The 144,179-nt window shown below is 31.7% G+C and overlaps 1 long non-coding RNA gene across 1 annotated transcript; it reads left to right on the top strand.

Moving 5' to 3' along the window:
• The first annotated feature begins 44,013 nt into the window (after positions 1–44,013).
• Positions 44,014–110,345, top strand: LOC133186640 (uncharacterized). Its single transcript, XR_009721081.1, has 3 exons — positions 44,014–44,085; positions 107,100–107,171; positions 110,284–110,345. It is a non-coding gene; the product is annotated as an uncharacterized LOC133186640 (long non-coding RNA).
• The last annotated feature ends 33,834 nt before the right edge of the window (positions 110,346–144,179 follow it).

Genomic DNA, 144,179 nt, shown 5'->3' with positions numbered 1-144,179 from the left:
CACTTACGCAATATTTGTAGTTTATATTTAATTAACATTAAACAAGAAATCAATGAGTTTTTGACATAAAAATGTCAGTTTCAAATCATGTATCTATCTAAGAATTTTCTTTGGGAATTGTAATTATAATTCAAAATACGCGTGTCTGCAGTGGTATGATATTGGCATAAAGTGTGTATTAAATTCATGCATCTTAATCATAAAAGTGTTTTTGTCCAATGCATTTTCTTTCTTTTTTTTAAAAATAAATAATGGATTCTGATCGAGAAATGATCAGGAAAATGTTTAAAACTTCTTGGAAGTACTAAGACTTCATCTTCGGCGTGACGAAACTTACATAGCAACACTGTGTCATATGATTTTGATTGACAGGACAAGCACGTGGACTTCCAGTGAATATAAAGCAGAAAAAAATAATAAAAAAAGCCAATGACTGCCATACAAACGGATTTGTTAAAAAAGAATGGTTGAATAACTCCTAACTGCCTGATCTATAAAACATATACAACTTAGGAATTTTTGTTTGATACAGTGCATGCATTGTGGGAAGGGGGAATCTCTCTCTCTCTCTCTCTCTCTCTCTCTCTCTCTCTCTAATTTGTCTGTTTATTAAAACCTATGACAGCATCATACTTAAATATAAAATTCTGAAATGTAAATCTATTACAATTAATATAAATGCCTCTTCGTATCATCTTGTCCGAATATAATTTGGGGGGGGGGGGGGGGCTGAAGATAGTAGTCTCCTTAATAAATAATAAATAAAAATATTTTCACATAAGTATATAATATTGCATGATAATATTAGAACACATATATATTTAAGCGACACATTAACAGACCTAATTGTGGCATTTTTCTATCATTTCACACGGAATCGCCTTTGTACGGAAAAACTTGTATGTTTATAATTCATTCCATAAATCGGTCATTTTATTTTCTAAAACCTACAACATTTGTAATGGTTTTAGAGACCAAATAAGAATAACCATATCTATTTTACAGAATATTTTTCGCTATTTTAATTACAGAGTTCGATATGATTGCAATGTTTTTAACAGCGATTGCTTTTCTGTGACTAAACAGCTTAATTTCAACATAATAAATATGTGCAGAAAATACTGGAAGAAAGATAAATAATGTGCATGTATCCTTCTTAAGACAATGCTGGAACCTCTATTAATTAATTGATTTATTTAATCATTCATTCATTATTTATTTTTATATATTGATTCTGGAAGTGTTCAGAACAAAAAAAAAAAATTAATATGGTCTGGTAATGTCGGCACAATTTATTTATTCATGAGATTTATTTATTCATTTATTTATAATAGAATACAAACAACACAAGGAAAAGATAAAGATATTACGAATAAATCATTCATCTTGCGTTCATCGTTCACTTTGCACTCGCCTTTGCGCTCCGTTTGCATTCTGCATTCGTTCACCGTTCTCCGTTTATCAACCCTTCACCAATGCGTTCAGCGTTCACTCACCATTCGTTCAGCGTTCATTCACCGTTCGCTCACCGTTCACGTGGGAAAGTAAAACGTTTCAGGGATTGTAACACCAGTACCAATGCTTAACCTCTGTTTAATATCATTATTTATTTATGCTTTTCAAAATATTATGCTAGGCTGTAAAGTCATATTTTATGATTATAAACAAAAAATCAAACACATATGGTGAAAGAACAAACTGTTGGACTTCCAGTGGGTTCTAATTGTGCCCTGTTTTAACCAGTCCTATTTTAACCTTCTTATGAAGCAGGATTTATTTTAAAAACAAAACTTCTACATGAAATGAATGACATGAGAAGTCTCTTGCTATGACCTTCAATTCGACATTAAGATATATCGAAGACCTTTTAATAATTTACAATATTTATTTTCATCCTTACGTTGAATATATTCCTCTGATCTCGAAATAAAAGACATCATAGCGTCTGACACATCTGTTTCATATTTGAATGTTTTACTAGAAAAAAAGACTGTGATGGCTGACTAACTATGCTTTATGAATATTGTATTACCTACATATGGAGTTTATGTCCCCCAGTTCATTCGATACGCAAAAGCTTTCTACTTACGAACAATTTCTAAAAGGAGGGACAAACTTTTGACATAGCCTTTTTACGGAGCTTTAACGTAAACGCCTAAGTCTTAGTATTGGTAAGTCTATATCTACGGAGGCTGGTATACATGAAGAACACGGTATGAGAATTTTTTTTCTATTTATTTTTGAGGACTAACTAAAATTCGTGAATACGAAATAAAAATCTTGTGAACTCAAAAAGTTATTCTTGGGAATAAAGTTTAACAGTGTATACATTGTGCATGTAAAGTAAATATGAAAAGGTTTCCGAAATGTCTTTCCAATTTTGTGCATTTTACTACACAAATTGGTCAATTAACCGTCATAAAATGCGTTTATAAAAACAACCCTTACCCAAATTTCATAAAATGATTGATATCAAGATTTTCAACATGTTGTGTAAATACGGGATGCAGCACCCGACCCCACCCCGTACCCCCACTCACACGCATCCTCCTTCTCCCACACATACACACTATAGGTTGAACATACGACAAATTATACTTGTAAAATGTTACTCTCCAAACCAGGATATTCAAAAGACGGATCAGACCAGGGATTCAACTCTAGTCCCTTGAACTTTTAAGTGCTCTAGCAGCTGAGCTATCTTTGCAACGGCAAACAATACTGCCGTATTCCTCTCCCCTTGAAATAAGTCTTCAGACCGATTTTAATCTTAAATGAAGTGTATATCATATAAGAGCCACATGGAAACGAATTCGCCCAAATCACATAATTATGACTTTGTGTACTTGATTTACATATTATATGTTAGATATGATTCTCACAAATTAATGATTTATATATCATTTTTGTATGATTCTGTAGAACGACTACAATATCTTCACTATGTAACATTTTAGATCTCTGTCCGGAAACAAGATATCCACAATAGAAATCAATTCCTTTTCTGGTTTGTCAAATTTAGAAACACTGTGAGTATATGTTTTAGAGTTCCCATTTCATCATACTGTCTCTTCTGTGTATCAATTTGGCATTTGTTTTATTTGAGCGCTTTTAAGATTTTACTTTGATGTTTCATTTCATATAATTAGAATAATCAGGACTCTAATTGGCCACTAATAAGTTTCCATGATGCCAAAAATTTTTAATTCGCACTTAAAATTTTGCCTTAATGCCCAAAATGTCAATCATTTTAAATAAACTTGACAAAAAACCATTTCTGGAACTATAAGTACATTGTTTGATGATTGGTTTGACTGATTTTTATTAGATCTATTCTGTGTTTGCAATTTCTAATCTACGTAAACAAAAGTAAACCGATCTAAAAACCTAAAAGTTTTCTTCCTCTTGTTGGTCAGTAAGTTGTGTTCATGCAATTTTAAAGAAATAAAGAAGAAAGGGGGGGGGGGTGTGGAAAATCTCAGTTGAATAAATGTTATAATTAAATAAAAAAAGTAAAAGAACTAACTTTTTGGCAAATGAAAGTACCTTTTCTTTTGTACATATGTTACATCGATTCGTATATGGAATCAGATGTAATATTATAATGATGATTTTTAGAACTCAATTTATAGAGTCTGTGCCTTTTGGAAATTCGCCTAGCACCTAATAATTTGCATTGACATCTAATTTGTTTTATTCAAGAATTTATCCAGGAATTGCCTTATTTTTGGAGGTCTTTTGAATTCTGATACCGTATAGCGGGTTTCTTTAGGGATGTAAAATTTGGCGTTTTGCTTGCTCAAAGGTATGCTAATAATTTTGGCGCAATTTGTTTTGGCAGACACAGAGTTCCATGGCATTGCAAAAGGGAGAAAAATCATATGCTAGATGAATTTTCAATACGTTTAATATACGTAAGAGTTTTAGTAAAAACCAATACCATATGAAAGATGGTATATAACAACTGACTGATCAAAGTTATTTTTCTTGTATTCCGTACTTATACACAATGGTTCAAATTTAACGATCTAACACCCCGCTAAAATTCCCGCTATACGGTATTTCTCAATTACATGTACTCATCTGTTCGAAAACAGGCAGTAGTTTAAGTAGAAAGCAACTGGAGTTATCTATGGTGATCTTCTAGTTTATTTTTTAATATAATTGCTTTTGATTCTTCTTTAAAAGAAATGTACAGTGAAAGGAAAATTGAAAAAAAAGGATTGAAAAGTAGAATGCTTATTTGACAATAAAACTCTTTACAAGCTTTACACAGGTAGTTATAATGAAGAAATAATTCCAACTAAGTCTCCTTTAAAATTCTACGGTGGGTGGCATGACCTGATATGTGAATTTTTTTTCAACAATTCCTGGCCACAAAATTAAAAATTGTGTCCACAGACTTAAATTTCGTGGCCACGAAATAATTTGTGGCCATGAAATAAGTACTTGATGTGTTTTGTCCACATAATGTAAGTATAGATGGTCTGTTCTCGCTAACTCTGCGTTCAGATAATACACTGATGTAGACAACAAATATTTCATAAAGTTATTAATAAATCTTTAAAACAGTAAATGCTTTGTTACAGACTGAAGTTCTAATAAATGGCACACTGTATTGATAATTGATTCCCACTGATGTTTGCACATTTAATACTAAGAAAAGTATTCTTCACCTTATAAAATTAATGTCTTTGTTTCATCATTATGTACGAGTTAGGCCATAAACTTCTATAGTTTGAAATGTAATTTATATAGGTTTTACATGTGATTCATAGTACAAGTATTATGATAGATACATCATGAAATACCGTGAGTTTGTGTCAAATGATTAACTGAAATATTGAATTCTTATAACATGTCTTCAGGTTACGTAGTTCTCATGTATGAAATGTGTATTGAACTAATGCAGATATAGGCATGTTTATAACGATTAATGTTTAGAACAAAACAGTTTTGTTTACATTTGTTAAAGAGCTGTGAAAAATGTCTAGTATAATTGAATGCATTACACTTTTATCAGGTTAGTAAATGTTCATATAACCCAAAACGTTTTTTGCCTGAGTAGAATTTAAGAGTTCTAAATGTTAGCAAGTACATGTTGTTCGTTAAATGCACTAAAGAACACATCTTTGCTGTTGGAATTTCTTAACGGTTTATGACTATCTGATTGCAGTAAAACGCAATAGTTGGAGAGGCATTCTGAACCCGTTCTGAACCCATACCATGATAACTATACATTCACAACGTATACTTGAAAAAGAGGATGGGTAAACAAGGCGTGCAGAATGTCTATAGCTTCAGATTTTAAAAAAATCATATTCAATTTGTGAATTAAGTACTTAAACTAAATTTCTCATTATTGAAATTCATGAAATTATGATCAACAAAACTTTTCCGAGGAAAAAAGATCTCGGAAAAAAATTATTCTTTTTTTTAAAAATAATATGGTATTTGTGGGATTCGAACCCCCTAATAATAAAAATCCGGAGTATCATACTGCTTTGAGACTAACACGCTAACCACTACGCTACACAGCTCCTGATGAATACTGGCATTTAAATCATGTTTGTGATATGACCCTTGACTTAATGGACTTTAAGTATTTCTCGGAAAGATGCGAATGTTTTGTCATAAGAGTGTACTTTTAAGGTGTAGTGGGTCTTTCCTCCATGTTTTTGTGAACTAAAAATGTTTTTTTATGAAAATTTTTAGGATTAACTTTCAAAAAAATGGAGCGATGACCCACTCATATCGAAAAATTTTGTTTAAGTATGAGAAAATGATCCTTTTTGTCCTCTTTAATGTGTGTTTGCTATTTGATAGGCAAAATAATTTCAGTCTTTGTGAGATTTTTGTAAATTTTAAAGAGTTGACATAAAGTATACTTTAATGTCAGACGAAATATCAAAGAAAATTTTGATATAATTGAGATTTTTCACTTCATGTTTGTCGACTTATAGGCACTTCGCCCGCCTTGTTCATCCCTCTTCTTGTGGGCACGAATTTTTATTCGTTCCCAGGATTTTTTTTATTCTGTGGCCACGAATGGCCACGAATTCATAAAACAAACATTATCATATCATGTCTAAAACAGGCAACCGTAAAAATTTATTTATATCATCAACGCAACTTTAAAGTAGTGGTATCGAAAAGTGCCAAGACAGCGAAAGGAGAAAAGTCACATGAATTTTGAATACAAGATGGGCCTTTCTTCCATGAATTACTTATTTCCGTATATGTTTCAATGATTTTTATTGTATGTGCAAGATGCAGTAGATAAGACTCATCCTTAATTTTTTTTTTGTTGTTCAAGGCGCATTTTCCTATTTATTCTGATGATTCACTATTACTTGTATATAACGTCTGTCTCCTGTGCGATTGTGTACGCAAGAGCATGTTCTTGGTACGATCATCTTGTTTGCAAATACAACCTATTGCTCTGTGTTTTCAACCAAATGTTAGTCCTTATTTTTATATTAAGTCTAACTATGGATCTATTTATTCACCTGATCAATAACGCGAGCTCACGGTGGGTGTTTCCAGTCGATAGGGGATTTTTTTCGTGAGATAAAAACATAAATGAAGATGTCTGTCTTCTGTGAGCACGTTTAAACTACCGTCAAGTAATAAATGATTAGAGAACAATACTTTTTTTAATTTGCTAAAGTTAGAGCGTATGAAAATATTTTTCTAACAGACTGCAATAACAATTTTTTTTCAGGCTTGAAAAATATTTGATCTCAGTTATACAGCATATCGGAAAAATGTCGTAACAGGCTGATTTTGAGTTACTTCTGTGAATTCTTAGCACATTTAAAGTTATTTATTCAAAGAACATAAAATACTATTTATTTTACGAAAACCTTTTATTTTATTTATTTATTTTTAATTTTTATTATTTTTCAAAATAAATTTTGAAATGTTTCAAAAACATTTTAATTATCATCTATAATTTATGAAATCCTGAGTTTTTAAGAACATTAAAGCAAGTTAATAAAATTCATGTAACATCCGAAAAATAACGTAATTTTTCACACTTAATTTGATTTTAAATCAGCAAAAAGGTTTTCCTTACTGTAATTAGTATATTATAATTATTTTTCATTTTAAACAAAAGATGACCAATGCGTAAAGTCGCCCGCGTGGAGCAGTGGTTAGAGCGTCTGCTCTAGAGTCGCGAAGTAAGGAGTTGATCCTTACGTCGCAGGTTCGAATCCCACTGTGGGACGTGGAGACCGATCCTTCGGATGAGACCGTATAAACCGAGGTCCCGTGTCGCAGTAGGTATTGGCACGAAAAAGATCCCTCATCGCTCAATGGCCGTTAGTGCCGAATATAGGACAAAATTTGCAGCTCTCCACGGGCTAGTGGTGGCTAATATGAGTGAAAAATTCTCGAGAGGGACGTTAAACGACATACAAACAAACAAACAAAACCAATGCGTAAATACAAAGTTAAGAATAGCAACGTCATTGAACGTCTTGGAGCAACGAGTTGTTATAAAATTATTTGCAGCTTGCAGGAAGATGAGAGAAAATTGCTGAAAGGAATTGCCTATACTTAAATGGGACCAATGTGTAGTAACAACATTTTAAGGATGGAAGGAGTGACATTTTCTTATGATTGTATACCCCGACTATCACCTGCACATTTCTCCTGTGTATTTTGCATTATTCCCATTCTTGAACGAAAAAAAAGGATTCTATGATCTTCCTGATATCGCCAAAAAAGATACTTAAAAAAATAAAAATAAAATAACGTCTTGAAATAGTTATACATATTAATACATATTTCAATTGGGAGAAAGACATGAGCAGTTCTTAGAACTGAAGATATTTAAAACTGAAAACGATTGACGGGGTTTCAGTAAGGTTGTCACGTTACCAAAGGTCAAAAAACAAGTGGTTGCTCTATACGACTGCAACGTAATTTTTTTTTTATATTTTCAAAATATTTGTAAATGGACCTGATCTTGGGTGTACCTATCATTAAAAGATAGTAATTTAAACAAGCATACGTCATTCTTCAAAATACTCAGTAAATTTCCCGTAAAGGTGTAAAGGCCGCAAACTTTTCTAACAACCCTCGTACGTAGTGCAACATAACAACGGCTTTAAGAAGAAAATTAAAATATCTCAGTCAAAATGAAAACAAATGATCACCTTGTTTAATTTTATAATAATAAATAGCTGTTTAGGAAATGAATTTTAAATCATGGTACATAACTCATTAACAACAATCTGAGAAATCATTTTCAGGAATCTACGAGAGAATCAGATATCCTCACAGTGTTCAATTTAAAGACACTGTAAGTATATCATGATATAGTAATGAGAGTCTTTTTGGACAGGATAATATATCATATTAAAAAAAGTATCGAATTGTAAAGCGCTAACCAATGGATTATATTAACTGAATGGAATTTCATGATTTTAAATACATAAGCTTGAAAAATAAATTTAATTTCCTGTTGTTTCGAAATAAGAAATTACATTTTTCTTCTGTAATATTTTTAATTGCCGGTAAAGAGAACATTCAGTTGAAAATCCTAATGTTCTTTCTTTTTTCTTTCTTTCTTTTTTTTGTTTTGTTTTTTGTTTATTGTATAAAACCAAATGTAAAAATTAAAGTCTACACAGAATTAACACCTACTTTGTAAAATATGAAGATAACGAACATTTATCTAGCAAAGTCCATTGAAACAATACAAGTTGGGAACAGAGCCCACACAGACCTCTAAAAACATGAGAGGTAGGATCAGGTGTCATTAAGAAGAAAGCATCCCCTGTCGACCGGTCACATCCGCCGTGTGCTTCTTGTCATAGCCGGACAAACTCAAAAATCCGTAGACAATTCAGTGTGAAAATACTTGTCTAACAATATGTATGAAAAATTCAGTCAACATTCAATTTAACGACAGAATGTATTTGTTGTCGTGGTCATTGTTGCGACCATGGAATTTGTGAAATGTTGACTTTAAAACGAGGCAGTCTATTTTACGAAAAGATCAAGATGAACAGAAGTGGAAAATATACAGACCAAATATCAAAACATTTGTTAGGACTAAAAATAAGAACTAGAAATATGTATTTTTTTTCCTTTTTATTGCCCCTTAATAAGACGTAAAAACAAAGTACAAAATACACTCCTTGGAGTTGAACCTTTCAAACATTAAAGAAATCAATACGCAAGTTTCGAGATTGTAGCTCTCAAACGATAAAGGCGCAAATAGTATCCGTATCAGCATGGAAGTGGTACAGGTTGTCCAAGTAGAAAAAAGTTCATAAATAAATGAACGATGACAAGGGCTTTAAAAAATTCATTTAATGTTATAGATAGATTATAAGCTCAAGCAGTGATGATTTTATTGAGCTCTACTATACATCTTTTACAAAATCTACTTTCAATTAGGATAATTGATAATAAAAGAACCGTCATAGTTTTTATCAGATTTTCCCCATAGTGGATGTTGTAAATTCTACTTCTTTAAAACTATGTATGATAATTTTTTAGTTTTTTTTTAATTTAAAACATCATTCGATTTCAACAATTAAGAAACAAAAATTTACAATATTAAGTATTTTCCACAAGAGGAATAAAAATTTTAAATTCTGTCTCAACTTCCACTCCGAAAAAATCCATGACAGCTAAACGCTTAAGCTGGAGATAAGGATAATACAGGCAACATAATCAGAGCAAAAGAGTATTTTTTTTTTTTTTTTGGTTTAAAAGCAGTTTCACCAATATCTTCGATTTGTTGCACGTTTGGCAGATTTTTTACAAATGCATTTTACATCTAGATTGAATAAGCATGTAAAAGTATTCATCACAGATTTAGCGAATTGACAGAAAGAAAAAAGAGCAAGTTCTTCGGCAATTTATTAGAATCTGATACGAATATTGGATCATGATATAATATCATAGATATTTTTTGTTTCTAAATCTTTTTTTGTGCAACGAATTGGAAATTTTAAAATAATTTTGATTTTTATGAGTACACAGTTAAATTGTAATATTTAATATAATCACAATTTAATTATTTAGCAAACAACTTAAACGTAATTAAACAACTAGCCATTACTGGTTCAGCGTATTAATTTCTACCTGAATATTCTTACCATATTGAGAATAACAGAATGACATTTAAAGACATGAATTATTTTATAATATTGTAAAGAAATCGATAGTTATATACCAATGGAAAAGTGAACAGTTATTGAATGACAACTGAAATATAACTGAAAGGCGATAAAAGACGACGAAAAGGGCTTGAAAAGATGACTGAAAGATAAAAAGATGTCTGAACTGTGACTGAAATGTGTCTGATGTGCTTACAAGGTTACTGAAAGGTCACCGAAATGTACCTGCCATTCAATGACTAAATGGCCACTGAAAAGTCATTGAATGCCGTTTTTCAGTTTTAACTGAAAGATCCAATTTCTTCCTGTGCAATCGATTTGTAACCAATCAATAACCTTTTATTTATTAATGATTCAGCAATCTTTCAGTAACCATATGCTTCCATAATTACTTTACAGGAACATTTCAATAACCATGGATTTATTTTACATTGCCCATTCAGCCCTTTTAATGAAATTCAGTCACCTTTCAGCAATCTGTCATTGAATGTTCGGTCACCTTTTTGCAATCATATGCTTAACACTATTTTGATATATGAATCCATTTCATTTTACTCCATCACTTTCACAAAAAAAAAAAAAAAAAAAAAAAAAAAAAAAAAAAAAAAAAAAAAAAAAAAAAAAATTGTGTCCTCACAATTGTGGAATATGATAAAATACCCAATATGTGATATCCACTGAAAATAAGCGTAAACGTGATACTGTGACTTTAATTAATATATTATTTCCCAAATAAACCAATTCAATATGCCAATTTTATGCAAAATGTTTTTTCTTTAAGTGTTTTCACAAAAAATCATTATTTTTTCAAGCACATATGATTGGCATATTCTTGAATTTAAATTGATTATTACGAAAAATGATGGTAGTAATTAAAAATTATAGCAGGGTCTGAAAATAATCAAATTTAATATATAAATATGTTCGTTTCCTCAAATTAAAATTATTTATAGTTCTTATTTAACCATACCGGTAGACTGATTGATTGATTGTGTGTTGTTTAACGTCCCATTATCCCATTAGAGGGCTTCAAATTTAGACCTATATTCGGCACTCAGGGCCATTGAGCACTGAAGGTTCTTTATTATGCAAACGCCTACCGTGACACGGGACCTTGGTTTTTAAGTTCTCATCCAAAAGACCTGTGACTCTCACTTCTAGTGCCGGGCGCTTGGCGAAGGAACAGTCACTACCCCTGTTTACGTCTCAGATTTGACGCGGCGCGGCGAACGAAAATCGGACCTGGGCCTCCCTATTCCATACCAGCAGACAATGAGCTGATTGTTTTTGTGTAGTTTTTTTAATACCACTAGGCAATGAGCTAATTATTTACTGGTAGTTAGTTTCCGAATACCAGTAGGCAATGACCTAATTGTTTGCTGTGTAGTATTTTAATACTTTCGATATACCAGTAAACAATGAACTGATTGTTTGCTGTGTAGTTTCCCCGTCACCAAAAGCTATGGCGTAAAAGGGATATCAGAATGATGTAAAAAAAAAAGTGAAAAAGAAGGACAACAAAAAATGGAATATAAATTGAAGAAGAATTAGATGTGTAAAATAATTTTCATATGATTATTGTAAGCTGAAACTTTCGGGATAGAATTTTAGAAAAAAATTAACTTCTATGCCGTCATGTTTCTTTGTTTAAGGACATAAATAATAGTGTCTCTTTTCAGGAGGAATTCTTTGAAATATATTAAGAAATAGATAAATGAAAGAAAAAATGAATAAACATCCGTCTAAAACTCTATTTCGAGGTAACGAGAAGATAATTCAGGTTTAGTTTGGAAAGGAGGATCTTTAAAAAAGCTGAAATGACATGCTTTATATTTCAGAGGTTTAATGGGTACATGTACTTGTGCATTCTATATTTCATACCGAAAAAGGCTGTGTGTGGTGGGGGGTATTATATGAAGATAACGAACAGTATTCAAGCTAAACAGTACAAAACGGGAACATAATAGATTCTCAATCAACATGGATATTTATTATTATAGCGTAACGAGAATGGAATTTTTTCATTTGCTTTTAAATAATTTTGAATATAATTTTTTAACCTTACATCTAAGAAATAATAATTTTAGCATTAATATTTATTAAACTTCAGATCAAGATATAGCCATAATAAACACGTAAGAATAATGCCTTGACAGGCACATATTTTGGCACATAAATCTGTATGTATGTTAAAAATTTGTTAATAATCTCTGCTACGTTGTATTTATTTCTCTGCTTACATTTATTTTGAAGGTTTTAGAATTCTATTATGAAAACAAATAACATCCTGCACTGTTGTGTTCAGTGAAAGTGTAGAAAAATATGTACTCATCATTTGTATTTATAACTTGTCTAAGACTCGCAAACATATATGAATACCGACAAAACGAAATACATGTATTTTTTATTTGGATGTTGAATATTTCTTCAAATTTCTTTTCTTCTTTCTTTCCATTTCAACACCGGTATAATTTGTACAAATATACATTGATTAAATATGAAAACATCTTTCTTCTGTTTGTTGTTCAGATTTGAATAATGTTTTATGGGCCCATGGGAACCGGAAGGCCGGAGGGGGGGGGGAGCACGCGGATCCCCCAGTAATTCTGCAAGCATATATTATACATTAGAAACCAAACACCAAATTAATTTGATTTACAATAATTAGTGTGCCCTCTCAAAAAGGTCTTGTGAACGTTTTTATTTTTATAATTATTGTTATTATTTTGCTTGTCAAGAAATTTTTGACAAAAATGGAAGAAACTTTAAAACAAGTATATATTAGCTATCCAGTGTATATGGCAAACAAAAGTGGAAATGCAAGCAATCCTAACCTAAACTGCAAATAAAATTTCCATGAAATCCCAGCAAACGCAAAGGAATGGAGCCAATGAAAAAAACTTAATCAGATATCCATGATATCCAAGCACTTGATCCGTGTGCTTGGATACATGTACAAGCACCATCTTTGATTTTCTGATTCTCTCCTTTATCAAAGGAATGGCACAATGGTGCACATTGAAGTGGTAAAATTTTCCTTTTGAATGAAATATTTTGAGCTCGATCGTCGTAAATTTTCTTACATGCTTCATTCAAATACCCGTAGAACAGGTGATGTATAATTATAATAGCCAATCAGATTAGCAGTCTAAATAAACACCGGGAAAACACGTTTTCGATCGATATACGTGTTGTGATAACTTTAATTTACATGACAAATGCATACATGTAATATGTACATATTCGTTGCAATACGTTCGTTTTACAGAAACGGGGAGTTTCTCACTCTCTCTCTCTCTCCAAACTTTATAAAATCACCATTTCAACAAAACTCGCGTCGCTAGTCTCAGAGAGTAGGGGTCTTAAAGCTTTGCGACGAAAGTTGCTTTTTCAATTCTAAAGAAATGGGCGTGTCATTACGTAACCCTTGACTATCGATAAGAAAGACTCAAGCATTCCATTCAAACGAAAAAAAAACCCACTTAAATGCGCATCATTGTAAATTTTGTCCAAAAAAGAAACTTTAAATTTATTCAAGGAAATATGTAATTCCCTGAGTTGTCCATGCAAATATCCAGTTGTTATGAACAACTCCGAACAAAAACAATTTAACCTACTTTCTTCTAAAGTACAACTATTTAATTTATCAGAAGGAAGAACTTATTCGTCCATACAAATATTTTGTTCTTCCGAACGAAGAACAAACTTGTCAGAACTATTATTTTATTTGTCAGAACATACTCCTAATTCGTTCGAACAATGAATTATTTTATCTGGGCTTCATGGCTCTTTACTATTGCAATATATTCTGAATTTATAAATTTTAGAGTTATGGCCTTCGTGGATTTTTTGTAAATTTGTTTAAGTTATGAAGATTCTGAAATTATAAAATGTATAATCTTGCAACATTAAATAATGGAAAACAGGTTTTATTTGCTACATGTAACATTGTCATCTTTATGACCCAGAGATTTTTGAAATGTTGAATTTGATTGAGACTGTTGAATATCAACTTAGTTGTCAGTATTTTGCCTCTGTTTAAAAGTTGATATCGTACTCATAGCATACGCTAGCGTACCGAATTCTATAGGAGAATGAACACGATATGTATGCGATAGTAGAAAATTACTACATAAATACATGTAAGAAGTTGGCGATGGATAAGCTGAATTAAAAGTCATCCCGTTTTTCATTTAGTTTAGTTGTTAATTAGCCATAAACGTCTATAATCAGTAAAATCAATACATGTAGGTCTAATAGATAGAAACACATCTCATGCTGTTGATTATACAAAGATTGACCAGGGCTGAGGGCAACATTGATTATGTCAATCCCAAAGGATTAAAGATTGGAGTGGAGGTCAACATTTTCGTCCCTATGGAAACGAACAATATCAATGCTGCCCGAGAAAAAGCAAGAAAATCAAGAAAATAGTATTTTCTTTTCATTCATAACAATCTTGCTAAAACTTGTTTAATACTGGCATTTATAGTGCTAGAAAATTTTGCCATGATTGCGTTATTTAAATGTTTTTATTGTGACGTCATGTTTTTAGGGAGTCACGTTTTTATTACCTCACAAATTAATTCAATCTGCAATCAGAATCAAAGTGAATAAAGATATGGAAAGAAATCTCTTAGCAATAGTTAAGATTAGATGACTGGCAATATTTTTCGGTAGAGCTTATATAATTTATCTTGACTGTTTTTCCAGAAATTGTCGGGACTATTCTTTACTAAATATAACATTACGTGTTCGTCCAGTGTTCGTCAGTAAAACACGAGAGAATTAAACGTTTAGACCCAAACCTTGACACCAATCACTTCTTTTAAGTTTCTGTCACTCTGTTGGTATGGGGGTCAATTTTCAATGGGGGTCAATTTTCAATTGGGATCAATTTCTTATTGGTTGCACATGTAGAAAACTGAACTCTAGGGGTTTTTTTTCCTACAAAAATTAATTTTTTTCTACGGCGTGTGAGGTCATTTTTTCGACGTTGAAAAATGATCCCCGGTCTTTTTTTCTACGTGGGTCATTATTCGTCTTTACACCGGTTATACCTGTGCAACCTATAGGAAAATGACCCCGTTGAAAAATGACCCCAATCCCAACAGAATGATACAACACTTAAAAGAGATAATTGATGACAAGGTAAGGGTCTCAACGCTTAATTTTCTTGCGTTTTTCTGACGAACACTGGACGAACACGAAAGTAAAATTTAATATAACAACATTAAATGTGTGTAGATCCATTATACCTTTATCTATTTGGATATTTTACTAGAGAAAGACACAATTGGCAATCCGAAAACAAAACTTTATGATAAACGTTATGACCTCAACTTTTCTATCGTCAACTTCCCTTACTTATGTTACAATATACCATCATCACCTCCATGTGGAATTTATGTCTCTCAGTTGATTCGAGCATGTTCTACGTACAATCAATTTCTAAAACGAGGCATGCTATTGACAAATAATTTGATGATTCAAGGTTATCAACAGTCAAGATTTAAGGTTAACAACTCGCAAATTCTATGGTCGATGCAATGACCTGGTTAGCAATTACTATCTCTCTATCGTTAAGTCAAATGTTGACAGACGTTTTTCTTACATTTTTTACCCTAAATTTTATGATTTTTTCCGTTGATCATCAAAAGGAGCACACAGCGAGTGTGAGCGATCGACGGGGGAAGCTTACTCCTACATGGCACCTGATCCTACTTCTTATAGATTTGGAGGTCCGTATTTGCTCTGCTCCCATATTATGTTTCAATGAAGTTTTGAGCTTGATTACTGTTCGTTATCTTCATATCTCACCTATCGTGTTTTTAGCACAAAATAAAAATCACACAATAGAAACATCACAGTGGCATTGGGTTAAAAACTGTTATCTTAATCTTTCTTCATCATCCGTTTCGTACTTGAATATTTTACTGATTAAAGACGCTTATGGCCAACTAACATCTAAACTATATGACAAACGGGAGGATTGACTTTTCACTCGCCAACTCCTCACATGTATTTATGTAGTAATTTTCCACTGTCGCCTGTATATGGTATTTAAGTGTCCCTACTTGTTCGGTAGGCTTATCATGCTCTAAGTACGATCAACTTATAAACAGAGGCATGATACTGACAAATAAGTTGACGTAAAAGGGTTTTCAACAGTTTCAATCTACGTCAGCATTTCGAAAATTCCTTGGATATTATAAATACTTTGTTAGCAAATACATTTATTTTTTCCATTATTTATTTATTTTTTAAGGTTATACATTTTGTAATTTTAGAATCTTAATGACAAATTTATAAAGATCCATGAAGGCCGTTGAAGCCCCCCCCCCCCTCCCCCCCACACAAAAAACAAAAAACAAACAAACAAGCAAACCATAATATAATTCTTCGGACGAATTTGATATTTGTTGTGACAAATATGATAATCGTTCTGACAAGTTTGTTCTTCGTTAGGACAAAAAAATAATTGTGTTGACAAATAAGTCTTTCTTTCGGACAATATAAATCCACTTAGAAGAAAGTAGATTAAATTGTTTTGTTCGGAGGAACTGAATATTTACTCGGACAACATTTATTTTCGAACAGATGTGATGTTTCTTCTTTATAAAAGATTTATCATCCCTCTGATAAAGGAGATTATCCAGAAAATCAAAGTTGATACATGTATAAAACACATGGATTAGTTGAACTCTAGGGAGAAGATAAGGATATATGTATTATTGACTGCATTCTTTTGGGGTTTCTGTAGATTGATGGAAGTTTTATTTGCAGTTTAGGTTAAATTTGCTTGCATCTCCACTTTTGTTTGCCATATGCAATGGGTAGCTAATTAATGCTTGTTCTTCCGTTGTAATGAAAATGTACCAAAAGTCTCTAAAACATCACACAATTCTTCTTATTCAAATTGTAAGATAGTTTTGCTTTATGTCCAAAAATTACATATATATATATACACTGTTAAAATGATTGACTTAAAAATGCATGCACTTAAACAGAATTTGATTAATCGATAGATAGACATTATAATCAATTCTTCTCTCTCTCTCTCTCCGGAATATGTAAGAGGAATATATAAAAAAAAAATCTTCTTAAAAAAACGATACATTTGTCAAATCAAAATGGAAGCTTGTCTACAGATGTGTGTAGATTGAGATCGATTTATACATGTATTGTCAATTTATTGTAAAATACAGATAATTTTATTCGAAAGATTTAATGAGACCAACGTATCCCTGTATCCTCATTTTACGTACATCCCAGGTGAGCATTTTTGTCCATGGGCCTTTTGATTAATAATTCTTAAGCTTTTCAACCAAAAAGAGAAAAAACATGTTTTACCCTACCAAAATCTAATAAGGGTCATTATTCTACGGGGGTCATTTTTCGACGTGGAAAAAAATTTTCGACCCCTGGACATTATTCTACGGGAGTTATTATTCGTCTTTACACCGCCGTAAGGTAGGGTGGTACATTAAAATTAAATTTTTGATGGTCTTGTCACTCCACTTTTTTATTTAATTTAATTAGCAAGTTTTGATAACAATCAATTGACATTCAACAAACACTTAATATCTGTACAAAACTCAGCGTGAAACAAACTTCCGTGTAGTCAATAATCACATTAATTAATTTAAATTTTATAAATTTTCGGAAATAACATATTATGTTTATTATTCATATACGTAAAACAGAAATTTTCTTTAAAAATGTTCATATAGTATTCTTTACACCCCTATTTTTATTATACCATTATGCGGCTGTCGATCTTTTTGAATATGGAACGTAAGCTTACACCAGAAGACACATAACTACACTGTTTTCTTTGTTTCTAGTAAATTAGTTTTTGTTACAGGGAACATTACCTCTGCATTTATGAAAATAGTTTTAAATGGAAAATAATACAAAAAAATCTTTCTCTATCATAAAGTTTGTTTTTTAAATCCGAATTTCGAATTAAATATCAACCTATCATATCATTATTTCCTTGACTGCTAATTGCTAATTTTACTTCAACTTGATGATGAATATCAGATATTTTGGTTATAGCGTATGAAAGTTCATAGATTTATCTCTTTTGTAATGACATTCATATACAACGGAATAGTATATAATCCCTGGGACGTTGGAACACGGTGTTGAATTAAAAAAAGTTCATTACTTCAGGATTGCAAGAACATCTGAAGTAGAGTGTTATGAGTCAGTTCTTGTTTCAGTCGTCCCATTATTTTCATTGTCCACTTCAGTTGTTCACAATATTGTCCTAAATTTCTGAAGGGATTTTCTTCTCTTGCTGGAGAAAACGAATAGGAATGAATAACCATTTAAAAAATTATTTTCCTCGCATATAGAAGTATGGCGAAAAAGCCAAAAAATCATATTTTTTGTTTTATAATTATTATTATTTACTATTCATTATTTTGTATTATTTTATGTACAATATCTATTAAAAAAACTTGATATAACCTCTACCCATATAATGGTTACAAGCAATTTGCGGGATGAGTCTGTGGTTAACGTAGTGATCTTTGATATGAGCGGCCTAAATTAAGAAAAGGGATGACATTTTTTAATCTCTCTTTCTCTCTCTCCCCCTCTCTCTCGATCAATCGAGAGAGAGAGAGAGAGAGAGAGAGAGAGAGAGAGAGAGAGAGAGATTTTTTCTCTGAATGATATAAATTTATCATATTTTTGAAATAAATTTCGTCCTCATATATATTTCAAAAAGCAAGAAGATGAAACATTTATTGATATACTGATTATTATTTAAATTGCCTGAAGAAAAAAATCTAAAAGATACAAAATCTTACTAAATATTTGTCGATCAAAGCAAATTTTACTTATTTTTTTTTTTAAAGTGGGGTGTATTTTTTTTCAGTATTCCAATTCAAGTAGTGTAGGGTTTGACAAATGTTCGTGTCATTTTAATATGTTTTGGGTTGTTGTTAGATTTGAAATTGCCATGTTACATTTATTTTTGATCACTTAAAGCGGGTATTACTACCGGGGATCAAGGATAAACAGCTATAATTTATGTTTTTCTTCATATAACACACATTTCGTTTGTGTAATAGAAAAAGAATTAAAAAAGACAAAATCATGATTTACAGATGATAATGCAATTATCAGATTAAACAAATGCTGGAAAATGTTATTTTTTTCATCAACGTCATTTAATACTTTCTGAGACTGCAAAGAAGGTATTCAGTTTTACTTTAAAAAAAATGATAAGAATTACAGCTTTTTTGCATTTCTTTCATTGATACACAAAGACCACAATCATATCAAGCTTTGGGTTTTTTTTTATAACATAAGTTTGTTTTCTATCTATTTGCTTAGTACTGTCTAAAATGAGGTTAACATATAAATTTACCTAATATAGACAAATATAATAATACGACAAACAAATGCCATCATTAAAATGTTTCCGCATTAAAGTAACACAGACATAAACATTTATTCTCACGCTGAAGTAACGGTTTGCTAAATAATAAAGGATTCATGGGAGACATATCTTCATGATTTCAAAAATGAATCTGATTGTGTGGACATTAGTTCTCTGTGTTCTGATGTACGTACCTGTGACTGAAGCCTGTCCTAGTTCCTGTAGCTGTCAAAGGACTTTCTTTTGTACAGGGATCACTGTGAACTGTGATTTTAGAGGATTAACTGAAGTACCCTCCAACATCCCCAAAAACACATGTCTCTTGTAAGTAATTGCTAGAAAGCATGCCTGCAGTAGAACGTATTTATGTTTATAACTTTCGAATGATTTTTTTTTATATTAAAAAAAACAGGAGATGTCTATCAAACATACCGCAATAAATTGACAATAACATAAGATACTAGTATGGGAATAAAAGTAAGACATAATAATTATTGTATGTTCGTGTACATAAACATTAAAGCCAAGATGAATTTTTAACACGTGATGTAGTGGGAGAATACAGAACAGGCACGAATCCTTTCTAATGTTACCCCCCTCCCCCGTAACAAATTCCTGTCTGTTACTACCTTAATGTCACATATCCATGAAATGTATATTACAGTCGGACATGCATCATTCAGCACCAACCCTAGAGACTATGACGTCAATTCATCCGTAATAACTAATGGTCGTCCAGCTAAACTTTGCTTTCACTATATTTAAATGTTTTGTCAGAAAAAAAAAAAAAATTAAAATCAACTATAAACTTAAGTCCTTAGCACATTTCAATTGTATTAGAATGTCCTTTCTCAGAACAGTTCTACTAAGTTCTACAAAATATTAATGTATTTCCTCATCTCCGCATTGACGTCAAAATTCATTTTGCGTCATACATGTATTTAGATATCAATAGACTGATTAGAAATATTTAAAATACCTGAATTTCTTATCGAAAATATTTCTGACTTGCGCAAAATAAAGTCAAAGATTAAAAACAAAATATCACGTATAAAATTTTATATTGTGAATCCATGAACCAGGACTTAGTAGGCAGTAATTATTCGAATTTAAGACATTGCAAGATACCCATACCATCAAAACATGATAGGAAAAGAAAATGAATGTATTACTGAAATATTTCTTGCTTATGTATTTTTCTATGTACAATATATATATATATATATATATATATATATATATATATATATATATATATATATATATATATATATATATATATATATATATATATATATATATATATATATATATATTTACAAAGTAACATGTTTAATTTGAAGTTTAGAACCAGTTGTAAAGAAAGAAATCCGGACCGCTATGAAATACGCCCTGTCTCTCGGGTGTACTCTGGTGAAGTGCGATTTACATAATTGAACGAATTAATTATCGCTAATTATCTACGACCAAATAGTAAATCGTACACTGTATTATTCTCTCAAAATAATGTAGTTATACATGATAAAACGAAACCAAATAAGGTAATATGGAAGGAAAATTTACAATAAGAATTTGGCTGTATTATACATTTTGAAATGTTTTAGGACTGTTTATCGGATAAAAGAAATAATAAACAAAAATGTAAGCAATAAATCGGAGTGTGGGTTGTTCCAGAATTGATAATGAGAATTAACGGTAAAGTTAACACTATAGAGAGAAAATAAACCTGTTTGTTACAATCAGGAATTAGGTCTAGTTTACGTCCATCCTGGTGAAATCATTTAGTTTGTTGATACCATTAGGGCGGAATAACTTCAATCTGTGGATCCGGAACTTTTCCTTGCTATTTCTCTGGGCATCAGTCCATTTCGGATTATGGTCAATAACTACTACTGTCATGTCTTCCCATTTGGGACCTTCAAGGTTAAAATGTTCCCCAACAGGTTCATTGAGTTTCTTGGTCTTAATGGTCGAGCGGTGATTATTGATTCTCTTGCGGAGATCTCCCGTTTCCCCAACGTACTGTTTGGAACAAACTTTACAACTGGAGATATTTATGCAGTTGTCTGTTTGACAGGACAAATTCCCTCGAATATTAATTCTGTAGCTGAGGCCTGTAACGGGGCTGTTAAAGCTATCTGTGTCAGCACTGTGCTTACAGAGAAGACGTCTTCTCACTCCTCCATGGCACCTGATCCCATCTCTGATGTTTGGAGGTCCGTGTTTGCTCTGCTCCTATTTTGTATTGATTAATGGACTTTTGAGCTTGAATACTGTTCGTTATCTCCATATAGTTCATTCTGTCAGAACAAGCTTTAAAGCCTCTGTTAGGTAACGGATTGTCCAATCTGGTTCTTACTACCATGTCTTTTAAGTTCCTCGGGCGCCTGTATGCAGCCAATGGAGGTTCCTTAAAAACCTCTGCTATTCTTGTGTTAGAGTGGAGAATTGGCAGGTTCTTTTTAAGAATACCGCTTAGGATCTTAAGGACGGGATGATATGTGGTTACCAGAGGGACTCTGCTGCTATTTTTGTTCTCCTTGTAGAGTAACGGGTTTTGTCTGTCATGTCCTGCCATCTCATCAATAGCAGTTTGTACGTTGTGGGCTTTGTAGTCTCTATTGCATAAATGGGACTTTAGGAGACTGCTCTTGTTCCTGGTACACTGTATACGGCAGAGGATGAACAGATGCGACGAATTCTGGTAGCCAGACCCATAGGCACACTCTTGAGTGTGTGTGGGGGATGACAGCTAGTCGGCATAAGATATAGGTGGGAATCAATGGGTTTCGTGTGGAGACTAAACTCGATTTCGCCATCAATCAGGGTAGATGTAGTATCTAAGAAAATGTTTTTGGAATTAGATACGTCTACAGTAAAGGACAAGATAGGCCAAGACCCCTTTTTGGCCCCTAGTTTGGTGTGTCTTTTAGAATGATGCAACAGTTTATGAATAAAAAACTAGTTGTCACCCCTGCCACAAAATGAGTATTGGTTTGAAGTTATGGGATACACAGAGGCCAAAGGAAGGTCAGAAAATATGTCAATTTCCGAATTTTCTCATTTTAATGCAAATTTTCATCGATTTTGCAGCACATTTTGTTTCAGAAAACATAGAGCATTAGGTTACCTATCTACCAAATTTATATATTTCAAACATTAATATCACATGCATCTTTTGTATAAAAATCTCAGATAGGCAAGCTTGTGCTCTATGTTTCCCGAAGTGAAAAGTATCTCAAATTTGACAAAATTCCACCAGAATTGAGGAAAGTCGGGGAAATGTCCTACTTCTGCACCCTCTTGTGGCCTCCGTGTAAGCTTTGAATCAAAATTAGTGCTGGTTTTAAAACAAGAATCATTTTAAGTTCTTAACTACAAACTATCACAATTGTAACTATGTTCTGATTTTTACATGAAATAAGGGGCCAGATTCGGCCATTACCATACCTTGTCCTTTGATAGACTGTTGGAAGGTGTGGGCAAACGAAATAAATGCTTCGAGGTTCTCGAGACATTCCACCCACTTCGTCTCTGTATCCTCAAGGAAACGCAACCAGCTAAGGAGCCTAAATGGTGCTTGAAGTAACAAATTGCGATCAATACTGCCCATGAAAATATTGGCATAAGATGGGGCCATTCTCGTACCTATAGCAGTGCCATTAACCTGCAGGTAATGTTTTCCATTAAACATGAAATTGTTACACTTGAGAACATGTTCAAGGAGCTTGGCAAGGGACTCAGTGAAAGGACTTTGTATTGATCTACAGTGCCAGACTTCTCCACAGGCCTCGATACCCTCGTCGTGCGGAGTGTTGGTGTACAAAGATGTAACCTCCCTAGTCCCTAGAAGGGTATGATCTGGAAGACCAGTCGAGGTCGTCTTTTTGATATAGTCTGTGGTGTTCTTGAGATAAGATGGCAAATTTTCTACATGTGGACGGAGATGCAAGTCAATGTATTCAGAAATTTTCTCCGTGGGGTGTCTGATTGCACTAACTATAGGGCGACCTGGCATGCCTTCTTTATGTATCTTAGGAAGGAGGTAAAATTGTCCTGGTCTACAGTCAATAGGATTGAGTGTCTCATAGACGTTTATACCAATTTCGTTATTTTCAAACATTTCGTCAAGAGTTTTGGTGATAGCGGTGGAGAATTCTTTAGTAGGGTCAGAGTCAAGTTTCTTATAGAAACTTTCGTCTGGGTTAGGGTTAGGGTTAGAAGTCAGAGGGTTGCTCTGTAACAATTAATTTAATATAGCCGCTACACCGAACATTTTTTTAGTTTGGCTGAAAATTCGGAGCAAAAAATAATTGTGTACTATGGATCTTTAAACAAAGAATATTACAAATAACATGAAGTGGTAGCAGTTCTCAAATAAGCAATTAATTTCTTAAAGTGCAAGGATGTATAACAATCGAACATGCCCAAAATTTGCATTTTTTTTAATACAATTTTCAGATTAAAGAAATTTCTAAACTGGTAGTTATGATCAATCAGTCTGATTCGCTCCTGCAATATGCAAGCCTAAAGTTCTACCAAAAGTTTAAAAATTATAAACTTTAAATATGGTCTATGCCCCCTTTAAAGCTAAATCTCTTTCCTCTCTCGATCTTTTTCTCTCCGAAGTTCATATTAATAACGATATTATGGAATAAAATGTAAAAAGTAGCATATGTCAGGGCTATGTCATACAGCCGCTTCGCATTTGAATGATTGACAAACCAAAACCGCTGTTGTTGTAAAGGAAATTAAGGTTAAAGTTATGCAGACCAATATAATGGTATATAACTTCAATTTCTTGAATTTCCAGGACGTCTATTTTTGATCAGAGTATTTAAGCATTATATGTACATAACAAAATGATTTCCTTTAAAGTAAGTTTTTTGATCTCCTCAAATTGAAAATAAACATGACAATTGTCTGTAGTAGGCAAATTGTGTGACAATATGTTTGTCTGTGATAGGTAAATTGTTTGATAATACTAGTATGTTGCTATGCATAACATACAAAATTATATTTATTGTAAACATTTTATTTTAAATTCCAATTCAGAAGATAAAAAAATTAAAGAAAATTGAATATGATGCCTAATGGCCACAATTCTCACCTAAATCAAACACATGACAATAAAATCAATCTTAAGTCCGTGATTTAACAATTTGAATTTATTTAACATTTTATGCTGTCGTGGTATTTCGTCATTATTTCCACTGTCCTGCTTTGTAATCATACCATTCTTAAACCTGCAATAGTACTCCAATTTCAGTCTTTCTTACCTTTAAAAAGAAAACGAAAACTAGTAACTCTAGAGAACAAATAAATTTTAATCTAAAGGTAAAGGGTGTACCAATCACATCTTGGGCCCTTGTGACAGACATGTTTTTTTTCTACTTTTCGGAATGGCCAAAGAAATTGCGATTAAGGATACCCCTCTGTTTTAAAGAAAACAAATTTCTTGGTACATAAAGATAATAAAAGTTAAACATATACACCAATTAACTCTATAGATGTAGAAGAAAATCAATGCAAACAGAATGAATAAAATGACTATAAAAGTACTGCGCCGTTTGGCAGTGCCACACTTAGTCACAAAATTAAAACAAGAGGCCATTGGGCTTTGATAGCCTTTTGAACCCCCACCCTACCCCAGGGTTCATGATTTGAACAAACTTGAGCCTCAAAGTAAATATGTCTAATCATGGTATTGCAGCTCTTGAAAAGATTTTTTTTTTTAGATTTTCCCTTTGTATTCCTATGCTCCACCCTACCCCCAGGGGTAGTAATTTGAACTAACTTGAATCTACCCTTGAAGAGGATGCTTCCAAATAAATGCATCTGACTATGGCTTCGCTTTTCTGGAGTAGAAGATTTCTTGAAATTTATCCTATGTATTCCTATGTAAAACGTTGATTACCCATTGTGGCATCATCCTAGCTACCCTTGGGGGTCACGATTTGAACAAAATTGCATCTTCACTTCACAAAGTGCTTCCAAATAAATATGACTTATCATGACTTTGCTGTTCTAGGGAGGATTTTTCCCAATATACACATGTACCTATGTAAAACTTTAATCCTTCATTGCAGCCCCACCCTACTCCTGGGGGTTATGATTTGAACAAACTTGAATTTACACTATACCTGAAGATACTTCCATATAAATATAATTTATCATGACTTTGCCGTTCTACAGAAGGAGATTTTTCAAGATTTTTCTTATGAATCCCTTTGTAAAGCTTCGATTGCCTATTTTGGCTCCACCCTACCTCCAGGGGTCATGATTTGAACAAAATTGAATCTATACTTTTTGAGGATTTTTTTTTTCACATAAATATGGGTAATCATGACTTTGCTGTTCCTGGGGAAAAGATTTTTAAATTTCCTTATGTTTTCCTATGTAAAACTTTGATCATCCATGGTGGCCCCACCCTACCCCTGGTGCTCATGATTTAAACAAACCTGAATATACACTAACTGTGGATGCTTCCATATAAATATGATAGATCATAGCTTTGCTGTCCTTGAGAAGATTTTTCCTCTCTATAACCATATTCAATCTCGATCAACCATATTGGCACCACCCTAACCCCTGAGGTCATGATTTGAACAAACTTAAATCTTCACTTTGTAAGGAAGCTTTCACGTAAGTTTCATCTTTTCTGTCCCAGTGCTTTCTTTAGAAGATTTTAAATGACCCCACCCAATTTTACTATTTCTTAATTATCTCCCCTTGTAAGAGGATGTGGCCCCTCAATTGAACAAACTTGGATCCCCGTTACCCAAGGATACTCTATGCCAAGTTCGACTGAAGTTGGTCTAGTGGTTCTGGAGAAGAAAATGAAATTATATAAAATTTATGAAGATGCCAATGACAACAACACTACCAATGAGACAATTGAAAGTTCTAAAATGAGGTCATTACTTGCAATTCCATAATGTTATCCAAGAGTGCTAAATTTAGCAAAGAGCATCTAATCTGCTAATCTGTCTGCAAATTCGTTTAAAGCAAAGTGAGTTTGTTCTCTTTTTTTGGTTTGCATACATTTTGGGCAAGCAGTCATATGCAATTCATGGTGGTGTGTGGGTACCTAAATATCGAAAAACCACACAAATATTGTCAATCAGAAACTCAGGCATCCTTTTAATATCAACTTCAGAGTACTTGTGTGTACAATCAGAATGTTTCTAACAAAATAATTTTTCAAATGACAAGGTAAGTAAATTATTTACGAGTTCCATTTTTATTGAAAAAGAAGCTGTCTATGATGTCAAAAAGCCTGGACTTTAACTTATCGTGGGGAATGGTTGTATATAGAGTTGAAAAGTCGTAAGTTTTGATGTTTTTGATAAAATTTTGTGATTGGAATTTTTTTTAAAAGTTCCCTGGACTTTTAAGAATTCACATCAGAGAATCACATTCCCTTTGAGCATATAAAATAGGTGTTTTCCCCGAACGGCTTCCGCCAAAAGCGGCCTTCTAAGGGGTAAAGGTAGATTAACAGTATTCTTATGGAAAATGTAAAAAAAAAAAAAAAAAGAAACTCTTTTTCCTTGTCAAAGAAGCATTTTTTTGTAACTTCAATTTTCGAATTAAATATAAACATATCGTTTTATATGTTTTTCTTGAATTGCTCAATGATAACGTTCTGATAAATATCAGATATTTTGGCTACACTGTACAAAAGTTCATCGACAAAGCTCTTTTGTACTGACATTTAAATACAACAGAATATTGAGCAAGACCTGGTACATTGGAGCACAAAGTTCATTACTTCAGGAATGGAAGAGCACTTAAAGAATTGTCTAAAGTCGTTTAAGTTGGCCCATTATTTCCAACGTCTACCTATTCAATACAGTGGTTTACAGTGCTTTTCAATATTTCTGTAGGGAATTTATTTTTTCGCTGGAGGAAACAGATAAAAAAAAAATGAATTTTCATTTTAAAAGTAATTCCTTCATATATACATGTATGCTGAAAAACCCGAAAAGAATACATTTACTATTTGGTACCATATCTATTAAAAAGACTTGTTAAAACCTTTACCCCCTTAATGGTTAAAAGCACTTTGCAAGATAAATATGTCGTTAACGTAATGAAAAATTACCTTTTGAGAGAGAGAGAGAGAGAGAGAGAGAGAGAGAGAGAGAGAGAGAGAGAGAAGGGGTAGAAAGTTTTTCACTGTAAGATGTATTTTTAAAAGATATTAAAGATAAGAAAATATTTATTTAGTGTCTGAAAACATAAACTCCGAAGAATTATTTTTCTCCTTATATACATGTTTATCTCTAAAATCAAGAAGAAGATAAAATATTTATCGATATAATAATCATTATTTAAATCAGCAGAAGAAAAATCTTGATGATGCACAGTCTTATTAATTATTGTCGATCAAAGCGAATCTTATGTATCTTATTTTTAAAGATCGAGTGTAGTTTATACGGTATTACAGGCCATGTAGCATAGGGTTTGACAGACTTTCGTGTCATTTAAATGTCTTTTTGGATTGTTGAAAGATTTTAAAGTGGGTATTGCTACTGGAGAGTAAGATAAACAGCTATGATTTATATTTTTCCTTCATATAACACATATATCGTTTTCGAGATAAAAAAAAGAAAAAAAAATACAAATAATATTCAGATCAGCAGAAAATAATGCAATTATCAGATTTAACAAATGCTGGGAAGTCAGTTCTCTGTGTTCTTATGTACGAACCTGTGACTGAAGCCTGTTCTAGTTCCTGTGGATGTGGAAGGAGTAACTCCTGTAATGGAACATATGTAAACTGTTTATATAAAGGATTAAATGAAGTAACAAACAACATCCCCGTAGATACATGTTACTTATAAGTAACTATTTCAAAGCATGCCCTAAGTAGAACAAAAAGATAGATGTATTCATGTTTATAACTTTCGAATGATTCTTTTTTTTATATATATTCATATTGATGTAATTTATCTTATCTTCTTTTATTAAACATAATGATCACATTGTGATTAAAAACAAGCGGAAAAAAAAAACAAAAAACAAAACAAAACAAAAAAAGGAGAGAGAGACAGATAGAAGATGTCTGCGAAACGAACCTCAATAAATTGACAATATAATGTAGGACACTAGTATGGGAATAAAAGTGACATAATAATTATGTTCGTGTGCATCAACATTAAAGCCAAGGTGAATTTTTAAAACGTGATATGATGGGAGAATATTAAAATAAAAAAATATATATGAATTGACGAATAAAGAAAAGATAAAATCTATAAATAAATGAATAAAGAAAGAATGATATTTGTCTGAAGGATACAGGATTCCCATTCAATATTTCTCTGATGTACCGTTACCGATACCAGCTTTTGGGAATATAATGCAAAAACTTGTTTATCAAACAATTTGTATCGAGGTCATCTGTAGTCGACACTGAATGGACTCATGCTTGGAAAAATTACTTTTATAAGACAGTGATATAAATAGTTAATGGATAGGCATAAAAATATGTCTTTATGAAATACTTTCTGGTTTTTTTTTTTTTTTTTTTTTTTTTTTTTTTTTTTTTTTTGTTTTGGTTGTAATTGCTGCTCATCATTATGAAACGTCTTGCACCTGTGCGAGAAATTTATTGATGAATTTATTTTAATCATAGAGAAGAATGAGATCAATTCATGAAAATTCACCATGATTTTATCAAGAACAAATAATACAAATATGCAAAATCTCATGATTGCATTGTCCACTGACCTGCAGCATTCCCTAGAGATTATTTCTATGTCAATTTAACGTCACTTGAGCGTTAGATTTTTTTCTTACATTGAAACGATCAAGAAACACCACCAACTGTTTTTTTCTGTCATCATTGTTAACGTTAACATTCCAGGACCAAAAACAGGCACGAATCCTTTCTAATCCCCCCCCCCCCCCCCGTAACAAACTCCTGTGCTGTTACTACCTTAATGTCATATATACATGAAATATCTATTACACTTGGACATGCATCTTTCAATACCAACTTTAGAGACTGATGATGTCAGTTCATCCGTTATAATTTAATTTTAATAATAACATGTATTTTGATTGGCTGAACACACAGAAAAAAATAGTTCATTTTGTATAACCTTGTTAGGCACATGTATGTTGCCACGCCCCCGTGATAACCCAACCAGAACTACTTTTTTTTAATGTGCATGTAAATATTGCATAGTCATGTACATTTTTGTATACATATGTAGATTTTTTGCAACTTGGAAAGCAAAGCAAATAAAATTCTTAAAAAGTACAAATTCTTCATCATCTTCATTTATGTTTTAGTTTTAGTAAGATTTCTTGTTTCATTTATGCTTATTTAGCATACAAATTAAGGACTGACTTTGAGTGAATAATGTTTCTGTGACATCCGGCTACAGAACGTCAGCTTTGATCATAGGTAGGGAAAGGGAATTTCGCACAAGTAACAACATTCTAGATGGACATTTGAACAAAAATCTGCAGGGCGGCCTTTCAAAGCCTACACAACATAAGGAAATAATCCCTCCATCTGAGTTATATATCTTGCTTCAAAATTATATCGTAAAATAATTAACGTTTCGAAAAAAAATCATAATGATGACCTATGCATTTTAATACATCAAATTATAAAAAAAAAAAAATCCACAGATTTGTTTACCAATTGCTTTTTTCTATAGATCAATTCATTTTCATTTATGAATGCATTAATTGCCCTTGAAGGCCTCAATGGTAAATTAAATAGGTCATATATATCTATCAATTTTCAGATAGTTTTGAAAAAAAAATCTCTAGGTAAAGGTTTTTTTTACTGTTTTGATTGATGGAATCCTCATATTTTTTTCTTTATTTGATTTTTTGTTCGTGAGACAGTTTATTTTAAAATTTCAAATATAAATTTGTAGTTTCTTCATAATTGGAAAAATATTAAGCAGAAATCCAAAAGGAGATAAAAGTAGAAATTTAAAAAGAAATCTAAATGTCTACTACAGGGGAACCTCATCTATCCGGACAGTTTTTTCGAGCTAATTATTTCTAATTATTTTGATCACTGAAATATACTTTCATTTATAAAAATATAACCCCCCCCCCCCCCCGAAAAAAAAATGTTGACGTAACAAGAGATAAAATATTCAGATTAAGAATGACTATTTTACAATGTATGAAATAAAATACTTAGCAGATTAAATACAAAAAAAAAATGTTTAATTTGTTTGGTAGCTATTTCTAACTTTCTAAATTATCTCACAGTCTCTCACTCTCATTGTCAAAAATTAAAGAAATTTTGAGTAACTTAAGAATGCATTATACACAAGAGGTCCACAAGCCACATCACTCATCTGTGTCACCTAGGGTTCTTTAGATAATTGGAATCACCCTTACTTTTGGTACATGATTTAAGTAATCTTGAATCTAAACTACCTGAGGATACTTGCATGTTAATATGCATTAGTGCTGTCATGGTTTGCAAATTTTGGGGAGTCAATTACCGATAAGTCAGTTCAGAAAATTCTGTTCTGTTTCAGTTTTTTTTTTCCTTCTGTTCAGTTCTTTATATATGTTTTAAAATTCGATAACATGAACTTAACTTGAAACACCTTTATTTGGTACATTAAATTCACCTTTCAAAACAAGTAGTCAAGTCTTAACAATGTTAATGTCTTGCATTTTAGAACGTTGTGTTTATGACTACTAGGTCAACTATTAGCAACAACATGACCACTTTTGCTTGTTTCAATAATTATCTCATCTTTGATGAAGGATATTTCAGTTGTGTTGTCTATTGATTAATGCTATCCTCATCATTCCTTTGATATTAACACCATTTTTGTATAAAACAAATTCTTATACACAAACCAGACCCGAACTAAAATCGGGGACCATGAAACCGAAACCAAACAAAACAATTTGGTCTACAGTTTAGGGTTTTTCAGGAAATAATGACAGTTCTACTTAACATTTTGTTCTTCAAAACAGTTTTTTCCCTTCTCTATTGTGGCTTCAACCTCTCCACATGCAAATACTTGAATCTACAAGATATGACAATTTTTGCATATTAATTTAACTAATCATCAATCATATCCCTACTCTTTATAAAATTAAGATTTGTAAGATTTTTCCCCATATATATATGATATATTCCCATGCAAACTTTGATCCCTTACTTTGTCCTCCTCCTCTCTCTCCCCCCCCCCCACCAAATAATCTTAACCACTTGAGTATGCTTTTGTAATGATTTGGGTTGTGGATATCAGCCTGGATAGCTCAATTGGTAGGGTACCCGACAAATAATGCAGGGGACCTGAGTTCGACCTCTGGACCAGCCAATATCTCTTTTATTTAATTAATTTGGTGTTGTTGACCTCCCCTAGACTTGCAGATGAAAGTCCTACCAGAGTCAAACAAGATCTTGGTTGTGTCTTTAAGGGCAAAGACAATTTATGGAGGGCGGAATGTAATGGCCTGGGCTATGGGTATCAGCCTGGGTAGCTCAGTTGATGGAGCATCTGTCTAACAATGCAGGGGTCATAGGTTCCATCCAGCTATGTTTTTTTTCCTTTCTTCTTACACTTGTATATTAATTTCACTAATTATAATCCTGCTATACTTTATCAGATGATTTTTAAACATATTTTTCTGTAATATTCCCTTGCAAATATCGTATTTGAACAATCCTAGCTGAATCAGAAATACCTGGGAATGCTTGCATATTGATATTACTAATTATGGTCCTCTTGCTCTGAAGCTGATTTCTTAAAAAAATCTATATTTCCTTGTTAACGCTGATTCCTGAATTGCTGCCTGAGGAGCCCTCGCAAAGGGGCCATAATTTGAACAAAGCTGTATCTGCAATATGTCAAAAAAAAAAAAAAAAAAAAAAAAACAACAAAAAACTGTCAAATACATTTCATCTCTTTTTTTGTCCAGTGGTTATTGAGAAGATTTTTTTTCATGACATCCGCCATAGTTTTGCTTTGCCTGATTATCTCCCATTTCAAGAGGTTGTGGTCCTTTATTTGACAAACTTGAACTCCCTTGACCAAACAAAAAAAAAAAAAAAAAAAAAAAAAAAAAAAAAAAAAAAAAGATCGCAGGCTGTGCTGTTTGCTAAAAATTAATTCCTGGTTTTTGAGAAGAAGAAGATGAAGTTGTGAAAAGTTTACTATGACCATGGTGACAACAACAATAGATAATGGGCAAATTTTGATCAAAAGCCCAAAGAGCCCTTGGGGCTGTAATTCAAATATAAAGATTTGCTTAAAATGTGCCATAATTTTAACTTTCATTCATTCATTTTAATATCAATGCTGAATTTTCAAGATCTATTAAAATTGACGGTATTCATGATATTAAATCAAAATAGTTGTTGACAGGATGTGAAAATTCGAAATGAATAAAAAAAAAAATGATTGCTGGAAGTTTAAAAATATTTGAGTGGGACATTTTTATCCATCGGTGTGGAGAGGGCAAACAAACGATTTTTTAAAGATGCAGCAATGTTAAGGCTTCCCGAAGCTTTAAATGCTTTCAAAGCATAACACTGTATTGCAAGGTCGATTTTTATTTCTATTTGTAAGCTATGTACTTAAGTACGGCAAATCTATATAGAGAGTTCTCTTGGCTATTTATAAACGTATTTGTTACGATATCACATGACCTTGTTGATCACGTGACGATCATTTCTACTTTTTTGACGTGTTTCACATAAATCGCTTCGGCGCAGCTGATTAACACAATTATTATTAACTTTTTGTCACATAAATAAACTCGTCGCATCCTTGTGAATCCGAAATGTGCTTGGGAAAAGTTATACTATTACTCTGGTACAAAATATTTCACAATAAATTCAACTTACCGACAAATGTGTGGGTATTTTCCACTCAAAATCATCATCTGTATTAAAACAAAACCATCACACATTTTTCCCAAGCAAGATTCAGTTAGAGGGGAAACCCCTCTTACAGATTTCCACAAAAGATCTCAGATAAATCCTCATTAATCAACTGTGCCAGGCTCATTTATACACATATTATAAATTCTACTTCTATCCACGGGTATAAAAAATGGGTAAATGTCAAAAGTATATTTTCGTATATATTCTGAACACGCTGACTTTTAAAAAAGAGTAATAAATCAAAGTTATCTAAAATATTCTGATAAATGAGATTTAAAAAAAAAAAGATTAAAACACGTATATTTTGCACTACCTTTCTGACACTTTATTCGCAGATTGAATAAGATGTAAAGTTTATGACTCCCTGTCCATCATAACAACTCAAGTTTGCAGTGACTTGACGTCATTTTCAATTACGACGTCATACATTTGTAGTTCAGAGAAGTGAAGGCACAGAGTACACTGCGATATTCTCTTGGAAGCCTTAACGTACCTGCGGATGGCTTGAGTAATTGAGTAAAAATCAACTCACTCCAAATAACTGCCTTTTTCTTTTGGTAAAGGTTTAAGTAAGGATATGTTTTACTGCCACTGAAATTGGTTATCATCATCAATGCATGAACCTCAAAGCTTTCCTCATTCACTTTGACCTTTGAAAGAAGATTCAATGGCCATTATAAATAGCGCAATATTTATTATGCCCATGTACTTAATACTTTAGGTATTTTTAATACAATCTGCAAACTATTCAAACTGCAAACTGGTACCAAAAATGTAGAGTTTTCCAAAGCAAATTGTTTTGCTTTATTTTTATTTAGAGATATTTTAACATAAGCAGTCAGTCATATTGAGACATCACCGTGTGCCGGTGAAGGGCTTCAAATTTAGACCTATACTCAGCACTCAGGGCCAGTGAGGATTCTTTATCGTGCCAATATCTACCGTGACCCCTGACTTTCACTTCTAGTGCCGGGCGCTTGGCGAAGGAACATTTACTACCTTTGTTTACGTTTTACGTTTGATGCGGCGAGGCGAACGGAAATCAAACCCTATAGCCTCCCGATCACGAAGCGAGCGCCCCACCACTAGGCTTCCGTGACTGGTATCCTTACTGGAAGTCAAAATGAAAATATTACACTAATTTATAACAGAGTTTAAATCTATGTGAATTTTATTTTCTTATCTGCATAGACTTATCATGCTTATAAAGGTAAAATCTTCTTACACATAATTTTTTTAAAACTATTTCTGCACTTATCTCCTTAAATGCCCTTAATATTCAACTCTGATAACTCTTGACTTGTAAGAAATTATGCGTAAACTAATCCGAACATGTGTATATTCCTTAAATGAATTTATTTCAGCTCAAACTTATCCGAACAAATACTGCCAAATCCTGGCAACCAATTCCGGACAAAAATAACTTATGTGAAATTAATTGTGTGAACTACTCTGGAAATCCAAACAAACGATTAGGATAGCTATTAAACATGAATATCACAAACTATAACAAATAAACCTCAGAACTTGGAAACCACCAACTTCTGGAAATATTCCGGTCATACTCCATAATTAATAAATCGAACTTTGAATAAATAAACTACAGGTCACATCTATATACTCAAGATACTGTCCTGTCCGGACGCACATGTCCTTATGATTATTAGCATCATCCACTTCAAGTTTGTCATCTTAAACACCTTGGATTTTCTCTGAAGATAGTGTTCTAGAACCAAACAACCCAAAGGAATGAAGAGTCAAGAGTGACAAGATACTGAAGCTGGGTTCCTTATATAACCTTTTATGACCAATACGCGTTTGTCCGTTTTTGTCTAGAAAAATTTTACAAAATCCAAACGCTTAACGGATCTTTATTTCGGAACAATTCCCGATATCCGGACAAACTGCATTAAAACCCTTATTTAAAATTAAATGAACAGTACAAGACCTTGTCCGCATTATTTTAATTCTATGGACACTAAATTATAAATTATTTTAATAAATGAAAATAAATAAGATTACGTAGTTTTGTTAAAGAAATCAAGATTTGAATCAAAGCGCCTTCGAAAGTAGTGCGCGCAGCGATATATGTAAATACGGAAGTATGACTCCACAACCTAGTGCGTCGATGAGATCGGTAAAACAGTTCACCATAATAAGGTAAAAATATGCAAAAATAGTGATCAGCATCATATTACAATAACTCAAGGTAAAAATAATATACAACATGGTTAAATAATGAAAAATCAGGCAGCAGAATCACCAGCGACGATTTCACAAAGATGTGAGCAAAAGAATGCGTTGATATTGAACAGAATAGAATTACTGGTAATTATAAACAGTTGTAGTTTAATATAAAACAATATTTTACCGTATTTACGAAGAAATTTAGAGGATAAAATTTGTTAACAAATAATCGAAAATAGGGGATGTTGTCAAAACACGAACGGTAATAATGCAAATTTTGTAAAACAAATTTGAGTTAAAATTAGGCAAAATAAATGCTGCTTAAGCTTAATAAATCATTTTAGAATCAATTACTGTGAATATAGTGAATTTCTATCTAGAAGTTATGAACGCTAACCATATGAATGTCTCGCATATTACAATTTTTTTTACATATATATTCACGTATATGATTTTTTTTCTTTTCCAATTTTAATTGTATATTTTACTACATATATTAATCTATCTTTATTTTTCAACCTAAAATGTTCTTACAAACATGCATATTTATACATAAAAAGTTTGAGTTTTAATTCATTGGTGGCAATTCAGTGTAATATTAATCGATAAAATTTGATTTCCACACTATCCATACTCTGAATGCGTACGTTAGAGTTTTTTGCTCATTAATATTGAGTATTTTTGAATTTGAATAACGAGGGGCATTTGAAAAGGTCTGAGAACTGTTTGATAAAATATTAACTGTTTAGCGGAAATTATTGAGTTCGATATCATTGGAAAGATCAGAAATATATACATACCATGACGTCACTTTGTAATTTTTTATGACGTAATAACTCGGAAAATGACGTCAGAATCCCGTTTGTTTAGCATACTGGCTATAAAAATGACGTAACAAGAGACAAATTTCAGCGAATTAAAAATTTAAAGTCAACTTTTGCTCATTACTCGGATGCATGCTAACGTACACAAATGCCAGTTGGGTGAATGTTTACATAGACTACAGTCTATAATATGGTGTTTTTTAGAAGGTCCTATCGTTCTGAGGTGGTTTAAGCGTGTGTCAAACGTAGCAATTTATTATCGAATCTCGCTCAAAATATTGCGTAAAAAAGACCTACGTGCGTTGTTTACAATCAAAGGAGAATAGTGGACAGTGTTACAGAATTTGCTGGCATTAATTCGTAAGGTGTTTTAACCAATTTTGTGGCAACGATTAAAGCTCAAGAGAAGTTAAGGGTGCCGAATATTTTCTCGTAAAAAACAAAATGACGCCTGCGTAGTTGTAACCCCATCGTAACTCGATATATTCGTAAATTTCAACTCATGGAAAATAAATAATATTATACATGTTAATGTAAATCAAAGTTTTTTTTTTTGAGTTGAAAGTCAAAAGCAGTAGTGAGTTTTGGAGCGCCGAAATTGAAATAATATGAAAAAAAAATCGCACAAAACAAGTCCGGGGGAAGACTTTTGTACATTTTATTACTAAATGGTTAAAGTGCTGTTACTCAATATATATTTGTGGAAAACAGCATTGATGCACTTAAGTTTTAAACAGGAAATGTTTTGTTTATTACAATAGAGAGCTATATAAAAGACCAAAAGTTCAGATGCATCATGTAAATAAAAATCTTAATTGAATGCCTATGATAGCATAACCAGACATAAACCGTGCTTATAACCCAACTATAAATTAAGATTTGGAATTGCTGATTTACAGTACTATTGAACGCTGCAGCTGCCTTATATGGAGAACATTCATTATATGTTGATACTTTAACATTATATGCTGATACTTTGTCTTTATATGCTGATACTTTAACATTATATGCTGATACTTTGTCATTATTTGCTGATACTTTAAGATAATATGCTGATACTTCAACATTATATGCTGATAGTTTGTCATTATATGCTGATACTTTGTCATTATTTGCTGATACTTTAAGGTAATATGCTGAAACTTCAACATTATATGCTGATAGTTTGTCATTATATGCTGATGCTTTGTCATTATATGCTGATACTTTGTCATTATTTGCTGATACTTTAAGGTAATATGCTGATACTTCAACATTATATGCTTATACTTTGACATTATATGCTGATAATTCAACATTATATGTTGATACTTTAACATTATATGCTGATACTTTAACATTAGATGCTGATCAGTCTAGACGAACTCTAAAAACGGCGTGAACTCCGAAAACGAAGTCTTTGGCTCCATCATGCATTGCGGCAAAATGGCGTCCGATGTAAACAAACGATGGATTGTCATTCGCTTTCTCCAAATATACGGGTGTATGATGGCTGTATTTAGTGCATTGTGACTTTATTTTGATTTTTGTTGAATGGATAATTATATTTATTAAATTATTTTGTGGATATTGACTTATTTATTGCTTCAAACTCTTGCATAGTAGTAAATTGGATATACGACACTGAATTCAATAATGTCGGTAAGAATTATTTTCTTATTTGATTTATTGTCTCCTTGATTTAAATTTTATGTTGTTCCTACAATATAGGTGCTTTTATTTGTTTTTGAAGACACCCAACTTGTATTTATCATAATAAGAAAATGCGTATTTTTCCCCATGGAGCAGAGATATTCACAGGTTCATTTTTAAAAGACATGTTGTGACCTTAATTTCTAGAAGAGTGGTTTTTAAAGATTTCATATTGATAGCCAATAGTTTTAAAAATGTTTTCATAATAATATCTGTTCGTATGTGATAATAAATCGGTAAATAACGATGGTAAGAACTTACGCGTTCAATTCAGATGTCGTACACAAATAAAAATACCGGAATGCTAATTTATGTGTAAAATTCAGTCAAGTTTTTAACAGTTACAATATATATTATCCCATTTTGCATATATATCCCTTTTATTATGCATATTTACTTCTCAAACGTATCATTTTCTCTATTATTGATCTGACTTCAAACGTCAACTTTGAAAGTAAATATCTCCTTTTTTGCAAATAAAATAAAAAATCTGACAAATAAGATCTCTTCCAAAGTCTTTTATTTAGCATTTCTGAGTACGGGCATAATTGCCATACTTTCCAAAACTTTGCACAGACAGTTTTTGAAGACCCATCATTTTTGCCGAAAAATCGCCAATTTTTGTGCGTGTGCACATGCGCGGACTCTTTTTTCGGAGTCTTTTTCAGTCTCAATTTCTTACTTCCGGAAACGCTGTTTTTGGAGTTCGTCTAGACTGCTGATACATTGTCATTATATACTGATACTTTATCATTATATGCTACAGTAGCTGCAACGTTATTGTTGACAAGCCAATCGTGTAGAATCGTTCGTGTAACGTGCGTGATCGTTCGTTTAACTTGCGAGATCGTGCGTTTATCAGACTCAATCGTTAGCGGTTTTAATCGTGCGTGATCGTGCGTTAAGAAACGTTTAAATTTCGTTTTGTAAGTTTTTATCGGAATGTTATTTGTTATACAAGCATTTCGCTAGTCTGTTTTTTTTTTTAATCCAAATAAAATAAATGAAGCGCGGTTTACATACTTGAAAACAGAACGAACTAATTATCGCTTGGAAATAAGCAATATAGTAAGTCGTACAATATTGTGTTCTCGTCAGATAGCGTGATTTTTTGTGATAAACCGTACTTAGATGTTTAAGGATTTTTCTCTGATGTTAATTATGTTTACTGCTAATTATGGTCAAAATATTTTTAAAATCAATAGATCAAAAATAGATATTTTTACAAATAAATAAATAAACAATTCTCAATGCTTACATAAATATTTAGTCGGCAAATGTACATGTACACGACATGATTGTCGGGGTTTCGTTTATCAGTGTTTATCTCTGGAGCTTAGTTTAGATTATTTTTATAATTTCTGCAAATAAATGATTTGTAAAATAATTGTTGATTTTAGAGATTCATAAATGGAAACATGGATATAACTTATAATTTAATTCATTTTCATGCCATGTTTTTTCAAACTTATGCCTTTCTGCATATTATGAAATCCAATTCAATCAAAATTCACGGTCCACCTACACGTACATCTTCTGAAAGAACGAAAAAATCAGTTTTCATAGGTCGGAGAATTACGTAGATAATTATTTGTAATCGAAAATAATTAATAAGTCTTACATGTATTTAGTTGGAGAAATATCCATTTCTATTTTTTTTTTTCATTTTTCAAAGTCGATGACATAATATCAATAATTATTTGAAATCTAAAATAAGTATTAAGCCCAATTTCGTTTTGAAAATATCCATTCCTAAAGAATTTGCACTATTTTGCGTGAAGAATAGTGCGTTTGCGTTAGCAATCGTGTAAGAACGTGTAACATGTAGAATCGTGTACGTGAAGGATCGTTCGTGTAACAGATTTTATCGTGCGTTAATCTTGCGGAATCGTTCGTGTAACGTGATTGTTCGTGTAAGTTGTCAACAATAACGTTGCAGCCACTGTAATACTTTAACGTTATATGCTGATACTTTAACATTATATGCTGATACTTCAACATTATATGCTAATACTTTAACATTATATGCTGATACTTTGTCATTATATGCTGATACTTCACAATTTGGTGCTTTAAAAATAGATTAAACATCGGGATCGTCACACTAAAATTCTTTGACAAGAGAAAAAATCCACACAAAAAAATGTTTTCAATTGCCTAGTTTTAGTATGTATACATGTACATGTATTGGCAAATTGATGGGACGAAAGGGGGAAGGGGGCACGTGTGAGCAGTCTTGAGTATACTGGTGTATTTGGGAAGGGATAGAGAGTAAATATATCATATTGAGAGTGAACTAAACAAAGATAGCTTTGCAAAAAGCGCTTGCAATGCTCAAAAATTTTAAGATATTTTGGAAGTTCAGGAACTCTTCATGGTAATAAAACTTGGCTGTTTTATTTTCAAATCATTAATGGTACAGGACATCAAAGCAGAATAGTACAATTTAGTGGACACACATGATTCGTTTGGGGGTGCAATTTTTTTTTTCGAGTCGGATTATTTATTTTCATGTCACTACGTGAATGATAGATTATTCATTTTCTAGATCGACCAGGTACAGATTATTTATTTTCACATACACTGAACAAAAAAGTCTATCCAAACTCGAAAACTCTATTTTTTGGGGGGAGAGGGGTGGAGCTACCATCAGGCAAAAGACATCCCAGTGGAGGACATACTGATTTATTGTTAGCATTTTCAAGGACAAATTATTAATTTCCATAATATGATAGCCCCCTCCTCCTCCTCCCCCCCCCCCCCACACACGCACATTCCGGCCTCAGAACCACGCTTCAGCACTTAAAGGTGCTTAGACACAGATTTGAAGTTAATATTTACTCAGATTTTCTGTATAATTTCATGACTTATAAGTTGCTATAGCATTTCATATGAAAATTTGATAAAAATCTTATTTTATCTGGAAGTTATTGAAACTTTGAATTTCTTGACGCGTTTGATAGACACATCCTTGCACTTTTACAAATTTTAACTTTATCCTTATTACATTAGAAGAGCAGCAATTTTGTTGTTTATTAATGAAAAATGTTAAAACTATAATGCAGAAATTTCAGAGTAGAAATGTAGAAAGCAAAATCCTCTCACCAGTATTGTCAGTCCGTGCTCAGTGGTGTGTGCAGAGTTTAACAATTGGACACACCCTTTTAAAGGTAAACATTAACAACAACAGAGCTCGTGCCCTGTTTACAAAAACAGTTTACGTTTCACGGGTGTATTCAATTTGTTAAACTCTGTACACAACTACACAACACTGAGCACGGACTGACAATACTTAAGTGAGTGGGTTTTGATTTTGCACATTTTTACTCTGAATTTTCTGGATTATAGATGTAATATTATTCATTAATACACAACAAAATTGCTACTTTTCTTAAGTATTAAGGCTAAAGTTAAAAATTGTGAAAGTGAAAAGATGTGTTAATCAAACGCCTCCCGAAATTCGTAGTTTCAATAATTTCCAGATTGAAAAAGTTTTTAATTTTATTTTCGTGTGAAATGCTATAGCAACATATAAGTTGTGATATTATACAGAAAATTTGAGAAAATATAAATTTCAAATCTGTGTCTAAGCACCTTTAAGTTCTTGATAGATCTGCACTTTTATATGTAATTTTCAAATCGGTATTAAGGGGATTGTTCAGGGATTTTATTCAACATTATGACATCTACATAGTAATTTAGGCTACCTATAACTCAAAAAAACATTTTCCAGAATCTAGATGCCATTGCATTTTTAACTGGGCTATTTATTCTGGTCTTACATCCAATGTCATGCATGCGATCATTCTAAAACTGTAAAATCATCGAGACTGAGCTTATGAAGTTAGTTTGAACTGAATGAATATTTACGCAGTTGTAATCTTGCCATCCAACCCCCCTCCCAAAAAAAATTAAAAAGTAATAAACTCAAAACAAAATATTTTGAACTTTATCAGAATTTATGTAACTTGTAAGCCAGTAAACATATTCCAGGGACGTATACAGGATTTCAAGATGGGGGGATATTAATGACAACATAAAGTCAAAGTACTTGTAGTAAAAATGAACATATAAGGGCTAAGGTTTTCTCAAGATTCAGGTTTTCTCTATTGAATATCAAGAACATAAAAGTTGTCTCAATTTTTTTCTTTCTTTCACCCTCTTACTTTTTACTTCATTATTCTTCATTTTTTTTGGGGGGGAGGGGGAGGGGGGGGACTCTTTCACACATATATCTACCACTGTCCTTTAAACTGCTTAAAATTACCAACTTTATTAAGTAGACAAACTTTATACATTTATTTATAACATTAAGTTCAAGGATCTGCTGAACTTTCATCAAAAGGATTAATAGAAATGCATTGAAGCATCCTATAAAGATTTTGGCATAACACTTACATATTTTAAGATACAACGTTAAATTTCCGTTAAATGATGAATGTGAACAACAATCAAAATGTCTTCAACCACTTGAACGTTTAAAATCTGGCCTAAAAGACCTGTTTAACAGAGAAAAGGCGTGTATACGTCGAACAACCTGCAGTAATCCACCTGATTTGATGTAACTGTCTAAGATTGTATTCTCACACACGTTCTGTTACATGCCTTTTGGACGATTTTGGTATCACAATCCAGATGTTTTACCTATTTTTCTATTTTTAAAGCACAATATAGTAAAGTATTATCATATAATGTTAAAGTATCAGCATATATTGTTGAAGTATTAGCATTTTTGTCATCTCGCCCAAGCAAAACTATTAGCTTTGTTTGATTTGCAGCAAAAAGATAAACACAGTTTGAATTGAAAAAAGGTCATTTATTAACAAAATGACGAAACTACTAATGCAGTATAACACTTTTTGTAATGAGAATTACATAACACTCCATGAGAAAGTCAACTTAATGTACTTTGTAAAACTTCACAATATATACACTCAATGAGAAACATCTGACTAGTTCAATGAATGTAATTATAATGTCAAAGTATCAGCATATAATGTTGAAGTATCGGCATATAATGACAAAGTATCAGCCTATAATGCTGAAGTATCAGCATATAATGTCAAAGTATCAGCATATAATGACAAACTTTCAGTATATAATGTTGAGGTATCAACATATAATGTTAAAGTATCAACATATAATGAATGTTCTCCATATAAGGCAGCTGCGGCGTTCCATAGAGTACCATTCTTTCAGTCTTATTCTACCGACTTTTCAGTATGCTAAAAATTTGAGATTCTGACGTCATTTTCGGAGTTATTACGTCATAAGAATAAGAAAGTGACATCGAAATAAGTGCAAACTTTCCATCTCTTTTTCATGATATCAAACTAAATAATTTTTGCTAAACGGTTAATATTTTATCAAACAGTTCTCAGATCTTTTCAAATGCCCCTCGTATATATAACACGAAATTTGCAAATGAAATGAGCATGGTCAAATCCCTTATATTTTTATAAGCACATTGCAAGCTCTTTTATAATTAATGTTGTTTTTTTTTATCGCAGACTTAATATATTTTATTCTAATTTAAAAAGTTATAAAAGTTACAGGAATTTATGCTGATATAATTGTTTCTATTACTTACGATTTTCTTTAAGAGAAATGTTTGTAATAAAACATTATTTTGCTCAAAAATGAATGAATGAATTGTTCATAAATAAACGTATAAATAAATAAATGAAAAAAAAATGGAAAAGTTAAAATTTATCAAACCGACAGAAATTGAAGCTGAGTCATAATACAATAATTTCAGTCACCTTTATGATGGATATAATCGTGGTTGAATTTTCCCTTTGATCGACGTGAAATTAAAATGATTGTTGATAACAAATAAGTTAAATACTGTTGATGATAATTTAATTGAACACTTTCCAGGGATCTGGGAAGGAATCAAATCACCACGGTGGAAGAAAATGCCTTCGACAGTTTGTTAAATTTACACACACTGTAAGTAATCAGGAATATCAGTAATGTGTTCACATAAGGACATGATGTCTTTCTTTATTCCATAGTATATTTACTAAAAGAACACATTACTACAGTACCGACCAGACACAACCTAACAGAAAGCGAACCCAAAGCGCACCCCGGGTTCGCTTGGGGTCCGCTAGTGCTGACCCCGAGCGAACCCGGAGCGCACCCGTAGCGAACCCGCAGCGAACCCAGAGCGGACCCAGAGCGAACGCCGAAAGCGAACCCAAATTCAGTTGCGGTCCAGAAAGCGAACGCGCGTTCAGTGTTGCGTAACAGAGCTGTCAATCAGGATTAGCAATTAACTCATCAGCGCGTCGACCAATCAACATGCCGAATAGGTCTGTCAATCAGGATAAGTGATAAAATGCATTGACCATCAGCGCATCGACCAGTCAACATGCCAGTTTGTAATCTAAACATTGTACAAGCAAAGCGTGTGAATGTACAGTGTAAAAATATTATTAACATGATTTTTAAACATGATTTTACATTTATATATTTTAATTCTCCAGACAACATGCAATATTTACACATCTATTTTCAGTATTTTTTATTTGTAAAATCTATTAATACATTATATATTTTTATAATCCAGGTAGCATGTTACATGTATAGTTACTTATTTATTTTCTTTATATTTTTAAAATCCATTAATATATAAATATACATTGTACATTGCGTAAATTTATCAGACAATAAGTACTTTAATTCATAGTATAAAGAAAGAAGATAATAATAGTTGTAACAATTGTTACTAAAAAAAAATAAAAATAAAAAAAACTGGTCTTCGATAAATTTTAGAATTTTATTATCTCAAGATACAGTATAAGATCATGTACGTGCTTTAACTTAATTATCTTTTATTTATTATTTCAATTTACATGCACGTTTTAATTTATCCAGATCACCATCGAAATTATCGATCTCAATAATTGATCATGAAAAAATTAAATGCACACTGTACAGTATAAATGTGCATTATGTCAATACGTAATTTGGAGGAAAAAAAATCTCATTTTTTTTAACTACTATATTTTTTTTTTGATTAATCTTTTTCCAAAATTTAATAAATAGCTTGATTTAAATACATGTATATTGGGAAAGATTATTTTGTCAATTCTAATTATCCTACACGTAGACCTTACATTGTATATTTTTTGAATTTTTGAACTAGTTGCAAGTCAAAAAAAAAAAAAAAAAAAAAAAAAAAAAAAAAAAAAAAAAAAAAAAAAAAAAACGCAAAAATGCTTATCACTTTCCTTTGCGTCGATATATATAATTATACAGGTTTACATGTTCACGAACCTTTTACATGTACTACATGTAATTTTCAAAATGCTTTATATGGGTGTAAAAAAATACTAGACGGGTACGTTTTGTACTTGTGCATGAAAAGTACACGTAATTCCAACATTAGTAAATTGAACTTGCAAAGATACCTTAATACGAAAACGTACATATATTTTTTCATTACATAGGTACCTGTATTTGAACTTTGTAATTGTTATAATTATTTAATTTTAACACTTTAATAATTATTGTTTCAAAGTGAAGCCAAGGTCATCACGTGTCGGTAATCATCCACCTGTTTCGAAGATATTGCGGGTGCTAAGAGCAATTGCAGTGGGTTTTTTTTAATTGACACTTGCTAGCTTGATGTATACTGTCTCCATGGTCACGGTATACCTGAGTATATACTCCCCCTACATTTGATGCCCCTTAAGTTACATGTACCTCGCCTGGGCACGTTATCAATGAGAAATTCAATTCTTCTTCTTTTTTTTTTTTTTTTTTTTTTTTAATTTTTGAATTTGGAAAGGTGATAGTTCTTTGGTACGTTCCATGAAGAGTACAAGTTCATGTAATTTGCTGCCACCTGGATGCTGAAAATTAGTAAAATAGCTTTACGAGAGAGAGAGAGAACACTGTATATTACTGAAATAAAAATCGCTACAACCGGCCCTTAGAGTACGGAGAGGAGTGGGGGGCTGTGAAGGTACATATTGTCGTTTTGTACATGTACATATTGTCATCGGCGACAATATGTACCTACCCTCACTGCACATATTGTCGTCCATCGGTACATATTGTCGCCGGCTGAAAAGTAACACATGTACATATTGTCGCTGGCGACATTATGTGCCTCACCCTCACTGTACATATTGTAGCCCCACAGATATTGTTGCTTAAGGACTTCCTTTGTTGTTTGTTGGTAGTTTTGTGAATGTAATTGGGGTGTATATCACACTGACGTGTTTCGTATGCTATTTCATGCAGCGTGATTGTGACGGAACATTTTGTCGTCTTGTTCATATTGTCGCCGACGACAATGTGTACCTACCCTCACCGTGCATATTGTCATCCATCAGAACATGTCGCATGGCAATGCACGACAATGGTCCATATAAATATGGCCAGAGAAACTATGAACTTCAAAAATGGTCATATACACTGAATGTTATCGTCGAAATATGGCTGAAATATTGCCAACTCGGTGTTAAATAACAATATACAATTAAAGTATATCATTGAGGGAGTTAGCAAGATTCCAGTTCCCCAAGGCCAGGACTATTTCCCGAGGCGAAGTCGAGGGAAATAGTCCTGGTCGAGGGGAACTGGAATCTTGCTAACTCCCGCAATGATTTGCTTTTAACTGTTTTATTATACCGATACAAATTTAGAGGATTCAGATAGCGTGATTTCAAAGCTGGGATTAACTCACTGAACTAACACACGGGGATTAGTCAATTCACATATCATACCAATTTTAATGTAAAACCTAGAGGATTGCGGATAACTGGGAATTAGCTTTCGAAGCGGGGACTAGCTCACTTGAGTAACACACGGGGATTAGTCCATTCTTAATGATTTCTAGGGAAATAGTCACATCTAACGATCTAATGTTATATAGGGAAAAAATCAGTAGAGGTATAATAATAATCAATCAATCAACAATCCATATAAATATGACTAATCATTGCTTTGTTTTGCTCTGTTACATTGCCTTGATCTCTTTTTGAGAAGATAATTATTAAAGAAATTTCCCATATATTCCTATGTAAAAATTTGATCGCTTATTGTGGCCCCAGTCTAGGCCCGGTTTGATTTGAAGATGCTTGAATCTGAGGAAACTTCCATATAAGTATCACTATTCATGGGCCTACTGCTGTTCTCAGTGGTGGATCCAGAAATTTCAGACAAAAGAGGGGGGAGGGGGTTCGGAATTTTTTTTTTGACAGTCTAAAAATTTTAAAAAGTCATTTGCATGTAAAGGTGTGTTACTGTATATGTTAAGTAAATTATTAAATTATGAAATTTTATATGTGGACTAAATTGAGAGTATATACAAGTTAATCAAACAGAATTTACCAAAGCAGACAAAAAAATTAAACCAAGGAGGGGGGGGGGGTGCGCCGGTCCTACATCTGTCTGGTTTTTGAGATATTTAACGATTTTCTGTATATATTCCTATGTAAGTCTTTAATCACCCATTGTGATCCCAACCTATTCCCTGGGGTCATAATCTGAACAAAAATGATTTTGTCTTTGTTGTTATAATGACCATCTCGTGAATTTTTCATTCGTAGACGTCACCACTTGCCGGTGGAGGGCTGCAAATTTAGACCTATACTTTGTACTCATGGTCATTGAGCAGTGAGGGTTTTTTTTTTCGTGCCAGCTCCGCAAAATTGATCGTACGCTATAAAACGAAGCTTTCACATAAGTATCATCTCTTCTGACCCAGCACAAAAATTATAGGATTTTTTTCCCCTAAATATTCTTTGAAAAAAAATTGATCACCTATTGTAGCCACACCCTCTCCTCGAGGGACATGATCTGAATACATGTAAAACTGAATCTACACCTCATAATGAAGTTTCATCATTTCTGACACAGTGGTGTTTGAGATTTTTAAAAGATGTCACTTAATTTTTACTAACCATTTACTTCTTCCCTTGAAAGAGGTCCTGGCCCTTCATTTGAACAAACGTGAATCCCCTTTATCCACTGATGCCTTGTGGCAAGTTTGGTTGAAATTAACTAAGTAGTTCTTGAGAAGAAGCTGATATTGTGAAAAGTTTACAGACAGAGGGACGGTCAGACAAAATGTGATCAAAAAAGCTCACTTGAACTTCCAGCTCAGGTGATCTAAAAATGTGAACCTCAACACCAATTATATAGGTACATAATAATATATAAGAAAAACGCAAAAAATAATTTCCAAAAAAATCATTACTACTGAACAAAAAAACTAAAACGTGTATTCAATCTCAAAGTATATTTTACAAGAAAAAAGAATAGGCTGATTTATCAGATATCTCAAGAATTAAGGTATTTTGACATCATAGTGATGTACAACAATCCTGGACACAATTTACTGCCCAAAAAAGTTTTTTCCCTACAGCATTGCTAGTAATGCTGTTTGTCTACCTCCGTGTGTGTGTGTGTATGTAAATATCTCTTTCCTGCTCAAGTAAATACTAGTATTCGTCAAAACAATATATCGACGACAATATATGCCGACCTTGACTGTACATATCGTCGCCGACGACAATTTGTGCTGGTGCTTGACTGTACATTTTGTCGTCCATTATGCAGGAAGAAAATAAGGCTCGTCTCGGTACATATTGTCGCCGGCGACAATATATACCGATGGACGACAATATGTGCAGTGAGGGTAGGTACATATTGTCGCCGACGACAATATGTACAAAACGACAATATGTACGTCACAGGGGCTCATCGAAATAAAACAATAAAAAAAAAAAAAGAAACATCTGGCGTTATTATCTTAATTTCATCTATTTAATCAAGCCAATTTACAGTAATTGAATTCTTGTTTTGTTTGTTCTCTTTCTTTTTTTTAATTTTTAAACATTTAGAATTTTGTTTGTTAACATGCAGCTCCAATATGTACATGTATGTAGTGAGGCGGGGGAGGGGGGGTCATGAAGCAGTAAGGAACACAAACTATTCAAATGATCATTTACATGTATTTGAAAACAATTTAAAAAATAATATATTCTTATCAGTGGACCAGTTAGTCGTTTTTATTTGGTTGTTTGTTTTGGTTTTTTGATTGTTGTTGTTGTTGTTTTTTATAAGTCTTCCGTTAACTCGCCTTATAAAACAATGATTTATAGCATGGAAGTAAATTGTAAATGATCTGTAAAACGGAACTCAAGTTACACTGTATGAGAATTTTTAGTGATTATCACGACCTCCATATACATGTAATGGACGACAACCTAGCTTAAATGTAAACTGCTAAATATGAAACTTAGCATTTTACGTGTACAGTATGCCTCAGCTACATATATTTCATAGATAAGATCATAATTCAGGTGTTTGTCTTTCAAACATTTAAATTACGATTTAGCAATTGCATTTACAATTGCAAGTTCACACTTATTTTAAAACGCACAAATAGTGTAAACAAATGAATTTGAAAGCTTTTTTTTTTATTAAGATATTCTTATCAATTTCACTTCATCCGATACATCGAAAATAAAGTTAACACCTTTTTCTTCTTTTTCTTTCGAGATATACTTAGCTTGTAAGTTAAGAAAAATAAAAGTAATAATTCTACGTCGAATGTACACTGTACGGCGAAATTCTTGAAAAATTTATATCAACGTTCTCCATATTGTCACTTACATGTACATGTTTCGATCGCTATAAAAACAGTAATGATCGATTTCACTACTGTATTTGGAATATACAAGGGGCGGGGCTTACTGGCGGCAAGATAAAAGCGGGGTCCGCTTCACGCATGAGTGCGTAAAGCCAACCCGGAAAGCGAACGCCGGGTTCGCTCTAGCGGACCCAGAGCTGACCCCGAGCGAACGCAGAGCGAACCCAAAGCGCACCCAGAGCGGTCCCAAATTTTCTGAAAGCGGACCCGCAGCGGACCCCGAGCGAACCCAGGAAGCGAACCCGGGGTGCGCTTTGGGTTCGCTCTGGTGTTAGGTTGTGTCCGGTCGGTACTGTATAATATAATTTCTTATTAACTCTTGTTTGTTTGAACGGTGTAAAACGTTTCTGTATCAGGGAATGATAAGAGGAATAGGCATATTGCTTTTGTTGTCACGTAAACAATTGTGATGCTTGCAGATTCATACATTTCTTTAAGCATCTTGATGCAAATAGTAGAGATCTCATGAATATATAATTGATCTAAATTATGAGAACATTTTTAAAAAATAAGTTAATAACGATTAGAGGAAGACTTTAATATATTTTTTTCTAATTTACACATGGTCATCTAGCAAACAACCCATTTGCATGATTTGAATTCAGGCTTAGATAATCTTTCAAAATTGTGAAATCAAAGACTGTCTAAATATGGTTATATTAATTAAAAACACTTTAAAAAATTTTCCTGCGTCACCCGAGGTCCCGTGTCACAGTAGGTGTTGGCACAATAAAGACCCCTCACTGTTCAATGGCCCTGAGTGCTGAGTAAAGATCTAAATTTGAAGCCCTTCGAATTCACTGGTATGCGGTGACGTATTTATACGGGTGAAAATTCTCTAATGGGACTTAAAACAATATATAAACAATCAATCTTCACTTCTAGAATTCTACAAAATATTCTTCTTGCATGATTATAATAAACAGCCCTCTACCAAAATTTTGAAAACTCACGACCCTCATGGTTACATGTAACAGCCCATGGTTAAGCTAAGACGGTCATATATTGTAAAAAATGCACCTGTGAACATTTGTCATTACGCATAGACAAAAATAGGAAAATTGATTGAAAGGTTATAATGAGCAGCTACAAAACGTATAAAATTGATGCCCCCCTTCACGGACATGTGGCTTCTAGTCAAGCTATTATATAAATATTATTACATGTATAGCTGATTGTTGAAAAATGTTTATTAATGTTATTTTTAGTTAAAATTTCAAAATTGAGAAAAGCAGGTACATATATTTTTTGAGCACTTCGATGTTCCTCCACCAAATGCTGGATGAGATAATGATAAGACAGTGTGCACGATATAGCTGGTAAGATCCTACACCCTGAAAAATGAAATATGAATAACCTAACATTTGGGGATTCTGAGCTTTAGAGCAGTATTTTGTCTGGAACCTTATTTCTAGAATCCTGCATCATATTTTAGTTCTTACATTAAATTTGGATTCTACAATATTAATTAAACTATATTTAATCAAAAACCTAACGTACATAAAAAAAAAGCATTAAGCGAGTAACTATATTTTGTGCCGGTGTAAAGACGAATAATGACCCCCATAGAATAATGATCCCCCGGTCATTTTTCGACGTCGAAAAATGACCCTTTTGCCCGTAGAAAAATAGTCATCATCCTAAAAACCTGCATACCCCACGTAAAGAAAAATGACCCCCGTAGAATAATGACCCCTTGTGAATTAAAGCGGATTAAAGTTGAAACTTTTAGGTGGCAAAATAAAAATAATAAATCAAGAGACCTGTTTGCCAAAATGCTCACTTGAGCTTCATCTGATTTTTGGTATGTAAGTGTATCTTGATGAGTTACAAATAAAGTTTGTATTACGTTCCGCTTCAATGATTTTTTTTTGACGGAATTCCATTTAAAATTTTTTATGGGAACCATATTACACTTACGGGTAGGGGACTAGTATTGCTAATGCAATATTCTCAGAATGCTTGTTTACCTATGAATGTCTATAATCAGTCAAATATCCAAATATGAAACAAATGGAAGACAGTTATAAAGGGAAATTACCTAAACAGTTATAACCAATAGTAGCCATTTTACTATTTTCAATATGTGCTGAGAACACAATAGGCTTAAAAGATAGCAATGTGCGGTTTTATTGCATTTTAATTGCGCGTTCGTCCAGTATTGGTCAAAAAGGGCATAAAGAAGAACATCAAACATTGAGGTTCAAACCTTGGCATTAATCACCCGTCATAAATTTTGTATCATGCATTCTGTTGGAAAGGGGGTCATTTTTCAACGGGGGTCAATTTTTGATAGGACGCACACATAAAAAAATGACCTGTAGATCTCTTTTTCTACAAAAAAAATATTTTTTTTCTACAGCTGGAAGGTCATTTTTTTGTCGTTGAAATATGACCCCCAGGTCATTATTATATGGGGGTCATTATTCGTCTTTACACCGGAAGGTTTATTAGAAGAAAATGATTTTTTCTTTTTGTTTTTTTTGTTTTTTTTGTTTTTTTCGCTTTCGAAGTATTAGCAATTTAGAGTACTGATAAGTTAGGATTCTTATTTTTCAATGCAGGTTTATAAAACAGTGATCATGAAATGTTTTATGCTGGTCCTGAAATATTTATTAAATTAACTTTTTATGAATTCTATCATCACACTGTGGCAAATATAGCAAATGTATTCTAATCCAGAAAAAAAAAATATGGCCAATTTCAACTTACAATTAACACTTTTTCAGTAATATCTATAAAATATTATATCATAGACCCGCACTTTTGTTTTACTGTTTTGATTCTATAAGATTACTTTGATCATTCTGCCCAAATTCAGAAAACGTTTAAGACTTTAAAATAATTTTCTTGCTTGTCAATTTTTTAATGCAGAAAAATGACATTTTTGGAGTGCAGAAAGGTAAAAAAAAATTGATAATATAAAGTAATTTTAAACCATTTTTTGGTCACAATTTTTAATATGTTCTTCAAGATATAATAAGAGTAAATTTGGTACCATGATTTATTTGGATAAAAAAATGGGAGGAAAAGGTCTGAAGAAACCTTTTTTCTCTAAATCAGGCCGTCATGCCAATTAGATCTACCTAAAATAGGTGTTTATTGCTGCATTCGCCCCAACGGTCACACCGTAATCATATTAAAAGGTCAAAATGTGTGTCAATCTGGCATTTATAAAGTTTTTTTGAAGGGGTGGGGGTAAACTGAATATATGTACAGTATTCATTATATTGCTTATATGGTTCTGACCAAAGCTTACTCGTAAATTTACTATTGTTGAGTTATAAATGCACATTCATTTTAAATTCAAGGGAATTCGATATTCCAACAAACGAAATTTGAAATGGGGGTGCGGGGGGGGGGTAATAGGAATCACCTTGACCATTCATCCATATGTCTGTACTACAGTACCGACCGAACACAACCTAACACCAGAGCGAACCCAAAGCGCACCCCGAGTTCGCTTCCTGGGTTCGCTCGGGGTCCGCTGCGGGTCCGCTTTCAGAAAATTTGGGATCGCTCTTGGTGCGCTTCGGGTTCGCTCTGCGTTCGCTCGGGGTCAGCTCTGGGTCCGCTAGAGCGAACCCGGCGTTCGCTTTCCGGGTTGGCTTTACGCACCCATGCGTGAAGCGGACCCCGCTTTCATCTTGCCGCCAGTAAGCCCCGCCACTTGTATATTCCAAATACAGTAGTGAAATCGATCATTACTGTTTTTATAGCGATCGAAACATGTACATGTAAGTGACAATATGGAGAACGTTGATAAATTTCAAAGAATTTCACCGTACATTCGACGTAGAATTATCACTTCTATTTTTATTATCTTACAAGCTAAGTATATCTCGAAAGAAAAAGAAGAAAAGGTGTTAAATTTATTTTCGATGTATCGGATGGAGTGAAATTGATAAGAGTATCTTAATTAAAAAAAAACTTTCAAATTCATTTGTTTACATTATTCATGCGTTTTAAAATAAGTTGAGACTTCCAATTGTAATTGCAATTGCTAAATCGTAATTCAAATGTTTGAAAGACAAACAACTGAATTATGATCTTATCTATGAAATAGCTAAGACATACTGTACACGTAAAATGCTAAGTTTTCATATTTAGCAGTTTATATTTAAGCTAGGTTGTCGTCCATTACATGTATATGTAGGTCGTGATAATCACTAAAAATTCTCATATAGTGTAACTTGAGTTTCGTTTTACAGATCATTTAAAATTTACTTCCATGCTATAAATCATTGTTTTATAAGACGAGTTTAACGGAAGACTTATAAAAAAAAACAACAACAATGAAAACAAACAAAACAAAAACTAATAACTGGCCCACTGAAAAGAATATACATGTATTATTTTTTTAAAGTTGTTTTCAAATACATGTCAATGATCATTTGAATAGTTTGTGTTCCTTACTGGTTCATGCCCCCCCCCACCCCCCCACCCCCCCGCTCCACTACATACATGTATATACTGGAGCGGCATGTTAACAAACAAAATTCTAAATGTTTAAAAATAAATAAAAACAAGAAAGAAAACAAACAAAACAAGAATTCAATAACTGTAAACTCGGATGATTAAGTAGATGAAATTAAGATAAAAACGCCCGATGTTTGTTTGTTTGTTTGTTTTTTCTTTTGATTTATTTCGATGAGTCCCCCACCCCTCTCCGTACTCGAATTGTTTTCTATGGGCCGGTTGTAGCGATTTTAATTTCAAATAATATGCAGTGTTCTCTCTCTATCTCTAGATCTCGTAAAGCTATTTTACTGATTTTCAGCATTCAGTTGGCAGCAAATTACATGAACATGTACTCTTCTTGCAACGTACCAAAGAACTATGACGTTTCCAAATTCAAAAATCAAAAAAAAAAAAAAAAAAAAAAAAAAATGAGAATAATAATTGAATTTCTCATTGATAACGTGCCCAGACGAGGTACATGTAACTTGAGGGGCATCAAATGTAGGGGGAGTATATACTCAGGTATACCGTGACCATGGAGACAGTATACATTCAGCTAGCAAGTGTCAATTTTAAAAAAAAACACCGCAATTGCTCTTAGCACCCGCAATATCGTCGAAACAGGTGGTTGATTACCGACACGTGATGACCTTGGCTTCACTTTTAAACTATAATTATTAAAGTGTTAAAATTGAATAATTATGACAATTACAAAGTTCAAATACAGGTACCTATGTAATGAAAAAAAATATATGTACGTTTTCATATTAAGGTATCTTTGCAAGTTCAATTTACTAATGTTGGAAATATGTGTACTTTTCATGCACAAGTACAAAACGTACCCGTCTAGTATTTTTTTTATATCCATATAAAGTATTTCGAAAATTACATGTAGTACATGTAAGAGGTTCGTGAACATGTAAACCTGTATAATTATATATATCGACGCGAAGGAAAGTGATAATCATTTTTGCGTTTTTTTTTGTTTTTTTTTTTGACTGACTTGCAAGTAGTTACAAAAATTCAAAAAAATACAATGTAAGGTATACATGTAGGATAATTAGAATTGACAAAATAATCTTTCCTTATATTTTGGTAAAAGATTAATTTAAAAAAAAAACATCATAGTAGTTAAAAAAAATGAGGTTTTTTTCTCCAAAATACATATTGACATAATGCACATTTATACTGTACAATGTACACTTAATTTTTTTCATGAACAATTATTAAGATCGATAATTTCGATGTTGATCTGGATAAATTAAAACGTGCATGTAAATTGAAATAGATAAAAAATAATAAAATTAAAGCACGTACATGTTTTTATACTGTATCTTGAGATAATAAAATTCTATAATTTATCGAAGACCAGTTTTTTTTATCCTTTTTTTAGTAACAATTGTTATAACCATTATTATCTTCTTTTTTTCTATTATGAATTAAAGTACTTATTATCTGATAAATTTACGCAATGTATATTTATATATTAATGGATTTTAAAAATAAAGAAAATAAATATGCAACTATACATGTAACATGCTACCTGGATTATAAAAATATATAATGTATTAATAGATTTTTAAAAATAAAGAAATATGAAAATAGATGTGTAAATATTGTATGTTGTCCGGAGAATTAAAATATATAATTGTAAAATCATGTTTAAAAATCATATTAATAATATTTTTACACTGTACATTCACACGCTTTGCTTGTACAATGTTTAGATTACAAACTGGCATGTTGACTGGTCGATGCGCTGATGGTCAATGCATTTTATCACTTATCCTGATTGACAGACCTATTCGGCATGTTGAATGGTCGACGCGCTGATGAGTTAATCGCTAATCCTGATTGACAGCTCTGTTACGCAACACCGAACGCGCGTTCGCTTTCTGGGACCGCTACTGAATTTGGGTTCGCTTTCAGCGTTCGCTCTGGGTCTGCTCTGGGTTCGCTGCGGGTTCGCTACGGGTGTGCTCCGGGTTCGCTCGGGGTCAGCACTAGCGGACCCCAAGCGAACCCGAAGCGAACCCAGAGAGCGAACCCGGGGTTTGTTAGGTTGTGTCTGGTCGGTACTGTATCTTGTCTTGTCCATAACATTTTATTGAAGCGCCATTGAAAGTTCATACTTGATATTAAGGTTGCGTATGTCCTGGAGATGTGTCATGAACCTGATTCAAGGTCATTTGTGCAAATTCAAGGTCATTGGTAGAAGAATAGTGCATTCTAACGAAAAGACTTTAAAGTTTATGCTAAAATTAACTCAAGGTTTATTTATGAGCTGTGGGTTTGTCATGACCTTGACCAAAGATCATTTGGACAGGTTTGACCTTGACTCAAGGACATTTAGCATGTTCAAGGTCACTGCAGTAAAAGTGTACTATTTGAGTTCGGTACATAAGTTTGGTCAGGTATGATTTGCTCAAGATCACAGAATCAGAGAACATGGACTTAAGAGCAAATAGAAGGGAAATATCTTTCATTTAACATGATCATGATCACAAAATACTTTTCAAAACATGCAAACATTTTGAAACTGCAATACTGACACTTTAAAGAGAGTTACTATGACAGCTCAGATAATTAAGTAAAACCATTCCAAGCAGGCATGTAATATCATGTTTGGGTTGTGGGACTGCCCCCTCCCCCCTTTAATTTTTTTCCAAACATAAAATTTTACGATTGAAAATGTTAACTGAAAGACTGGTAAATTTACCTCCCCCCTTTTTTTATTGTAGCATAGCTAAATATAGTAATTTATCAATTTATTAATAAAATTTGGTTGAAAAAGGCTATTGGAACCTACCTAAGACACTTCCGCTCCCCAAAGTAGGATTTTTGAGTTTGGAAAATTTCCCCAAATTTCCTTTCCTTTTTTTAATTTGCTTGTCATTTTTTTCTGGCTGCCCAAACCCCCTTTCCAAAAAGATACTACGTTCCTTTCAAGAACAAGGAATGACAATAACCTTTGGTATTGAACCTACAATATATTCTCCTGCTGTCCTAGTTTAGAAACAATATTGCAGGACAGATAAGACCTCAAAAGCTACCTAAAAAAAAAACCCTGGAAGGACTATATATGAATGTCTAAAACTTGAAATGACCTTAAAATATATTTCATAACATGCTGTAAAATAAAATATAAAAGCTCTGTGTTACACTAGTCTTTTACATAAACATTTGACAATTTTGAAATTAATTGATTGATCTTTATTGACCTTGTTTTGTTCTATGATACTTCAAAATGCATAATATAAAGTTAAGTTTCAAATTCATCTACTATCTAATTATGAATCTGCATACCAATAATTAATTAGTTTTACATAAACAACAACAAAAATGCGGACAGACAAACAAAGAATGCTACTTTTGGATTGAACATTTTTATTTGATCTACTTTCATGAATACAATTTATGGACCTGTTTTCTGGCTCTTTGAGGGTAACCACTATCCATTGACTTCCAGCATCACTGGTCTGTACTGTAATAATGTATTCTCTGAATCTGAAATAGTGAAAAAATTAAAAATAATGTAGTAATATTTTATGTCTTTGCCTTCATATATTAGGCACCATTTCCAGTTGAGCTTGTTCTGTTTTTTTTTTTTTTAATTCTTTGAAAATTTTAATTTAAAGTTTGAATATCAAGTGATTTTATTCATACATACTCTTGTTTTTTTCCCCCTTCATTTTCTGGGTATAAACAACATAGATGATGAAATATTTCTCCATGTATTCTGTATTTAAAGATTTTTATCCCTTCATACCCCTATCTAGCTACTATAAACACCTTACAAATCCCATAAAAACACACTGTGGCAAACCACAGGTTTTGTGTCCACTCCATTTCCACAAAACCAGGTATTTGTGGAAAATAGAATGGACACAAAACCCTTGAATTGCGATAATGATTAATGCAAAGTATGTTTATTGATATCAATTAAACTCCAAGAAATTTCAATAGTTTATTGTTTTATTTGATACAAGTTTAAATTTGTACTATGTGTATTAACATTTTTTCCCTGTCTAAATCTATATCAGCATATCACAAATGTACACGTAATATGTGCATAGCTTTGCTTTTCTTACCTCATCCAATTCTGTTTCTTTCTGAGTTTGGCTTCAAAAATTCAAAAAGCTGAATTTCATTCTAAAAACAGTAGTACACAACACAAAATTGAGATCATATTGACTATAATATTCCTTAAACAAAAACTTGCGACAAAAATAACAACTGGTTCTAGTTTTTAAGTTTGTCGAATCACTAAATTATTTTTTTCATTTCTTTCCATTAACACCCCCAAGAAAAAAGGGGGATAATTATTCATTTCATCAAACCTAAATGATTAAACCCAATTAAGTATGCTCAAAGATTGAATCAAAATTGGCTTAACTTAGGGCAGTGGTACTGGAAACAATATTAGCTGGATATGAATTTTCTTTTAAAAGTAAACACTGGATGACATCAACAACAAGTGAAATTTTAAAAATTCATTATTCATTTTACTGTGGTATATTATATACAGTGCAATTACCACTAGCCCACTACATTATACAATTGTCTGTATAGCAATACTGTACATGTAGCTTCCAAGGTAATCTCCTCTCCTAAAATATATTTAGTACAGAGTGTACCCCCCTACCCACCCCTTTCATTTTTTTTTCGGACGACATTAAAAAAGTCCAACAATTTTACACATATTTCATAAAAGTGTCGGTTTATCATAAAATCATATTTTTTTCATGTAATACACATAGGTATTAGCTTGAATGGTAAATAAAGATATATACTAAACTATATGTGTTTATTTACCAGGCTATCAATTTATATGAGCTGGTGAGTGACTTTGGTAATGCATGTACATACCGTAAATACATTATAATTAGGCTAGACTCTATAATTTGGGATACAATGATGTGAATGACCAACTATTTTACATTTCAAAATAACTCTCTTCAATCTTTTTTTTTAACTTATGAAATGCAAAATACTTACATAATCAACCTGAATTAAATCATTAAAATTTGCAAAACCGAACTATATAAAACACGTGCCAAGTGTTACATGTATTACTGCATACATTCTTCAGTTGTATAAAAAAAAATCATGGTAAAAATTTCAATCAATCACCATAATAAGAACCATATAGACGCAGAAACAGAGACTCAGACCGCTCAAAGTTTGGAATTTTCTACTAGTCTTCTGTGTGTTGTCATTGAAAACAAAATGCCGTTTTTACCTCCAATCTTAAAGAGCTATACAAAAGGAAGAAATTTAGAAGCAAAGAGTGACAGAAAATCATGGATCTAAATGAGTTTTCATATAAAATTTTACAAAAGATTAAGATGCTTACGGATTTTTTTTCTTGATTCTTCTAGAACAAATGCTGTTAAATAAATATTTTATGTTAATAAGCTTTAATGTGGTTATAGAGTTTTTATAAAGTACTTCAAATTTGCTTTTTTAAAAACTAGTACATTTATCAAGAAGTGAAGAGAATTTCAATAATCAACAGTGGTTACAATAGAGTATATTTATATAAAAAATAAACTAAAAAGCTTTTCCTAATGACAAGTAATAAAAATGTATTTACTTAACCATAAATTCTAGTGTTATACCAAAGTAAAAAAACACACTCTCTGGTTTCCATAGCAACAATGCGAAAAAATAATTTGTTGCTTGCTTTTTTTTCTATCAAACGCTTTGTTTTGAAAATTTTTATATGACTTTTAACGATTTATTTTTATGCCACTTTCCACCTTTTTAAAACTAAATGATCGATGCTTGCCGATTTTGACTCTCAAGTACATTGAAACAGGTTAATTTACTTCCAAAAACATGACGTAATTTTGAAATTTTCAAATTTTCTCTCAGCCTTAAACCAGTAGAACGTTTTTCTTTCCTGTAATTTGTATATCATTTTAAATTTTATATACAAAGGTAAAAAAAAAAAATCTGAATATTTACTTTGTGTTTATTATGTGATGTTCATTGTCCAAATTGGCATACTTTATCTGATCTCAGTTTTATAATACATGTAGTTAAATGTGTTATACAGGAATACTAGGGGTTCAAGGATATGAATTCAGAATTCATTTTAAAATACGCATTGACATCGATGAGATCCTCCTCTCTTGATATGCATATGTATTTCTTTTTTACCATACAGAGCACAGTTGCTTTTACTCCTCGAAATAAAACAGATTTTCAGGACAATTACTGTCATTAATGTGTAGTAGAGATGCATGTGCTAGGTGTATTATTTTGTTACATGTATGTTCATTTTGAATGATCTTCTAGGATTGTTATTTTTAGAGAGTACTTTCCAGGCTATTCTATTTAAGGACGTACAACACACTAACCACCAACAATTTCCTGACGTTTAATTTTCGCTATTTTTGTATATTTTATACATGACTATATATACAATGCGTATGCACATTTTGGACAAAATCGTTCGATTCGTATTTGGACAGGAAGTTCCAAAAGTTACCCCCCCCTTTTGGTTGTTCACGCGGAGAATAAATTTTCAATCGGCTTGCTATAAAATCCTTGATTTAAAAAGAAGTACAGCTAGTCTGGCTGTCAAATTTCATCGACTCATTCATTTATCTATTAACCACACAAATAAAGTATTTTTGTAGAGTATACGCCATAATATTTTTTGAAGAACTTAAACTGAAAAACTATGGTTCATTTAAGCCTTGAAAAATGCGCATTTTTCAGTTTTAATTTTTTTTTTTAACGAAAAAACCTATCGTTTAATTTTGGAAAAAATACTTTTTTCATGTAACTGGTTACAAAAGTAATCTTGATAAATTTTTTTGTAATTTTTTTTAAACGAGCCGTTTTGAATTTATAGCGAAAAATACCCCCCCCCCTTTTCTCCTTAAGTCACATTTCTCAAGCGTCTTTCAGACGTGGGACGAAAACATTGTTAGATCTACAAATACACATGAAAAATTCCAAGCTAGAAAATATCTTTTGCTTTAAAAATTTATTTACATTATATATCAGAGTTCTTAAAACTTTTCAGTTCATTGAAATACAGATGTATAGGCAATTTTTGACGAATTTTTTTAAGCCCCGCCCCTCTTTTTTTTATGGACGCAGTCATTAGAACTTGATGAAAGATAGGTTACCCTCGATATATATATATATATATATATATATATATATATATATATATATATATATATATATATATATATATATATATATATATATATATATATATATATATATATATATATATATATATATATATAAATCTTTTAAATCCCTGAAGTACCAATTAATTAATTCATTCATGCAGATTTAAATTCTGGCAACTAGAATAAGAGTTAAACTATCAACTACTAGAAACCGTTCACGGTAGCTCAGTCGGTAGAGCGCTCGCTCCGTGATCGGGAGGTCGTGAGTTCGAATCTCGGCCGCGACAGACCTAAGTCGATAAAAAATAGGTAGCAACTGTTCCTTCGCCATGCGCTCGGCACTTTGAAGTGAAAGTTGCGGGTCCTTCGGATGAGACCTTAAAAACCGAGGCCCCGTGTCACGGCAGGCGTTGGCACGATAAAGATCCCTCACTGCTCAATGGCCCTGAGTGCCGAATAAAGGTCAAAATTTGAAGCCCTTCACCGGTATAAGGTGACGTCTCTATATGAGTGAAAAATTCTCGAATGGGACGTAAAACAACATACAATCAATCAACTACTAGAATAAAACTTATAAAAGTAAAACTTATTCTCTACGGATTTTATGTCCACGTGTCTAATATGTAGTCCATACACATGGCTGACATGCATTTAATCTTATGAATTCAACTTACATTGAATTTTAATCTTATTTTTCATTGAAAATGAACGCACAATGATGAAAATTCAACTCTTCTATTATATAAACAGGCTGGTAAATGGAATACATGTATATTGTTTTTTATTTATTTCAAACAAGAGAGGGGTCTAAAAGTACCCTCATCCCCCCCCCCCCCTTGTATGCATCCCTCTGTTGCTTCTATAGATAAAATAGAAATTTCGTATTCGTCTACATTAACTTCTGATCAATTTATCAAACTGTAAATTCTCCATCTATGTTTAAATTATTCATGTGTCAAAAGATACATGTATAAAACCACTCTCTACCATCGGCTCATACATTCACCTCTGTCGTTGGCTCGTGTATATGACAGTGATAAGAACGAGAAATAGTGCGTTTGTTTTAATTCATTATGATTAAATGTCTGGGCTAATGATAGTCCATTAAGATAGATATTTACTAAATATATATAAAACTATTAGTTTAATTTGAAATAATCCTTGAAATATTATGTTTTTTACCTTATGTCAAAAATCTTGACGTGAGCCCATTGCAGAGGTGTTTGAGAGAGGAACGAACGACAACTCTGCATAGGAGATTGGTATAAAACGTTTTGTTTTGATTAGAGGAAGTGCGCACTGAAATGTTTGACAGTGGTATGTCTAGATGGTCGGATAGGGCCAGTTTGTCGCATATACATGTAAGATATTCGATAAATTCGGGCCATTTCAGTGAACAATTCTGTTACATTTTCGGTACTTACTTAGTATATATTATAGTTTTCAGTTCCTGAGTTCATTAGAATTTATTGTGTCTTCATAACTGTTCGACAAACAGGAAGAAATAACTCAACAAGGGGAGAGGGAAAATCTCCCACATTTTTAGAGTTGTTCCTCTTTGATCAGTAAACTTTTGGAAACGGGTTGACAACATTTTTTTTTCTTAAAAGGAGAACAAAACAGTATTTATATGGCTATAGTTCTCAATTTGAAGATAGGCCCATGATCTGGTAATGCGAATGTTACATAGCCAACTGTAACAAAAGAAAGCAATGTATCATAAAAAGATAAAGAATGTTGTTGTGCTATTATTGATCACAGATACGAGTTTCATATAAAATTAAAGAAATTTAAGACATAATCTTTCTTTTCTTCTCTTTTTATAGAGGAGGGGCGGGTTTTAAATCAAAAGCGCAAATAAGCAAGGATACGATTTGGTATTTATAAAGAAACCACATCAAGCCCCTAATCCCATTTTCTTATAATTACGTCGGGATCGATTCGGTCGTCATTTTGACGCTTTATTATAAACGTCAAATTTGACGTCAAATTAAACGTTTAATTGAAATCGCAAGAGTTATCTCCCCCAGTGTGTTGTACATCTTTAAGTTCCTAGTAATTGTTTTTGTATACATACATGTATGTACTAAGGACTTCCAAAAATTATCTTTGGTGAAAAGCCATATTGTAGGTTATTTTTCTCCAAAAAACCAAACGAAATGCTAAAATCGTTGGCATGTGTTCGAAAAAAAAAAAATGACAGAAATTAAATTTCTTTTATTGTTTTTTTTTCTAAACTTTTTTTTACTGATTTTGGATCAAAATGGTCAGAGACCAAAGACAGAAATTCGTATAATGCATACATATTTTAAGAAGACATCTTTATATCTTTAACTTTTGCATTGAAACTTAAGTTTATGAATTTCTTACACTTAAGAAAGACCCTTTTGACTTCATGACCAAAAGCTGAAAGGTCAAGTCTATCCTTTTTTTTTCTTTCTCCACCTGTCCTGCATTTTTTAAAAAGAGAATTTCAACTTTTTTTTCCTAAACCGAAGGACATAAATTCCAAGAATTTGCTTGTTTTACTGTTTATTAACCCTGATGTTTATTTAAATTGGTCTCCACACCGTCTTTTTATCACTTTGAATTATTTTACTTATGTGAACACATGGCATCATCTTCCAGACAAGGTATTAATTGTAATGATTCTGTGTGACTGGATTACCATTAATTATTAGCTTTTTGGACCAATATGATGGTATGGAATAGATGACAGACTGTATCCGGATTACACAGAAACTTTTATGCAACATTTGTTAAAGACGTGCATGGGACTATAATTTTTGACCGAAATTGACAAAATTTCGAAGCACTTCGAATCTTGGTTAGGCAGATTCTATTGTAACACGTTGACATACCTAAAACTTAAATCATGCACCAAAATACTGGTACGCATTCAGCGCGCGACAACTACTTTTCTTAAAACTTAATTACCCCCTAACGCATTCAACGTGCATCAGCGTGCTTGTCTTATTAGTCCCCTACCGGTGAAACCTGAGGGGACTATAGGTTTCCTCTGAGTCTGTCCGTCTGTCTGTCTGTCTGTCTATCTATCCCTCTGTCTGTCTGTCAGTCTATCCCACTTGGTTTTCCGCACCTTTTCCCTAAACGCTTGCAGATATTGAGCTGATTTTTGGTATGTGAGTGTATCTTGATGCGTTACAGATTAAGTTTGCATTTCCTGCCGTTTCATTGATTTTTGAGGGAATTACGGCCTTTTCAATTTTTAGGGGTTTTCCGCAATTTTCTTCTGAACACTTCAGATATTGAGCTCATTTTTGGTATGTGACTTTACCTTGATTAGTTAAAGATTAAGTTTACATTTCGTCCCGCTTCATTGATTTTTGACGGAATTATGGCATTTTCAATTCTTAACGGGAACCAGATTACAGTTGCCGGTAGAGGACTAGTATTGCTAATGCAATACTCTCAGAATGCTTGTTTTTCATACGTTGGCATACGTTGATGCAATTCGTCGTAATGTGATATCCGCTTTAAAAAGAAAGAAAAATGTCATACCTCAGTCGAATTGAAGGCATATATTGTTGCTTAATTTATTTTAAGTTAAAGTTTTGATAACAAAGGAAATCAAGTTGATATCACAGTAAATAAATCAATAACAATAATTTGACGGAACAATTTTCAGGGATCTTCAACTGAATCAGATAACCACACTGGGAAATAACGCCTTCAACGGATTGACAAATTTAAAGACACTGTAAGTATATAACTTGTCTTGCATGTGCCGATGTTTGGACAGAATTACATACTATATTCAGTCAAAGTACCGAAAGTTCTGGAAAGGGCTAAGCAATGAATTTCATTAACTGAATGGTATTTTACAATTTGAAATACATTAGCTTGAAGCTCTAATTTAATTTCCTGTGGTATTCGAATAAGAACTGACATTTTTCTTCCGTAATCCGTCTTCCGATCACGTCCTCAAGTAACGTCAACATACGATTTTATTGACTATCAGACCTGAAAAGTTTTAATTTCAATCGTTAACTATTCCTTAGAACTCGCGCAAACAAAATCTCATTTTGCGGATAGGAAAACATTCAAACGGAAGAGAAATTTTACGAAAATTTGTAAGTTACTTTAGACATGCAGAATTTTTTGTTTTCTTCTTTATTGGTATATGCCCGAAGTGCCTGTAGAATAATTCTGTTGTTTCTTCTACAAAACGTTTTGCTTGTGGATGATATGCAGAAGAAAAAAAAATTGACATTAAAAATTTAATAAGAGAGAAAGACATAGAATGAGATTAGATGTAAACTGTTTTAATTAATCAGAGATTAATTTAAGTGGTGCTCCAAACAGATCTGTTCAAATAATATTTTGGCTACTTCTTTGCTTTATTGATATTGCAATGGGAAAGCTTCTATCCATTTTTTGAAAGAATCAACTTCCAGTAATAAATACTGATAGCTTTCCGATGTTTTCTTAAGGTTTTCAAAAAATCTGTGCGCTACCATCAATAGACATAGATATGTTAATGGGGTATTCTGTTCTGACAGTCTTTTTTTTTATTCTCATCTACCGCAAGATTGGATATGGTAATATATTTCTTTATGCATACATGTACATGGCCAGTTATATTTCTGCTTAAGAGTTGCAATGACCTTTTCGATGTGCTCCACCTATTTTCCTTTGCCATGGTAAGCCTGAAGAGCTTGTAGGCGAAGTGTTTTTTGTAAAGTTGATTGCTTTATCTAAAGATCACTTTCTTTGACCTTTCTAGTCCCTCTCTGGAAACAGTTATATAATACACCATTGAAAAAACTGTATGACTGTGACTGTGATACAACCTTTCTATGTCCTCTGGTGACTTTGGTTAGAGTCTCTGACTCTACATAAAATATATATGCCTCTGAAGTCAAGGCAATGCTTTTAAAGTTGACCAATGTCATCATGATCTGAATACAGTTTTGAGTAAATATTGTCAGGTTCCACAGTGGTGACCTGAGCAATACTATCGCAGTAGATCTGAACCTCTAATGTTAAACTCTACAATTACGAAAATTAGCCAGTTTTAATAATAAAACGGCTTTGAAAATCAGCCACCTATTTCATGCACTGAAAAAAAGTTCAGAATTTATAAGTCTGTTTGGAAAATACGCCATACTTATTAAAAGATAATACTTGTCAAAAGAGTTACCTCTCTTTGATAACACACAAACGTTCGTATCATAACACTTTTTTGAGTGTACAACTCGGAAGGGTAATCACATAACAAATTATTAATTCGATAGCAATATATCGCACTCGAAAGCTAACACTTCAGTCATTTAAAATGTTGAGGTCGGTTGAAAGCTGCGAATTTAAAAGCCCCAATTTTAGTGATCGTCCATAAACATGTTTACAATTTAAAGTCGCTTTTCGTGCGAATGTTTTGTTTTGTTTTGTTTTGTTTTGTTTTTTTTTTTTTTTTTGTTTTTTTTTTTTTTTTTTTGTTTTTTGTTTTTTTTTTTGAATTAAATTATATAATTTGATTCCTCCATTTTCCTTTTTTTGTATTTTATTGAGGTTGTGGTGACGAAATAGGTGACATGATAATTGTTATAGGCCAAGCTGACAAGAAGTGTAAAATAAATTTATGCAAGCTCAGTGTTATACAAATGCAATTTAGTTTGTTTCTTTCTTTCTTCGATTTATTGAAATAGATGGAATTTAATCATAATTCGCAATAATAAATAATGTATAAATTATAATCAATTATAATGATCGTTATTATTTATAAAGCTCCCAAACAATAACAGTCGGAAATATAAATCTTGATATCGGTGCATTAGCTATTTATATTATATGAAGCTTAAGTTTGACAGTAATTCATCGATTGATTACAGATTTTTTGCTTTGATAATAAGCGGCGATTTTAAAGTAAGCCAAGTTTGTAAATAAGCTCCAACTTTCCTATCAAAGCTTAAAATTATTGTTGTCAAGATGAACAATTAGGGTGTCATGCTGAAAAAGCTTCTAACAAGTAGGTATTGTGACACTTTTACCTTTTAATCCTGCTCCCGTTAACTCTACTGTTTCAAAAAAGTAAATCAAAGACAATCTTATCAAATTAATTACCAGCTTAAGGAGTTTCCCTGTCAAAATAGTAATGTGGAACTACTGGGAAGAAACTTCTCATGGTTTACAGCTTTACAGTTGACCCCGTTTTCACGGATTTAAGATTTTAGATAAGTTTAAGATATATCATAATATCATTGATATATTTTAAATATTTAATGCAAATCGTTCGAATTTATTGTTAAAATATGTCTACCATATTTGGTGGATATAATATGATATTAAGTAAAATTTAATAGTTATGATAAGTCCGCTAACTTTTCGAACTACCCTCGTACATACAGATCGTACCCCATAAGAATGTTCCAATTGCCCTTAAAATATTTTCACAAGCAGAAAATAGCATTGTATTTTCATTTCAAGAATACAAATACTTAAATTTTGATTTGAACTAGTGCCATTGTACCCCTCTCATGCATTGAAGTTTCCTCTTTGGGTTTGTCAGTTTTTTATCAAGTATCAGATAAGTATGTAAAAACTAATATGTAGCGATCCTTAAATTTTAAACCGTATTCTGTTGCACCTATGATATCATTATATAGGGTGCTTTAAAAATGGTAAGAATCATACTTATTGAATGGCCAAATGGCATTTATTGATACACCTTCTTCAAAAGTCTAATGAAAGGTCTGTGAGATAAAAATCGAAGTGGTATTTAATTTGAATACGGAATGACGCCCCCTTTTTTCCTAAAAAAATATAAATAAATAAAAAAAAAATGAATAACTTGTAACATGCAACATGCTCCACTATTCTCCTTCAATTGTCAACTTTGTCATTTTCTCACAGAAATGTCTTTTTTACACAATATTTAACGTGAGATTCGATAATAGCAAGTTATGTCTGACACACTCATAAACTACCTTAAGGAGGGATTCTTGTCTGGTTTCTGACCAGACGAAATATTCCAAGTATATTTGCTTGTATGTCTTATAAACTTAGCTGTAGTGTATTTAAAAGATCATATTTTTCTTTACTCACCATAATTGTACAATTTTAAATAGAAATGGTAATTTGAGTTTGAAATCCATAAGGGACTATATTTTTGGCGCAACTGCCTATCAAAATCACTTACAGAACATTACATGTGGTTAATTTTTTTAAACAATCAAAGACTTCAAGAAATTTTTTTATGTAACTAAAATTAATAATAATGCTCTAAAGTTTTAAAACATAGCAAATAAAAATGATTTTCTAAACAAACTTCAATCTTGTTAGCTCTTGAAAGCCTCCAACCTTGAAACACATTTGAGCAAAAAATCAGCAAAAAGTGTTTTCTCTCTCTCACTAAACGGTCAACGCTTTTCATCTTCAGTTATGTAGGCAATATAATAATACTTCGTAATATTCAACATTATTTTTATTAGAAAAAATAATTTTCTCCCCAAAAAGAAATTAATGTGATTTTCTTCTTAATTTTTGCATGAATAAGTTGGAAAATCAGTTATAAATAGACAAGGAATGTATATTTATGAATAACAAGTGACAAATTGAATGAAAAATGATTTAAGGGAATGAAAATTCAAACTTAAAAAATAATTAGAATAAAAAGTCCAGTTGCAAGAGTTATCTTTCCTAAATCCCCCTGACTCAAAACACTCAGGAACGGTTGAACATATCAGACTCGGAATAAAATAAAATTTCTAGAATAATCTATCTTTGGAATTGTGGTCAGGATTACATATTTCTTTGATTATGTGATTTAAGTTCAACGCCAAAATAAACATAATTTAAGACACATTTTTGGAAATCTTAATATTTTGCTTTTGACATTTTTTGTAAATAAATGTTCAATAATGGAAACAGAATAGAATAAAATTTTTAATATTTAACGAACATTGAAATGGTTGCAGATATAATGAAGCACACGATATCAAAAGGAAGCCGCTTTAACAACGTATGTGTAGCGCTAAGCTAACACATATAACGAATGCTTATTGCATGAATTAATTTCCTCTAGAGTAAGCTTAACGTCTTTCAGCTTATGACAGCATATGCAACACGTAGCTCTGGTGTGTTTGACTTAAGTAGAAGAATGTATAACATTGATAAGTACGATACCTGTAAATTATTAACATGATTAGTGTATTCTTCGCACTTTTTAAGTCTCTAAGGACAAAAGTTGAGTTTTATTCGTTAGATGAACGTTACACAGACGTAAGATGTACGTTCCAAATTAGTTAGTCATAAGGTGTTCATAGGCTACATAATTTCCAAGCGGGTTGCTGACGTGCGCCAACGTATGAGAAACTTTCATTTAAAGTGCTTGAGCTTATGCATAACTTATCTGTAGCGAACATCCAGCTTGTTACTAACTTATACATTGGTATACCTTAAAATTTTTGTGCATGTACAAAATATTTTTTCTTCAGCGCATTACAACTTATACCAACGTCCTTCGCTTGCTCGTACCTTGATAACAAAATCCATAACTCATTCAACGTAAGCCAGTATGTTTGTCTTATTTTTCATACGTCGGTATACCTTGATGCTACATGTGGTAGAGTGACAGCCATTTAGGGTACCATGGCAATCTTGAATATGTTAAACACACGTTAAGTAAATGTTACACATAAGTTAAAAGCAGGTTCCCAATAAGATTTTCATTCGCTACAAAATTTCCCATAGTTTATGACAAACTTTCGTGGAACGTGCTTGAACTTACGCATAAATAAACTGTTCCATACATCTAACTTATGACTATATCATAAATACAAGTCACCGTGTAATATTCATGTGTTAGAAAAAGAAAAATAAAACATGCAAAATATTGGTGTACATTCAGCGCACAATTTAAAAAGCGTTCTTGTAACTTAAAAAAAGTTACTCCTAACGCATCCAACGTACACCAGAGTGTTTGCCTTATTTTTCTTGAGTTGGCATACGTTGATACTATACGTCGTACTCTATTACCCACTTTAAATAGAAACAAAATCACATTTTAATTCATTTGAAAACAAATGCTTTATTGCTAAATTGCTTAATTTTATTTTAAGTTAATAGTCTCATTGTTAAGGAACTGAATTTGATATTTCAGTAAGTAAATCACTAACAAAAATTTGACGAAAAAAAAAAATTGAAAAAAAGGAAAACGCAATGAATTTTGTTGACTGAATGGAATCTTATAATTTAAAATACATAAGCTTGAATATGTAATTCAATTTTTTTGAAATTAGAAGTGACATTTTTCTTCTGTTATACCTTTTAAGGTCAATTAATAGAACATTCAACTGCAAATCTTAATTCGCTCAAATTCATGTTTAATGTATCTAAATCAAATGTTAAAAGAACAGTATACACAGAATTGACAAATAATTCTACTTTTTAGAAGATCAATAGAGACAGAAGTGGCATATAATTAGACCAAAGAGCAGCGTATATCTTAAAATTTACAAAAAACGAACCATAAATATTTTCTCTTTCGAGTTTCCCTTAATAACACGTAAAATCAATGTTTTTGAGCTACTTGAAATTGAACTTTTCAAACACTAAAAGACCAATCACGGTAGCCTAGTGGTTGGCCGATCGCTTTGTGATTGGGAGGCTCGGATTCAATTCTCGTTCGCCTTGCTGCATTAAACCTAAGAGGTAAACATAGGTAGTGACTGTTCCTTCGCAAAGCAACTGGCATTAGAAGTGAAAGTCACGGGTGTTTCGGGTGAAATCTTAAAAAAATCTTAAAAACTGAGGTCTCGTATCAGGCAAGCGTTGGTACGATAAAGAGCCATCAATACTCAATAGCCTTGAGTGCTGCGTATGGGTCTAAAGTTGAAGTTGAAGTCCCTCACCGGTAGATGACGTCTCTTTATGAGCGAAAAATTCCCGACTGCGACGTAAAACAATATACAAACAAACAAACAAACATACATTGAAGAAATCAAATAATTATAGAAGTAATTACGTTTTAGATCACACATAAGTAAATACATAAACGATAAACAAATAAAACAAAATACACTAAATACAGAAAATAAATTAACGAAAACATATATAAAATATTTTTAAAAAAATCATTAAATAAATAAATAAAATTAAAAGCAAAAATAAATTAATCAATTAATCAATAAATATTAATATATAATTAAACAAAATATAAATAAGTAAATAAATAAACGATAAATAAAATGAAACAAAATACACTAAATACAGAAAATAAATTAACGAAAACATAAATTAAATATTTAAAAAAAAATCATGAAATAAATAAATAAAATTAAAAACAAAAATAAATAAATAAATAAACATTAATATATAAATAAACAAAATATAGATAAGTAAATAAATAAACGATAAATAAAATAGAACAAAATACACTAAATATAGAAAATAGATTAAGAAAACATAAATTAAATATATAAAAAAATCATTAATTAAATAAATAAAATTAAAAACAAAAATAAATAAATCAATAAATCGATAAATATTAATATATAAATAAACAAAATATAAATAAGTAAATAAATAAACGATAAACAAATTAAAAAAAAAATACACTAAATACAGAAAATAAATTAACGAAAACGTAAATGAAATAAAAAAAAAAAAATAAGAATAAAAACAAAAAATGAATAAGTAATACATAGACAATAATAATGAAGTAAATAAATAAAGAAAGAAAGAAATAAAATAAAATAGATAAATAAAATCAATATTAAAAATATAAAGGAAAATTAAAGATTTTTAAAGAAACATTCTTGCTCAGAAGTGTTGAGCAGGTTACAATGTAAATTTCAAATTCAAGATTTTTATTTATGAGTGTACTTTAAATTTATTATTGACATCGTATGCTGAATATTTGCGCAATGCATGCTTATTAGAATTAACGTTGATCAAGTACTTGCTTGTCCATGGTCTGTGAAAGGAGTAATTTACAAACCAAAAATAAAAAAAAAACTCAGCTATGTTAAGGAAGGAAATGGAAAATGAGATCTTAGTACATTCTTAATACGTGTTATTTTTGAAAATCTTTGTAACAAAGTAACTGTAAACATGTAGGAAAGGTAATATAGATATCCATACTGGAAAGGTTTGTTGCTTACTTAGTACCAGTTACATCGCATGTATCAGCTGTGTGTAATGTGACTGGTATAAAAATTTAATTTTTCAGCTAAATGTAGAAAATGAGGCTAGTACAAGGGCATAGGCATGTTTTTGGAGAAAACAATTTATACATATTAAAAACAGATTTACATCGGCTTCCCGAAAAGTGCTGGGAGCTAGTTTGAGCTGTTTCAGAAGTACTCGTAATTTTGCCGAAAATGCGTATAATGAATCAAAATTTCCATTTTGCTTAAATTCTGTCATGAATAAAAATAATGTTATGCCGACCAGAATCAGCTCCCAGCACTTTTCAAAATATACATGATATAAGCAATTGATACAACATATTTCAGATCAAACAGTCTAGTCAATGCCCTTGCACTTTTGAGGTTAATCAGGTGTACACTTATCGTGTTAGCGATATTCTTTACATTCTCTGTCTTTGTGTAGCTCCATAGCACCTAAACAAATTAATAATCTACATCATTGTTTTAAATGAATTATTTCCTTTTAATTTTTATTAAATTTAAACATTGGCGATGGTTTAATATTTATTTAAGTATTTTTGTAATTATTAAACCAATGGATCCACTCCTCTGGATCACTTGTACTGCGTCGTTAAGGCTAGTGACGTCATTTATGACACAAGATTTGCTTCTAATAACTCGGCAGTATCGTTATCAAATGTTGTGATTTTACACGCTTTTATAAATAATTGATAAAATAAATGAATGCAAGTTGTTATTTACGCATCATCATATGGTCAAATAGATTATTGTCCCTTGTTAAAAAAATCACCAATATAGGTTTTTCTTCAAAATTTTAGGAAAATTTTATTATGAATTTTTTCAGAAGTTCTGAAAACTTTTTTGTTTATTTTTTAGTTAAAACTATTTGTATTCTAAAGAAATGCCAAATATTTATTATAAACAGCGGTTGTCTGGTATAATCGTTGATACATGTTACGCGTTTTAAATGAAGAAAGGGACACGTTGAACTGAAAACAAACACAAAGTGTTAATCCATCACATCTGTGTAAAACTAAATTTATTGTAGTAAAATATATACTATAGTAGCCATGGATTAGGATTTTATCATTCTTAAATGTGTTATTGTATGGTCATACGACGTACAGACAAAAAATAGACGTTTTATCAGCGAATACACAAGAACTCTTTAATAACGAAAACATAAAATTAAAATAAAAAGTTGCATTAAAAATGAGTATGTTTTAAGTTACCATCTATTATATTGTCATTTTGAGGATTTCGCTGCACTTCCGTAATTTATGGTATTTCCCGGACATTTGAAATGAAATTGTAGTTCATGCATGTAATACACGTAAAATAGTGACGTTTGATGACGATCCTGCGTACCACAGATTGTCAGGAAAGAATTTTAAGCAAGAGTGATGCAAAGCATCAAATCGGCCGCAAAAAATTAAGCATTTTAAATTTTTTTTACAAGAAAGAGCCCAACGAAAACACACGATTTCCAAAGTATTTGAATTTCAAAACGGAACATAAATATGAAAAAAAAGTAAACGTAAAAGGCACGTATACCACTTTACTCAATGTAAATTACTTAATCAAAATAAAATGCACTAATTATGATAAATATGTTTTATCATCAAAGGGTAAAGATTTTTATATACCCAAAAGATATGAAAAGAGATCTTCAGATGACAAAAAGAATAACCTTTCCATGTAATAATAACTTGGATCATGCCCATGATTTTTTCAGAGAATGCTGCACATCACGATGACGGACAACACAATAAATGCGAAGTTAGAAAAAATATCTTTGCGTCAATTACAGCTACAGCGATTTTTTAAATAGATTGGTTTTTATTGATGAATTTTGGCCCTATAATTCATATCCGCAACAATAAAAATATTTCGCTTTCAAATCTTACATGCTCCCATGTTTGGGAGTACCTACATGTATTATAAACCCTTGTAATAAAATCATATAGACTAAGTAACGATTATCTAGTGAGAAGTGAAAATTAAATTGAAACATAACAAGAACTAAGACTTTAAATAGTTCAAAGCCAGTTTTAACATTTTATTCATAATTTTTATAATATTTAAAATAACGTTTCGTTTCTCCATGTGCAATTTCTAACACAGCCAAAAATAGATAAATACAAATAGATAAAAGGCGATAATGAGACAGTACAGAAAATGAGTACAGAAGACGATGAAATGATCATGTTGCATATGAGATTTTTAACTTGGACTTTTTCCGATCGTTACCCTTTATTGGCAGTAGTAAATGGCTATCATTACAGACCATCGAGATATAAATTAGAGACCATATGTCGAGTGACATATTACCATACCCCCCCCCCCCCCCCAAAAAAAAAATACCATGTTCAAACGCCAAATCTATGAAGCTATATTCTAGAAAACAAATATGATAGACAGGCAAAATGAGAAGTTATATCCCTTAATAATAATAATACATTCGGGATATCATACACGGTCGAAAGAAACGGGGGAGGGGGGGGGGGCACGTTGGGGGTTTCTTTCTGAAAACTGCGGTTGAATTTGTTTGTTTTTTTTTATTCTATATATACAAGGACTAATATTTTTGGCATTGTTATTTATTCACTTTACTACTTTCTTGTTTAAATGACAGTAGTAATTGGTCGAACTGCGCCACATATTGAATGAGCGAGGGTGGGAATCCTGAACCACCCCCCCCCCCCCCCCCCCGCTTACTTACCCCTTTCTTTTTTTTTTACTTACTTATTTATTTATTGATTTATTTTTTGCTTCTCATTTTACGTCAATGTTCTAACCCCCCCCCCCTTCCCACTTTTATGAATTTACACTACTATAAACATGCTTGTTAATCTTGGTTGCCCTCTCTCCCTTGGTTGTGTTAGAATTAAGAGGAGAAACTCAAACTAGAAAGAGATAGCAAGTAGCCTCCCTTGCATGTAGGCGATACTGAAATTACCATAAAGAGTTGTTACTGCCTTGGTAGTAAGTTATTCCTTTATACAATGTAGGACATTTGTCTTATAGAGGCCTATCACAAAAACAACACGCGATCTGTAAAATCAATCTATTGTTTATTTGATTTGTCAACTCGAATTTTCTAGCCAATCTAGGTTCAATACTTCGTAACATATGTCATGAGGTCTCGAATCAGAAAAGGTTTTCATTAATAAATATAAATTAATAGTTTGTCTTAAAGGTGCTTAGACACAGATTTGAACTTAATATTTTCTCAAAATTTCTGTATAATATTACGACTTATATATTGCAATAGCATTTCACACGAAAATATAATTAAAAATTTATTTTATCTGGAAATTATTGGAACTACGAATTCCTGAACGCGTTTGATTAACACATCCTTGCACTTTCACAATTTTTATTTTTATCCTTAATATTTAAGAAAAGAAGCGATTTTATTCTGTATTAATAAAAAACATTACATCTATAATCCAGAAAATTCAGAGTAGAAATGTGCGAAAGCAAACCCCCTCACTAATATCGTCAGCCCGTGCTCAGTGTTGTGTACAGAGTTTAACAAATTGAATACACCCGTGAAACGTAAACTGTTTCTGTAAACAGGGCACGAGCTCTGTTATTGTTAATGTTTACGATTCACCGGGTGAGTTCAATTGTTAAAGTCTGCACACACCACTGAGCACGGACTGACAATACTGTGAGTGGGTTTTGCTTTCGAACATTTCTACTCTGAATTTTCTGGATTATAGTTTTAATACTTTTCATTTATACACAACAAAACTGCCACTTTTCTTAAGTATTAAGAATAAAATTAAAAATTGTGAAAGTGCAAGGATGTGTCAATCAAACGCGTCCAGAAATTTGAAGTTTCAATAACTTCGAGATGAAATAAGATTTTTATTATATTTTAGTATGAAATGCTATAGCAACATATAAGTCATGAAATTATACAGAAAATCTGAGAAAATATTAACTTCAAATCTGTGTCCAAGCACCTTTAAAATGCCAAATTCGATTTCTGAAACGCATGTTGGGTATGGGTTATATATATATATATATATATATATATATATATATATATATATATATATATATATACATATATATATATATATATATATATATATATATATATAGACTCTGTTGCCTAACATTAACCAGAGACGTATAATAGACCCTCTATTAAAGGCCCTACGTCTCTGTATTAACCATTTGTATGCTGTCGATGCAGACTTCACGACATACACAATTCATGTTTTGTAAGGTGGCAAAACAATCACTATAAATACGTTTTGGTAGTTGCATCCGATGTAATCTGTTTAATCTTCTAGGCTATTCCGACTCCCAGGAGAAAATAAAGATGTAGCCTACATGTTTCTCGGGTGATCTCCCTTTGATTACATAGTGACCATGGTGACGAGGAGCCGGGAGTTGGAATAACAAATTGAAAAATAAATAATTAGGCCGTCAGGGGGAAAGAGTACACATTATTTTTTTCATTATTTTTTTAAACATTTTAGGATAATGATGACATAAATATAGATCATCTACTTGAAGGAAAAGTCTTGGGTCAGGACCGAGGCACGTCGACATTATTGCATCTGCATACGGTCATGCTTAGTGAAAGTTTTTCGTACTTTTTTGCACCACAACAAACAATAACTTTTAATAAATAGAACATTTGCATTTTAACATTTACAAAAGAAGTATAGAATCTTTTTCTTTTCTATTAATGTAGGGTAATCCCCGGTATTACCACTGTGGTGGTCGGTGCTAAGAGATTTGAATCGAACGAAAAGTATAAATTTCGATGTGGCCACACCCCTCGAACAAAATAAAAATATGCTTTATTTTTTCATCTTTTAATTCTTTTTTCAATGGTATAAATTTTATTTTGTTCGAAGGGTGTGGCCACAGCAAAAATTGGAACCAAAGACGAAAAAAAATGCTTTATTTTGATAAAATATAGCAAAGTGCACGTGTTTAGACGATTTCTGTACAAATATGACGTCATCAAATAAAAAAAAAAATGGCATTAACTATTTAAGTTTGATACCCAAGGATAATATTTCTATTGTTAATTCTCATCTCCCCTAAGTTTAATTTTCCTTAAAAAATAGGCCGATTTAGCCCCTTTGTGGATTTAGCTCTTTCTCTGGTAGTTCCATGTTTCTAGAAATAATTCTACAACGTTAAGTTCAGCTTTGAAAAACTATTATTACAGTTGTCTCAGGTACTACAAGTTAAATTATTCATGATTCTGTCATTTTTTTTATTGATGCATACAAAATTTAACTGTTTTCTGTTTGAGTCTTTTTAATGTTGCTCAACAGATAATCCCTAAATATTAACAAATGACCAATAGGTGCATTTAAAAAAAAATGGTAACATATATTATTCTGTGAATCTAACAAAATGTTATTAACACGTAATTTGCATAACATCACAACAACGATATTCTTACAGTGTACCCTGCATGATGCCATTTGTTTTGAGGCATTCCATAATCTCAAGAATGTCTTCTCATTTTCAACATTGATGCAAAGTTAAATGCTGAGATTTTATTTTCCTTTCTTTTTTTTTTTATTTTTTGTTACTTTTATTTAGAATCTAAATTGTTAGCAATGCTAACACGGGTCTCTCAAAATAGAGGTTGGATCAGATACAATGGAAGAGTTAGTATCCCTTGTCCAAAAACACCATATTGGTCATCCCTAATTCTGTATGAAATGGAATTTTTCCAGTTCACAAATTTGTAGTGTGTGTATTTTTTTTTAAAGAACCGTCACTGTTCTTTATCTTTACCTTTTTCGTTATTCTGTCCATGTGGATTGGTTGAAAACACGAACATTCAACATGGAGTTCTTTATTTACTTTCACAAAGAAATGTTTGCAGTTTTTCTCTCTGTTACAACTAGACTGAAACATGCTTTCAGTATGCCTCAAATGATACTAATATGTAAAAAAAAAAAAAAAAAAAAAAACAAAAACAAAATAACTTGTATGAACTTATTTCAAAAATCTATTCTAGGTTGTTAAATGGCAATAATATAACCAGTATTCAGAGCAATGCCTTTAATGGTTTGCCAAATTTACAGATACTGTAAGTATATATTTAGTAAGTGTATGAAACTCTTCCATGGCACCTTAATCAATTATCTATTGATTTTAGAGTTAGGTCCGTGTTTATTTTTGTGCATGATTACTGTTCATTATTTTCAGATTTCATTTTATCTGTTAGTTTCGGACAAAAAGTATATAACCTTTGTATTATATATCAGGAAGTGTTATGCTAAAGGCAATTTGTGTACTATTTCTTGCTCTGGATTTTACTAATTTGATCAAGTTTAAATACCCAAGTCAGTGGTGGGTGTTAATTGCAATAGCTGTTAGCCTTACCTACTCAACGGATGCCCACAACCGAATACCACCAGAATGTCTGATTGTTTGATGCGTGATTGAATGATAATGATCTTTAAAATAATACTTACAGCTTATTGACTGTATATCGGGAAATATGCCCGCCTGACGTTTGCACAGCAAAGCGGACCGAGCTTGCGAGGCGCATCCGTGCAAAGACCCTGGGTGGGAATAGTTCCCGATATGCAGTCAATTACCTTTTTTTATTACATATTTTGATAGTTCACGTACCAGTACATTTTTTTTCAGATTTATATAAACAATTGTTCTCTAAATCTCGTGTCATAAAAAATCTTTACAACATTAGTTACTACCAGTTAAATGGATATTTGTGACATCAAATGTACATGTATGAGATGTCATTATTAGAATGGAGAGGCGAAAAAATACATTGTGAAGTCACAAAAACAAAAAAATGTAACCCGGGCATATGGCTCTGTAAATGCCCTGGTTCTCTTTATACACTCCTTTGAGAAATATTTCAAAATATGTACTGAGTCAGGATCGTAGCATTGCTAAGGGTACATTGAGATAGCGGGGTTTTATTTATAGGAGAAGTGTCTACTGTGACATCACACAAAAATAGCAATTTCTGACAATTTCAGAAAATGAAATAATTTGTGGTTTAAAACTGTTTATAAGTAATGAATTACATTAAAACTTACCTCTGCATTCATTTTTGTCGCTAGTTAAACCCCACAGCAAAGTGTAATCAAGTCACTGATCGCAATATATACACTTGTCGACATGACGTCATCATGGTAAAATTTGATGCATTTTCTGTGCAGTGAGTGGTGGATGAAGTTATTTTTTCAAAGCAAAAATGCAATTTACAGATGTAAGATAGACCATTAATACCAATACCAAACCTTTGACTAGTGGTATTATTTAATAATTATCGAGAGAATGTATTGAATTAATTCTATTGCGTTTTTGTGTACATGTACAGGGTTTTGTATGTTTAACATTGAGGTGCTTCATTAAATCGCCTTTTCTCAAGGGCATACACTTAATAGATCTTGACTATTTTCTTTCACAAAGGGAAAATTCCCTAACTTGAAAAGTGCGTTACTTACTTAATAAAAAACATAAAATATTTGGTGAAGGTCATACATATTTCACTTTGAGCCCAGTTCTTTGAAATTTAATTTAGAATTTCAAATTACAAAATTGCTGCAAAATCAATACCATCAAAATTTATGACATTTCAACACAATATACAAACCATTCCTCACAATTTATTAAATACCCGGCCTTTTGAAATTATAGATAATTGTTTCTGTCATAAAATTGAAACTCAGAAATTTTTGTATGTTGTGATTGATCTTTTTCAAAGTTTAATTTATGCATTAAAATCATTCTTATTCTACACAAAATGTACGCTGAAGTTGATAATTAGAGATGCTCTAGTTTCTTCTTGACAATATCTATCAATTTTTAGCAATCTTCAGTAGCCGTTCAGTAACATTTTACTGACCATGAGCAATTGCTTCAGTAGCCATTACACGACACGGGAGTAACTTTCCTCAGATTCCTCGCATTGACCATTCATGCTCCTTTCTATATGCATTCAACCACGTTTCAGTGTCATCCATGATACTAAACCAAGACTTTTTAAATGTTCTACCTTTCTGTTTTTGGGTAACTTATGCTTAAGGTAATTTGTATCTTAGTGACCAGGCCTATTATATTTTTACAGTGATCAGAATTCCTTCCATTATCACAGCATCCATGTTACACAAGTAAATCATGCCCTCACAAGCACGAGACCTGTCCTTGACAAATTAAATAAACTTGTTGAGTACAATAATAAACTCGAGTCGTGATGTCTAATATTAAGCTTAATCAGGCGCGGATCCTGAAATATTTGAAAGGGGGGTTGAGATAATTTTGCTTGGGATATCGTATGGTTGCAAAAAAAGATAATTATAACATTCTCACTGGCATAGCCAGTCATATAGTGTGATCTATCTGTATCTGGATCTTTTTGTCCAGAGAAAAGTTTTAATTAGGGTCCAGGGGGTGAAGGAAGCTTTGGAATCAGGAAAAATGAAAGGCAGATTTTTACCCCCCAACGCATTATTGACTTTTAGAATTTTTTTTTTTTTGTGCATGTGGATGAATATGGATTTTGCATTTAGATAAAGTCTCTGAAGTATCAAATCATTTCCAGTCGTGACTTAAGAAATAGCCCGGTCTTTATCATAAACCAACAGAAAAAAAACTAAGCAGAAGTGCTTGAGATTTTAACATTATAGTGTGGGAATTTCAGAGATAAATAATGTTGGTTTGATAAATATTACTTTTTTATATAAAAGACTCTTTTTTTCTTTAAATTCATTCAAAGTCATTAATCATAAATCGGTAACTTTCGATTTGGAGGTGAGTCTGAACTTTATTTTCCCTATTTCACAATTTTCATCATATATAGCGATAATATAGCCCTTACACACCAAACAAAAAAAAAATGATGGTAATGTAAGATGATAATTCAAAATACGAAAATTAGAATAAATGGTTACAGTAAACAATAGTATAACAATTAACAATCGTCACGGTAGATCGCTCGCTCAGTTTTCGGAAGGTTGTGGGTTCAAATCCCGGCGCGACTGACCTAAGTCAATAAAAAAAGATAGCAACTGTTCCTTCTCCAAGCGCTCGGCACTTTGAAGTGAAAGCTGCGGGTCTTCCGGATGTGACGTTAAAAACAGAGGGCCCATGTCACGGTAGACGTTGGCACGATAAAGATCCCTCACTGTTCAATGACCCAGAGTGCCGAGTAAAGGTCTAAATTTGAAGCCCTTCACCAGTATATGTTGACTTCTCTACATGAATGAAAAATTCCCGAATGGAACGTAAAACATCATACAATCAATCAATCATACAACCGATCAATCATTAGATGATGCCTCTGAAAAAGTTGTATTATTTGTAGAAATAAGAGCCAAAAACTCTGCTTACAAATTGAAGAAGTGTAGAAATCAAAAGTAATTTTTGTTTGATTTGAAAATAAGAATGGCTTGATTCCTTTTTCAGAAAAGCATGTTGTCGTATTTCAAGGTCAGTCTAGACAATGCTTCTTAATGATGAAATGTACATTTTAATCTTGTCAAAGTATTAAGCTACTATACATTATCGTTATTGCAACAGACATGAAAATGATAATGCTTAATTAATGTCAGTTTTTTTAATACACCCTTACCCACTTTGACTATCATTTTTGCTGCTTGATTTATTTTTCCATAAAGAAAGATAACATAAGATAATATTTATTTTAAGTCGGGTAAATCAAACAAAAAACATTAGCTCTGAAGAGCTATTTTCCGACTACATAATAATATTACATATAATACAACAATAGAGAATAAACAAGAAACAGTACTTAAAAATCACACTACTAAAATATCAATATACCCCGTGATGCATTACAATGACATATGACATAGTATTCATCACATTAAGACCAACAAACTGAAATAAACCTTGTTTACTATTATCTAAAAATAAAATTTAGCAACAATCCGTACCAACTACTTATGTTTGATTTCAATTGGTTAAAAGTAGCAATATTTCTGAAAGATTCTGGTAAAGAATTCCAGAGTTTTGCGGATTCATATCTGAAAGACTTCAAACTGTATGTTGTTGATTTTGTTTTTGGTAAAACAGCAGTTTTCGTATATCTAAAAGAATATGGCGTTTCTTTAATATGGATAAAATCGTGCAGGTAAGATGGGCTTTGTTTATTTAAAATCTTAAAACATTCTATGACCATTGTTCTAACACGCCGGAGTTTGAGGCATGGCAATTTTGATTTATCCAGAAGATAACTATATGAGTTTTTGTAGTCGTCATAAACGAAACGAAGTGCTCTTTCCTGATTTTTTTTTTCCCATTTTTCTTGTCTCTCGTTCACCACAAAAATGCCAAACTAATGGACAATAATTGAAGTTTGACATGATAAATGTATGATAGATTGTTAGTTTTCCTAATTTAGTCAGGTGAACCCCTATTCTTTTAAGTACATTTAGTTGTTGTGAATCTTTCTTACAAATGTTTGAAATATGAGAGCTAAACTTAAGTTCAAAATCTATAGTCACGCCAAGTAATTTTACTTCGTTTTCCGGATTAATCATATAACCATCAATTTCAAAACAAATGTTTTCCTGTTTTGTTTTCTTTCCGAGACATATAGCTTGGGATTTATCAGGATTGGCTTGCATTTGGTTATCTTCAAACCACTTAACTAGGGTTGAACAATTAGCTTCTAATGTATTTTTTAGTGAGATAATATCGTCGCTCGAGTTTGAGAGAGTGTTATCATCGGCATAGTTGTAGAGGTTGCAATCAGATACAAAATTAAAAATATCATTGATAAAAATATTAAAAATAACAGGACCAAGTATTGAACCCTGTGGAACACCTTTGTACAATTCTAAAAAATCACTACAAACATTTCCCAGTTTCACACATTGTTTTCGATTGCTTAAATAGCTTAAAATTAGACTTGTAGCTGCATTTGTAAAAATATATGCATTTAATTTTGCTAAAACTAGATCATGTGGAATACAATCAAAGGCTTTAGATAAATCCATCATAATTGCTGCAGTATATTTTTTATGATCAAGAGCAAACTTCCAATCTTCAACAAATTTTGCAATACACTCTGACAGCCATATCCTGGTCTAAAAGCTGATAACATATCATTAAAATGGCAATTAAAAAAATCAGATAATTGACTGTGAATGACCCTTTCAAAAGTTTTTGACAATGTAGGTTAGATACTAACTGGTCTGTAGTTTCCTTTTTCCAAAATACTGTTTTTCTTGTGAAGAGGAACCACTTGTGCTATTTTCATACGATCTGGAAAAACATTATGAGATAAACAAAAATTTACAATATTAGTTACAGGGTTCAAAATATGTTCATGGTTAAGTTTAACAATCTTAGACGAAATACCATCAATTCCAGTAGCCTTTTTCAGGCCCAATTTGTTTATGCACTTACTTACAAAATCGTTGTCTACAGGATGAAAAGAAAATGATTTAACATCATCCTTATCTTTGATACTCTCACAGATTTTAACAATGCTAGAATGTTCACTATTTACATCAACACAATCTATTCCAAAATCCTTGCAACATTAACAAAAAAGTTGTTGAAGATATTGCATACTTGAACTTTATCAGACACAAGACTTTCATTTTCAGACAGTATAATATTTTTTGTGACATTTGTACCTTTGTTGGTCAAAAATGGTTTTATTGTTGGCCAAAAATCTTTACTTTTTGGTCCACCTGCACATCGTACAATAAAGTTTTGGTTGACAGATTGACATTTACTTCAGATTGGGTAAATGAAACTGTTAATGGACATGTTTTCTGAGAAACACATCACCATTTCTCTTAAGAACTAAGGGGGGAGTTTGAAAGATGGAAAAATGATTGGAAATAAAAGGATCCAGCGACTTGTCTTAATGCTACTTCTTTGTGAGGTTTGATTCCAGCCATTACGTAATTTGTATTCAGGCTAGGAAGGTTAATGGACTCACTAGGTTACCTAAGGCCTATATATTGAAGCTTACAACCACACAAAAAACCTTTTTCAAATAAATTTGCAGTAATGTACCCCTCTCCTTAGGTTTTGTAACTTAATCAATGCTGTGCCAAAAGAATTATTTTTTCTGAAGATCTGATACTTGAACGGGTGACTCGGCACTTGCTGCATGCATGTACTTGCACCTTTGTAAAAGGAAGCAACTTGCTCCCTTGATAAAATGATAAAATTGGAAGGAAGCAGTTTGCTTTGTTTGATTGCAAGGATAAAACTTTGACTTTTAGAAGCATTGTTTCGACTTTACCTGTCATGTTTGTTAGAGATGTATACCAAATAAAATTTGTTAGAGATGTACAATTAAATAAAAAAATTGACTAATATGACCCTTGATTATATGATGTTGATTAGCCTTTCTAAAACTTTGATAGAGATATACATCAACCAGAATTACTTATTAATATTCCCCTATGACAACCGATGTTGATTAGTCATTCTTAAACTTGCTCTTCATATCTGAACCAAAATCGCAGCAATTCTTATATTTTAGAGGCATTTGAGTAGTTCTTGAACCCATGTTGAAAGTTAAATGAATTACATGTTTCACCTGGGCAACTTAAGCTTAGTTTTTTTTTTTTTTTTTTTTTTTTTTTTTTTTTTTTTTGGCTAATGAACGCACGGACGCCCCTCGTTAACTTAAATTCCCCATATGACACGTAATCATTTAATTTGCATGCAATCTTAGCCAGCAGTGTGGGATCTTTGACCCATATCTTGTTCTGATATTTTAGGCCTGTATAAATTCAAAATTTCATGGCAACTAATTTGCTAATGGGGTGGAAACGAAAAATTTCCCCACTTTTGGGGCTGTTTGTTAAATTGTTGGGAGGGGCGTTGTGGGCTCAGATGGTGGAATTTCTGAGAGTGATGAAGGGGACTGGCTCCTATCTGTTGACTGCATGCCGTAGTGAAGGGGTGGTGCTTTGTCAGCACCGCTTCCGTTTCTTATTGTCTTTTCTTTTCGATGCTGTAATCATCAGTTATGTTTCTACTGGCTGGACTTATCCAATCTGCATATCAGGTATTGTAAGATGTCTCTCTTGTTGCAAAAAAGCGTTTTATTCAGATTTAATGCAGAAAAGGGATAAATTCCAGTGCCATGATTATAAAATCGACGTACATTTTATTTGCACTATATCGCACTTTACTTGTTAGGTGAACTGTCTATAAACTGTACCAACTAACAAAGAAATCAAAACGTCTGTGCTAAATTGACAAATAAATTGAGCTTGTGATATAAAATCAAATATTCTTAATTGAAATAGTTTCTCTCTTCAAGATGAGATATGTTGATGTGTTTGGTTGAATATAAAATATGTATTTCATTTTAATAGGTACGGTAATGTATTTAAAAAAGCAGACGGGTTTTCAAATAAGGATGAAAGATAATTATTGTAGTTAATCATCTAAGGAAAGATGTTTTTTTTTCATTGCTAACCATCTATGAAAGTAGTAGAGGATATGAATGCATAGCGTCAAGGTCTTTAAATTATACATGAATTTAAATAAACACATTTTGGGCTTATTTCCTGAGTTATGTATTTTCTTATACATGCACAGTAATTATACATGTACAGCTAATTAACTGTTGGTTATCTGTTCACAATCGTACCGACCTTTTTAATGAAATACGCAGCAATTCTTTTTTGTCTTTTCTATAATAACAATCATGCACGTATATATTAATACCGAGATTCAAATTCGTATTAATTTGAAGACTAAGATTATCATTATTTCGAGTTTGCACTTGTGTTTCATTTTGATGAAAAAAAAAAAATGCTCGTAGCACAAATATGAAAGCTATAGTTCTTTGGAAACTTGTTTTAGATATCTCCATATCACCAAGATAAGAACATGAGAGAAAAATTCTTTAGTGGTTTAAATACTCCTATGCTTACTCCTCCTAGATCCCTAATCCCCCCCCCCTCTCGTATTTCCATGGATCCGTCTTTTTTTCCCTGATCACGATTTATTTTGTTTACTAGATCTATGACATTAATCAGTTTTCGTTATCTTTACATTTTACATATAACAATGTTTTAGATACCTTCATCAGAATCAGATTACCAATCTGAAAGAAAATGCCTTCCACGGTTTGTCAAATTTAAAGGAACTGTAAGTAAATCGGACTACTGAAAGAAGATACTGTAAGATTTTTTTCCCTTTGCACGATCATGTATATTTTCTGCTTAGTGACTACCATTTTAAGCTGTTATTATTATTAGTTTATTTTGCTGTTGAAAACTGGTGAATACTTCTAATCAAGGGTTGTTTTCCCCCCTAAATTAGTTTGTGTAGATTGTGCATTCTGTGTTTTTGTTTTATTAAGGAACTTAGGTCGGTGGATATACCAATTTTAATGTATTAGTATATCATCAATGGGTAGAAATTAATAGGTACATGTATGAATATTAAGTCATATGTACATAATTTAATAGCGAATTTTCATTACCTCTGACACCCTTGGGTCAAATGGGAATGGACGAATGAGAAGGTTTATAAAGAATTTTCTATACTTTTTTCTTTCCTATTTGATATCTATCGGGCAAATGTTTTAATTAATTATTATTCGTACTCAATCTTTTACCAAAACTGTGGAATGTCACCTGGGTCCATGTTTTCAGGCCTTTTGGTGGTCATAGTTGTCATATATTGAAAATATATTACATGCTTGGCATTCACAGGCAAACTTCTTTTTTATAATATGTAAATTCAAAATGAATTACACATTTAATAATCTTCTTTATTCATGTGCAAGACAAATGTTGCACATTAAACCTTAACCAAAACTGTAAAATTCATAGCCTCATGGTCCCAGCATTTGGACACAGTATGGGGCCATTGGTCATTATAATGAGTTCTAAACTCCTTACCTACAACTTAATATCTATGTCGTCTGTATCCAGAACTCATGCCCTAGGTTGGGGCTAAGTTGGTCATTTATTAAAATTTATTATACAGTATACCTGGACTTCTAGGAGGAAAGCTGCATAAAATGATTATAATTAATTCTCTCAAAACTATTTTGGCGAGACCTTTAGTACAATAATGGTAAAAGCTTTAGAAACTCATGATGCTCAGGTGATTGTCACCCCAATACTTCACTCACATTGAATCAAGAAATAAAATGTTTATTATGTTATTATTAAAATTTTAAAGTAAATGTGAATAAGTTTAATTACTTTCACAGTTACATTAACCCCCCCCCCCCCCCGCCTCACCAATCAAGTTTTCTATTGATAAGTTCATGGGACCAATGTAAGCATTATGATTGGGCATTATGGAGATAGAAACCTCTAATATTTATAGATTTGCATCAAGTGTAGATAGAGCAAACAATTACTGTTAATATCTCCTTTAATTTTGTCCATAGGAACAAAAAGGATTTCATAGGTAGATAGATCTCAGCAAACCGATTCCAACGATATCCATAACTCATTTTTGACCATTTTGGCACTTAGAACATAATAATTCTCAGGCGACGTAGTGTAGATTGCATTTTGTTGTTCATCATTTAGCCATTACGTTCAGTCGGTCACTTTGTTTTCATTATTTACAATCGGGTTGTATACATGATAGTTACACGGGAAAATCTAATCAGGTATTCATAATGTATATATTATGGTTTGTTTGTTTTGTTTTTGGATCTTCGAACGGAAATAAATGTGCCCCCAATGGTTTCTATTTGTTGATAAAGCAAAAAAAAAGGGAATAAATAAATAGATTAAATTAAAAAAAAAAAAATAAAAAAAATAAATCTAGTGTCATGTATTGTTGGGCACATGTGATATATGCTTTGATGGGGCACATTTAACCATGGTATTATGCCATGTTCTGTATGGTTGGATGAATGCAGTACTTAACTATATTGGTCCTGTATAGTGTGACGCTATATAAATATCCTGTAGGGTTGGATAACAAAGGTTGACCTGTATGTTTAGGTTTAAGGGTACATAAAACTCCATATGATAGACTGTAGTTTATACATGTATAAACATTATCCTATCTGGCAATTGTGTCCGTTGGCGTAAATCCAAGTAATGAACTAAAGTTGATTTTAAAATTTAACTTCCTGAAATTGTGTATCTTGGTACGTCATTTTTATGGTCAGTACACTAACCACGCGGGATTCTGACGTTATTTTCTGAGGTATAACGTAATGAAAATTGCAATGTGATCTTTTCAATGATACTCCTTAACTTTCAATAAACGGTTAATATTTTATCAAACCCTTCTCATAATTTTCAAATGCCCCTTTTCGGACTCTTGCACTACCAATGGAATTTTGATCAGAATTACAAATTTCTTCGAGCGTGTGATGTTAGTTTAACGCTAAAATGAACGTCATTTAAGGCAAATCTTTTAAAATCCTAATCTTTTGTTTTTGACCTACATTTTCGATGAATAAAATAGTTTTCGCTCATGAAAACAGATCAGAATAAAATATTGAATATTTAACGAACATTTTGGTATTTTTTTTTTTATCAAAGATAATTTAGAAAATAAAGGTTCAATTGGAAATTGAATCGGTTGCGGATATTATGAAGCACACTATATCAAAAAGATGCCGCTTTAACAACGTATGGGTACACAGGGAAAATTGCAACGTATGTTTAACATATGTTGAACATACGCTGAACATATGTTCTGAAACATATGTTCGCCATAAAAAACGAGCAACATATGTTTATGAACATATGTTGATCATATGTTTAACACATGTTGCTTATATGTTTTGTATGAACATATGATTAACATATGTTTATGATCATATGTTTTTTTATATGTTAAACATATGTTAACTTTATTTTTTACTTACATTCATTATTTAATTATTTTGTATTTATTTGGTTTGCAAAGTTAACTAAATAGGACTCATGTCCTTAATATATATTTTGTCCTTTAATCACTTAATAATAAGAAATCAAAGAACACAATCTCAAGCAATAATCTTGTGTTTATTTTTTTCAAATTTTTACATAACTCTGGCTTTATTTCCCTGACAGTGACTGCATTGCTCCTGAAATGATAAAAAAAAAATTAAGAAGTCAATTACATGTATAATTAATGAATATATACCGGTATTAGTTAGCACAAAGAGTAGTTACTTTGAGCACTTACAATTTTTTTCTTGGCCTGTTCATTGTTTTCTTCCATTTTACAACCCCTTGGAACCTCATAATAGGATTTGAAATTGTCACATGTTAAGGTACTGGGTGGCACTACAGTGGAGACTCCAATTTTAAGGTTCTGTTGATTAATACAGGTTCCCTGAAATACAAATTAAACTCTACATGTAATTTAAGTTCATACACTGAAGATATTTGTCATGTGCAAACAAATGCATACTCCATTCTCCTAAACAGTTAATCGTTATGATGTGAGTTAAAACTTATTTCATAAAACATTATATGGTGTTTTATAACACCATAATATAATGTTATGTCCAAGGCAATTTCACTGTTGGAAGATATGCTTGATAATAAAATCATAAAAAAAAAACAATTATTTTTTTTAAATGTTTACAAATAAATTTGGAATGTTGAAATAGTGTAACATATTAATATCAAATGGATAATCAGATACAAATGTATATTTGGATATAAAAAAAAATACAGGCAAAAATACAGGCAGAGAAATAGACATTTTTTTTTTCAGTATATCCCAAAACTTTGTTTGGAAGAAAATATCAAAGCTTGTAGTACAGGGTGTACTTACCTATTCTGAAGCAAGCGTAGGGTCATGGTGTTCTTCCATGTTATTCATAGCAGGGAGGGGAGCCTATAAAAATATAAAATAGATATTCATACAGTAAATATTTTCTAATCAAATTCCAATCAAAACTTAAAAGAAACTTTGAAAAAGAGTGAGTACAAGTCTCTAGTTTCTCTAGTATTGAAAAAATTCTATGTCAATTTATATATAAATAAGTAATAAATTAGCTGATGGACTTTAAATACATTTACACGTGTTATTATATTGAATGCCAGATTAGACTGAAATTGAACATCTTTCAGATATTTTATAGTTTAAAAGCCAGCAAGTTCTATCCATATCAATATCTTCAATATTTTAGTAAAAAAAAAAGAGTTTGATTAATTTTTCATAAAGTATAGCAGTGTAGATTTGAGAAGCAAAAAGAAATTTCTCAAGAAATATTTTGTTTTTAAATAGTCACCCTGTAATTACTGCGATTATTATATGTATTTATTTTCACCTGTGTATTGTGATCGTGCAATCTTCAGTCAAATCAGCTTTGGATTGAATCGTCAGTCTTAACAGATTTGGGTTCTTTCAATAAAAACGGCACTCTAACACTGACTTCTAGTTGCTTAATACATAATAAAAACAAACATTTTTCATTAATCATTTGATAAAACTACAGTTAGATGTTATGCATGCACGAGAGTAGTAGAAGTTCGTATGAATCTGTAACCCTAAAGAAATTCTCTTAAAACCATGAACTAAATTCTAAAAACATATCTGAGAGCACTTACTTCTTTCCAACACCAACACTTCTGCTGCAGCAGTGACGTCAAAAATGACGTAGGTACACTTTCATCTGATAAAAACCAAATCCGGTCCGGAAATAAAATGTGGAATGATTTTTTTTTTACTCATATAATTAATCCAAACAGAACGTGGTAAAATACGAATTTATTAATTACTGATAAATTTAATCTGGGGAATACAATGTTCAAAAAGACAAATTTTGATTTGAAGAAAGGAGGGGGGCGGGGGGGGGGGCTGAATTTGGAGAGTCGAGTGGGGGAGGGGGTGCAGGGTAACAGAGTAGTTAACCCATCCCCCTTTTTATGTAAACTTCTACAAGAAATGTTCATTCTTTTTAATAAATAAGTATTCAAATTGATCTTGATAAATGTTATCGAAATTAATTTTTTAACATGCACTCAGCTTGCATTGGCGAATCCAGAAGGAGGGGGGGGGGGGGGGGTTGCTAGTTCGGAGGTTGCCCACTTCGAAAACCGTTGCTATGGGCTTGAAGTTCCTATGGTGCGATTCTATGCATGAGTGTTGGGGGCACCGACCTGGAAACCCCATTTCAAAATTTGCTAGCCACCCCCCCTCCTACCCCACGTGTTATATATAATATAATAAGTAACTCATGTTTTTCATATAAGGCTTAATGTAAAATTATTGCTGGTTCACTGATTAACATTAAATTAATTAACATATTTTTTATCTCCTTAAATTAAAATAAAATTAATTCAAATAACGATAACATTAATTTAATATTAAATAAAACAAATGTGAAAAGGCTATTGGTTATTATATAATGTTCAGTATGAATTTTATGTGAAACTCAAAACATATGTTGAACATATGTTTGAAACAACCATATGTTTAAAATGTGTTCAACATATGTTAAACATATAGTTACCACAAACATTTGTTCAACATATGTTTTGAGTCTGCTATATGTTCAACATATATTTCAAACATATGTTCAACATATGTTTTAAACATATGTTCAACATACTGTCGAAAATTCATATGGTCAACATATGTTCAACGTATGTTCAACATATGTTACTCGAAATAAATGTTGAACATACGTTGCAATTTTGCATGTGTAGCGCTAAAGTTACACACATAACGAATCCTTAACGCATGAACAACTTTCCTCTAGTGTAAGCTTAACGTATTTCTGCTTGTGACAGCATATATATACAACACGTAGCTCTGGCGTGTTTGATTTAAGTTGAAGCATGTATAACGTTGATAAGTATGCTACCTAAAAATTATGAACAGGTTTAGAGCATTCTTCACTTTTCTAAATCTCTTTAAGCTCTAAGGTCTTGGACAAACGTTGAACATTGCTCGTTAAGTAAACGTTACACAGAAGTTAGATGAATGTTCCAAACTAGTTAGACATACGTTCTTCATACGCTACACAGTTTCCAAGAAGGTTCCTGACGTGTGCCAATGTATTAGAAATTTTAGTTTAACGTGCTTGAACTTATGCATTACTTACCTGTATCGAACATCCATTTCATTAATAACTAATATATTGACATACCTTTAAAATTCTGTGCAAACATAAAATATTATTCATTCAGTGAATGACAACTTATACCAACGTACTTCAGCGTAACTTGTTAAAAACCTATCCATAATGTATTCACTGTAAGCCAGCATGTTTTTCTTATTGTTTGCACGTGGGTATACGTTGATAATGTAACGTCGTAGAGTGACAACCATTAAGTGTAGTAGTACAGTCTTGAATAATATGTTAAATACATTGTAAGTAAAGGTTAAAGATAGTTAAAAATAAGGTTTCTAATAAATTATTTTTCATACGCTAAACAATTACCCATCAGTGTATGAGAAATTATCATGAAACGACCAATGTAAGCATTATGATTGGGCTTTATGGAGATGGAAACCTCTAATATTTATAGATTTGCATCAAGTGGAGATAGAACAAACATTACTGTTAATATCTTCTTTATTTTTGTTCATAGAAACAAAAGGATTTCATAGGTAGATAGATCTCTCAGCAAACCGATTCCAACGATATCCATAACTCATTTTTGACCATTTTGGCACTTATAAACATAATAATTCTCAGGCGACGTAGTGTAGATTGCATTTTTTGTTCATCGTGTAGCCATTATGGTCAGTCGGTCACTATGTTTTCATTATTTACAATCGGCATGTATGCATGATAGTTACACGGGAAATCTAATCAGGTATTCATAATGTATATGTATATATTATGGTTTGTTTGTTTTGTTTTTGGATCTCTGAACATACGCATTATTAACCTGTTGCGTATCTCTAACTTATGATTAACTTACAAATACATGTAACCGTATAATTTTCATGTTTATAAAAACAAAACATTCAAAATATTGAATGCACAACTCAAAAAGCGTTCTTGTAACTTAAAAAGCTCTTTCCTAGCGCATTAAACATATATCAGAGTGTTTGCCTTATTTTTTATGAGTCGGTACACGTAGATACTATACGTCGTACTCAATCACCCGCTTTAAAACGAAAAAAAAATCAAATTTTGATTTAATTAAAAACAAATAATTATTGTTTAATTTTATTATAAGATAATCATTTAAGGGAATGAATTTTATTTCTGAGTAAATAAATCACTAACAACAACTTGAAGGAACAATTACCAAGTACCAGATAACCAGAATCAGATAATCCTTCGACGGTTTGTCAAATTTAGAGACACTGTAAGTATGTAAAAATATAATGATGAGAGTCTATTTTGACCGGATAAAAATATCATATTTGAAGAAAGTATTGAAGAAAAAAAATTGGAAAGCGCTTACCAATGAATTTTGTTTACTGAATGGAATTTTACAATTTAAAATACATAAGCTTGAAAATCTAATCTAATTTCAAGTTGTTTTGAAATAAGAACTGACATTTTTTTCTTCTGTAATACCTTTAAATGTCAAATAATGGAACATTCAACTGCAAATCTTAATTTGCTCAATTTCATGTGAAATATACCTTAAACAAATGTGAAAAGAACAGTATAGATGGAATTTACAGATAATTCGTCTATTTTTTACAAAATCACTATAGGCAGAAGTGGCACATAATCAGACCAAAGAGCAGCGTATTTCTTACAACTTAAAACAAAAATGAACCAGAAATATTTTCCTTTTCGAGTATCCCTTAATTCCCCCTAAAATCAATATTGTTGAGCTACTTGAAATTGAACTTTTCAAGCATTAAAAGATCGGTCATGGTAGCCTAGTGATTGGCCGATCGCTTCGTGATCGGGAGGCTCGGGTTCGATTTTCGTTCGCCTCGCTGCATCAAACCTAAGATGTTAACATAGGTAGTGACTGTTCCTTCGCCAAGCGACTGGCATTAGAAATGAAATTTACTGGTCATTCGGATGAAATCTTAAAAACAGAGGTCCCGTATCACGGCAGGTGTTGGCACAATAAGGAGCCATCAATACTAAGTGGCCTTGAGTGCCGAGTATATGTCTAGATTTGAAGTCTTTAACCGGTAGATGGTGATGTCTCTTTATGAGCGAAAAATTCTTGAATGGGATGTAAAAGAGTATACAAATAATCAATCAATTAAAGATTTCAAAATCGGGCAATTATGGAGGTAATTACGTTTTAGATCATACAATTTACATTATTTAGTTCAAAAGATCCGGCCTTTTCTTCATGTGTACAAGTAACACTGATCCCCCCTTCCGAAAAAAATAAATAAATAGAAAAAATAAAAATAAATGACTAAATAAGTGACTAAATAAAACGATCAAACAAATAAGAAAAATATATATATATGAATAGAAAATAAAATAAATATAGAAATAAATAAATAAAAGAAAACAAAAATAAATATGTAAGAAATAGATAATAATAAATAAGTAAATAAAAAAAGAAATAAATAAATAAAATAAATAAATAAATAAAATACATATAAAATATTAAAAATATAAAGAAAAATAAAGATTTTTTAAGCAATAAATTCATTTCTTGCTCAGAAATGTTGAACAGGTTACAATGTGTAGTTCAAATTCAAGATTTGCATTGATGAGCGTACTTTTAATTGTTATTTTCACCGTTTACTGAATAATTGCGCAGTGCATGCTTATTAGAATTAGCTTAGATACAGCATTTGTTTGTCCATGGTCTGTGAAATGAGAAATTTACAAACATTTTTTTTTTAATTTCTCTGGTAGTTTCATGATTCTAAAAATAATTCCACAACGTTAAGTTCAGTTTTGAAAAGCTATTAATGCAGATGTTTATAAATCTCTGGTACTATAAAGTTAAATTATTTATGATTTAGTCAGTGTTTTATTGATGTATACAGAATTTAACTCTTTTCTGTTTGAGTCTTTTAAATGTTGCTAAAGAGATAATCCCTAAATATTAACAAATGCTCTACGTAGGTGCTTTTTTTTAAATCTGTAACCTATATTTTTCTATGAATCTAACACAATGTCCTTAACACGTAATTTGCATAATATCACAATAACGCCATTCTTGCCTTCATGTTGCCATTTGTTTTGAGGCATTCCGAAATCTTAAGAATGTCTTTTCATTTTCAAAATTGATGCAAAATTAAATGAGGAGAATTTATTTTCCTATTTTATTTTTTGTTGCTTTCATTTATAAACTAAATGTTGTGCAATGCTAACACGGGTCCATAAATAAAGAGATGGGATCAAGTACAATGGAAGAGTTAGTATCCCTAGTCCAAAAAACCATATTGGGCATCCCTATTTTCGTATGAAATGGAATTTTTTCCTGTTCACAAATTTGTAGTGTGTGTAGGTTTTTTTTTATTTAAAAGAGCGATCACAAAAAATGTTTGCAGTTTTCTCCATGTTACAACTTAGACTAAAAATGCTTTCAGTCTGTCTCAAGTGATACTAAAAAAAAAAAAAAAAAAAAAAAAAAAAAAAAAAAAAAAAAAAAAAAAAAAAACAAACAAACAAACAAAATTACTTGTATGAATTTAGTTCAAAAATCTACTTTAGGTGGTTAAATGAGAACAATATAGCCAGTATTCAGAGCAATGCCTTTAATGGTTTGCCAAATTTACAGACACTGTAAGTATATATTCAGTATCTGTATAAAACTCCTCCATAGCACCTTGATCAATTATCTATTGATTTTAGAGGTCCGTGTTTACTCTGTTTTTAGTTTAAGTTTGTTAGTTGGACTTTTGTGCATGGTTACTGTTCATTATCTTCAGATTTCATTTTATCTGTTTGTTTCGAAAAAAAAAAAAAATAAACTGTGTATTATATATCAGGAAAAACAATCTTTGTATTATATATCAGCACGTTTGATATTAAAAGCAATTTGTGCAATATTTCTTGCTCCGGGTTTTAATAATTTGCAAAAATTTAAGTACCCAAAGTCAGTAATGGGTGTTAATTGCAATAACTGTAGCCTTACCGACTCAACGGATGCCCACAACCGAATACCACCAGAACCAATGAATAATGTCTGATATTGTTTGATGTGTGATTATATGATGACAGATCTTTAAAATAATACTTATAGCTTATTGACTGTATATCGGGAAATATGCCCGCCTGAGGAATACGCCAGTTGATAATGTCTGGTTGTTTGATGGTGATTGTATGATGACGGCTCTTTAAAATAATAGTTATAGCTTATTGACTGTGTATCGGGAAATATGCCCGCCTGAGAAATACGGAAGTTGATAATGTCAGATTGTTTGATGGTGATTGCATGATGACGGCTCTTTAAAATAATACTTATAGCTTATTGACTGTATATCGGGAAATATGCCCGCCTGAGGAATATGCAATAAACCGGACAGAGCTTGCAAGGTCCGTATTTGCGTAAATACCGAGGGTGGATATATTTTCCCAATATGCAGTCAATAACCTTTTTTATAATACATTTTGAAAGTACTGTACCAATGCATTTTTCCGATTTATATATACAGAATTTCTATAAATTTCTTGTCATGTACAACTTTATAACATTTATTAATAGTTCAACGAATTATTGCGACATCAAATGTACATGTATGTGATGTCATTAGAGAGGTTTAGTTACACGTCATGCGACGAACTTGTACGGGTGACGTCATCAATTGTTGTGTTCTCTGACAGCATGTCGTCAAATCCCAACGTGTAGCTGCAAGTGTAGAACGTGTTATACGTTGTCTACACGTACAGCATAAACGGGTAAAGTCATCGGTAAAACTCCACATTTCTTGTTTTAAGTGATCGATTTTATTTAGAAATATAAAAATAAGAAAACCATCTCAACCTGCTGATGAATGATGATATCGACAAAGTCAGTGTACATTCAACAATTTAACCTGATATCAAGCAGCGTGTTTATTCTGTCTACATGATTCCTGCGAACGAGAGACCCCACATATGCCAGCTATAAACATCTTTGTGCATTTAATTTGAATGTTTATTTTTCATAATATTCTGTTTTCTTCAAAATCTTCCTTAAACTTTCACTCCGTATACATTTAACATTTTTAAAATAAATAATTTCTTGACATAAAGTCGATCGTTAAAGAAACAAAATAATACAGTAGTTTTATTATAGTTTGAATTCATTAACGCGCGGCATTCAATTTTTCGGAACTGCCTGGTGCTGTTTTAGGACCGACGACATCCAAAAAATAAGAATTCAATACTTATATTTACATTCCCTAATCAGCTCTTCATAATTGTTATAATTTCGTTAATCTTCATTATGAATTTAGCGCCTTTCAGAACTAGTGTGCTTCATAAACGTAAGAGCTGTTTGTGACGTGGAAAGTTAAATAACGCCAATGAACATTGTGAGGGGAAAAATGACATTAATTTTTAAACGCACAATTGCTGTATTTTTACGATAATTTAACAGGGTAATTGTTTTTAATTTATTTGAGTCAGAACAATATACATCTTGGTGTTCCTAGAGTATTGAAAATGCATTCCTACTGGGTATTCTACTGCGCAGTGACAAGGATTCATGTTTGTGACAGGGTATTAAATGTTGGAGAATTCCAATGGATTTCATAAAGAAAAATTACAATGGATGTAAATATTGTATATTTAAAGTTATATTTTTTCTAAATATATTTCAAGTTCAAGTTTTTTTTGTAAGTATAAGTATATATATATATATATATATATATATATATATATATATATATATATATATATATATATATATATATATATATATATATATATATATATATATATATATATATATATATATATAGATAGATAGATAGATATAAAATAGTAAAATTCATCATTCATAACCAGCCATTTTTTATCAGAATTAAACTACTCATAAACATTAAATATTCCATATTTTATGTAATTTATATTATCAACACACCAAAAGAACGAAACAATTTCTGTATACATGTAGTTCGGGCATGGTCCTTTTAATGCACATAACCTCTCTGCATTTCAGGACGATAAAAAACATTTATTCCTCATCACTTCAATACTGGTATATATATATATATATATATATATATATATATATATATATATATATATATATATATATATATATATATATATATATATATATATATATATATATATATATATATATATATATATATATACACACTGTGCTTCCCATTATGAAGCAGTAAGAGATCATTCTATTTGTTAAATTGTTCAAGGTTTATTCCCTTTCATATTAAAGAACTTGTAAAAATCAGGGACTTAAAATGACGTCGGTGGGGATGGGTGGGATGGTATGTTCTGACAAGTTTTTTTTTTCTGTTAACTGTATGGATTTTTTTTTATTCTTTCACCCATTTCTTTGCAGTATGATCGAGTCATTCCATATTATCATACCGAATAAGTTTTCTCCGAGAATACCTCCACCGATCTGAGAAATTTGAGTTTTGTGAAACGCTTTATTTCTTGAGCAAGAGGGGGGGGGGGGGTATGTAGTTGTTTAATTTTATTTTAATTGGAGTCAGTTATTTTTATGGTTGTCCCCACTCTTAAAACTTCTGAAAAATTGAGTTGAAGAGATATAAAATATACAAAGCAGCATTAATGCATTACCATGAAGTGCAAACATTATTTAATCATAATGATTTAATGAAAATTAAATGATTAAAAATAATTCATTCTAGAGGGCATCGCTTGTATTGAGTATTTGGTTTTTCATGAGAAATTGGACATAGAACGCTTTGCCATTCTTCATCAGCACAGCTGTTTTTGTGTTCCTTTGAAGCAGAATATATTTCAAACTTTCTACATCAAAAAGAAGTTTTTGCAGTGGCATTTAATTTGACATTTAGCTTATCGATTACGTGTTCCAATTAACATTATTCATTTTCATTCATACACTGATTCTGTATCCCACTGAACTCGAAATAGATAACAACACAGAGTCTGACATATCTGTTTCATATTTGGATGTTTTATTATTGAAAGTCATTGCTGGCAAACTAACAACTTAGTTCCATGATGCATATGACTACTTCAACTTTTCTACATTTTCCGACATATGGTTGAAATACTGCTGACTCGGCGTAAAACATCAGATAATGAATATATCAACTCTTTTTTGACCGGTCGAAGGGGGTAGCTTACTGCTCCATGACCCTAATTCCACTTTGATGTAACAGGGGTCCAAATTTTCTCTGCTGTCAATTTATAATGCTCAGTTAGACATTTGTGCAAGTTCTTTTTATCTTAACATTTTATTTGAGATTGGAATTGTTAAGTTCTTCAGTTGACTTTCAAATGACAATCAATATTCAAACAATCAATATTCTATTCAACAACAATAAATAATGAACAAGATAAATAGATGAAGTGTTTCATACTTGTTCATTTAACATAGCTACATGTATATGTTCAAATCCATACGAGTTTAAACGTGCTTGTGTTTGGTGGATTCCTCTATTTGTTTTTTTTACCATAATGTTTGAGACTGATTGAAGAATGCTCATGAAAGAATACATGAAATAGAATCTCTGCAGAAATCTGTTTTTAAGAGTAACATCCCCTGAAATCCAATAAGTATTTTGTTTGTTTAAGTCGGTTTTTTTGTGTGTGTGTGTTTGTTTAATTTTGTTATTCACGTAGATTCTTGTCTATCATCGGTCATTTGTAAATAACGTATTATGAAATATAATTATCTCCTTGATATACAACCCTTTGAACTTAAATATTTGAACAATAATATTTTATTAACAACATTAAATAATGCACAAGACATTATAGATGAGGTGTTTCATACTTGTTCATTTAGCTACATGTACATATCTGAAGAAAGGCTTTATTCCATTGGCGATGGGGTCTGTGGTTATTTTTATGAGTAACAAGTCGGGATTGGGCTTTATAGTAGAAATTGTGTTTGATACTTGAGAATTGAATTCCGATGAAAAATAATTATCTCAAATTTCCTTAATACTGTTGTTTTGGGCCTTCTTTAAACACAAACTTGTAAGATAAAATCAATTACAAATCTTGAAAGTCTCTTTATTTATCTGAAAAAAGTTTTACACCTGTAAAAGTTTTTACCATAGAATAAATCATATTGTGTTGCAATAATATAAACAATTGAGAAATTGTGTAGACTTTTCGCTGTTTTAACCGTCAGAAGATTTATGCATGTCATAGATTTTGCAAATCATGCATGTTTTGACCACTCGATCGCCGTGAATATGAAATCTGTCAAATAGTTTCGAAGTGTCTGAGAATACTAGACGTATATGGTAGCCAGACCATTGACCAAGATAAAGCTTAACTATTGCTGTCTTCCGTGGGATATTTTCGTTTGTGAATACATCTTCCAAATACCGAAAAAAAGAAGTAACCTACATCCCTCCTGACTCCGAAGCGGTGAAAATATACTCCCCCATACGCTGAAAACGCTTGCCCCATAATTTTTAGCGACGCCTCCGCGTTACCCGTTGTATATGGTTATATAGGTCAACTAACAACTAAATTGTATGACAAACGAGATGACTTCATCTTTACCATCGTCAACTTTCCTTATTTATGTAGTAATATCCCGCTGCTACCTACATATGGTGTTTGCAACTTCCAGCTTATCCGATACTCAACAGGATGCTCCTAGTACGATCAATTTTTAAACCAAGGATGGCTACTGACAGATTAGTTGATATTTCAGGGATTTTGCCAACCTCGTTTAAAGTCAGCATTTCGTAAATTCTATGGTCGTTATAATGACCTAAGAATATACCCTATCATTGGGTCATATTTTGGCCGACGTGTTTCTTACCAATTAAGTTAGGCCTTTGTTTATATTTTGAATTTGATGCGGAATGTTCTGTCTACCTGATCAATACATAGGGCTCACGGCAAGTGTGATCGGATGATTACTCCCCTGATTACTCCATGAATATTCTGATGAGGCACCTCATCCCACTTCTTAAATTTTCAGGGGTCCGTGTGTTATATGCCCTTTTCATAGATTTGCATTGTTTATAGATTTTTTAATTTCGATTATCTTTATCTGTATTCATCTGATGGAAAAAGGGATTTAACTTTCTGTGCAGTGATAATAAAATCGACGTACATTGTATTCGCACTATATCTTATTTTACTTATTATGTTAACTGTGTATAAAGTGTACGAACTAACAAAGAAACCAAGAATTATGTCCTAAATTGATAAATGAGTTGGTGGTATATAATCAAATATTTTTGATTGAAAAAGTTTCTCTATTCATGATGATATATGTAAATCTGTTTGGTTGAATAAAAAAAAAATACAATTGCGCCCATGCGAAAAGGGCCTTATGGCAATTTTTCTAGAAACTAGAGAAATACCGTCATAAAAAGCTGACGTTACAGACGGTGTAGGTTGACGCAGATTTTTTTTTATCCACATGTTTTATATTCTGACACATCTAGATTTTTTTTCGTTTTTCTAAACATTGTAATAATAACTTATTTTCATTTATTTAATCAATTTACGTCTAGATCTTCTAGTCCACTGATTTTAATTGAAATATCGAGAATTTTATTTGAGAACCGTTTCTTTGCTACATGTAGCTATATACGCGTCTCTGATCTAGGCCTAGTAGGCCTATTCATTTCCTACATGTATGTATAGAAGCTTCAGACAAGGTGATTTTCTGACTAATTGAATATGGATGAACGATTGCGATTTTGATATATAGAAAAGTTTGAGACTGCATGTTAGACACGGGTATATTATCAAAATATTGCAGAGTAAATCGTCTTCCTGTATAATACCCGCTCCACATTCTCAACACTGAAATCGATCATGTAAACATTGGATCATTGGCGCGTCTTGCATGAATTTTTGGTGGTAAATGCTTTAATGCAAAAAATTGAAACTTAGCACACTTCTTCCGACAGAAATGAAAAGTATTATTGAAAGTTTTCACAAATCTAGCAAAAATACGTACAAATGACAGATGCGATACTATTTTAGAACTATAAATAAAAACAGGAGAGGTTTTTAACTATCTCTGACATTAGAGGTACTAGAGAGGTACACATTTCAACTCGCCATGCTCAAAGGAATTTGCTTCCGTTGTATTAAAATATCTTATTTGCTTCCGTTGTATTAAAATATCTTATTTATTAACGAACACGTTTTAATTGTTAGTATTATAATTATGATTTTCTAAAAAGTATTTTTGAACGCTTTGGGAACAAGCTCCTGTTAAAGTGAAAGAGAAAAAGATGATAGAATGAGAACTAGGCCTTTAATGCACATTGAACCAGACTTTTCAATTGAAACAAAAAATATTTTATCTCTTGTTATCTATTTATTTTGACATGATATTTTAAAATAACTTGAATTTTAATTTAATTCTTTTTCCCAATAAATAATGATCATGAATTTAAGTAATATTAAATGAAACTTAAAAAAATGTTTGGTATTATTTTTGTTGTTGCACAAAGCCATTTCCGATTTATATTAAATTTTAAGTACTTGAAAAAAAACAAAAAAAAAACAAAAAACTATTGAATGCGCAGCACAGTTAAGGTGCCAAATGGAAATATCGGCGATTTTTTTAGATAGAAAATACATTCTTCACAGGGATTGGCATTTCTTTTTAGGACAATGCAATGTGGTTGAAAACTTAATGTTGAGGACGGTTAGATTTCTTATTAAGACTTGTCACGTGATGTGGCAGTCACGTGATTTTAGCAAATATACCTGAAGTATTGAGGTCATCTATAAATTCTAATATTGCAAGGGCATAACCAAGTTAAAAATCTAAGTTTAACATATAATTATTTTCAACACTCTTTGTAGTTTGTGAAAAATAATGCGAACCTATATAGATTCTACTATCTAATTGCTAAAATTACATTTGTTAGACCATATGTTGAATATTTTGCTGGTCAAGTACATTAAATTTAGATATAATTAATTCATTTGCAAGATTTCAACAGGTTAGCAGCACTTTTCAAATATCTTCATACTTCTTGAGTTTATGTGTAAAAGCTTTTCATAATTCATTGAGGGTATGCCCTGGCAATATATCGATTTATTACGACCCTTCTATTACCCTTCAATGAATCTGCATACAAATATACGACAATATCGCTTGTCTAGGGAATGTACGGGAAGTATATAAATAAAATCATAAAACAGACTTCGCATCCAAGTTAATGGCCTCTTATATATCTACAATACATATTTTATTTAATTACAAAATACATTTTTCATTGTATAAATATAACTTGATCCGCCTCTCACTGCATACAAACTGCGTCAAATTTTTCGTTATGACGTCACATTGACAAGTGCATTGCGATCAGTGAATTGTTTATATATTGCCGTGTGGGATTTAACCAACGACAATAATGCATGCACTAGTTAGTATTGATGTAGTTTAAAGCTATTCATAAGTTTAAAATAGCAAATCATTTCATTTTGTGGTAATTTGAAGAACTTATATTTTTGTGTGATGTCATAGTAAGCATTTCCCGTATAAATTAGGCCCCGCCTCCTTACTGCAGCCTTAACTGTGCTGCGTGATTTACAATTGTTCTAATTTAAATAAAAAGAAAGAATAAGTTTATGCTAAACTGATATATGTGTTTTACAGAGAGAGAGCGAGAGAGAGATGTTACATTTAATTCAATTTATTAACATATAGAAATGTGAAACTTTAATGAAAAGATGAATTTTCAAAACAAAACAATTCCGTATCATGAAAAAAAAAAAAAAACTCTTTTGATTTTTAAACTATGTCGATTTATTTTCAGGAACTCGAAAATATAACTTTTTGGTACTCGTTTTGTGCCTTTTCTTTTTTAAATAGAGCTCAAAGGTTTTAGCTTCATCTGCAAATTTTGATCACTTAAGTCATCAACTTGAAATCCTTGTCATTCATAGTATCACAGCATTGTATGTCATGACTGTTCTATTATCATTCTAAAACTCGCTTTGTTATTGGAATTATAATCTCAGTTATCGGTTTGGTATAATATTGTTTAACTTGCCGTTAAATTCAATAAAGGAACTAATTTTATTATTTGAATTTATTGATAAAATAATTCATGTAAAGTTCAAGTTTTATTCATACATGCAATCAACAAATTAAATTGAATGCTGAACATTCACTGCACAAAAGATGAACCTGCTTGAAAGATTTTATTTTTGCGGCAGCGCAGAAGACTGCGGGAAAGGGAGGGGGTCATGTTATATTACCAGGACCTAACTACTGTACAGTATATTTGTAAAGCTTTACAAGCCTAAGCATATCCAAGTCTCTGGCACGGGATCAGAATGGAATTAATACACTGTAAAATAACTTCATATACAATAACATTAGAATTTCATACGATAAAGAAACCACGACAAGGGGAAGGGGAGGGGATTCTAAACACACCATCACGTAATAAAATTTTATATGTACCCAAATGTGTACATGTACCACCTCATAAAAATCTGTCATTTAAAAAATCAGCCAGTCAGGGAATGTTACGAACAGTAACTGACTATATATAATATTTCCAATTATCTTAATGCCCGGTATCTATTAATAGCCAGAGTATACATGTACTTCAAAAACCATTTAGTTTTATAGAATAAAATGAAATTGTTATTCTAAGGCACCATTTTTCTCATGATTAACAAGAATTGATAGTAGTTAAGTTCCCAGTTCCATACATGTGGAGCTCATGATCGCTGTTTGTTTTGAAGTTGGCCTTGCTCATATACGTAAGAAGACAGTTAAAGGTGCAAAAACAAACTGAGAAATGATATCCAATATTATTTCAAACCTAACCAGATGACGTATTTGGAGGTTGTGGGGTCGGTGGTGGTGAATGTCCCCCTGTACACCTAAAAGTTAGGAAATTAGAAAAATATATGTTTTTTAACTCATGTTAACTACAAGTATTGCAAGTTTCTGCTTTGAAACCCCCCCTACCCCCCCCCCCCCCACACACACACGCAACCCAACCACTTGTAATCCATTTGTTAATGCATGTGAGATATAACTCATCCTTTTGATTATGTTTTGTCAACCTGCTTAATTAAAAAGTAATTACTCTAAAAAGTTTATTGCTGCATGGGGCTGAAAAAAAAAGTATATCGTTTCAATTAAAACAATACTAGTTTTCTTACCACATGCAGGCAGGAGTCCTTCTGCATTTTTGTTTGAAAAGTTTTTATTTAATATTGCTTAACATGCAGTGTATCAACTTAGTGTCCTTAAATAATTGTTGTACAGTGTATACTATAATTAATTACATTTCATAAATTTTCTGTCTTTATATTTAGAAAAAGACGAATAAACAAATAAATTTTCATTACTCAGTAACATCTAGTTTATTGTTGTTCCCGAGGAATTTTTAAAAATATTTTTTTAACTTTAACATTTGGTAAGATATCGTTTTATACTGGATTCAAACAAGAAAATTGACATTTTGACCGATAGAGAACCATGCTTGAAATGAAATAATTTTTGAATGAATCCTACAGGTTTCTCAAACAATTCTTACATAAGAAATAAATATTCTGGATTTGAAAAAAAAAATGATATTGAACGGAAGTCGCTTGCTTCTCGGGTCTTCCAGCATGGCATCCCAGCATAGTGAAATGTAAAACAAACAATCATAATTCTGCACACCAATGATGGATAATACTTATTGCAACTATTAAAAGAGGCAATGAGTCAAAAATGATTCTGGAAATATTGAATAACATACATCAATTACCATAGCAACATTACAATGAAGTCATGATCATGTTCACCCTGAAATGTTTGACGTTTGACGTTGGTGTGAAAGTAACGTGACGTCATTATTTACCTGTTTAAGTATCATAGATCTAAATGACGAAAAAAAAAAACTTATTTGAGTTGACGTAGGACCATAAAAATTCAGATATGGCGACTCCTAACCTTCCTCTCTTAAAATCCATCATATTAAATTTTAATCAGTAATATTATGCATTTAAAACAAACAGACTGATTTTCAATTAAGGATACAATATGATTATCATTGCTAACCATCTATGGATAAAAGATTATTTTCATTGCTAACCATCTATAAAAGCATAAGAGGATATGGATGTATAGCAGCTTGGACATTAATTTAAATAGGTATTAAAATAAAGACAGTATTTGGCTTATTTTCCGAAGGCTGCATTTTGTTATACATGTACAGTAAATAATCTGTTGGTTATCTATTCACGACTGTACCGACCTTTTTCCTGAAATATGCTGCATTTTTTTGGTCTTTTCTACAATAACATAATAATGCATGTATATTATAATATATAAATCTGAAATCTAAGATTAGCAAATATTCAGAGTTTGCACCTATGTTTGATTTTGATGAAAATGTAGACAAATATGTAATTTAATTCTTGGAAAACTTATTTTAGATCTCTCCATATCATCAAGATAAGAACATCTGAGAAATTAAAATAACATGATTATTCATATGTAAACTAACACTTAATTTCATACTTGTAAAAATGTCTGGAGATTCTATTTATTTCTTTTGATTTTAATGGCAAAAAACTTAAAGCAAAGATACTCGATTAAATATTTAAAAAAAAACTTATTTAAGACGTCTGAGTTCCAACAAGATAACTACAATTCAAAACAATACCTTTAACGGTTTGCACAATATACAGACACTGTAAGTATTTTGTAGCTGCACGAACCATCTATGCATCAGATTAAAAAAATATAAGCTATGCATTAGGTGTCAGGAAATACGAAAGAAAAGACAATTTACGAACTTCCCGCTCGTTATAAATCTACGCATATTTGAGAACCCAAAGTCAGTGATGATTATTTATGGCAATAATTGTAGTTTTACCTGCTTGAATCATGCATTATACTGAATACTACCCGAACTGATTCTGCAAAGTTCTTTTATATGCAGATGAAACAGCTATTCTTTTTTCACACACCAATCCAACAGTCATTAGTAAAAAAACTATCTGAGATGTTAGAGGAATGTAAGCACTGGTTAGTTGATAATAAACTTTCTGTACATTTAGGAAAGACAGAGAGTATTTTATTTAGACCTCCTAGAAAATTGAAGTCATATGATATGAACACCTTTTCAGTAGTATGTGATGGAATCAAAATTGAATGTAAAAATTGTGTTAAATAATTAGGAGTTTTTTTTTTAAACAACTTACTATCTGATGAGAAAATTGTAGAAACATTATTAGCAAAACAAACCAACGACTTAAATTTTTATATCGGCAAAAATCATGTTTGTCAATGCAATCAAGAAACTCTTTGTGTACTTCTTTAACTCAATGTCACATCCAGTATGATATCACTTGTTGGTATGAAGGACTATCTGTAAAATTAAAAAAAAAACTTCAGGTTGCACAGAACAAGATTATTGGATTTATTCTTGATGTTTCGCATGAATCAAGAGTCAGTGTTAATGAATTTGAAAAACTGGGTTTTTTGAATATTAGAACTAGAGTTTGTCAATTACGCCTCAACCATGTCTACAATATATTTCATAATAAAGGTCCGAATTATATGTACAGCAATTTTAAGCGAAATGTTTCTACAAATTGTACAAGGTCAAGTAATTTAATTTTTTTGTGCCAAGGTTTAAAAAAAATGGAAAGTGATCTTTTTTTTACAATGGAATTAAAGATTGGAATTATCTACCTGATCAGATTAAAACAATTACCAATAAATCAAAATTCAATAAAGAGGTCAAAAGACATTTTATGGAAAAACTTATGAAAATGTCCAAAGAAGACTTTTTATACTATTAGATTTATAACTAAACTGTTCTTACTTCTTATACAATTCAGAACTTGTGTTTTAGATGCTTTTGTATATTTAGTATGATTGAAATTTTAAGCCATTTTGTTTATAGTAAGTATATATATTATGTATTGTTTATATTAATTATATTATATATGTCATAAGCCAGTAATTTTGATACATGTAAAAGGACCCCATTGGGTTTAGGCATATATACAATATAATATATTTATTTGATTTATATGCAAAGTAGGATTTATTAGTTAATTCATTTTAAATTTATCTCTTAAAACATGTCTATTTAATTAAGTTTTATATGTATATAATACTCATCCTCAATGTTCATGTACATTGCATAGCGCCTATTCCTGAATAAAGTTATTAACCAGAAAATAATAAGCTAATTGTTTGATGTGTGACCATATAATGATAAGTTCATTTTGTTAATAAATAGTTTTTTTTTTTTCAGTTTTAATTACATGTAATGCATTTTTTCATTCCATGTCCTCTTTTAAACATGACCGAGGAAAAAGTTTCACATTTCCTTCGTTAGCTTTTAGGCCTGGTCATACTGGACTAATGAAAATGCGGAGCAAGATGATTTTCTTTTTGACAATTTTGATAAGTCATATTTAAAGCAGGATTGATTAGGTCCTGCATTGTTTCAAGCATCTTCAAAACCCCAAGAGATAAATGTGCTTTCTTCTTTAGTTGATTGCTGTGTTTGCATTTATTACTTAAATGTGTGGGATTGATTGAAAAATGCTCATAAAACAAGACTTGAAAAGAAATCTTTCCAGAAAGGGTAACATCTGCTGAAATCTTATGAATATTGAATATGTTTTTTTAATTTGTGACGTAAGCCGATTCTTGTCTATTATAAATCTTTTATAAAAGTAATGATGCATTACCTTTAAATATTATGGCCTTGATATACAGCCCTTTGCTCTCATATATTCGAACATTGAATATTTTATTGAACAACAAAAATATGTATGACATAAAAATGACATTAAAAAATATAGAATTATTTTAAAAACCGTATGATTTTGAGGAATTTCCTTCTTAGAAAGGGAACTATGAGTATAAAAATATTATCATTTGTAGAATTAAATCCAAGTTCCTCTTAAATGCAATTGAAATAATGAGTCTTACAAAGACTCTACTGTTACCTGCTTTGTCAGATAGGTGCAGTATCAAAATATAAAGAATGTGGTATCAGCATCATTTTGTACAATATTTTATATATAACGGGCAAAGTACTGTACAGAGAGAAAGAATCCCGTAAATTTGTGTGCATAGATATTCAGTATACAATGTGTATTACACGTAGAATATACAAAGTAATTTTGAGTTTTTATTACCTGAAAGCAGTTGAAATTTGAAGAAATTTTGTTAGCGTAGGGTGCATATTTCAGAGGCTTTTCTCTTGGTGTCCCTTTTTCTGCTCCTCTGTAAGTCATAAGAAATGTGTGGATTTCAAAGAAACTTGCTAGTTTTGCATTTCAAAGAAACTTGCTAGTTTTGCATTTCGGTCTCTCAAAGTCATATTTTGTAATTGTATACTCTTGAATTTGGTTTATGAATTTGATGCATGAAATATAATTTTGCATTTGATATTGAACCTAAAACATTTCTCAAAATATTAAAGTCTATTGCAACTACATTTTAATCGTGATCACAAGCCCTAATATGATAAATATTTTCATTCATATACAGCTTATATTATACCTTTATCATGGTCTATAGTATTCAATGTTCTAGGAGAGTTATTTTCTATTTAAAATAAAAAAGGCTTGAAAAGACATTTTGTTCAGCCTGAAGATAAAATTCTCAATCACTGGGAATCAGAGCAGTTCCCACATTTCAGTAATACATGTGTCCAAGTCTTATATGACTAATGTATAATTAAGTTTTTCATCCTTAATTTTCAGATTAGTTCATATAAAAATAAATAGGATAAATTAAATAAATTACCGAGATAAATTTCATGGAACATTTTTCAGGAGACTTTGGGGGAATGAGATCACTGAACTGGGGAATAATATCTTCCATGGTTTGTCAAAGTTACAGACATTGTAAGTAAATAAAGAAAACAAAAATCAATAAATACAAAATATTGAGAACAATGCGTTTATCGATGATTTGTTAGGATGTCAGTCCTTATTCAATATCATATTTAAAAAAAAAAAAATCAAAAGTTTAATGAATTCTAAATTGATCTTTAATGTGTGGGTATGAAAAGTTAAAACAACTGACAAACCTTAGTTATCATCCGTACTAAATGACTTTCTGTTACATGTTAATGCTATTCTGCTTCTCGTTATAAAAGAAGCCTTACCAATCACTTTTAATCTGTTATTCAAGGTGTAGAATTCACCTTTTAGTCTCTGATCTTAAGTCGTATATTAAATTATTTCTGCTTTCATTCTTTGAAGCCGATTTGTCCCTTTTTTACCAAATGGTTTTATATTTCACAATCAATAATGTTTCAATTTCTTTGACACTTTCCAAATTAAGATTCGATAAAGACTGACCTTTTTAGACTTACACAGAGGTGGTAAATGACCAGCAAAATATGCAAATTATATTGAAGTCAATTAAAGACATATTTAATATAAAGGTATAGGAATTTTTTTTTTACCTGTTAAAGAGATGGATTTGACCAGAAAAAAATTCTTTTTTATTTGATGTTCAAATATTAAAGTGAAAGCTACTGTACATGTGTCTGTATCAGTATTGAGGTCGTGGTATGTGGAGTACTTATCTACCTTCCAGCCTTAAACATGCTACAGAGACAGTAGATTACATTTAAAAAAAAAGTCAATTTATCTGAGGGTCAAAAGGTTAAAGCTTAAGGTGAAAAACTATGGTTAGTAAAACTAATTTTTAGACACTAGCGCATATTCAAGCAACGTATAAGAATATGCAAATTTGTCTCAGGGACAGGCTTTTGTTTTTATTGCGTATGTACTTCCCGGTATAATCTGGGTTCCGCATACCCGAGTCTTTGAACTAGAACATCATTATATAAATCGAAATCTGCAACGTTATTTCCTCCTTTTAGATGTTGCAGCCCATCACATTGGTTGGTTAATTCACTGAATAGGACAAAGTCACATTATTTATTGTGTGGTACATGAAACATTTAAAAGAAGTATCGCATTTGTTACTTGCAATGCCTCCAAATTTAGAGCATGTTTAGCCATTATTAATGAATATTGTCTTTGATGTTGCATAGATTTATCGGATTTTTTTGTAACAATTGCAATTTTGTTCAAATGACGTCATTCACTATGTATGGCCGCGTGTTGATCATTTGGAAAGGCAAGACTTTTGAATATTAATCCCACAATATAGCTTATGTCTTGTTTTTGTCTTAGTGTAATCTCTTGTACAGACAAAATTATTGAAATATAAATTTAATTAATTCCTTGACACGTGCTAGCAAACAGCATGCACAATGTCGAAGGTGATGTGAAGGTGGAAGAGTGGTCACGGATAAATAGCCTCCCAAAGTAAGAAAATGTTATGATTTAACTTACAAAGTCCACGTTAAACAATAAGTGGTCTTTATTTTGACATCTGCACGTATGTATAATATGATTCATTGATCCATACAGCAAATAATTGCAGGTTTCAAAATTAAGGGAAATACTCGGTAAATGAACCCAAACAATACATTTTTAGAGAGTGTGTTACATTGTATATGCGTGCATGTATATTGTTATTTTACAAATAAAAAACGTGTTTGGCTGTCACTGATTGTCACCGACAAGTGGATCTGGCTCTTAAGATCAAATTACTGTTATGATAATATATATATGTATTCTGCTGATATGATGATTTCTTTTGGTGACGATTTTCCTTCAGAGATATGTTTATTGTAAAACATAATTTTGAATTTTGCTCAAAATGAATTAATAAAAAACAATTAAGTAAATAAATTAATAAATAAATAAAATAAAAAAGCTAGCATATAACAACCCGATAGAAATTGAAGACTAACTAAAATGGATTAAAATGATCACAGTCACCTTAATGACTGATATGATCGTGGTTGAATTTTCATATTATTGGCGTGGAAGTTACTTTGACAATAATGTAAAATACTATTGACGATAACTTTCCAGGTATCTGGATCGGAATAAAATCACCACGTTGGAAGATAATGCCTTCGACGGTTTGTTAAGTTTACAGACACTGTAAGTAAATCCAAAGAAATAATTGTGTATACCAGTAATATGTTCAAATAAGAATATGCGTCTTTTCTTATTCTATAGTATATTTAATGAAACGATACATAATACAATGCAGTTTCCTATTTACCTCTTTTTTTGTTTGAACAGTTTTAAACTTTCGATTAGATAAAAAAGATTATTGCTTTTGATGTTACTTAATTTGAACAATTATGAGGGTGAAAGATTCAGATAACTGTTGATGCATCGTGATTCAAATAATCAAGATTTCGTGAAAAATTGATCTAAATTATAAGTACATTTAACAACATAGGTTATTCAAGATTAAAGGAAGACGTTAACATAATTTATCTTCTACTTAACACATCTAGCAAACAATCCTTTTGCATAATTCGAATACGCATTTAGACATCTACCAAAATTATCAAATCCATTACCTTCTTAATTATGAATCAGGTCCCAGGGTTAGATTAATTTACTTACAAATGTGCATATTAAAAATATTTTAGAAAATTATCTTAAACCCTAGACATCTAGCAGAGCGATACATTATAACAATGAATTTACTCAGCCCAATATCAAAATCATAAAATTAGTATGCACAGGGTGCAGCATTAAATTCCGAGGGCGGGACATAGTTTGTAATAGCTGCATGTAGGCATTGAAAATTTATTACACAATCCAAAGGTGTTGTACATGTACATTTTCAATGCATACATGTACTAATTTATCCTTATTTTGGAGTGGAGACATTTTGTCTTCACGCACGAACTTCTTGATCGGGAAGCCCGGATTCCATTCTCGTTCGCCTCACCGCGACAGAACGGGTCTTTCGGATGAGACATGAGACTTTAAAAACCGAGGTCCATTGTCACGGTTGGCGTTGCCTCGATGAAGAATCCTCACTGCGAAATGGTCCTGAGTGTCGAGTATAGGTCAAAATTTGAAGCTGTTCACCAGTTTATGGTAACATATTTATATGATTGAAATATTCTCGAGTGGGACATCCCTAATAAAAAATACTATAGTTAACTATAATTTACAATAGTTAACTATAGTTAAGTATAGTAAATCAAAGTGTCAAAGTTATCACTATAGTAAATCAAAGTTTTCATAGTTATCTCTTTAGTAAATAAAAGTGTCAAAGATATCACATAGTAAATCAAAGTTTTTATCGTGTCAAAGTTATCACTTTAGTTAACCATAGTTAACTATAGTAAACTATACTTAAGTATAGTATATTTTTGTTAGGGATAGAACAACATGCAATCAATCAATCTTCACTAATTGAATTCTAGCAGACATTCTTCTTGCATGTTTATCATAAATAGCTAGCCCTCTACGATTTTTTTAATTCATGGGCCCTAATGCTATACAACCCATGGTTGAGCTAAGTCGGTCATATATTGTAAAAAAAAAAATACATCTTAAAAATTTGTCATTACCCATGGAAAAGAAATAGGCAAATTGTTTGAATTGTTATAATGAGTAGCTACAATACTTATAAATTTGTTCCCTCCCCATTAACGGAAGTTGGGCTCACAATTCCCACTCATATTTAAGCAATTATATGAATATACATTTATTAGATAAATTGCTGATTTCTGAAAATGTTAATGTTAGTTATCGTTAATATTTAAAGTTGAGAATAGCAGGTACATAAAATTTAAAGCAATTCGATATCCCTCTCCAATTCTGGTTTACAATATGATAAGAAAATATGTCAAGAGTGGCTGGAATGATCCTATACCCTGACCATTGCCATATGAATAACTTATCATTTATTTAAAAAAAATTAGTATTGATTGAGCAATATTGATATCATCATTTACAAATACGGTAATCATTTTTTCTTGAATAAACTTTGTTCAGTTTTTTTAGTAATGAAGATAACGAAGAGTAATCAGATCAAAAGTCCATTGAAATAATACCAATTTTGAGCAGAGCAAACAGAGATCTCTAAAAATATCAGAAGTGGGATCAGGTGCCATGGTGGAGCTGGCATCCCCTGTCGACCGGTCACACTCGCCGTGTGCTCCTTGTCAACTTATATCATACCTTAAAAAAAAGTTATTTGTAATTTTATTAATTACGTTTGCAAAATAACTATAATTTAAATATTTACATTTGTAAATTGCAGTAATTGTAATTTAGTTGAAGCATTTCAGAAATGCATTGTAATGTAATTAATTGCTTTGGTATGTAACTATCCCCACCCTAACGAGAAAACCTCAAAATTATGTGCAAAATTTGTGAAAGCAGAATATGATATCTCTCTTCTAATGGTCCTAATTTACGGCCTCCCTATGTGACACATGAGTACGTTTATAGAGATGTTTTCAATAGGCCAGACGCTAAATAAAGAGTTTACACAAGAGCATGCTCTGGTATGAACAATTTCTAAAACGAGGTAAGTTATTGACAAACAAGTTGATGAAACAAGAATGTCAACAGTATCATTTTAAGTCATCATTTCGTAAGTTCTATGGTCGATACAATGACTTTTTCAGCAATACAATCTATCATTAAGTCATATGCTGACTGACGTTTTTCATACTAATTGTTAGGCTATTATTTACACACTGAATTGTCGACAGATTTTTTCGTTATTTCCCGATCATGATAAGGGGGTTTCTGAGGTCCGTGTTAGCTCTGCTCCCGATTTGTCTTGTTTTCATGGACTTAGAGCTTGAATACTGTAATAATATCTCTATATTTCACTCTGAGATTGTACGATATAATGGAGAGCTATTAATTGAGTTCAGTTTTGTATATGCTATTTTTATGTGATTCATGTAAACATTCGTGTACTTTTTGATTTTCTGAGAGTTTTTAAAAGATATTTTCACTGTTATCCAAGCCAATTCTCCCTTGTGCTGTTTGGTAAGCTATAATGACTAACTATATCTTTGGACGTAAAACACCTTTCAAGTTTAACATAATGGTAATTTATTTTTTTTTTTTTAAATCGGACATTTTCTTCCTTCCCCACACCAGTTAATTGATTTCTATTTGATAAGGGCCAAATGACAACTAAATATAAGACAAACGAGATGCATTCGCCTTTTCCATCATCACCTTTCCTTATTTATTTAGTACTTTCAAAAGCATACTCTGACTACGATCAATTGTTAAACCGAAGCGAGCTACTGACAGATAAGTTAATGTTACAGGGATTTCAACAACCTCTTTCAAGTTCAACATTTCATAAATTCTATGGTCGTTATAATGAGTTTGTTAGCAAATATAACCTACCATTGGATCGTATTTTAGCTGTTGTGTTTCATACCTTTTATTCGGCCTTTGTTTTATACTAAAGAATAAGGTACGGTTTCAATACAAATTGGCCCTGTATTTTTCTTAAATATGAAAGTGATGTAATAAATCAAAACTCATGCTTTCTGAATCTTTGAATTTCCATGCATTAAGGTATGTCACTCGTCAGCTTTTTAGAAAAGTTCAGTCAGAACCTTTAACTTCAAAACTATTTATTACAATTCAATTTTTATAACATATTTAAATAAAAACAATGCAAATTATTCAACATTCAATTAAAAAACTGCTCATAAATTCATAAAGAAGCAAGATTTATGAGGGACTATTTTGTGGTGGAAGGATATTTAGAAAAAAATTCTTCAAATCTACACATTTTTTAATTCTAATATCTTGGAACTTTACCCCCACATATTTTTACTTAGAGAATATTTTCTGTTCTGATATGCTAGGAATATTAAATATAGGTCTTAATTTATATTTTTAGAACAAATTTTACACATTCATTCAACCGACTTTGCCAAGAAATGAAGACAAATCAAAGAAGTCAAGATAAATTTACACCGTTTTGTGACTGAAAATCGCACATTTTAACCAATATCTCAAAATTTACATCATAGACCCTAACTTTTTTCTTGATACAAGAAAATAATTTATTTTCTATTTAGATTTTTAATACCCCAAATATGACACTTTTTTATTGCAAAAAGATCACACAATAATTTATGCGCATTACTTTGCATGGTTTGTCCAATGATAAATATCATTCAAACTATTTTACGTAAAAAAAGATTATATTTATTGCCATGATTACATCTGATAAAATACTATAAAGATTAAAGTGATTAAAGAAAGAGTAACAATTTAAGTGCAAAAAGGTCAACTTAATTGTACCGTAGCTCAGTAATATGCACACTGACCCCCAATTGTCTTTGCAGTTTTGAGTCATGCTATATGAATACTTATCTAAAATATACTTCTGAAAAAATCCTCGATATAACTAATTTCACGAGTGACATACCTTAAGAACATACAGATTGTTTTTCTCAAATAACCTTCTAAATGCTTATTGTAACGTCATGAACTTGTGCATTTTCCCGTAATTTCCACAAAACCTTCAGAAGACATCAATTTTCACTGAAATTTTCATTTCAGTCTATATAGACCATATGCATCGCCCACAAAGATTTTGAGAAATATGATTTTTTGAAAGAATTTTACACATCTCTGAAAATCACTCCAACTGCAGGTGATAATGGTGTATTGCTATTTAAGCAAGGAAAGTTGACGATAGAAAAGCTGAAATCATCACGTCCAGCACAAAGTCCACCGTCAGCCCGCCATGAATGTCTATCTCTAAAGGAGACACTGTCGAAGTTTTTGTTTGTTTGTTTTTATTCTGCTTTATAGGAATACATAAACAGATCTTCTTATAACTGGACATATTTGTATCCATGGAAATTCCTACAGATTGTTGGAAGACGTCTCTGAAATCCACATAGACATTGTCAATCAGAAACTCAAGCATTTTTTTAATATCAACCCAGGAGTACTTGTGTGTATAATAAGAATTAAAAAAAAAAAAATAGGTCCAGATATGACAAGTGACAAAGTATGCCAATTAACAAGTTCCATTTTTATTGAAGAGGCAGTTATTTTTTATGTTAAAAAGTCTCGTCTTTAACGTATGGTTTGAATTGTTGCATAAAGTGTGGAAACGTCCTACGCTTTGATGTTATTGACTTTGGTTAAATTTTGTGCTTTCAAATTATCAAAAGTTCCTTAGATTTTTTAACTGTTCACATCTGATTAACACTACTTCTAGAATTTGTTACTGTACAGTACTCCTGAAGTTTCTCCTTGACTACTGTTGATATTTTCGTGAGGGGTAAAGAAAGCGGCTTGGTGGAACATTAACTAGAACTTGCTATGTATCTTTGTTTGTTGGATGTTTATGAAATTTAGGAATCCAGTATAGGTATAGTCATTCATTCAATTTGGTTGTTGGGAAGATTAAAAATATTTAGAACACACATATGATTTTGAAGAAATTCCTCCTTAGAAAGGGAACTATGAGCATAACTTATAATAGCAATATCCCGTAAATCTGTGTGCATAGATGCAGACTTGCATCTTCAGTTTACAATGATCGTGTGTATTACACTTAGAATATACAAAGTAATTCCGAGTTTTGATTACTTGAAGACAATTAAAATCGAAGAAAACTGGTTGGCGAAAGGTGCATATTTCATAGGCTCTTCTCTTCGCGTCCCTTTTTCGGTTCCTCTGTAAGTCATAGGAAAAGTGTGGATTTCAAAGAAACTACAACTAGCTAGTTTTGCATTTCGATCTCTCGCCGTCAAATTTTGTAATTGCATACTGTTGAGTTTAAATAATATTTAATTACATAAAATACTTCTCTCAAAAATATAAAAGCCCACTGCAACTACATTTTAATCGTGATCACAAGCCCTAATATGATCAATATTTTCATTCATATACGGCTTGTATTATGCCTTTATGATGGTCTATAGTATTCACTGTCCTAGGAGAGTTATTTACTATTTAAAATAAAAAAAAAGAAGCTTGAAGGGACTTTTTTTTCCCTGGAGACATCATTCCCAATCACTGGGAATTAGAGCAATCCCCACATTTCAGTAATACATGTGTCCATGTTTTATATGACTAATGTATAATTAAGTTTTTCCCCTTAATTTTTAGATTAGTGCATTTAAAAATAAATAGGATAACAAAATAAATAAATGAACGGCATAAATTTCATGGAACATTTTTCAGGACACTTTGGGGGAATGAGATCACTGAACTGGGGAATAATATCTTCCATGGTTTGTCAAAGTTACAGACATTGTAAGACAACAAAGAAAACAAAAATCAATAAATACGAAATAATGAGAAGCATGTTTTGGCAGGATGACAGCTCTTATTCAATATCATATTTTCAAAAAAATCAAGTTAACTAATTTCTCAATTGACTTTCGATTTGTGGGTATGATAAGTTAAAACAACCGTCAAACCTAGTTATCTTCAGTACTAAATGACTTTCTTTTACATGTTAATGTAATTTCGCTTCTCGTTATAATAGAAGCCTTACAAAAATTACTTTTAATCTGTTATTCAAGGTTTAGAATCACCTTTTAGTCTCTGATATTAAGTCGTATAATAAATTATTTCTGCTTTCATTCTTGGATGCCAATTTGTCCTTTTTAACCAAATGAGTTTATATTTCACAATCAGACCAACCCCTCTTTAATAATTCATAATGTTTTAATTTCTTTGACACTTTCCAAATTAATGTTCGATAAAGATTGAGCTTTTTAGACTTAGACAGAGGTGGTAAATAACCAGCAAAATATGCAAATTAAATTGTTCAATTGAAAACATAATAGGTATGTAGGTATATGACTTTTCATTATTTTACCTGTTAAAAAGACAGATTTGACCAGAAAAAACATTCTTCTTTATTTCATGTCCAAATATTCAAGTCAAAGCTACTGTACATGTGTCTGTATCAGTATTGTGGTCATGATATTTGGAGTACCTGTCTACCTTCCAGCCTTAAGGGGAGACAGGACACATGTCGCATGACTGAATTGACTACGTCATAGTCATTGTTAATGTAGGTGCTAAACGTTGCTATAATCATCAACATTTGTTAACGTTTTGTTTAACTTGTTAAGTTTAAACATTTTATGTAAAAATATTTAAGAGTTTAATACGATCGGGTAAATATTTAAAAATTGTGAAATTGATCGATCCACCCATCTGTTTCTATACGCTGCAGTCTACCAAGTCAGTGACGTTATACATGATCTCTCAGTGCAATGAGATCAAGTACACGCTGTTTACCTAATAAGTTTAAGTACATAAAACGGATCACAATCAATGCATCTTGATGTATTTTTTGAATTACAATAATATAATTTTTACGTGTTTGGTAGCAGAAATTCTCTGAATTAATATTCCATTTCGCTTGTGTAAGTTTTCGTGACGTCGCAGTTGTTTTTCCCGTACTCGGAAAACGTAAAGTAAAGCGTTTTTACAACGCCTATGTCCTGCTCAACTATGTCCTGTGTGATAATGAGGTAATTAAGCTTCACCTTACGATATTGCTACAGTTGATCACTATGAAGAAGGACTTCAGTTCAATCGTATATTTTCAAATATTTATTGACAGAATTATTTCCCAAATGAATTTTTTGTCGTTGAATCTGTCTTGAAAAGTGCGTAATTTATCCAATCCATATAAATTGTGAAATAGGAAAAATGCTTTAAGAATTTTAAATTCTATTTATATTCTGAATATTTGAAGAGATGCATGTCCTTATAAATATTTTTGTTTGTGCATAAAAATTCCCAATATAGACTTAATAAAGGACCTGTAAACGCGAAGAACCAATACTTTATACAGACTCTGTACGTAGCGATATTTGTATGGCGATATCTCCTAAATAAGTCAAGAAATCTGATGACAGAATTGCTTGAAGATATGTACGACATACTAAATTAAAAATAAACAAAATATGAAGAAAATTGATTTGGATTTTTTTTTTCAGCTCAAGGTCCTGTTCCTCCTTAAACCTGCTACAGAGACAATTTATTACATCAAAAATAAGTCAATTTATCTGAGGGTGAAACGGTTAAAGCTTAAGGTGAAAGACTATTGTTAGTAAAAACTAATTTTTAGACACTAGCTCATATTCAAGCAATTCCAACGTTTAAGGATATGCGATTTTGTCTCAGGGATAGGCTATTGATCTACCGACTTCCCGGAATAATCCGCGTTGTGCATACCCGATTCTTGAACTAGAACATCACTATAGAAATCTGCAACGTAAGTTCTTCCTTTTTAATGTTGCAGCCGATCACATTGGTAGGATAATTCATTTAATAGAGCATATCATTTATTATGTAGTAAAATGAAAAAAAAAGTATTGCATTTGTTACTTGCGATGCCTCCAAATTTAGAGCATGTTTAGCCATTATTAATGAATATTGTCTTTGATGTTGCATAGATTTACCGGATTTTGTTTGGTAAGAATTGCAATTTTGTTCAAATGACGTCATTCACTATGTATGGCCGCGTGTTGATCATTTGGAAACGCAAGACTTTTGAATATTAATCCAACAATATAGCTTATGTCTTGTTTTTGTCTTAGTACAATCTCTTGTACAGACAAAATTATTGAAATATAAATTTAAATAATACCTTGACACGTGCTAGCAAACAGCATGCACAATATCAAAGGTGAAGTGAAGGTTAAGAGTGGTCACGGATAAATGGTCTCCCAATGTAAGAAAATGTTATGATTTCAACTTACAAAGTCCACGTTAAACAATAAGTGGTCTTTATTTTGAAATCTGCACGTATGTAAAATATAATGCATTGATCCATACAGCAAATAATTGCAGGTTTCAAAATTAAGGGAAATACTCGGTAAATGAACCCAAACATTTTAGCCAATGTGTTACATTATACATGCATGCACGCACGCATATTTTTATTTTTACAAATAAAAAAAAAACATGTAACCTGTTTCACTGTCACTGATTAGAGGAAAAAGAATATTGCTCTTGATGTCACTTGAACAATTATGAGAGTGAAAGATTCAGATAACTGTTCATGCATCGAGATGCAAAAAATCAAGATCTCGTGAATAATTGATCTAAATTATAAGTACATTTAAACAACATAGGTTAATTAAGATTAAAGAAAGACCTTAAAATATCTTTCTTCTACTTATGTATATGATGAAACAAAGTTTAGAGAGTAAATAGAACGTACATAATGTATAATTACAAATAATCATATATTTATATAAAAGTATGTCTGCTAATAATGGGGCGCAAATGGTAACCATGGGAATTCCGACAGATTGTTGGAAGACTCGATTTCTAAAAAACTAATTAGATAATGTCAATCAAAAACTCAAGGATCGTTTTAATACCAACTTCGGAAAATTTTTGTGTACAATCAAAATGTTTTTTAACAAAATAATTTTTGCAAATGACCAATGACAAGGTAAGTAAATTTACGAGTTCGATTTTTATTGAAAAAGCAGCTGACTATGTTGTCACAATGCAACGGGCCCGTTTCAGAAAAGGTCGTACGACCAGTCGTTACTTAACGAAGGCATAAATTCGGGACTAGCCCGAAGATGTCCGTTTCATTAAAAAGTGTATCTTTGCATTGGACTAAAGCTAGGCCAAATTTTTACGTCTGCTCATGGGTAGGTAAAAGTCCGGGCGTAAACATAAGATATCGCGACTTTACTGATTTGAAAACTATATAGTCATTTCTTAAAATAATTTATGATTTTTAAGAGGTCTATTAAATACAGACGATGCATTATCTAACATCACATGCAATTTGAAATTTTGGGTAGGGGAAAGGGGGTGGGATAGCGGGTAGTGTTACACCCACCCGAGAACGTAGTTGTCATGCAGTATTTACATAACCTACTTTTATATATTTCTTCATGCCCAGATCTATAGGATGTTGGTTGGGGGGTCCGGACCCCCCCCCCCCATCCGGATTTTGGGGAGTTATTAACTGTACATAGTAAAGTAAGTAAAACATGACCTTGGACTCCCCTCCACCTACCCCCGGTAGAACGTGGACCCCTGTTAAGTTAGTAGGAAGAATGATATTTATGAAGTTAAAGAAATGAAGGGAAGGGAAAAAAATCCTCCTACCCCCTCCCCAGACAAAGTTTTTAACTTTTGGGAAGAAATTTACGGGTTTTTTTTTTTTTGGGGGGGGGGGGGGGGCTTGTCAACAAGTTTCTTGGAAGATTTTTTATTTGGACTGGGATGGACCCCCACCACAATCAGGAAAAAAACCCATGGATCTGCGCCTGCATCCAGCAAAAAAGGGGAGACGTTTAAAGACGAAAAGATTTCCAGTTGATTTCTGAAAAATACTTGAAAGTCATAATATATGCTGAATGTAGACACAAATTAAGGAGGATTCTACCTTTAAACGGGAAGGGGGCAAAGTCACTAGAAACAGTGAATCTGAAAATCCTCTGCTATAGAAACTTGACTCAAAAATGACTGTTATATTACAATTATTTCGCCCTTGAACGACAATGTCTTAAAGTTTGAACAATGAAAACCAATCCTTGGAAAAAATTTAAAATGAATATCGATGATACTTGCCTTTTAGATTTCATCGGGGGGGGGGGGGGGAAGAATCCGTATGTTTTAAAATAAATTCTAAAATACAAGTTCATTTCGTGGAAGAAATGGAAAAAAAACCTTTTTGTCAGAATGATGCATATTTTATATTATTTTATCTATTCTTAATCATTTAGTAGTTCATCCTATGCCTAATTACATGTGTATAAAAGTACATTTTATTGTCACTAATCTCTCTCTCTCTCTCTCTCTGTATTTTTGTTTGTTTGCTTGTTTGTTGTTTAACGCCCCTCTCGAGAACTTTTCTTTAATATGGAGACGCCACCACTTTCCGGTGGAGGGCTGGAAATCTTAACCTATACGCGGCATTTAGGGTCATTGAACAGTGAAGGATCTTTTTCGTGCCAGTACCTACTGCGACACGGGACCTCGGTTTATATGGTCTCATCCGAAGGACCGGTCTTCACGTCCCACAGTGGATTCGAACACGCTACGTAAGGATCCTCTCCTTATACCGCAACTCTAGAGCAAACTCTCTAACCAGGCGACTATTTTAATTTTTGATTCATACTGTAACTATATTTCCTATGAAAATTACGTCAACAAATCATATTTAGTCATCAACTGCATTCACTCTCAGAAAAATTCAGCACATTATTTTTAAATCATTTTTTGAAATACATGATCATTGACGAATTCAAATTGCAGGAAAATTAGACCTGTATGAAATTGAAAAGGGGGGGGGGGAGAGAGAGGGGTATGTTGTATTCTAAAGACAAAAATATTTTTCTCTCCATTCATTTACCAGAATATTTATTTTGTTTCTAAGGTATTCAAATTTTTAGTTAGAACTAGTTGGCATGTCGAAAGAAGTTAATATTTTATAATAATTAGTTTTACGATGTAAGATTTCTAGAAAGTCCCTATAAATTCATATATGTTTCCTTTTCAGTTAGTGCAAAGTTGTGTTATTCTACATACATGTGCACAATAGGCATGTTTATGTTCTTGCGCATGTGCAATGCTGCGTTATCAAGGACTAAGTCCAGAGACTTAGCGTATATTTACGACCATGTTTACGCTACGAAAGCCTATTAGGATCAAACTACGGTAAAAAAAAAAATAAAAAGGCGTTATAACGCCTTTTCAAAAGGCGTTATAACGCGAAAAAAGGCGTAATAACGCCTTTTGAAAAGGCGTTATAACGCGGAAAAAGGCGTAATAACGCAAATAAAGGCGTAATTACGCGTTTCCAAAAGGCGTTATAACGCGAAAAAAGGCGTTATTACGCCTTTCTAATAGGCGTTATTACGCCTTTCCAAAAGGCGTTTTTACGCCTTTCCAAAAGGCGTTTTTACGCCTTTCCAAAAGTCGTTATTACGCCTTTCTAAAAGGCGTTATTACGCCTTTTAAAAAGGCGTTATTACGCCTTTCCAAAAGGCGTTATTACGCCTTTTTTTCAATACATGACTTAATTAGCCCACCCTGGGGGCTGATTATAATTAGATTTCTAGGAAAAAAGATTTTTAAATGTGTAAAATATTTTCAGTGTTAAACCAACTTAGTCCTTCTCTGATGCCAGCCGCTTCTACCAAGGTGTATGAATTTCAGAAATTTTGTTGAAGGCTAATTGCTCATTATACCTATGCAAATACTTTGCCTGTTTTTTACCAAGAGGAGAGAAAAATATTTCAAATTTGACATGAATTTTTAATACGTGGCTAGCAAAGCCCAAAGCTGATTCTGCCTATATCCTGGATTTTCAAAAGTAGAGTGTTGACTTCTCTTAATATGCATGCAAAATGCAAACCAATGTCTGCGAGATGTGCAGGAATATAGAAAATACTATAATTTATTATATAATTTATAATATTAAAACTATAATCTAAATATTGCATAAATAAAGATGTCTTTGGTTCAATCTTTCATATATTTACTATTTTAAAATAACGCCTTTCCATTTCTGGATACAACTCCTTTTCAAACAGGCCGGTAGTACGAATGTGAGTGTGTGTGTGTGTGTGTGGGGGGGGGGGGGAGTCCTCCACCCCACTTTTTGGGAGAATAGTCTTGCTATAGTTTAAATATAAAAAATCATTAATTGATTGCTTGGTCCCTTAACATTTTGTTGCAGTATGGTTAAACTCGGGCAAGTCATTGCATTTAAAAAAAGTTTTACCGAAAAATTAGAAAAAGTTTCCCCTCAAGTTTAGGCAGTTTATTTTTTTTCGGGGGGGGGGGGGGGTTGTTTTTTTTGTTTGCTTGTCAATTTTATGGGACCCCCCCCCCCCCACTTTAAAAGCACGGGCCTGTCAAAAACATAATAATGGCCCTTCAAAAGGCATAATAACGCCTTTTTGAAAGGCGTATTAATGCCTTTTAAAAAGGCGTAATAACGCCTTTTAGAAAGGCGTTATAGCGCCTTTTGGAAAGGCGTAATAACGCCTTTACTCAAAAAGGCGTTATTATGCCTTTTGAAGGGCCATTATTATGTTTTTGACAGTTGCAAAGTCGTACGTTTTCATGAGACCTTTCTTAATTGTTGATTATTGCAAAACACAGTGAAAAGGCATTGTTAAAACAAAAATTACCAGTTGTTCATTCGTTCATTCGTTTTCATGAGACCTTTCTTAATTGTTGATTATTGCAAAACACAATGAAAAAGGCATTGTTAAAACAAAAATTACCAGTTGTTCATTCGGAATCTCTTCATTTATTTTAAAGATAAATTTATGTCAAGTATGATGCACCGAAAAAGGAAAGTTGAGGTGAATTGGTGAAGGGGGGGGGGGGGTTTGGGGGGGCAGGAAGAAAGACAATTAACTTGAAAAAAAAATTCTTCATAATCAAAAAAGGAGAATTCTCCAAACTTAAACAAATTAGGGCGGTGGGGTCCCCTCCAGTGCTTTGTGCCTGAATTTTATATTCATCTGAGTAGGAGTCGGGTGCAGATGAAATACTTTTTCATGATAATTTTAGCAATTTGCAAGTTCTCAATTCATTTTTAATCCAATGTAGAAAAAATAAATTCTTATATTCACCTGGAAGTTCCCGTGAGGGTACATTTAACATTGCATTTTTTTCTACGCTATTGGATCTCAGGCAATCAAGAAATAATAATAAATATATCTGCAGCTAAGTTCTACAAAATGACATATGATCTTTTTTTTTTTTTTTTTTTTTTTTTTTTTAATTTTATTTCCCAGACCTATACTATAACATTTTAATTCCCTACACGAATCTTTATGGCAGCTGCCAGGGATGGGGCCCTGACTAAGCTCCATCGAAATACAATTATAGCATAAATTAGTCCTACATCATCTCGCAGGATGATGACATGATAATAATAATACTTGTAGATGAAAAATAAATAATGATAATTATAGAGTTATATATACACACACATATTCATACATATATACATATACATTAATTTTACAACCAGAAGAAAAGAAAAGAACAAGTTTATTTAATATTGTATGAATATTAAGAGCCATTCTCTGTAATGACTTGAACTTTTATATAGGAGCTGTGGCACGCATAGTCTCAGAATTTCTCCAAACTCTCTATGATAAAAGTCTTTGATACCGTAAACTCAAATCAGGCAAAAATTGGTTGCTACGTGTCATGGTTACCATAGCAACATGTCCTAACGTTTGAAAAATGGCATTTTTCAACATGTTCAGAGTCCCCCAGTTAACGTTTGCAGCAAAGCAAACAAGTGGCAATGACTGTTTCTGAAAGTTGAAGGCCTGATGTCTTAAATGCATGATAAACATGTTTGGTAAATCAACTATTACATACGTTACTATGGAAACAAAGTATTCAAAAGAAATAATTTTGTTCATTTAATTTTATAAAGTCATATAATTAAGAATAAAAACAATTATAGGTTGAAATGCAAGCAAATAATAGACAAGAGGTCCTTGTAACATATACCAAGGACGAAATATGATATTTCTTATAGGTTGGCAACGGTTGCTATGGTTTATTTACCTCGAAAGGATTTTAAATTTACTCTCTTAGTGTTTTAATCTTATCCTATCTTTTTAAAAAGCATATTTCTATATAACTGATGATCAGTTTTTAAAGGCATTGGTGTTACCCTAATTTTCACATTTCAAAAAATTCAAACTCAATTCTTTAAATAGAGCGTTGCTATGTAAATTAGCCGGAAAAATATGCATAAAAATCTAAAAAATATTCTGTTTCCTTGGATACGCACCCTTGTAAGTAGATTCCCAAAACTTTTATGATTGATATATATGAACAACTAACCTGACTTTGAATTTTGACTACCACCCAATCTCTAACTGGATGCAAAAAGCTGGCACATAGGGTTTAATATTGATATAAAATTAACAAAATTGAACATTTTCCCTTCTTGGTAACCATAGCAACAGTGTTGTATTTTTCAACAAACTTTATCAATGTATGATATTCAACTTTAGTTCTACCAGTTAAGTAGTATTCAAGGTGAATCAAATAATATGTTTCTTGATTAAAAGGTAAGTAAATTCATAAAGGAGCAAAAAATATCACTTTAAACGACTGATACGTTGTTTCCATGGTTACAATGCAAAGTAACATTTAATCCCAATTTTTCTTATGTTGTCGGTGTTGCAAGGTTCCAAGGATGCATATGTGTTAGTCGTGAATTTTATTGTTTTTCCTCAAGATAGTAGCATTAACCCAATCATTGCAACAGATTTTGCATGGTTACGCTGTGTTACCATGGCAACCATGAAAGTTATTTTTAGAATAATATTGCCAATACCTAATTACATAAGGTCGAATATTTTTTATTGTTTTTCTTAGGTTGTTGATTGAGTTTGATCATGTAACATCTATCACTGGTGAATATTGAGCGTTTTTCAGCATTTTTCAGCTTCTAAAATGTATTCCAAATGTACCCATGGTTACCATTTACTAAGAGATAAATTCTAAATAGTTTCTTTATAGCATAAGTGGCAACAAGGTGTCACGTTTTTGGTAGAATGGTTTGTTTGTTTTTCTTAGTCTTTATTAAGGCGTAATAAAGATTCAAAGAAGCTGAAAATCTCAATTTTTTCAACTTTTCTGGCTGTTACCATGGCAACCAAGACACATAGCAACGAAATTTTATATAATATATGTTTTTGGTGTCAAGTTGTAATAATGGGCAAAGTTTCATCAAAATCGGTGACCATGCGTGGCAAAGAAGTTTAAGTGGTTACAGAGAATCGCTATTAATACATTCCCATTGCTGTCAAAAGGGGAAATCACATACATTCACTCAGTCCTTGGGTTCCCCTTCAGCAGCACTACTAGAGGGACAGAAACCGTCTAGCAGCGGGAATTATTTAATTTTTCTTATAAAAATAAAATAATTTAATACATAGAGATTACATGAACTGATTTTTTTTTTTAGTTTTATAAACTTATATCTCTATACTATAACAAATTACAGTAATTTTATAAATTTTCCAATAATATCTACATTTAGAGCATAATTACAAAACTTAATAACTTTACACCAAAATACTGTAGATTTTTTTATATGATGTACAACATTATATTCAATTTCGTCAAGATTTTCTATTCTACAAAACATTTTGTATTTATATATTTTTAATGCAATAAAGGAAATAAAATTGTTCAGAAAGTATCTTTTCTGGTTACGTTCAAAATAAAAACCGATAACAATGTCTTTCCATTGAATGTTAACTTTAAACACAGTTGAAGCTATATCCCATATATATTTAATATTTCTACATTCAAAAATAAGATGGTGCATGTCTTCTACAACAGAACAAAGAGAACACTTGTCTGTGGTATCCTTTTTCCACTTTACCATATATTTTTTACAACAAAGTAAACTGTGCAATAATTTGTAATTGAATTCCGCAATGTTTTTATCTATAGCCAGTTTAATCTTTTGCTGATAAATAGATTTCCACATTTTTTGACTAACATTGAACATTTCTCCAAGTATTCGCTGATATTTTGGTGGAATAACTTTTTTACTTAGAAGGATATCATAGAAAAATTTACATTTCTTGCTTTCAGCCCTACAATAATTTCCATGAAAATTAAAATACCTTTTGTTCTTTATGTTAATAATTTTTTATTGTTGATCTTCACTTTTTTCTCTAATATATTTGAAAATTGTCTTGATCATTTTATATTCACACAGTAAAATTGACTTTTTTTGAATTTCTTCTCCTATATTTTCGATGGTTTTAAATCCACCATCTGAAAAGAGATCTTTTACATATTTTATATTTTTAACCCAATTTTTAAAGAATATCGTTTTTCCCTTATACAAAAACAGTCTATTATTCCAGATCGGTTCTTGTAAAATTTCGTTAATACTCATTTTCTTCATATCGGGAAGTTTTTAACATTGATTAAAATAAATAAAAATTTCTTTATAGAACAAAGGCAGTCTTTTAAAGGAATCAAAGTCGTTCAAACCAGTACTGTTGGTTTTTAATATATTTTCAAAATTTACATTATACACCCCTAATAAATTGTCAAGGTGGCACAGCATAGAATTGTGATTAGCATTATTCATGAGTCTTGGTATCCAAGTAGCTTTTAATGCTTGGAACTTGTTAAGTATATCTACTACTCCAATCCCCCCTTCTTCTACTTTACCAATTAGTGTATTTCGCTTAATTCTGTCTCTGGAATCCCAAAGGAAGTTGAAAATAAATTTACTTATTTTTTTTTAGTTCGTTTTCTCGCGGAATAGGTAAGATATTCTCTACTGCTATCAGAAAGTTTAATCCCAGACATTTGGTCGTTATTCTTGATTTTAAGAGCTAGAATATCAGCAACAAATAGAAATAATCGCCGAGATCGGACACCCCTGACGAATTCCCCTAGACATAATGCATGTTTTGGATACCCACCCATTGTTTTTTAATCGAAAAACTGGATTTTATAAAGAATTTTCATCCATTTTAAAAAAAATTGTTTTTAGGTTGTATTTCTCTAAAGTTTTGAATAAAACATTCCATTCTATCGAGTCAAAAGCCTTTTCAAAGTCTAAAAATAGCAATATTCCATCATTATTAGTTTCTTCACAGTATTCTAAAATATCTAAAATAATTCTGGCATTTTCACCAATATATCTCCCTTAAATATATGCTGATTGATTTTCATTGATTATATTTCCAATAACTTTTTACAGTCTTTTTGCAAATATAAATGCAATTATTTTGTAATCAGTATTAGTCAAGCTGATCGGACGATAATTTTTTAAATTTTTTTCATCGCCTTTCTTGTATAAAAGGGAGATAACTGCAACTCTCTGTGAAAAACTCATTCGTTCATTTTCGAAAATACTTTTCAATGCTTCGTAAAATAAATGTTTTATATCTTTCCAAAAGCTTTGGTAAAATTCATTTGTAAGGCCATCTAGACCAGGAGATTTGTTAGCTTTTAGATTAAACACTTCATCAGTGCATTCTTTCAGAGAGGGAAATTGTTCACAGAAATTAGCATCGCTTTCGCTCACTGTATTTTCTAACTCAATTGAAGATAAATAATTATCAATGCCATCATCTGGTATATTATTTGAAGAGTATAGATTTTCATAAAAGTCGCACATAGCGCCTAAAATGTCATCAGTAGTCTCTATATTATTGTCATTTACATTTAGTTCTTTTATTACATTTTGTTTTTGTCTACTTTTTTCTAGATTAAGAAAAATTTTTGAACATTTTTCACCTTCTAATATCCATTTTGATCGTGATCTTCCAAAGGCACCTTTACACTTTTTATCATAAAGCTCGTCTAATTGTGCTTCTAGGTTGCGTTTTCTGTTCATATCGATATTTTGAAATTCAGATTCTTCTATTTTATTTATTTCCTTCTCTAATAAATTAATTTTGTTCTGTATATTTTGACTTGATATTTTTGAGAATCTAATAGAAAACTCTCTTGCTTTAATTTTGAATGATTCCCACGTATCTAACGGGTTTACCTGTTCTTCCTGTAGTTCACTTATTATAGTTTTAATTCCTTTTTTGTATGCTATATCAGTTAAATGAGAATTATTCAATTTCCAGTACCCACTCCCTCGTTTCTTCTCATCTAATATAATTGATAATTTTAAAACCCTATGATCAGACATTCCTTTTCCGAGATTTGTTCCAGGAATTTTATGCATAGTAATGTTGCTTAATTCGAAAGCGAAGTTTTTGTTTATAAATATATAATCTATTCTACTACTTGGAATATTTTCTGAATTGCACCATGTATATACATTTAAGGACGGATATTTCGTTCTCCACGTATCCATTAAATCAAACGTATTTAATATTTTTTTAAGTTTTGGAAGACTTTGATCGTGATGATTATCAATTTTACAATTAAAATCTCCACATAAGATAATATTATCATCATCTGTTGTGCATTTTTTATGGAAAAAACAATGCAATGTTTGAAAAAATAAACCCCTTTCTTTAACAGAATTTGGTGTATAAATATTTATAAACGAAAATAATATTTCATTTATTTTTACTTTTAAAAACAATCTTCTACCGTCATGCGAGACATGTTTCTCAACTATTTCTGCATTCAATTCTTTCTTAAATAGAATACTGACGCCTCGGCTAAATGAAGAGTAACTATAACAATGAAATGATTTTCCAAACCATCTTGAGTCATATTTAATCTTATTTTTCTCAACATAATGGGTTTCTTGTAAAAAAAAAATAACATCTATTCTTGTATCATTTAGCCATGTATATAGTTTAACCATTTTTTCGTCCGAGTTAAGTCCTCGGACATTTACCGACAATATTTCAAAATTATTCATTTATCATTCATATAAAAAAAGGCGAATATAAACATATTTTGTGTTAAAGAAAAATTATGATAAAGATCTAACAATGTTTATAGATTTCATTTTTTCAAAATACATTTTTGATAACTCCTTAAAAAAGAACTACGAATCAAAGTTTTAGGTCGTAAACGTTTATGATTTGTTATTTGATTTGTTATTTCTGCGGTTTCTTACCGACTGTGGCTTCTGAGCTCTGTTTCCCCGTTTGGATCTCATGATGTCCGTCAGAATTTGACCCATAGTGTTCTTCCCAGGCCATGCGCTCATATCGGTGTACAATGTACCTTTCTTATCTAGTCCAGACCCCCAATAGTCATCAAAGGCAGCTTCAACGAGTAGAGTGGATGACTCAACAGAAGAAAGCTTTTCCTTGAATTCAATCACTTGATCGAATTTGGCTTCGATGACCTGACGCATAACGTCGTCTCTCTCCTGCAACCAATGATCCGGAACGGTCACCTGTGATCCAATACGTTTGGCGTCGAGCGCAGTAGCGGCGTTTCTGACAGCTGATGCCTTAATGATGTCACCTGCTCGCATCGCTTTGCTGTATTGAAAAGAATGTTCTGTGGAAGCATGCGAAATACCAAAAACCGTGATATCACACGGGTAGAAGTTTGACATGACATCATCTTTTCCACTGAAAGCAATAATTTCCTTTGAAGTTGAATCGTGTTTGGTACAAGCTGTATCTCCCGGGGAATGACCAGGGTTTTTGCAGACTTTACAACAAGCTTCATATTCGCAGTTATACCTTAAGTGGTCTTCTCCCCAACAGTACGTTGGTACACACCAAGTTCCTTTTTTTGGTGGGCTGACCATAATGAAATATAGAGCATTTGAGACCTGCACATTCACTATTCTTAGATAGAAACTTGCCATTTTCCAATGGTTTCATATATACAAACCGATTTCCATTTAAAATTTCTGTCATTTTTAATGTGTTGGGATTTCGAATTTTTTCATATTTGATGTCAGATGTTAGTGTGGCACCTAGTTTTTCAAGCATGCTTTTGATACACGCGTCATCAACAGAGAGGGGGATCCCACGCACTGTCACGCGTACTACCACTTCGTTTGGATTCTCCGTCCCCGCGGAAAAAGGATTTGTATCAAAAACAGAAACTGTTTTATTTCGCAGTTCAAAACCCTCAGATATAAGGAGATTCCGACTTTCGCGCGATTCAACATAAATTCTCCATAGGTCTCTGTCCCTTTGGATACATTTGATATCGGAAACAACACTGCCCACCGCACACGCTAAATTATAGTCTGTAATAGGATTACTCTTATCCGTCTGAATATCTCTATGTCTCAAGTAGACAGGTTTTAACATTTTTGTTTGCTCCAAAGCCATTGTTCTATGAAAACTTTGAGTGAGCTTCACTCACCTCTAGGTCTAGCACACGGTTGTATTAAACAGTTATGATAACACAAAAATACACACAAAAATAAACTTTTTCTTGCCTAATAGAACTTCCTATTGAAAAGAAAAACACTTCATAAATCCACTGTAAACAATATATACACAAAAGTAAGCTAAATCCAAAGAAAAATTGTCAAAAAGACGGAGCGATTATCGGACACGTCTGTCGACTGCCCCGTCACGTGACTCCCTATCCATATGATATGACATATGATTTTATTTCCCTTTAAGTTTTGCATACTAAGTTAACTATATTCTTTAAAACTATTGGCCTTAAAAAGAAAACCATCCAATTGGGAGGAGGGGGCGGGGAGTACTTAAATCAGCAAATTATATTTTATTTTTTCAGATTATCAAATATAGTATATAGAATGTAACAGAAGTGTTGTGTTCTGCTGCATACATGCTGACACTTGTGTTTAATTCAGCTGCATAGATAAGAGAGACCTTGCGAAATACTACAAAATCGTCATATATATATATATATATATATATATATATATATATATATATATATATATATATATATATATATATATATATAAAGCACATTTTACAACAACTCTTAAACTAATATAACTGCCCTAAGTGAAGAAATATTTATATAGAAAGCACAGAGAAATTCACTTTTATAAGGATACCCACTTCCGCCCCAGTGCTTTCTATATATATATATATATATATATATATATATATATATATATATATATATATATATATATATATATATATATATATATATATATATATATATATATATATATATATATATATATATATATATATATATAATAATAATAATAATAATAAACAAAAAATGAGCAACAACACTAACCATAGATATTGTCAAATTTGTGGGACTCCTCCCTGTCCCTTCCTCAGTACAAAGAAATGAAGTTAAAAAGTCATAAAAAACAAAGGAAATAAAGATAGCAAAAAAAAAAAAAAAAAGAAAGAAAAAACTAGCACTCGATCTAAATTACCAAACTCTATGCATTTCACCAGAGTGCACCTGACAGACCGGACATATTTTAAAGGGGTCCGGATTTTTTTCTAAACAACTGGTTATCAACTTAAATTAAACATGTTAAATTGTAAATATATAGTGGTAATTTAGTTGTAGTGTTTTTTTTTTGTTTTTTTTTTTTTGGGGGGGGGGGGTCTCTATTTTCTTTGTTTTTATAATTAGTTACCTAAGACCAGACTTCTGAATGATGAATGTTTCATTTTTTTAAACGATGAAGCTATTCAATTAAACAGTTTACAATTAAGATGAAAAAAAAACCAGCAAATGATATTATTGTTTTTTAAATTAAAAAACCTAGTTCTTCTAACAGTATTTGGTAATTGACACAGGACAACCTGAACTGTAATTCATGTTTCCAGCCTTAAAGAAAATTAGTAAAGGTTTAACTCAAGGTCACCTCATGATTCCACAAGTTTCAAATAAAGATTATGAAAAAAAATTGCAATTTTAGATTTTTTTTTATGAATGACCTTTGATTTGTATATACAGTAAGAAAAAAGTCTAAAACCTTTTTTAAACTTTTGAGAACCCATAATTTGAAGTTTTTATACCTTTTTAATGGAGTAATTATAAATCTCCTGCAAAAAATTGAAAACATTCAGATTTAGTGTAAAAAATACTACATGTATGTAAAAGTAATGACTTTTTGATTATTTAACAGTAGAAATATAATGTTACATTCTTGAGCGATAATTTAAAGACGTTTTCATTCTGCAAGTCCAAACAAATTTTAGAGAACCCAAAAAATTAAAAAAATCTTTAAACGTCCCTTGCGCATCGATATATTTTTAAATGATGATTTTAATCAACTCTCATAAAACATTTTTCTGATCTTATAATTCTATAGATGAGCTTAATGACGTCACGCATTGTTATAAGTCTATGTATATTTTAACTATGCAATCACACTAGTTGGATATATAAATAAAGATAATCAAATATCAGACTGCCCATCGGTTGGACATTGAAATATCCAACTGTACATAAAAATAAATTAAGCAAGTAATAAAAGAGAGAACTTGCTTAAAAATCTATTTCCAATGCACATGAAAAATGATAGTTACTCCGAATGTTTTTAAAAGTATTTCCGCTGAGCACGAAAAAAAAAACCCTATCTGAACCTCTCTAGAAACTTAAGGTGTCAATTGATATTACCACCAGTTTCACTCTCAGTAGTCCATGAGTGATAGGGGTGTTCTTTTTGGCTATGGTATTGTGTCAGTTGGATATATAAATTGGCAAGTTCCTATTGTATTACAACAAAGTTGGATATATGTATCTGGGGTCCAAAGTGGGGAATGTTAAGTAAGATAGCTCCATATTTTGAAAAGTTAAGCAAAAATATCATCTCGTCCTCGGGCCCATCTCCTTATATATCAATTACTTAGTGTATTAGAAGGAAAGAAATAAAATTATTCTGTGAACAGTTTAGGTAGATTTCCATTCCTTGTTTTGAATTAAAGGAAGGATAAATTTTTATTAAATTTCACATAAATTTGGTTGACAGTTTTATTTTTCATCAGTAGGAGATGTTCCAGTAATTCTTTTCGGACAGAGATCGTGCTATAAATATCCCCGTGCTTATATATGATAAAGATGATTTTTAATGCATTAATTTATGTTTCACTTTATGGTCTATTTCATAATCTTTATAGGCTAAGTTATATAAGAAGGAGTTAACTTTTAATTTTTTACTTATATTTTGATTCAAGAACGGATTTTCCCTGCGAAAAGAAGATAAAATTATCTTTGCATGGCATCATTTAAAGCATATAAAGAAATCATACCTAGCGTCCAAGACATTGAATAATAGATTAATATTGCAAAAATAATAAATACTTATATTTATTGTGCCTTTTTGATATATGATCTATAATCCATTTTTTAGTGTTTGGTACAATAATATTCTGATACAAATTTAATAAACAAACACAACGAGGTAAATTAAAAAAAGTCTGGAAACTTAGTTTATTACTATATCACTATATGACTCATCATATTTAATTTCCATGGAAATGAACTGAAAGTTTATAGCAAAGACATTAGAATGAATTTATATTAAAAATCTATTTCAGACGACTATACTCCAACAAGATAAGCACAATTCAGAACAATGCTTTTAATGGTTTGCCAAATTTACAGCAACTGTAATTGTTATGTACGAAATTATCATGTATCATATTCGAAAAAAAACATATAATCTTTGACTCATAAGTCAGCATATTTCATAAGAAAGGCTACTTCCTCCGCTGTCGCTTCATAAATTTGCAGAATTTTTAAGTACCCAAGTTTAGTGATGGGTGTAAAAAGCAAAAAAAAAAAAAAAAAAAAAAAAAAAAAAACTATTGTCATTTGTTCGATAGATAATGAACTGAGTGCTTGATGCTTGTTGCATGATTCCAAGTAAGGGGTTCATCTAGTTAACAATGACTTAGTTTTGGTGTCACTATAGTACTCCATTGCAAGTTCTCCTGCAAACATGACCAAGGGAGAACAAAAATTCCAGCGTCACCTTTAGGATCTTACCAGATAGATAGAAAGATAGATATAGATGGATAGATAGATATTTGGTATACGAAATGCTTTAATATAATACATTTTGTCATAGTTTATTTTTTAGATTATAAAGTTTGACTCTGGAAAAAAAAATTAAAATATATCCGAATCAGTCAATTTTAGAAAACATAAAAATATTATTTATAATACATTTTCACCAAGGATAACCCACGAAAGCCAAGGGTCTTTCCTAATGGGTTCCTAATAGTTATATACTAGATTATAAGTTTTTAAAATATTGATAAAGAAGTGGGATCAACTTGACAACACAGTGATTATAAAAAAAGAAGAAGATTTTTTTGTATATATATACCGAGTCTTCACATGAATATAAACATAATCAACTGAAAACAAAATTTAAGACTAATAAAACTTGATTTGACTTTTATGATGGACAATCCCCTGGCTAAAAAGAATTTCTTGACATTTCTTTTGATGCAAACTTATTTCCAGTATTTAAAACAGTTTTAATTTTTCATGTAACATGTTCCAAACTTGGATTCCTTTAAAATAAAATGATTCAAATTGCTTATGCTTAATAGCTGGTTCAACGAAACATGCATTTGAAGCTGACCTGGTATTATAACTGCTGATGCTGAAGTTAGACCGAAGAAAAAGATGTTCAGTAAGATACGAGACTTCAGGAGAGTTTTACTTGATAAATATTAAATACATGGTTGATTCTAAGCTAAGAGACTCTTTTTCTTGATTAATCTAATAAAGTTAATTGATTGAGAACTTCATAATTAACAGATGCTTATGGACCTAAATTCAAAACAAAACGAACCATCTTGCTTTGACATATTTGTAGTTTTTGCTTCTGCAGGTGTTATAACAGTATTTCGGTTAAGGTTTACCTCAAAACATGGCTGACGCAAAATAATTTCTGAATATTCCCTCTCGATTCGGACATTCTTTCACGAGACTAAAGCTAAATGTTTTTTATGGTATGAAAAATCATATCTAAACTTGCTTTATTTACCAGATTCATTAAAATTTAGGGCGTGCTGAATTTGTTTATACACTGTATATGGGGTAGGGGGGATAAGCCCTGCACTTGATTTTCTCGCATGTGCTTAACTTCAACCGAAACAAACTGTTTCTTTACAAGATTTTTCCAGAACATCATTTGTCAATGTTTAATTTTTTTCTGCGTAAATGTGCTTTTACAAGATCTGCAGCAGTGAAGCGCCCATCTCTTTCCATGAAGTTACTTACTCTTAAACAACTCTTGATCGGATTTTGACTTATAACCCGTTTCCACACAGACCGCCCATTGTCTCATTCAGAATCTCTACCACTCCAAACACTGCCTGTGCTATTAACAAACAAATGCACTGTTCATTCTTGACATATTTCCCGCTTCCTCCAGCATTTTCAATGTTTATATTCTGGAGTTTTCAAAAGGGCATCACAAAATTGTTTCGCTAGTTGCTAGTCTGTGACCTTCTACGACGTCTTCTTTTTTGTCTTTTACAATGAGGGCTACCTATCTTTTGATATTGATTTCTTTTCGACGAAGCAAAATATTTAATCGCAATTTGGCATTAAAACGATGTAATAGTTCTTAATTTCACGGTCTAGATTTCTTTTTTGTTTGCTTTTGCTCCATTTTATGGTGATATTCCACAGACATTATTTTGTGTATCATTTGTATATAAATTACTTAGTTTTGACCTGCTCCTTAACCACATTCTAGCAAAATTTGAATTATGAATAAGTTTTAAAATACATCATGTTATATTTGCAATGTTTAAAACAAATCATTGGGATTAATTGTTTAAATATGTCTACCAGATTGTATATAATATGACGTCAGGTAAAATAGTTCTAAATGAAAAGTCTGCGATCGCTACCTTTTCGAACAACGCTCCTATGAACAGTTTGCATCTTTAAGAATGTTGCTACTGCACTGTAAAATATATTTCACAAGCAGAAGTTAACCAATGTATTTTCTTTGTAAGTATACAAATACTTAGATTTTGATTAGAAGTGGTGTCTTTGTACCCCTCTCAATAATGTGAAGACTAGTAAGTATGTATTTAAATTGTATCCAAAATACTTTAAAATTATTCCATGACCCTTGGATCCTTTAATCATAAACCTTACCCAATGGCAACTGCTAAGACATCATTAAATAAATTGCTTAAGCAATAAAACATAATTATCTTAGTCATATAAAGACCAAATGGCACTTATTGATACACTTTCTTAGAAAGTCTTATGAAGAGTCCCGTGAGATAAAAAAAATATGAAGTAGTCTAAAATTTGAATAAGGTATCCCCTCTCCTCTTTTTAAAATAAAAATAGAATAACATCATGTATTAACACTTTTTTGATGAAAAAAGTTTCCCAGTGTTTCACTTTTCTGAGAAAAAAAAGTAAGAAGAAGAAATATTTGGTGACCCGGAAAAAAGGTAAAATAACTTGTCCTACACCCATTGCTTTATTCTTGGGGATAGAGATGAAGAAGTTGAATATAAAACGTTGATGAGCGGTTTTAGTTTTGCAGCACTGAACGTTTAAGAACCTGTCAGAGTGGGTATACTATGATTTTAAATCAAGTTCACATTTCTTCCCATCATTAAATATACATACGACAAACGTGACATTATATGTGTAACAGGAACGGAGACAATGTTACGGACCAGATCAGGATATTCAAACTACGAATCCGACCAAGGTTTCCTGCACTCTTAGAGAGGTGCTCTAGCACCTGAGCTATATCTAGCTAACGGCAAACAACCCTGTCTCATTCTTCCCTAAAAACGAAGTGTCTTTAGCCATATATGAATCTAAAATGACATCTTCAAAAATCATATCAAAGCCACGTGGAAACGGATGGTCTTAATCACATATTTGACTGCATACTTGATTCACATTCGAAGGGTTTCATATGATTATCACATTCACAAATATGTTTATGATTAACATATAATTCGCATATGATTCTGTAGTACCTGTACACTTCATTTTTCAACATTGATTTTAGATATCTGTATGACAACGAGATATCCTCAATAGGAAACAATTCCTTTATTGGTTTGCCAAATTTAGAAACACTGTGAGTATATTTCTAGAGTTCCCTGTATTCTTACTGTCTCTTCAGTGTATCATTCTGGTTTTTTTTTTTTTACCATTTTGGAAATTTTACTCTGATATTTCGATTTTATATGATAATAATAAATAATAATAAAGTAAGAACTCTACCTGGCGAATATTTTAGTCTCGAAGACGCCCAAAATGTTCAATTTGCACCTACATATTTATGTATATCGACAAATTGTCAATCATTTGACTTGACAAAAGACAATTCCTGGAACTATAAGCATATTGATCTATAATATAACTATTTTAAAGAATCTCTTCTGCGTGTGCATTCTCTAATCTACGTAAACAATAGGGATTTAAAGTCTATGAATCCCTTTGTGCCTCAGTAGGTTATGCTGTTGCTTTGTTAAGGCAAATCTCAATTGAATGAATGCTGTAAATTGAATGTAATGTACCTTTTTTTTCAAATGAGACGCAGCAATGTTAAGGCTTCCCATAAAATATTGCAGTGCACTCTGTGCCTTCACTTCTCTGAACTACAAATACATGACGTCATAATAGAAAATGACGTCAAGTCACTGCGAACTTGAGGTGTTATGACGGGGAGAGTGTCATAAACTTGACGACGTTTTTAAACTACATGTAAAATTTCAGAACGCTAATGCAAAAGATTAATAAAAAAAACACGTGTATTATGTATTTTTTTCAATATTACATTTCGAAATATTTCAAAATACTTTGCTCAGTTACACTTGATTGAAATTCAGCTGGTTGAAAATGCTTATGAAAATATACTTTTGAAACGTACTCTGTTTTACACCCATGGTTCTAGGTAAAATTTATTTTGTGTGTATAAAAGAGTCTGGCGCAGGTGATTAATGAGGATTAATTTGAGATCTTTTGTGGAAATCATTAAGAGGAGTTTGTTCTCTAACTGAATCTTGCTTGGGAAAAATTTGTGATTGCTTTGTTTTAATACAGATTACGATATTGAGTGGAAAATACTCTCGAATGTGTGAGTAAGTTGAACTTCTCATGACATATTTTGTACTTAAGTAATGCTATCACTTTCCCCAAGCACATTTCGGGAAGACAAGGATTTGACATGTCTATTTATATAACGAAATGTTTATAAAAATTGTGGTAATCATATTGCGCCGAAGCGATTTATGTGAAACACTTTATCTGTTTTATAATTGGATATTTTACTAGAGAAAGACGTTAATGGTGATCTAATAACAAAGCTTTATGATAAACGTGATAAATTTAACTTTTCAATCATCAATTGCAACATCCCTTACTTATGCAGCAATATACCCTGATCACCTGCATATGGGGTGTATATCTCTCAGCTGATTCGATACGCAAGAGTATGCTTTACGTACGAATAATTTCTAAAACGAGGTAAGTTATTGAGAAACAAGTTGATGAAACAAGAATATCAACACTCTCGTTTAAAGTCATCATTTCGTAAGTTCTTTGGTCGATACAATCACAAGATGAAACACTTCCTTTAAGTTTGGCTTAATGGTGGCTTATAGGTCCTTAATGATGGTTTAATGGTTGTCTTTAAGTCACCATTAAGCATCTGTAAGCTACATTTAAGTAATAAATACACCACCATTAAGTTACCATTAAGCCATCTCAAAGTCCTTAATGGATGCTTAAAGGTAGCTTAATGGTGGCTTAATGGTGGCTTATAGGTGCTTAATGGTAGCTTCTAGACAATCATTAAGTCACCATTAAGCCACCATTAAGCCAGACTTATAGGTGCTTAATGTCCAAACTCCATTAAGCTACCATTAAACCACCTTTAAGCCACCATTAAGTCACCATTACGCAGTCGATAAAACTGATTTTTTTGGTTAGATATTACTTTTATAATGATTTCTTCACAAAAATTATAAATGTCGAGTTTATACATTTGTTAATTCGGCGAAAATAATGTAAAAGAGAGAAAATTTAAAAAAAAAATAAATGAAAAAAAAAAAAAGCAATTCCAGCAGGATTCGATCCCACGGCCTTTAGATTGGAGGGCGAACACTTTTTTTTTTTTTTTTTTTTTTTTTTTTTTTTTTTTTTATCTTTTAGGAGGGCGAACACTTTAATCACTGAGCTATCGTGGCTGTTGAAATCGTCTTGAAATATAACAACTTTATTTTTAACAAAACTTGTTTGTAATACCTGTATTTATTAATCAATAATACAAATAATTATATTTATATATTTTTTAAAAAAGAAACTTTTATAAAGTTTTATATTACGTTAAAATTTCTGAACCGTGGACCGGAGTTCGGTGTGATCGTGTGAAACAACTTTTTGATTTTTAAGTAACTGAATTCCTCGTTCCGTTATTCGCAGATTTATAAGCATGAAAAGATTGAAATTCAACAGATATAACAAAATTTTGTTATTAAAAAGGAATATATCATCGAAAGAGAACGATGGGGAAAAACAGATTATAGTTCTTATAGATATGCTGCGGATATTTACGATTTTTGACAATCTTTGCGTAACAAGTTATAAAATATTTTTGTAACATATCATCTTCAGTTTTAATTCTTTTTATATCATTATGGGTATCAAAATAATTGTCATTTTGTGTACAATCATAATTTCTAATTTGTTATATGCTTGCGTAAATTTTAAGTTTTGTAAAAATAATATATCAAAATCTGTCACTGTACGTTCCCGTGTATAGTTTCCTGTTAATTGACCGGGGACTGGTGGGGACACCTAATTAAGGTCTATTGTCTAACTAGTCGATATACTGTACACTGATTATTTTACCCCGCTTCTCAATGTGTATAAATCTGGTCGGATGCCCTGTTTAATCTGATCAGCTGTTCTTCTGAAAATTGATTTTGAAATAACAATCATTGAAGACCGACTATATCTTGATCAATTCTTACTGCTGCATTATTTTAAATAAATTCTTACTTCTGCAGTATTTTAAAAGAAAGGAAAAAATAATGGCACTTAACCACGAATTAATTCAAATTATTCATGAAGTAATTCAATGATGGGCAATATAATCTTTACCTATATATTTCTTTTATATCTTAAACATTTCTCTACCCAAAGAAAAATTAAGAGACTTAGAGATATTCCAGTAGAAAATGACTCTAATTACAACATTTCCTATGAATTCGGCAGCGGAACGTGGCTCTCCAAACACGAAAGAAAAATATGTGATTTTTTTAAAAAATTAATATACATGTATATTATGTATTTATGGATAAAAATAATTTTAATACAAGTATTCAAACAAACTGATTTTAGGGAGCGAAAATTTTAAGGCATTTGGTGAAGCTGTTCTCAGTTCCTGAGTTTATACGCATTGACAAAAATGTTAGAAATAGCGAGAAAAAAATTATGAATTGAATAACTATTTGCGTAAATGATTCTGAAACAACTTCAAACTTAACAAGTTAGTTTAAAGACTTGTAACTGGATGCGTTAAGGTGGTTTAATTAAGTTTGGACATTAAGCCACCATTAAGCTGCAGCTTAAAGGTGGCTTAATGGTAGCTTAATGAAGTTTGGACATTAAGCACCTAGAAGCTGCAGCTTAATGGTGGCTTAAAGGAATTAACTTCTATAAGCCACCATTAAGCTACCATTAAGCCACCATTAAGCGATTGCTTAAAGATGGTCTTTCGTCCTGTGAATGACCTTGTCAGCAAATGCAATCTATCATTAAGTCACATGCTGACTTACGTTTTTCATACTAAATGTTTGGTCATTATTTACACACTGAATTGTCGAGGGACTTTTCCGTTATTTTCCAATCATGACAAGGAGCACAATGCAGGTGTGACCGGTTTGCAGGAGATGCTCACTCTTCCATGGCAGCTGATCCCACCTCTGATGTTTTTGGAGGTCCATGTTTGCTCTGCTCCCAATTTGTATTGTTTTAATGGACTTTGAACTTGAATACTGCTAGTTGTATCCATATTTCAATATAACTAGTTTATCTATCAATTTGGACATAATTATAGTTAGAGATAAAAGGATTCAATAGAGAACTGTTATATACATATATGTAATTGACCATATCAATATAAGTGATGAATTTTTCAGGTAAACTGCTAGTTGTTAGATGTTTTTTTTTAATTAAAATTAACACCTTGACTGGATAAGCATTGTTAGTTCATTATTGTTATTACCCAGCTGACCCAAATTGAGTGCACTTCTGTTTTATTAATAATAATTTCAAATATATTTTTAAAAAAAATATGATTGAGTATTGTTGCTTTACGCCTAGTCGGCAATATTTCAGCCATATTTCGGCGTTTTTTTAAAATATATAAATCAAACAAGTTGTGAATTTTAAAGTACACATCACAAAGGGACAGTTGATAAAAAAAACAAAAA

Source organism: Saccostrea echinata, unplaced genomic scaffold (genome assembly GCF_033153115.1).
Source record: "Saccostrea echinata isolate AGI-Se365-2 ecotype Australia unplaced genomic scaffold, CSIRO_AGI_Sech_v1 ptg000014l, whole genome shotgun sequence".
In the NCBI taxonomy this organism is placed as follows: domain Eukaryota; kingdom Metazoa; phylum Mollusca; class Bivalvia; order Ostreida; family Ostreidae; genus Saccostrea; species Saccostrea echinata.
The sequence above is the reverse complement of the archived record's forward strand: the minus strand, read 5'-3'. Positions and strand labels throughout refer to the sequence as shown.